Here is a 144179-nt window from a genome sequence, read left to right as displayed (position 1 = left end):
GAAATGATTCAGCTATTAGAAGTTATTTCCCTCTCTCCAGGAATGAGCCCAGTGGAGCCTGCCCATTGACTTTCTGTATCTTTGGATACTTGACTAAATATAAATATTAGTCCTTTAGGTCAGAATTCACAACACTAATTCTTTCTCCACCCCTCCCCATATCAGACTACAATGAGAAGAAAAGTAATAAGATCTGAAATTTCACAATTAACCTGTCTCAGTGAACTATTATTAGAAGAATCCTGTATTGGGACAGGGTACAAGAACGATTATTATTATTATCCACATTTTCTTGATGAGGACTCTAAGGCTCAGAAAAAGTAAACTGACTTTCTCTTGGTCACATACCTTTTAAGTGCCAGTACCACTTCTGCATCCAAGTCAAAGACTACATAAAAAAAAAAAAGTCATGTAACATATCCCCCAAAATGTTCTCAGGAATATAAATGACACATTCTAAGAAATTAAGCAAAAATACACAATGCTAAGAAATCAGAGGATGAAATAAAACCATGGAAAAAGTAAAAAAAAGCAATCTGTACCTATACAAAAATTTAATTATAACTAAATGACATAAAAAATTAAGTTGAGCAAATGATGTTGGGGGGGGGGGGAATAACCACTTAAGAAATTACAAAAGACCAGACAAACTTTTGAAAGTAGAAAAAAGAATCGCAAATGATGCAGAGAGGCTGAAAATGGGTTCTCAAAATTCTACCACTGAATTATTCAAACTATTAGAAAACATGCCAACTCAAATGAGCCATCTGGATCACAATAATCACATAGCCATCTTGGGATTACTAATGTCCCAAGATACTTAGAAAAAATTAATAATACAAGGTGTTCCAAAAGTCTTAGTGAATTTATATTTTTGTAGCTTCAAACAGCACTAAAATTATGTTTGTGCTAAGGGGGAGTATACCCTGTGTTTCAAAAAAATGAGACAAAATTTCCTAGAATTTATGAAAACAGTCAAATAAGCAGGTAGAAACAATAATGATAGTAGCTGACATGTCTATATAATCACTCATTTGATTCTCACAACAGCTCTAGGAGATAAGTACTTTAGTTATTTTTAATCCCCATTCCAATGGCAGGGAAACAGAGACTCAGAAGTTTTGACCTCTTCATGGTCACACAGCTAAACCAAGTTTTATCTGATTTCAAGTGCTACATTTTTATTTCCCATTGAACCATGCTATCTCGCTAAAAGATTCTAAAGGATACCCATGAAGTAAAACCCAGGATTTAATATACCTATACATACTATAGTTTAACTTCATCTGCAATGATAAGGGGAAAATATTATAAGGTGCTTGAAAAAGAAAAAATACTTACCAAATAATAATAAATAGGATAATAATGAAGGCAAGATTGGATCCTATTGCATTTATGAAATATGAGCAACAATATGGAGACCCAGAAGGGTCAAGATGAGGATAGAGAATGTTGAGAACTGTTTTTAGTAAAAACAAAGAATGAGTGAAAGTAACAATATATGAAATTGCTAGAAAGACAGGTTGGAGCCAAATTGTCAAGAGAAGGAAATATATCTTTTATTGGATGGGCAATGGCAAGCCACAGAAAGATTTTGCAGAGAGTTATGTGGTCAGAGTAGTAGAGGAATGTGAAGAGCACAATCAATTCAAATACCAGTGTGTACTGTTTTTATTAGTTAATCAAGATCTGCCTTTCATTTAATCAGTTCAGCATCCCTAAGTGAATGGATATCATATGGCCATGGCCCACCTATCTAACTTTTCAAATGCTTTAACTCAGCATGGTATATTGGAAATAACACTGAATATGGATTCAGAAGTTCAAATCCTGCTTCTGAAACTAATTTTGGAATCCTGAGTAGAGTTTAGATCAGCCTTAATGTCTGGTGTATGGACATAGATAGAATTTTTAATCTTTCAGGTCAAGTAAAATATAAATTAAGTGAGGCACTATTAGTCATTATTAGTATTACTAACGTTGTGGACACAAGCAGTTCAAGGTGCTGAGCACTGAAACCCTTGGCCTATCTGAAGGAATTTACAAATTCAAGGTAAGATTGAATTGAAATGCATCAGGACATACATAAGAAGTTAGCAGTTTTTTTTGGTTAGGTTTTTGCAAGGCAAATGGGGTTAAGTGGCTTGCCCAAGGCCACACAGCTAGGTAATTATTGAGTGTCTGAGACAGGATTTGAACCCAGGTACTCCTGACTCCAGGACTGGTGCTTTATCCACTGTGCCACCTAGCAGCCCCAGAAGTTAGCAGTTTTTAGATTGATCTTTGGGATGAAATGGGGTGAGGCAGTTGGTTAGAATTCTCCCATTATTATTTTACTTAACACTGGAAAGGATAATGATAGCAATAAGGTTATAGAATTGAATTAAAAGCATAAAAACTGACAAAGTAGAGACAAAATGATCCCTAATTTGCAGATAATATGGTGGCTTATTTAGAAAAACCTAGATAATCTGCAGTTACACCTTGGGAAGAATTAAGTCTTACAATTCTGGATTAACTTTTGTCTTTAAAAGGTTTGGAGAAGGGAAGGATGAAAAAAACAGATGCCAAAAAATTGACTATATAATTTGGGACAGGATAGTAGACTGTTTTTACCCTGACTTGATCATGTGATTCTAATAGTGTTGTGAAAAAATTATCTACATATTGGCTCATTTGAATTTCACAAAAGCTTTTTGAGGTGTGTGCTATTTATTATTTCCATTTTACAATGAATAATCTGAGTTTTGGGGAAATTGTGGATTCCATATGATCAACATATCAAGTGTGAAAGACAGGATTTGAACATTCTATACAGCATTCTATACATTGTCACATGGCCTCTCAAATAAAATATATTTAATATGCATTTTAATAGAAAATTTCCAATTCTTATTCCTTTTTTGAATGGGGTTGGGGGTGGGGTGATGATGGGGTAAGGGAGAGTGAAATCTTTTTCTTATGACATCAGGTCCTTGGTTTCTATAGCTATGGAAGGTTGCACACATGATCAAATGTGATTGATGTGTCAGTGATTTTGCTGAACTGTTTCCCCCCACCTTCAATCTTTGCTGATGGAGTATATTTGACCATGAATGTCATAGAAAACAAAAGGCATCAATAGATGGGGGGGAATTGAATGCATACTAAAATAATGTAAGGGAACTAAATGTCCCTAGAGGAACATGCATTACTTACTAGATTGGTTTAGTCTACTAAATAGTAAGTTTAGAGATCCTGAGTTAAAATCCCTTAAATAATTTCTCTCACCATGGTCTCTTTGTAGGGTTCCAATGTGAAATTCTATAAGAGCATGGCCAGGACAGTCTTCAAAGTCAGCAGATCAAACCTCATTTCAATGCAGTTCAGAGAACCAACTCCAAAGGGAAGGAATACATATGGGTCCATGGATTCCCTTCCTTCTTGATTAAACCTGGTTGCGAAGAATAAGTTGAAGAGAAGGTAAAAGTGTATTTGGACTTCAAATTGCATCCCAATTCCATAGATTTTTCCTATATTGTTCCATCTTTCCCTTTTCTGTTTCGCTCCACATTTAAGGGATTCATCAACCATACCTACAACCACGAATCTGAGAGGTTGAAGTTCACTGAAAACCCAATTTTGAAATGATGCTCATCCAAGGCAGCATGTGTAAGGCTGATTGATGTGGTGATTCTTTTAAGGAAGACTGGACCCTGAGCTGCAGAGATTTAGGGTTTTAGTGCAAAATGAGAAAGTTCAGATTGGATCATTATTATGCGAAATGCAGAATTCATTGTGATTAAGCTATGTTTCAATATTCTCAAAGGAAAATAAAAGGGGGGGGGAGTTTTCAGTCTACTATGCAAAATGTTAATTCCCTGCAGGATTTTTTAAAATCAAAACACTACATATTTTGTAGTCAAAGATACATAGATCATAAGATGTCAGAGCTGGGAAGGATCTTACAGGTTATCCAATCCAACCAACCTCAATTTATGGAGAAAGAAAATGAGCCTCCCCCAAATTAAAGAACTTATTCAAAATGAAACAACTAGTAGGTGACAGAGTCTGGATTCAAACCCAGATCTTCTGACTCTAAACGCAGCATTCTTTCCATTTTATTATGAGTTGTATTCAGGAGAAGTTTGGGGTCACCAAAGCATGAAGTTTCCTGGATTGTTTTTTTTGGGGAGGAGGAGAGCAAGAAACACTGAATTCTCCCTCCTGACCAGTTTATTTCTGTGATTGAAGATGGTCATATCTGTGGAATATAATGGTATAATATAGTAAAAAGATGGGTGATAAAGGAAAGTACTGGGAGGAAGGGAAAGGAAATGAAGAAGAAGCTAAGAAATTTCACATAAGAGTCAAAAAGTTTTTTTCAGTGGAGTGGAAAGGGGGAGGACAAGGGGGAATGAGTGAGCCTTCATCTTTATCAGAAATGACTCAGAGAGGAAATAACACACATTTAATAGGATGAGGAAATCTATCTTACCCTAGAGAAAAATGAGAAGAAAGAGATGGGATAAGGTGGGAATGGGGGGGGGGTGGGAAGGGGGGAATAGGTGATAGAAGAGAGGGAAGATTGAGGGAGAGGGTACTCAGATACAACACTTTTGGACAGGGCCAGGATGAAAGGAGAGAGAGAATAGAATAAATGAGAGTGGGGAGGAATAGAGTGGAGGTACAGCTAGTAATAGCAACTGTGGGAAAAATATTGAAGCAACTTGTTTAGTGGACTTATGATAAAGAAAGCAACTCACCCCTGAGACAGTCATTGGAATCTGAACACAGACTGAAGTACATTTTTCTTCCTCTCTATTCTTGAGGTTTCTCATCTTCTTGGGGGGAGGGTTATGTTTACTCTTATGTTTACTTTTATAACACATTCAATTTACATGAATGTATAACATGAAAACAATGTAAAGACTACCAGACAGCCTTCTGGGGGGAGGGGAAGGGTGGAATTGTAAAATTCAAAACATTACAAAAAATGATAGGTAGATACTACTATTGTATATAATTGGAAAACAAAATGTTAACAAATAAAAGAAAATTTCCAATAAAAAAAGAAGATGGTCATATCCATGGTGAAACCATTTTTTAAAATGGTTTTAAAAAATACAGGTGAAAATTGGGTTAAAATAAACCTCGAAGCAGTTCTGAAGGAAAGAAGGCATTGGTACAATGAGGCTTGAGAGGAAGGGGAAGGGGATGCAATGTGTATAAATGGAAATGGAGTCATTGTTGCCAGGCAACCAGAAAACAGACTCTTGTCTCTACCCTTTTAAATATGATTGCATATATATAAAAACACCTCAGGCCTTTCTTAGCACCAGCTGGTGGCACTACTTCCTTCTCTAAATCTTGTCTCCCTTTAGCTCCAGCTGCTTGGTCTCTATTTTCAGGAGCATGAAGCTCAGGATCATTCTCCCTGTTACATACCCTAGGAAAGTCTCTCAAAACCAGTGCCACCAGTCATAATATCAGCCTGGGGTAGAACTAGGTGTAGACTTGACTGTCAAGCAGAGTCAGCTGGTCATGATTCATCTGTCTTACTAGAAGTCAGAATTCCTTTCAGAATTTCCTTGTATATACACACAGACTCTGCTGTTTACTTATTTCCTATAAATGTATTGGGTGAAAACCTCTGTTTGAGAGAAACACAAGCAGATTTGTAAAGCAAGTTTAAAATAGCCCTGGATAGGAGAGGCTAGGTTGCACAGTGGATAGAGCACCGGCCCTGGAGTCAGGACTACCTGAGTTCAAATCCAGTCTCAGACACTTAGTAATTACCTAGCTGTGTGGCCTTGGGCAAGCCACTTAACCCCATTTGCCTTGCAAAAACCTAAAAAAATAGCCCTGGAATTGGAATCATCCCATCTAGGTTCACATTCCATTTTTTCCTTTCACTAACAATATTAAAAAATAATAAGAACAGCATTATTATTATCATCAGAATGGCATAGTGAATAGAGAGCTGGCCTCAGAATAAAGAAGAAGCATGTGTAAGTTGTGGCTGTATCACTCTGGTTAAGTATTTTAATACCTCAAAACCCTAGAAAATAAGATTTTTTCATTTCAGATATGGATACTTACCTACATTATTAGAGGGAGTTCCTTATTCCAATGAAATCATAGGTCCAGTCCCCAACGTTGCTTCATTTTTGTTAACATTTTGACTTGTACAGAGAAGATACTGAACTTTGCCCAAACTTGAAGTATGTCCCTGACTGTTATTACAGCAACAATCCACACCTGATACTTCTCAATCTTGCTCAACTCTCAGCTGCCAGGGTCTCTACTACTGTCATTGGTTTCTGTCTCATTTGTCAGGTTTTGACCCCATGGTGATGCCAGACTAAGACTTGCTCATAATCAGAGATAGGAAGTTAAATTTTATTTTCAACACATCTTTAAACACATCTGCCAATTTGCCTGCCCCTGAGTCAGTTTCCCCATGGCTCTGGTTTTAATATCCATGAAAAGCCCCCACCCCTCAGTTACAGCTATTTGAAGATGGTTCTATTGTCATACTTTTCATAGTGCTAATTAAACTCTATACATAATATATGATCTCACATTTATAAAGGACCTCTGGCTAAAGATTCAGGACTGCCTCTCTATGATCTAGATCCCACACAAACTTCCTTATTACCTTTCTTCCCAGGTATCAATAAGTGATGCTCTAAATGTTAATCAGCCTATAGCATCCCTTTCACATACCTTTGAAGATGGAAGACTTCAGGTTCTGGCCACTACTCTTGAATCACAAGGTAGAGCATAATCAACGACCCATAACCATTGTCCCTTTAGATATAATTATCCCATTGATCTCAGTGTTTTTCTCACAGATTCTTTCTAGGTGTCCAACTTGAGTGTCTCATTCACCACCATGACCAGATACTCCATATGGATGATGGTATCATAACTAGGGGCTGCCTAAGGAAAGAGGTCAATATTTATAGAAATGAAATCCAACAGCAAATATCTATCAAATGCTTATTATATGTAAGTGTGTGCTCCAGGTATAATGATGAGTACCCAAGGAATAATCCTGTCTAATTTTTTTAATAAATAATGACTCATTTGGCAATGTGGTAGTCAAAAGATTCCTAGATATGGAGTCAAGAATATCTGAGTAAAATTCCAGCTTCAGACACTCACTAGCAAAGCACAAAAAACCCTCTATATGCCTCAGTTTCCTCATTTAAAAAAATAAGGAAAAAATAGCATTAACCTTCTATATGGTCATGATGATAAAATGATATACTGTTTTTAAGGCATTTTACAAATCTAAAAGTGCTATGTAAATGACAGCTAACTATTTAGGAAGCAAAAGTCTACCATGGGGGTTCATGCTTTGGGATAGACTAAGAATTTCAAAACATAGTTCTACCACATAACAAATTAATAGTCTATGATCATTCTCAAATTAGTAGAATTGGTCTTAAGTACTATCCTGTCACTGCTAGAATAGATATTTTTCTCAACTTCAGTACAGTTTATAACAGTATCTCTTGAACATGGTAGCAATTACCAATAAGACATTCATTCATTTATTCATTCATTCATTCATAGTTCTCTTATTGATTCATAGGTCATGCATTCATTCTTGTCCTTTAGTTAAAAAACAATGAGTATTTCTGAAATTCTCAAATCATTCATTCTATCAGCTTTGAGGGAATATTTTTGCAAAATATTGTTAGTTTTTAAGCAATTGTACTTTAAAATGTCATCAGTTCAGATGCAACTAATTTAGAAGTTATAATCTTTTGGATAAAGCAGAAGGACACAGCTTATCTGTGCCTTGTCTATGAAGAAAAGGACTGTTTAGGAAATGAATTGTATGAGTTTATAAGGAAAATGAAATGACTGGAAAAAATAAACAGTTTTCAAGTAATTTAGAAGCACTGATTTACTTACAATTGCTGTGCTAATTATGAGTCATTATCTGGTCATTAAACATTCCCTCCTAGGACCTTCACTGGACAAAACTGCTAGCTTATTAGTAGTTACTACATACAATTCAAAGGAATAAAATTAACACTTTTGGAAATTAGTCATTCTGATTGATTTTCCACTTCTTGATCTGAATCAGCAAGACTTGACTACCGTGGGTTAAATAGGCAACATTGACAATAGACATTTATTTACCATGGCAGATAATATTTCATGGGTCCTTCTCATTTGGAGCACAAGAGAACTTGGTTGCTTCCTTTAGCCCTCTAGGGGCTATTTCCTAGAAATGTTGTTTTTCAGGAATGTGTCTGCTTTATTTCTTGCACATATTAGATCTGCACTTCTATATTTTTATATCTTCTTTAGTCTTTATAATGTCGCAGTCCTTGGTTAGTAGTAGTCTTGACCATTCTACCTTGTTCCTCTCATCATGCTTGATCCATAGTGGCCTTCAATAAGCACTCCTTGGTTACTAAAGTTTTACTGGCTGGAGTTCATTAATTTCTGGTCTGCTGATGGCAGAAAATGTCATACAGCATACTTTGGCTTCATGAGGCATCATGAAAATGTGGTTATATAATAGACTTTGAAGCAACAAAGACCTGAGTTCAAATCTCCACTTTGACACATACTGGCTGTATGACCATGAGCAATTTATTTACCCTCTCAGAGCTTTAGACAGCTCTCTATGACTATGATTTATAGTCATATAGTCTGACCCACATGGGCAGAGGAAGTTCCTCCCTAGGAGCTCTATTCACCAGTAGTGCACTATAAAAATGATAGGTTCAGTTCTTACCCTTACAGTGCTTAGACTGATTTCAGTTTTAAGGCTTAGCAAGAATTATGAACCTTGGGAAAATGTCAGTATTATTACTTTCCTTGAAGGCAAGTGGGTGGACAAAGAAAAGGTGCCTTTCTATTTCTATTCTAAGTGAATTTATATTCCCACTGTCTTCAAAAGAGGGTGGGGGTAGAGGGAGAGAGACAGAGACAGAGAGAGAGCTTTATTCCATTTTGAGTACATAAATAATGATAAACAATTATTGCATGATAAATGTTTATTGGATTGAGTTAATTAGTTAAATTGAATAAACATTACTTGTTTATTTTACCTTGTTAGGGAGAATACTGTCTATCTCCTCATGGAGTTTCTTTGGGCTTATAATTTCAAAGTTGTTCTTATAATTTCAGAGCCAACAAAGAGAAAGGTAACCACCTGAGCAAGAATCTTCATTTCTGAAAGAGCTTTAGGGAGAGAAAAGCAGTCAATTGTCAGGACCCTAGATAGTACCCCAATTCATAGCCAAAAGGAAATATTTCACTTTGAGTCTTGGCTAGATGCAGCTTTGGTCATTGACCAATCAAAGTAAAATATCATGTTAAATTCATTGTTTCTCCCTGGTCCTTCTGAATGTCCATTTGACAGAAGAAATGAATTGAAAGCTGAATCTTATTGTTGCTGATGGAGGCTCAATGAAATCATTCAACTAAATAGAACAATATTATAATAATTTGGTGAGGATTTTTGCAATGGGAGCAAGATAGTGAAACAAAAAAAATGGAATGATAGAATTCTCAAGCTGAATTGGACCAATATCCTCATTTATAATGGATAATGCCAGCTTATTAGTAGTTACCCAAGGTGACATAGCTCCCCCAAAATCCAGAATTAGGACTCAGATCTCCAAATTCTAAAGTCCATTCTCATGGCGGGGGGGGGAAGATCCTTTGAAATCACAAATTTATTATTATGGACTATGGTTAGAATTAAATAGTTTATACTTCTGCTCATATTCAACAACTATCATCTTGACATTATCTTTTGGAGAGTTATTGTTGTCCTTAGATTCGTGGTCATTTGTGACCTGGTAATCCATTATTTGTAGGAAATTCACCCAATACTAAGAACAGAGACAGGTTCAGAAAAATGAAAATCGGGTTGAAATGGTTAAAGACATAAAAGTAGGGGTGGCTAGGTGGCATAGTGGATAAAGCACCGGCCCTGGAGTCAGGAGTACCTGCGTTCAAATGCAGCCTCAGACACTTAATAATTACCTAGCTGTGTGGCCTTGGGCAAGCCACTTAACCCCATTTGCCTTGCAAAAACCTAAAAAAAAGACATAAAAGCAGCATCATTCTTTTTATGTACATTATTTTTTTCAGTTACCTAATCATCAAACTTTCTTATCAAAATGTCTGGTGGAAGAAGAGGTCTTTGTTTTTTGGACATTTCCAATACATTAAATACCTGAGAATACACTAAATTGTGACAAGGATAAAGTGTTCTCCTCCTCTCCCACTCCCCCAACATCACATTTAGATTTTTACTGATTCAATCTTCTCTTCATCTATGGCCTCATTGCATAGAACTATATAGAGTTTTTCCTAGAGGCAAAACAATGGTGAGGGCAATACTTTTTTCAGCTCCCATTCCTTTTTTTCCAACTCTTCTTCAACCCTATTACATCCCTTCACACTCTCTCCTATATGTCTTTATCAAAATATACTCAACCTACTTTCATGTTGAAAAGATCAAATGAACTAATTCATATGGACCCAATCACTCCTCCAAGGAATGGGCGACCATGTTACAAGAGATTAAGATGAGGATCATGATTATATTATTTTAGCCAGAAAAAAAGAAGGAAAGTAATAGCCTGAGTAGAAATCTTCATTTCAACCAGTTTTCAGGAGAAAACCAATTCAACAAATGAGAGAAATGCTGCCAGTGAGTAGGACCATGGATAGCTCATAATAAGAAGGGAAAGAGAGAGACAATAAGAATTTGAATGTCTACTGTAGGTCAATTCACTGTCTTAAGAGATTTACACATATTATCTTAACAAGTATTTCACTCTGAACCTTTGATTGATTGCAGTTTGGTTTCTATGAACTGATGCAGAATAAAGAGAGGAAAATAAAAAAATGTCTATTATGAATAAGTATTTCTACTATAATACCAAAAGCTGCAAAAATTAAAAACTTTCAAAGGTTTTGAAAAAATTATCAATCATAATTTCAAGTAGAAAAGAGATATGTGGTTTTAGACATGAGTATTAATTGAAAAATGCTTATTAATTGAAAAAGTTAATTTCAAATATTAATTGCACAAAGTTAGCTAGATAATGACTATATAAAGGATTCTGGATGGCAATAGGATGTGAGAGAGATAGTCTTCCTATTTCTCATCACAGCATGACATAGCTTTCTGAAGGAATCTTCTCCATTTTTGTCTTTTGCAAAACTTTGATATGTGTGGATGACCCCAGATATTGAATAAGACTCATGAAAAAGACATGCCTGGGATTGGTAGCAAACCTGAAAGGCACTGAAAAGAACTTTCAGGATCCCTCTGTCTTCTGCTTTATGCTATTGACTAGTAAAGTATGAGAGCTTTATTTCTGATTGACAACAGAGACCTATGAAGAAGTCTCTCTCTCTCTCTCTCTCTCTCTCTCTCTCTCTCTCTCTCTCTCTCACACACACACACACACACACACACACACACATACATACATGCACACATACATACAATCATTGGGTGGCAGAGGAAGTTACAGAGAGACAAAAGACAGAGAGAGACAAAGTGTGTGTGTGTGTGTGTGTGTGTGTGTGTGTGTGTGTGTGAGAGAGAGAGAGAGAGAGAGAGAGAGAAATTTCCATTCTAGCTAAGTAAACAACAATAAAAATAAATGTTTAATGGATTAAGTTAATCAATTAAATTGAGTAAATAAATACTGCTTGCCCTTTTTGCCTTGTTGGGTATCTCTTCATGAAATTTCCTCTGGATTTCTGGATGGGTGGTCAAGTTATAAGCAATAAAGATAAGGGTTGTATGTGTTCCATAGCAAATAGTGACAATCCCCCATGTAACAATCTCCATTTCAGTCAGAACTTTAGGAAAAGAACCAAGTTATAAATGTGAGACAAACTCAGAAAAAATTTAGAATCCTGAAGAACAGCTGAATTCATAGCCCAAAGAAAATATTTCACTCTGATGAGTACAGTTTGGGTCTTTGGTTAATCAAAGCAAAATTTGTTATATATGTTGTTTCTCCCTGGTCCTTGAGAAATGTCCATCTGACATAGATGAAATGAATTTGAAGATGGATCTTGTTGGATTCTGATGAATGCTTTATGAAGTCATTCACTTGTGTAGAAAAGTACAACAATAATCTGGTAAAGATTTTTGTAAAGGGAAAATAACAGTAAAACAAAAATCATGGAATCATAAAATTCTGGAACTCGATGGCATCTTAAAGATCACATACCTTAACATACTTAACTATAGAAGAAGAGATTGACAGATCAAAATAACTAAATGAGTTTACTCAAGTTCACACATCTACTAATAGATCCAGGATTAACATTCAGGTCTCCAAACTCTAAAATCCATAACCTTTGGAAAAATTCTTTTGATCCCTGATTTTGTATCAATATTTGGTATCTTTTGAAATTACAATGTAAATATGAAGGAAAATCATTGAAAAATTTCAGTTCATATTTTTTTTTCATAGTCAGCAACTCTCATATCACCTTTTAGAGAGTTATTCCCCTCCTGAGATCTAGGTTTGTTTGTGACTTGAGACTCCTTCATTAATTATGAGAAATCCATCCAATCCTAGGAACAGAAACAGTTTTAAAAAAACCTGAAACAAAACTTTAAATGACTAAAGTCACATAAGCTGCATCATTCTTTCTATGAATTCCATCTGTTTCTGTGGCCTAAAAATAAAATTTTCATATTGAAAAGTCTGGTAGAAAGGAGGTCAATGTTTCTTAGAGATTTCCAAAATATGATATAACTGAGAATTAACTAAAATTTGACAGGGAGGGCAACTGGGTGGCACAGTGGATAAAGCACCAACCCTGGAGTTAGGACAACCTGAGTTCAGATCCGGCCTCAGACACTTAATAATTACCTAGCTGTGTGACCTTGGGCAAGTCACTTGACCCTATTGCCTTTCAAAATCAGATTCTTTAAATTTTTATTTAAGGCAATAGAATTAAGGGACTTGCCCAAAGTCTCACAGCTAGGCAATTATGTGCCTGAGGTCGGATGTGAACTCAGGTCCTCCTGACTCCAGGGCCAGTGCTCTATCCACTGTACCACCTAGCTGCCCCCTCCTTGCAAAATAAAAAAAAAAAAAACTTGGCAAGGAGAGGGCGCTTTTGTGTTTTCTCCCAACACAGTCAATATTTTCCTTAATTTGATCTTCTGTTCATTCATATTCTCTTAGCACTACTCACATAGGTGGTTCTAGGCAAAACCATGGTAGAAGCAAGGCATGCTTTTCAGCTCCTGTCCTTTCAATTCTTCTAAACCATGCCCTCACACTCTCTCCTATATATCTTTTCAAAATAGACTCAATCTATTTTCATGCTGAAAAAGATCAAATGAATTAGTTATTTTTAAGTGTTAGTAACTGATCACCTCTTCAAGGAAGAAGTACCGAAGTTACAAGTGAAGAAGTTGAAGATAATGTTTGTAATTTTGCAGCTAGCAAAATCAAAGTAACAGCCTGAGTACAAAACTTCATTTCAATCATGATTTTCAGGAGAAAACTAAATTTAAAAGTATGAGAAATGCAGCCAACAGGAATATTCTGGATGGTTCCCTTGCTCATAATCAGAAGGGAAAAAGGAGAAAAGGGGTAAAAGAACAAGAATTTATTGAGTAACAATTATGTGCCAAGACACTGTGCTAGGAACTTTTCAAATACTATCTTTACAAATAATTTTGTAAAAAAAAATAACTACCAGGCTTTGGATAGGATGCAATTTGACTTATGTGATTTTATGCAGGTAAAGTGAGAAAAATCAGAATAATTTCTATTTAGTATGTCTTCTAGAACACCAGCACTGCAAAAATGAACAACTTTTACAGGCTTAAAAAACCCTGTTTAATGCAATGATCAGTCAAGATCTTATGTGGTTTTAGAATTGTCAGTATTGGGATTTATTTTCTTGAATGTGAATACTGATCATAAGAGTTTTCTAATTTCCAGTGAAGAAGAAAGAAAGTAAAACTTAAATGCTTATTATTTGAAAAAAATTAATTTAATAGGACAAAACTATTAGCTTAAGAATGAATCTCTAAAGGGAATGATTTTTTGGATGGCAATAACAAGCTGTAAGAGAGGTATTCTTCCAATTTCTCTTCATAAGACATGCTCCAGCATGGCATAGGTTTCCTAAGAGAATCTTCTACATCTTGACCTTATTCAAAACCTTGAAATGGGAAGAGAACCCCAGATAATGAATCAAGACTCTGATTATGAAAAAGACATGATTAGGATTGGTAGCAGGCTTGAAAGGTACTCCAAAGGACTTTTAGGAATAATTGTTTAAGGACTGTTCTGCCTCCCTTCTCTCCTGCTTTCTGTGACTGACTAGTAAACTATGAAGACTTTAAGGATGATTGACAGCAGAGTCCATTGAAGAAAATACTCTCTCTTTTTCCCTCTTGTTCTCTGTTTCTATTTCTCTTTCCTTCCCTTCCTCCCTCCCGAATCCCCCCCCCGCCACATACACACACACACACATGCACACGAATTATAGGATGATAGTGGTAAAAAAATTTTCAGGCATAATTTAATTCTATTCCTACCTTCGTTTTCCAAATGAGAAAACTAGCCTAGAAGATAGGTAATTTGCCTAAAGTCACATAGGTAGTTAGTTATTGGTAGGATGAAGATAGGAACACAGGTCTCTTGACTCCTAGTCATCCCTAAATGCTACATTGCATTTTACATCTTAAAAACACCCAAACAAAATATACAGTTGCACTTTTTTCAACTCTATAACCTGAGTAGGCATGTAGATGCTTCCCTGAATACCAGATCTGAAATACATTTACAGAATGGTTCTTCTACTAAGACAAAGGGAAAATCATTTAAATTCTTAGAGCTTCAGTTTCCTCAGTTATAAAGTAAAAGAATTTGATTTGATAACCTCTCAATTTCCTTCTAGCTTTAAACTTAGAATCCTATGGGGAAAAAACACAAATAAAAAGGCTTCTTTTTACTAGAATATTTTCTGAAACACAAAATTCATATGATCTAGGATTAGCTCTATCCTGCTATAGCTCTTTTTTGTTGGTCTGCCATGATACACTATATTGCATGTGGCACAGTGGATAGAGCACTAACCTTGGAGTCAGGAGGACAGGAATTTGAATCTGGCCTTAGATATTTGACACTAACAAGCTGTGTGACCCTGAGCAAATCACTTAACTTTGATTTCCTCACATCTAGGACTATCTCCAGTCATCTTGATTCATATCTGGTCACTGGACCCAGATAGCTCTGGAGCATAACAACCCTTCATTCAAATCCAAATCACATGCTTGTCATGGCATCACCTCCCTGATATCATATTCTTCTTTGGGAATGAGGGAAAAAATATCATTATTATTATTATTGTTGTTGTTGTTGTTGTTATAAATTTAATTTTTTAAAGACCTACATTCATTTTTTTTCAATAGGAGCACTAGACAAGGAAACACTACTAGATAAAATGGCAAAAGAAACCAAATAATGTAAGATAAAAAATGGAGAAGGAGCCTTATCAGATATTCTTTCTAGTGGCAATGATGAGTCATGGGGCTGAGTAGGAAAAGTAGGAGAAAATATTGAGGAGATCATTATTCTAAGATCAATCCTACTCCAATCCAAGTTATGTAATACTTATAGGATCATGGTACAGAAGAACATTGGTTCTGGACCTGGGTTCTAATCTTGGCTCTGATGCTGTGTAAAATATTGAATAAGTCACTTCTCCTTGGGTTTCGGGTTCTTTGTCTAAAAAAATGAGGGGGTTGGATGAGATGATCTTTGAGGTCTTTTCTAACTCGAAATCTATGATCCAATAATTCTCTGATTTATTTTTATTAATATTTTGTTTTTTCAAATATATGTTATAAAAGTTTTTCAACATTCATATATATGTCTATGTATACTTTTCAGTTACAAAATTTCCTTCCACCCTCACTTCCCACCCCCCTCCCCTCAGTGGCAGTCAATTTAATATCATACACACACATTTGTGCTAAACATGTTTGCAGATTACCATTTTTGGTATGAAGAATTAGGAATAAGGGAAAGAATTAGGAATTAGAAAAAAGAACTACATAAAAGATGTATTTTAAAAAGTGAGTGTAGTATTCATCAGATGCTGAAGGATTTTTCTTCCTCTGGATGGGGATAGCATTGCCCATAACCACTCTAATAGGATTGTCTTATCTCTCTGAACTGCTGAGAGTAGCTGCATACATCAGAGTTGACCATTTCACAATGTTGTTGTTAATGTGTACATTGTTCTCTTGGTTCTGCTCCCTTCACTCAGCATCAGTTCCTGTAATTCATTCCATGTTTCTCTAGAAAAAAGTATTCCATAATATTCATATACCATAACTTGTTTAGCCATTCCTCAATTGATGGACATCCATCCCCTCAATTTCCAATTCTTTGCCACTATAAAAAGAGCTGTTGTGAATATTTTGAAACATGTGGGACTTTTCCCCCATTACTTATAATTTCTTCTGGATATAGGCCTTGACTTGGAATTGTTGGGTCAAAGGGTATGAACAGTTTTATTGCTCTTTGGGCATAGTTCCATATTGTTCTCCAGAATGGTTGGATCAGTTCACAACTCTACTAGCTATTAATATTCCAATTCTCCCACAACTTCTCCAACATTGATCATTTTCTCTTTTTGTCATCTTAGTCAATCTGATAGATATGAGGTGATACCTCAGAGATGTTTTAATTTGAATTTCTCTAATCAATAATGATTTGGAGTAGTTTTTCATATGATTTTATATAGCTTTAATTTCTTCATTTGAAAATGGTCTATTCATTAGCTTTGACCATGTATCAATTGGGGAATGACTTACAACCTTATAAATTTGATGCAGTTCTCTATATATTTTAGAAATGAGACCTTTATCAGAACTCCTACTTGTGAATATTGTTTCCCAGCTTTCTGCTTTCCTTCTAATTTTGGCAGCATTATTTTATTAGTACAAAAACTTTTTAAATTTAATATAGTCAAAGTCATTCATTTTTAGGTTTATAATGTACTCTATTTCTTGTTTGGTCATAAATTTGTTCCCCTTGCATAGATCAGATAAATAATTTCTTGGTCTGTTAGTTTATCTATGGTGTCACCTTTTATGTTTAAATCTTGTACTTATTTTGACCTTATTTTGGTATAGAGTGTGAGATGTGGGTGTTTGCCTAACTTTTGCCATATTATTTTCTGGTTTTCCCAACAATTTTTTTCAAATAGTGAGTTCTTATTCCAGAAGCTGATGTCTTTGGATTTGTCAAATAATAGATTACTGTAGTCATTTACTACTGGTTATTTTGAACCTATCCTGATCCACTGATCCATCACTCTATTTCTTAACCAGTACCAGGAAGTTTTAGATTTAGTGGAGCTAAGCCACTTTCCTTTACATTTTTTTTTATCAGTTCTCTTGCTATTCTTGATGTTTGGTTGCTCCAAATGAATTTTGTTACCATTTTTTCTCAGTCAGTAAAATAACTATGTGATAGTTTGATTGGTATGGCACTGAATAAGTAATTCAATTTGGGTTGAATTGTCATTTTATTATATTAGTTCAACCTAAACATGAACAACTGATATTTTTCCAATTATTTAGACCTGACTTTTTTTGATCGAGAAGTGATTTTTTAATTGTGTTCACACAGTTTCTGGGTTGTTTTAGGAGATCAATTCCCAAGTATTTAATGTTGTCCACAGTTACTTTAAATAGAATTTCTTTTTCTTTAAATGGAATTTCTTTTGTTCTTGGCCTTCATATATAGAAATGTTGATGATTTAAGTGGGCTTATTTTAAATCCTTCTACTTTGATGAATTAGTTAATTGTTTCAAGGAATTTATTTGATGATTTTTCTTGGGTTCTTTTAGGTGTACCATCATATCGTCTGCAAAGAGTGAAAGTTTTGCTTCCTCATTGCCAACTCTGATTCCTTCAATTTCTTTTTCTTCTCTTAATGCTAAAGCTAACATTTCTAATACTATATTGAATAGTAATAGTGATAATGGGGCATTTTTATTTCACCCCTGATCTTATTAAAAATCCTCCAAGTTTATTCCCATTACATATAATATTTGTTGATATTTTTAGATAGATACTATTTATTATTTTAAGGAAAACTCCTTTTGTTCCTAAACTTTCTAGTGTTTTTAATAGGAATGGATGTCGTATTTTATCAAAGGTTTTTTCACATCTATTGAGATAATCATATGATTTCTGTTGTTTTTATCATTGATATGTCCAATTATATTGAGTGTTTTCCTAATATTGAAACATCCCCTGCCTTCCTAGTATAAATCCTCCCTAATCATGGTGCATTATCTTAGTAATAACATGCTATAATCTCATTGTTAAAATTTTATTTAAGATTTTTGCCTCAATGTTCATTAGGAAGATTGGTCTATAATTTCCTTTGTCTGTTTGGGTTCTTCTTGGTTTAGGTATCAGCACCATGTTAGTGTCATAAAAGGAATTTGGCAGAACTCCTGTTTTTTTAAAAATACCTTATATAGAATTGGAATTAATTTTTCCTTAAACATTTAGTAGAATTCACTTGTAAATCCATCTGGAGACTTTTTTCTTAGAGAGTTTATTGATGGTTTCTTCAATTTCTTTTTCTTAAACTGGGTTATTTAAGTATGTTATTTCCTTTTCTGTTAATCTGGCCAGTTTGTATTTTTGTAATTATTCATCCATTTCATTCAGGTTACCAAACTTATTAGCATACAGTTGAGCAAAGTAGCTCTGAATTATCTCTTTAATTTTGTCTTCATTCATGGTTAGTTCACCCTTTTTATTTTTGATACCGATAATTTGATTATCTTTTTTTCTTTTTTTAAATTATATTAGCTGAAGGTTTATCTATTTTATTGACTTTTTCATAAAACCAACTCTTAGTTTTTATTTATTAATTAGATCAATGGTTTTCTTACTTTCAATTTTATTAATCTCTCTCTTGATTTTCAGAATTTCTAATTTGATATTTAATTAGGGATCTTTAATTTGTTCTTTTTCTAGCTTTTTTAGTCATATACCATTTCATTAATCTCCTCTTTCTCTATTTTTGTCATATAAGCATTTAAAGATATAAATTTTCCCCTCAAAACTGCCTTGATTCCGTCTTATAAAGTCTGGTATGATATCTCACTATTATCATTTTCTTGGATATAATTATTATTTCTATGAAGTGCTGTTTGAGCCACTCATTATTTAAAATTAAGTCATTTAGTTTCCAATTAGTTTTTGTTTTATCTTCCCATGACTTTTATTACATGTAATTTTTATTGTATCATGGCCTGAGAACTATTCATTTATTATTCCTGCCTTTCTGCATTTGATTCTAAGGTTTTTATGCCCTAGTACATGGTCAGTTTTGGTATCGAGGCCATGTACTGCTGAGAAAAAAGTAAATTCTTTTCTCTCCCTATTTTAGTTATCTCCAGAAGTATAATGTATCTAAGATTTCATTGATCTTCTTAACTTCTTTCTTATTTAGTTTTGTGGAATTCTCTGATTTATATACTGATTTGTCTGTATAACTCTTAAGAACAATTTCTAATTCCATGAAATTTGTTAAAATTTGAACTGATATATTCAATGAAAGAGGCATTTTGGGTACACAACTGTGTGTTAAGTATCTAGAAGCAGATGTTCTTAACCTTATTTATATTATGGACCCTTTGGTCAGTCTGGTGAAACCTATAGACCTTTCTCAGAATAATTGTCTCAGGGGCAGCTAGGTGGCACATTGAATAGAGCACTGGCCCTGGAGTCAGGAGTACCTGAGTTCAAATCCATCCATCCATAAGTTTTTGCAAGACAATGGGGTTAAGTGGTTTGCCCTAGCCATGTGGCCTTGGACAAACCATTTAACCCCATTGTCTTGCAAAAACTTAAAAAAAGAATAATTGTTTTATATGCATAAAATAAAATATAAAGGAAATCAATTATATTGGCAGTTGGTGCCTTAGTGGGTATACAGTGGACCTGGAGTTAGGAAGACCTAAATTAAAATAAAGTCTCAAACATTATGCAGATATGTGAATCTGAATGAGTCACCTAGCCTCTGATTGTCTGAAAAAAAATCCACTCAATCTGGAGAAGGAGATTGCAAATGACTTCCATGTCATTGCCAAGAAAAACTCTTGTCAAGAAAACTGGACAGTTTGTTGTCCATAAGGTCATGAAGAATTAGACATGACTGAAAAATTGAATAACAGCAACAAAGTCAAGGACCCTTGATTAAGAATCTCTAGTCTATAGGAATACAAAGAATAAGACCAGGTTCTGGTTTATGGCAGCAGCCTCCTAATAAGTATTCCTACCTTCCCTCTTCTTTCCCATTTCTAATGCATCCTTCTCACTTCTGCTAAAGCCACTTCTCAGCTTAAAACTCTCTAGTGGTTCCCTATTGCTTTCAAAGTAGTATTTTCAACTCCTCTACTTAACATCCAATGCCCTCCATAATCTGGTAGCTATACAGCATTTGCTATCAATTCTCCTCTAAAAACTCAATTTACTAATCAAATTGGTCTGGCCTATATGCCCTGAATCCACCATGCACTCTTCTTCCTTTATATGATTTGATTTGTCATGATGCCCTGGATTTGCCTGTAACATACCACATTTCCCTTTCCCTAATTAAATTCCTATTCATCCTTTGAAGTCCATTTCAAATGTCACTTCCTTCAGGAAGTTTTTCCTTTTTCCTCTCAGTCAATAAGAATTGTGACCCCTCAGTCCATACATGCTACCTTGTTTTGTATCCCATTAAAGTATCTATTGTATATTGTGTATGTGTATCTTAGGTCCAAATCAGATAGTAAGTCACATGTAGGTAAGAGTTGTAACTTATAGAAGTTTCAGATATTCATCAGATTCTAGGAGGAAAGGCTAGTGTATCACAGTAGTATCTGTGAGAAGTGCATCTCAAAAATTTAAAGAGAGATCCTGGTGGAGAATCATTCCAGTGAAGCCTATTTGCAGTATATTAACAAGTCAGTGATGAGAGAGTAAATGTACATTTGAAGTTTAACTAAAAAAATTGATGGAAGAATGCCTGGGGAATCTCAAGTTTTTAGTTAGGAGACACCTAACCATACTTTGAGTGAGAAGGGAAAGAGAATTTTGAGAGCTAAGCTAGAGAAGGGCCAGGAGTGAAATATTCCATAAACTTGGAAAATTAGTCTATCAGGTCCTAAATGTTGGAGAATCATCACAGTGAGCAATAAATTTGGAAGCAGAAAATCCCAACTTCTTTTCTACCTTTAAAGCAAGTGTTTTCCTTTCCTTGAACCCATTTTCTTTTCTCTAAAATGTTGATTTCTAGCTCTAAATCCAAGGATCCAAGAATGATTTTCCTTGAAGGTAGAGAGTTTTGTTTTGGTTGGTTTTGTCCTTATATCCATAGCACCTCCCTTAGTGCCCTGCACAGTAGACCTTTAACAAATGCCTATTAGATTGGATTGAATTCTCAATTTGTCAGTCCTAATGCTTTGCCAAAAAATAACCCCATAGCATAATAATAATAATAATAATAATAATAATAATAATAATAATAGCTAGGATGTTTGCAATGCTTTATGATTTTCAAAGAACTTTGCATATATATCATCTCATTTTATTCTTGCAACATCCTATGAGGTAGGAATCCTATGAACTCCATTTTATAGATTAGGAAACTAAGGCTGCTTCTCCGTCTGGTCTGAGTCAGTTCTTCTTGATTCCAGATTCAACATGGTAGCTACTGAGTCTCAGAAAATAGAGGATGCTTCCCCAATATGAGAAATGCATTCTGTCCCTGGTGCCTGGGATACTGCCCTCAAAAGTCCTTAATTTTATTTGAATATTGGGACATGAAATATGACTCTTTCCCATTCTTGAGAGTTATATTGTAGAGCTATAACAAGCCCAAGGTTGGAGTGACCACAGCTGTAGGTGTTTTGATGAGGTATCAATCCCATGCATATTAAGATAAACAGAGTATTTAAAGAGTTGAAAAAGAGCAGTAACTTCTTGATGCAAACACACAAGTGGTCATTGGGGTTGTTGATAGAGTTGACATCTAGGCCACTTAAAGTTCTGGTGACGATATCCAGGCTGTAGGCCCCAGAAATACTGCAGAGAGAAAAAGAACTTTGATTTAAAAAAAGTTGGCAGACATCCAAGATTCTAATATGATCTTTCAAACTATTTCTAGGCACCCATTCTATACCCACTTCGGTGCTAAACACTATGAAAGACAAGAAAAGTATAACTATTAATGATGATCACAAATTTATATTGATCTGTGTAGCATTAGACAAGTCTCTCCTGTTAATCTGAGAAATAAGAAATATGGACTCAATGGTTCCTAAGTGCTCATCCCATTTTAATTCTATGATCTCGTATTGCCTAAAGTTTCTTCCAGGGCTGACATTCTATGATTTAATGGTTCTGTGATATGGTATTTAAAGTAGAGATGTGTGGAAGAAATGTAGGAACTACAATTATTTTGTAGTATCTTAATGATCACACAATGTATATATATCCCCTAACCAGCCAGTGGCCTAGTCATAGAAAGTAGGGTGAAATAAAATATTAAAAAATTTTGGAAAGACACAGTTAAGCATATGGTCTCATTGACTGATGTAAAAACTATTGGCTATCATTGGAGAAGGGTTCTTTTAGTTTTGTCAAGAAGGAATTTTTATTTAGAATTGTAAAAACATTTGGTTTATTTCTCTTATCCACTGTCCTTGAACAAGATATATTTTCTTATTCTAATAATAGATCCTGATACTTGCATTCCAGATAATCCTGCTTTCTTCCTTGACTGATGGCCCTCTTTTTCTACCCTTTCTCCTAGAGCTATATTGTTCTGTCCTAGGTTGCCACAGGATGTTGCTTATTGGCTATGTATTTCCTCCAATAGGGAGCAGAGTACATTCACAGCCTTTTGGAATAATAATAACAATAGCTGACATTTTTATGTTGCTGTGAGGTCTGCAAAGGGTATATTATGTCTGCTCTCATGTGAACCATACAAAAACCCTGAAAATAGGTATTATTATGTTTATTTTACATATAGGGAAAGTGCAGCTTAGAAACTGATCTAGAGTCACCAACTAGTAAGTATCAGATAAGGGATTGAAACTCCATTTATATCCAGCCTGATTCTAAACCAGTATTCTTTCCATTTCCACTTCTGACTGTCTAAGATAGGGCCATAAGAAAAATGCTCCAAAATTTACCAAAACATGTCCCTGCTATAAAGCTCCTTTAAAAGAAGACATGTTTTTGAGATTGAAATTGTGTAGAATCACTTGATTTCTATGACAACCAGCCTGTCCTGCGAGCCTCCAAGCATGGTCACATGAAAATGACAATGTTTTCAGTCTTAAAGCTAGAGGAAACCATAGAAAGGGCTGCCCTATGTATCCTTAATCAACTATCTGATGTGACCATTTCTGAGAGAAAATAACAGAAAATGACACTTTATTCTAATGTCTGAAAACTGGAAAAGACTTTGCAAGGATGTATATTTTTTTTCTGCTACAAATTTTAAGGTCAGAGACAATTCTGGAGTCATGGATAGAATATTGGGCTTGGAAATCCAAAGAACTAGGTTCAAATACTACCTCACTCATTAGGCAAGTTACTTGATTTCTAGCTGTCAGTTGTAGCTCTTTAAAATTCATTAAGTTACAAAGTATCATGATACAGGGCAATTCCCATGTCAATAATATCAGCAACTTATATTTGCCCTTTTTTAAACTTTTACAAAAAATTTTTCACATATCATAAAAATAGCCAATAATTATATGGCTGTTGGAAAATTAAAAGGAAGATTCAAGAGGATTTTCTCACAATAATCCTGTGAGGAATACAAAAGAAAAAAATGAGACTTTGATCAATGGAATAACTTGTCCAGAGTCAAATACCTTAAATATAACTGGTCAAGTCAGAATGAAAAATCTTGTTGTCCTACCTTCTGAAAGTCAACCTAATGCTCCTTCTACTTATGAATCTAATAATGAAGTTGGCCACTTCATGAAATCGAAGATTCAGACAGGGCTGGAAAGTATTTTAAGAGTTATCTTGTGGGGAGCAACGAGGTGGCATAGTAGATAAAGCACCAACCTTGGAGTCAGGAGGACCTGAGTTCAAATTCAACCTCAGACACTTAATAATTACCTAGTTATGTGACCTTCAGCAAATCACTTTAACCCCATTACTTTGCAAAAACCAAAAAAATAAAAAATAAAAAGAGATTCCTTGTCCAGGGATTTTTACCCTTTTGGGGTAAGTATGGTGGCAGTATGCTGTAACCTTTAGATCACTATTCAGAATAATTCTTGTTGCCTTCATTCATAATGCTCATTTTCATAATGCTAATTTCAGTGGAACATTAATGAAAAAATAACTCTTTTTCATCCATGCTCATAGACCCCCTTAAAATTTAGCTCTAGTTCTTTTAAGGTTTCTTCATGCAATGAGATTAAAAATTCCTGACCCAATCCAACTTCCTTTCAGAGACAAAGAAACCAAGATTCAAAGGGTGCCACGGTTACATAGTAAGTGGGCAGAGTCAGTATTTGAACCTCTAATTTTAGAGGGCAGCTAGATGGTTCAGCTCTGGTTTTGGAGACAAGAGAACTAGAGTTCAAATCCCATCTGAGACAGTTGACAGTTGCTAGCTGTGTGACCTTGAATAAGTCAAGGCAAGATTGCCTTGCATCCAGAGTCTTCTCCAGTCATTCTGATTCATATCTGGCCACAGGATTCAGATGGCTGAAAGAGAAAGTGAGGCTGGTGACTTAGTACTGTACCCCTTCACTCAAATTCAATTTATATGCTTGTTATGGCATTACCTCCTTAATGCCATGGTCCTCTTTGAGAATGAAGGACAAACATCATCATCATAATTTTAAGAGTTGTGGGAACACAGGCTATTCTAATGATCCCACCACCTGGACAGTCTCAGGAGCTGGCATGCCGCCCTGAGAGATAAGGTGCGCCAGAGTCCTTGGGAGCTGGTTATTCCACCCCACAGCCCAAGGGCACAGGACATAGCTGTGTTTTACCACCTCTCCCCCTAACATACCCCCTTATCCTGTAACACAAGATGCTGCACATACACACCACTTTTTTTATCCCCCATTACCTCATTTTCTTTGTTCTACCCTGGAAGACCTAACAGTATATATGTAGAAGCTAAGCAGTAATAAATTTGAGCTGGAGGCATAAGGCAGTGGTGGCTTGACTCCTTATTCTCAACTCCCCTCCAGGAGGGAGGTCGTCACTGTGGGCCCCAAGGTGAAGCAAGCCACAACAAAGAGTTATGAAGGAAGTGGAATTTGACTTAGTTCAAGCCCAATCATTTAAAAGATGAGGATGGGCGGCTAGGTGGCGTAGTGGATAAAGCACTGGCCTTGGAGTCAGGAGTACCTGGGTTCAAATCCAGTCTCAGACACTTAATAATTACCTAGCTGTGTGGCCTTGGGCAAGCCACTTAACCCATTTGCCTTGCAAAAACCTAAAAATAAATGAATAAATAAAAGATGAGGAAACTGAATCCTACTGATATTAGGCAATTTTTCCAAGATCATAAAGATAGATAATATTAGAGCTGATTTAAACTAATATATTAGCACCAGAGCAACTTTCACTTCAGTTTTATATCCATCTCAGCCTTTCCTAACTCCTGAGTCACTCAGAACTCATTCTTTCTAATTCAAAACTTATTCTGGGAACTATTCTGAGAAACAACTTCTCATAAGTGAGTTGCCTCTTCCAGGCAGATTTGGGTCCAGACAAAAAAGCTATCAGGGATTTTGTAAAGGGATCTTGCTAACTAGATAGAGACAGCTGAAGTTCCATTAAGGTTTTTGGTAGTTCTTTGTTTAAAGATAAGTACAATTTTTTCTTCCAGTTTCAAAAATAGCAATTATTCTAAAACTTGCCTGAGAAATTGGGAGATTAATTAAGGTGTTATAGTGTTATAGTGGAAGCATATATAAGGGGCAAGACTTGAATTTATGTCTTTTTGATACTGCAGCCAGATTTCTATCCTTTATGTTAGTCTACTGTCTTTTTAATTTAGGACAATAATCCTGTAACCTCTTACAGTATAAAATTCTTACTAATTTTGTTTATATCCACTCCAATTTAATATAAGCTCTGGGTTTATAAGCTTGGGGTAATCTACAAATATCTGTCTCTATCTCTGTCATTCTCTAAGTCTCTGTTTCTTTCTCTTGTCTCTCTGTTTTCTCCAATTAAATGTGGGTTCTGGATTTATAGGTTTGAGGTAATCTGCAAATATCTGTTTCCATCTCTGTCTCTGCTATTCTCTAAGTCTCTGTTTCTGTCTCTTGGTCTCTGTCTTCTCTCTCTCTCTCTCTCTCTCGACTGGACCCCTGACATTAATGGTAGAAGGAATTCAAATGAGGAAATTCTCTCTACTAATAACAAAATGTTATTTAGTTATCTGGGAACATGTGAATTAAATAAGTTGGCCAAAGTCGCATAGTCAGTAGACTATGGAAACAGCACTTAAACCCTGGTCTTCAGGACTCTAAGGCTGACTCTCCATGCCCAGGTCTACATTACCTTGAACTCTATCATATTCAGTGAGAAAAATCTTCATCCTGAAGCTATCAATCCAGCCTCCCCCAACCTTGCAAAGTCAAATGTTTTTCCTTGCAAATCCTGGATGGTTATACTTCTTCAAATTCACAAACTCATCTTTGGCTAATCTCTTGATGGTTTGCACCAGAACATCTCCAAGGTGTTTGATAATGGAAAACATCTGAAAAACAAATCAAAGTCAATTAATCCACAATTACTAGAATGTCCAATAGGTTACACCACTCTGGTGATGCTAGGCACTTGGATTCATCTAGCATAGAATCTTATTAAATCATATTATAGAAAATGAAAATTAATCTTAATTGAATGAGGAAGAAATCGTTTTCATTAATTGGCTTTAAAGTTCACCAAGGAAAGCCACTTTTTTTCAGTCTTTAGCCTTACAAATCTCTCTTACAAAAAATGTTTGTCTATTTTCCTGCTAAGGCTGCATGTGTCTAATGAAGTTAAAATCATGAGCAAACTCCCGGTTGTGTTTTCCAAACCTAAAACAGATTCAGAAAATTACAAAACTAAGTGTAGGAGGGTATTGAATTCCTTTCTACTTAAAACTACTTAGGGCCTGCTAAAATTTTGTCGTTCCTTGATCCAAATTGACCCTGAAATCTTTGAAGAATTGACTACTTAATGACCAGTGGGGGGAAAAAAAGCAGGTCCCAAATAATAAGAATCAGAACCATAGTATTCCTTATGGAAGTGTGCAGAGCTGACTTTAACACAAAATTCTAATTCAAGGAATGAATTTTAATTCTTTTCTGTATATGGACATCTCTTTATCACCCTTGTGAATGAGTTTCAGATGAATAGATGAGCAAAGGGTCAGGGAAGGGCAAAAAATTTCATTAAGCACAGAGAAATCATACTGAGTAAACTCCTTTTCCCCCATGTGTTTTTTTTTCTTTTATGAGGGAGTTTAGGACAAAGAGAAGGGAAAAAGTATAAGAAAATCAAAAGAAGGGGAAAAAACAATTTATGACCATAACTGTGAATGTGAATGAGTTGAATTCAGCCATAAAACAAAAGGGTCAAATGGATTCAATAGCAGAATTAAACAATATATTATTTACAGAAACATACTTGTAACATATTTATAACATATTAAAATAAAAGAAGGAGCAATATCTATTCTGCTTCAGATGAACTAAAAACAAGCTGGGTCAGTAAACACAGTTGCAGATGAAGCAGCAATAAAAATAACTTTGATTAAAAGAGACAGAAGGTAAATATATTTATAAGTCCATGGAAAACTAATTAATACCAGTATACAAACAAATACATATTGTTTAGCTGTTTTTCAGTCATGTCTGACACTTCATGACCCCATTTGGAGTTTTCTTGGCAGAGATACCAAAGTAGTTTGCCATTTTCTTCTCCAAATCATTTTGTTCATGCATAAACTGAGGCAAAGAAGGTTAAGAGACTTGCCCAATGATCATATAGTCAACAAGTGTCTGAGGTTAGATTTGAATTCAGGAAGGCTGACTTTAGTCCTAATACTCTATCCACTGTGCCACTTAAATGTTATACTAATCCACTCACATCCATAACCACTCCCCCTGCAACCCTTCATCACACATATACATTGAATGAAGAATCAAATAAATCTGACAAAGAAAAACCAATATTAAGAGTTCAGAATTATCTTAAGATCTTTATGCAACTGATGTTCTAATTTGGAGCAACAAGTTTTTCATTTTTGTATCTAAGGTATAAACCTGCATCTGATATCCCAATAAAGATGCCTTTATGAGTTTCTCATGTTGCTTTAGCAGAGATTATAGAAAACTGGACTTGAGATAAAATATTTTTAATCTCTTTTCTTTCTTTCTAGGTTCTCTCTGGTAATAATTAATTTCTTTTTGTGGTTGTTATCTCCCATATGTTGTATATAAACCTTTCTTTATAAAGACAAGTTATTAAACTCTAAAATTTCTTTGTTTAAAAGAAAGAAAGAAGTCTAGGATATCAAAGTTACTTTAGAAAACATTGACATGATAAATTGTAGCTATAATTGAATGGATAAGGAAAAAGGTATACAAATCCTAAATATTGTATGATACTGAGGGGGAGCCAAGATGATGGAGGGGAGGCAGAAATTCCCAGAAGCTCTCCCTCAGACCACTCCAAATACCTTTAAATAATATCTGTGACCAAGTTCTAGAGTGGCAGGATCCACTAAAAGTCTGAGTGAAACAATTTCCCAGCCTAAAACAATTTGGAAGATATGCAGAAAAGGTCTATTATACTGGGGCTAGAGAGGCTAGAGGCTAGAGGCTAGAGAGGAACACAGCACAACCCAGAACCTGCTCCAACCATCCAGGAACACCCATGGGATGCCTGGATCCCTGGGAGTGTCCGTGTCCATGGAAGCAGAGGTAGTTTCAACCCAGGGATTGCCAAGGACAACTGGAAGCTCAGCAGAAAAACTCTGCAGCACCAGAGTGAGAGAGGAACCCTATCTAGCACAGACCCCAGCACATACTCAGCCCCTAGGAACTAGGAACAGACCTGGGGAGGCACCAAGTCTGGCAGCTGCTTGACCCTCAGAAGGTAAGGAAGGTAAGGGAATCAGGGGAGTCTGCAGAGTTTTCTCTCCTATCTATCCCTGAGGCAGGATTCTGTGGCACTTCCCATGCTCAGATCCTGGTTGCTGTCTGAGTTTCAGTCTCACAAAATGGAATTTTATTTCCAGAATGGAACAGAAACCCTCCTCACAGTTTCAGGGCAGAGGGGAGTGCTTGTGATCATTCACAGATGAGTGCACAAGCCAAAAGAGCAGTCAAAGCCTCACATAAGACCTTGTACAAATTGAGGTCACTTAGGACAGTGTCTTCTCCCACCTGGAAGCAGAGCTCCACCTTAACAAAAACTTAAAATCAAGTCATAAACTAGGAATGAGCAAACAACAGGAAAAAAAATCCAACCATAGACAATTACTTTGGTCCTATGGAGGATCAAAATACATACTCAGTAGAAAACAAAGTCAAAGATTCTGTATCCAAAACCTACAAGAAAAATATATATAATATTGATCTCAGGCTATGGAAGATCTCAAAAAAAGATTTTGAAAATCAAGTAAGGGAAGTAGAGAAAATTTGGAAAGAAAAATGAGAATGATACAGGAAAATCATAAAAAACAAGTCAGCAGCTTGGTGAAAGAGATATTAAAAATACTCAAGAAAATATCTTAAAAACTAGTTTAAGTCAAAGGGAAAAAGTAGACCAAAAGGTCAATGAGTAGAAGAATGCCTTAAAAAGCAGAACTGGCCAGCTGGAAAAGGAATTACAAAAGCTCTTTGAAGAAAATAATTCCTTCAAATATATAATGGGCCTAAGGGAAGCTTATGACTTTGTGAGAAATCAAGAAACAATGAAACAAAACCAAAAGAATGAAAAACTAGGAAAAAATGTGAAATATCTACCTCACTGGAAAAACAATTGACCTGGAAAAGAGAGCCAGAAGAGATCATTTAAAGATTATTGGACTACCTGAAAGTCATGACAAGGAAAAGAGCCTAGACTTCATTATTCAAGAAATAATTCAGGAAAATTACCCTGACATCCTAGAAGGAGAGTAAAATAGAAATTGAGAGAATCTATCAAGCACCTCCTGAAAGAGATACCAAAATGAAAACTGCTAGGAATAGTATAGTCAAAGTCCAGGACTCTCAAGTCAAGGAGAAAAATATTACAAGCAGCCGGAAAGAAACAATTCAAATATCATGGAGCTACATTAAGGATAACACAATATTTAGGAAGTTCTACATTAAGGACTTGAAGGATTTGGAAAATGATATTCCAGAAGGCAAAAGAGCTCAAATTACAACTTAGAATCTACTTCCCAGCAAAACTGAACATACAGGGGCAGCTAGGTGGCATAGTAAATAAAGCACCGGCCCTGGAGTCAGGAGTACCTCGGTTGAAATTTGGTCTCAGACACTTAATAATTACCTAGCTGTGTGGCCTTGGGCAAGCCACTTAACCCCTTTTGCCTTGAAAAAAATCTAAAAAATAACCTGAAAATACACTTCCAGGGGAAAAGTGGACATTCAATGAAACAGAGGACCTTCAGACTTTCTTGTTGAAATGACCAGCGCTTAACAGAAGTTTCATCTTTAAGTACAGGATTCAGGTGAAGCATAGGAAGAGTGGATGAGAAGGCCAAATTATGAGGTATTTATTGATGTTAACTACTTGTATTCTTCTTTGGGAAGATGATACTATTAACTTATATGAACCTTCTCATTTATTAGGGCAGGTAGAAGGAGCATACATAGACAAGGCACAGGAGGAAGGGAGCTAAATATGAAGATATGTTATATTATTAAAAAAGGAGTTAATGGGCAAGAAAGGGATGTACTTAGAGAAAGGGAAAGGAGTGGTAGAATGGGCTAAGTTATTTAACATAAAAGAGATAAGAATAGGGCAGGTAGGTGGTACAGTGAATACAACACCAGCCTTGGAGTCAGGAAGAACTGAGTTCAACTCTGGCCCCAGACACTTAATTACCTAGCAAGTCATTAACTCCATTTCCTTCCAAAAAAGACTCAAGATAAAGCTTTTGCAATGGAGTGGAAGTGGGGAAGGTGAGAGGCAGTGAATGAGGCATCACTCTCATTGGAAGTGATTCAGAGAGGAAATAACATAAACACTCAATTGAGTATAGAAACCTATCTTGCCCTAAAGGAAAATAGGAGAGGAAAGGAATGGGAGAGGGGTGGGAGTGGTGGGGAGAGAAGTGTGAGTAAGAGATAGAAGAGAGAAAGATCATAGATGAGGGTGATCAGATACAACACACTTTTGAGGAGGGATGAGGGAAAGGAGAGGGAGAACAGAATAAATGAAGTCACTCACTTCATTTTTCTTGAAGTTTCTCTTTCTTTGGGGGGGGATTATATTTACATTTACAATAAGATTTGGTCTAAAGTGAAAAAAAATTAAATAAAAATAAACAGATACTACATGATACCTTTATAAAAATTGACCGGATATTGTGGTGGGGACTATTTGTAAACAAATGTAGAAAAGCAGAAGTAATAGCTGTATCAACTACTTACCATAATGGAATAAAAATTATATTCAATAGAGTTAAAAGTTAATTGAAACCACAGTAAAACAATCCTAAAGATTGATGGTTCCAAGAATAAATCATAGACACCCTGGTTAATTTCATTGAAGATAATGAAAACATTGAGATAAAAATTGGGAGAATGAAGCAAAAACAGTATTTAAGGGAATATTTCTGTCTCTAAATTATTTTAACAAAAAAAGAACAGAAAACAAATTTTACAATTCCAAAAAATACCAAATTAAAACTCTGAAAGTAAATGAAGAGAATAACAAACAGCAAATGACTCTGACAATAATTCAGTAGAGCTGATTTTTGTGGAAGAAAATTAAATAATTCCAATTCTTTGCTGTCACAAAAAAGTGCTTTTGCAAGTATTTTGGTGTATATAGAGACTTTCTTTTTATGAGTCCCATCTTTCCTTATAAACCTAGTAGCAAAAGTCTCTAGTTCAAAAGATATGACATTTTAGTCATTTTATATGAATAAATGCAGCATGCTTTCCAAAGTTGTTAAACCATTTTCTACCTCCACTAAAAATATTTTATGTATCTATCTTTCTACAATTCCTTAAACATTGACTTGACATTTTCCATTATTTTTGCAAATTTACAATATGTGAAGTGAGACCTCAGGGTCATTTGATTTGCATTTATCTTATCAGTGACTTAGAACATTTTTTCATATGGTTGTGAATACTTTGTAATTCATCTTTTGAGAATTTTTTGTTCATATACTTTGATCACTTATCTAACAGACAATGATTGCATTCAGTAGCGATTTTAAATTGAATTTCTTTTTTTTATCATTTCCTGATGGGTTCTGTTGATATTACAGTGAAATGCTGATGATGCATATGGATTTATTTTTTGTCCTACAATTTTTCTGGTTATTTTTTCAATTTTTTTTTTTTTAGTTTTTTGTTTTGTTTTTCTTTGCAAGGCAATGGGGTTAAGTGGCTTGCCCAATGCCACAAAGCTGGGTAATTATTGAGTGTCTGAGGCCATATTTTAGTACTCCTTACTCCAGGACCAGCGCTCTATCCACTGCACCACCTAGCCACCCCTATTGTTTCAATTTAAAATAAAACAGGCTAACATCTGCAAAAAATTTATTTCCATTTTCTTTATGGTTATTCTATGAATTTTTTTCATAGAAAACCTTGCTTTATCCTTATCCTATTGGAAAAGTCTCTGGTTTATCTCCACTAAATATTAGGATGGCTATTGGTTTTACATAGATATTAAAAGAAGATTCAATTATTACTATATTTCTAATATTTTTTAAAAGAAGAGATGTATTTTGTCAAAAGCTTTTTCTTCCTCTGTTGATATACTCACATGACATTTTGTTTTTCTTATCACATGGCATTTTGTTTTTCTTATTAATATGGTCTTTTATATTCAATTTTCTAAAATAGGATGGAACGTGAATTCCTGGTACAATCCAATCTAATTATGCTATGTGATCTTTTTTTATTTGTTGCACTGATGAAATGAGCAAGTCCATTAAGACTGATCATCACCCTCATGTTGCTGTTAGGGTGTACAATGTTCTTCTGGTTCTACTCATCTCGCTCAGCATCAGTTCATGCAAATCACTCCAGGCTTCCCTGAATTCTCATCCCTCCTGGTTTCTAATAGAACAATAGTGTTCCATAATATACATACACCACAATTTGTTCAGCCATTCCCTAACTGAAGGACATTTACTTGATTTCCAATTCTTTGCCCCCACAAACAGGGCTGCTATGAATATTTTTGTACAAGTGATGTTTTTACCCTTTTTCCTCATCTCTTCAGGGTACAGACCCAGTAGTGATATTGCTGGATCAAAGGGTATGCACATTTTTGTTACCCTTTGGGCATAATTCCAAACTGCTCTCCAGAAAGGTTGGATGAGTTCACAGCTCCACCAACAATGTATTAGTGTCCCAGATTTCCCACATACTTCCAACATTGATCATTTTCCTTGCTGGTCATATTGGCCAGTCTGAGAGGTATGAGAGGTACCTCAGAGATGCTTTAATTTGCATTTCTCTAATAAGTAATGATTTAGAGTAATTTTTCATATCACTATGGATTGTTTTGATCTCCTCATCTGTAAATTGCCTTTGCATATCCTTTGATCATTTGTCAATTGTGGAATGTTTTTTTTAAACTTGACTCACTTCTCTGTATATTTTAGAAATAAGTCCTTTGTCAGAAAAACTAGTTGTAAAGATTGTTTCCTAGTTTGCTACATTTCTTTTGATCTTGGTTACAGTGGTTTTGTCTGTACAAAAGTTTTTTTTTTAATTTAATGTAATCAAAATTATCTAGTTTGTTTTTAGTGATATTCTCCATCTCTTCCTTAGTCATAAACTGCTTCCCTTTCCATAGATCTGACAGGTAAACTACTCCTTGATCTTCTAGTTTGTTTTAATATTGCTTTTTTTTGCAAGGCAAATGGGGTTAAGTGGCTTGCCTCATTAAGTGTCTGAGACTGGATTTGAACCCAGGTACTCCTGATTCCAAGGCCGGTGCTTTATCCACTATGCCACCTAGATGCCCATAATATTGCTTTTTATGTCTAAATCCTATATCCATTCTTATCTTATCTTATCTTGATATAGAGTGTGAGATGTTCTAATCTAAGTTTCTTCCATACTAATGTCCAATTTCCTCAGAAATTATTATCAAAGAGAGTTTTTATCCCAATAGCTGGACACTTGGGGTTTATAAAGTATCAGATTAGTATAATCATTTCCAAACAGGCAATTTTTAAAGGAAGAAACACAAGTTGACAATAATCATATGAAGAAAAATATTTCAAATTAGTTATAATTAAATTAATGCAAATTAAAGCAATCAAAGTTCCACCTCATATTTTATATTAGCAAAGGTGATTAAAAAAGGAGTTGATAAAAGTTGGGAAGGTTGGCTGAAAGCAACTCACTTTTGAGGGGAAGTGTAAATTTGTGTATGTATTATTAAAGCAATTTATAGACATCCCAAAATTATGATTCTTTAATGCAACAATATTACTTCTATACCTATATTTCAAAAACTCAAATAATAGGGAAAGAACAACAATTGAAAAATAAGGAGATGCCAATAAGTCTACTGGGAATGACTCAAAAAATTGTGATAATTTAAATTTACAAAGATCAATTTCATAAAAACCTGGGAAATTTTGTTTGAATTGATAGAATGGACATCCAGATGGAAATAGCCATCACAATCTCTTAAACCTTAAAAAATGGAAATTATGCACAAGAAATAGAGCATTTTTGGTTGTCTCTAGGCTAAAAAAATCAAGAACCCTAATAATAATAATTTAAATGATTAGCAGAAGAGGTTAATCCCAGATCCTTAACATAAATACTACAGACTTGTAACATAATTCTACTCTGCTCACAACTCTTCTGCCCTCTATCAACAGAGGTTACAAAAAAATTGGAAGTTTACTCTACCTGAGCTGGCAACTTGGCAGAATTCTGTACTAAAATAATTCTAAGCTAAAGAACTGAGCAATGGGGGTGGGGGGATAGGACACCAGAGTCTATGTCCTCCAGAACAGAGAAAAAAATCGCATGTGTGTGTGTGTGTGTGTGTGTGTGTGTGTGTGTGTCTGTCTGTCTGTCTGTCTGTCTGTCTGTCTGTCTGTCTGAGTATTTGTATGAATTGTCTTCCACCTGTGAATAGTTCTAGCTATTCAGAGGTCACTTGGGGCAGAAACTGAGGTTAATGAAAAAGTAAATTTCCAAGCATGAAAGGAGATAGAATCAGTATTGAAGTCCAGTCATTAGGGAAACCACTACCAAAGGCATAAGGAGTTAAAAATTGGTGATTATGGAAAAAAAAGGAAAAATATATTGAAATTACCAAATATGTCATGAGGATGAAATTAGTTAAATGTAAGCAGAAAAATCAATAGGAAAATTATTAATAGCAAAAGGGAATAAGGCCTTCAGATTATCTAAATTAGTCAAAATATCCCTGAATAAATATTGTCAGAAATGGAAAATTAATCAGACCTGATGAGGTAAAGGACACTGTGGATAACCAAAAGAGCATGAAAAGCCAGCAGAATGTTTGTGACTGATTCAAGAAATGAATAAAAATCTAGAAAGTTGAGCTTGTGACCTGCACAGCAAAAAAAGAAAGAAAGAAACTGTAATTGAGGGGGACAAATCTCAAAGAAATAAGAGAGGAGAATTGATTGGCAATGACAAAATTATTCATTAGTCTAGGCAGAGAGAATCATCTTTCAATAATAATAAAAGAAAATAGGGGCAGCTAGGTGGCACAGTGGATAGAACACTGGCCTTAGAAGGAGTACCTGAGTTCAAATCCAGCCTCAGACACTTAATAATTACCTAGTTGTGTGACCTTGGGCAAGCCACTTAACCCCATTGCCTTGAAAAATCTAAAATAATAATAATAATAATACAAAATATAATAAAGAATAAATAGGAGGGCAGAGCCAAGGTGGTGGCATGAAGGTAGGAATTCCCGGAAATTCATTCCCCCAAAACTCCAAAAGCTGTAAAATTATGACTCTAGCCAAAACTTAGAGGGGCAGAATCCACAGAAAGACTGAGTGATACAATTTCCCAGTCCAAGACAGCTTAGAAGTTCCACAGGAAAGGTCTGTTTCACTGGAACCAGGAGTTAGAAAGAACTGCAGTGTAGTCACAGCACAGTCGCAGTGCAGCTGGGCTGGGCATCTGAGTCCCTGGAGGTGCCTAGTCCATAATAGAGGGGACGGTTTCCAGACCTCTTAGCCCAGGGTTCACCAGAGACAGCAGAATGAAGTGGTGAGAGAAAACTCTGCCACACCAGAGCAGAGTGCCGGCCTCAGAGCAACCATGAAGTGAGAACTGTAGCAGGAATCAGCAGAGCCACCAAGCACTTCCAGAGTTCTCAATCCACAGACAGTAAGGGGGTTGGAGGAGACTACAGAGGTCTCTCTGCCTGGAACAGGATTCTGCTGTTTGTCCACACTCAGATCCAGGTTGTAGTTTGTGTTCCCATACTACCATACCTGAACAAGGACTCTCCTCACAGCTACAGGGCAGAGGAGAGGGCCTGCAGCCATACTTGTCCCCCAAACCCCACCCAAAGCCTTGGAAATGTGGAAAGTCAGTCCTAGGGTGAGGAAATGAACAAACAACAGAAAAAGAAGAATCTGATCATAGAAAATAACTTTGGTCCCATAGTTAATCCAAATACATACTCAGAGAGTGGCTAGGGGGCAGCTTGGTGGCACAGTGGATAGAGCACCAGCCCTTGGAGTCAGGAGGACCTGAGTTCAAATTCAGCCTCAGACACTTAATAATTACCTAGCTGTGTGGCCTTGGGCAAGCCACTTAACCCCATTGCCTCACAAAAAATAAAAACCTAAAAAATACATACTCAGAAGATAACAAAGTTGAAGCTTCTGTAATCAAAACCTCCAAGAGAAATAGAAAATGGGATAAGGCTATGGATGATCTCAAAAAAAAGACTTTGAAAAGCAATTAAGGGAGGTAGAGGAAAAATTGGGAGGAGAAATGTGAGCAATGCCGATAAATCATGAAAACCAAGTCAGCAGCTTGGTGAAAGAAATACAAAAAAATACCAAATAAAATAATATGCTAAAAACCAGTTTAGGCCAAAATGGAAAAAGCAACACAAAAGGCAAATGAGGAGAAGAATCCCTTAAAAAGCAGAATTGGCCAGCTGGAAAAGGAGATTAAGAAGCTCTCAGAAGAAAATAACTCCTTCAAATGCAGAATGGAACTAAAGGAAGTCAATGACTTTGTGAGAAATCAGGAAGAAAAAAACTAGACCAAAAAAAATTAGAAGAAAATGTGAAATAACTCATTGGAAAAACAACTTACCTTGAAAACAGATCCAGTAAAGATAATTTAAAAATTATTGGGCTACCTGAAAGTCAAGCAAGACCAGGAAAAGAGACTAGACTTCATTTTTCAATAAATAATACAACAAAATTTCCCTAGATTCTAAAAACAGAGGGGAAAAATAGAAATTGAGGGAATTCAAAATAAAATAACTTCCAGGAATATTATAGTCAAATTCCAAATCTCCCAAGTCAAAGAGAAAATAATAAAAGCTGCCAGAAACAAACAATTCAGCTACTGTGGTTCTCTAGTCAGGATCACACAAGATTTGGCAGCCTCTGCATTAAGGACTCTTAGGGCTTGGAATACAACATGCTGGAAAGCAAAAAAATTTGGTTTACAACTGAGAATCAACCACCCAGCAAAACTGAACATCCTCTCTCAGGACTTTTAATGAACAGAAGACTTTCAAACTTTCCTATTGAAACAACCTGAGTTGAACAGAAAGTTTTTCTCCAAGTACAGGACTCAGGTGAAGCATAGAGGGGGTGAGCAAGAAGAACGAATTATGAGGAACTTAATGATGTTGAATTGTGTGTATTCCTGCATTGGAAGAAGATACCAACAACTTAAATGAACCTTCTCATTTATAAGATTTGTTCGAAGGAGCATATATAGACAAGACCCAAGAGGGAGTTGAATATAATGATATAATATGGTATAATGATAGTGTGAATGGATGATAAAGGAAAGTACTAGGAGGAAGGGAAAGGAGAGGAAGAAGGGGGCTAAGATATTTCACAATTTCACATAAAAGAGGGGCAGCTAGGTGGTGTAGTGGATAAAGCACCGGCCTTGGAGTCAGGAGTACCTCGGTTCAAATCCAGTCTCAGACACTTAATAATTACCTAGCTGTGTGGCCTTGGGCAAGCCACTTAACCCCGTTTGCCTTGCAAAAACCTAAAAAAACAAAACAAAAAAAATTTCACATAAAAGAGCCAAGAAAAAGCTTTTGCAATAAAGTGGAATGGGAGAAGGTGAGGGGGGGATGAGTGAGCCTTCATTCTCATCAGAAATAACTCAGAGAGGAAATAACATACACACTTAATATAGGGTATAGAAATCTATCTTACCCTAGAGACAAATGAGAGGAAAGGGATGGGATAAGGTGTAATGGGGAGGGGAGGGGAGGGGGGAGTAGGTGATAGAAGAGAGGGAAGATCTTAGGAGAGGGTACTCAGACACAACACACTTCATTTTTTTTTAGTTTTTTTGCAAGGCAAATGGGGTTAAGTGGTTTGCCCAAGGCCACACACCTAGGTAATTATTAAGTGTCTGAGGCCAGATTTGGACTCAGGTACTCCTGACTCCAGGGCCAGTGCTCTATCCACTATGCCACCTAGCCGCCCCACAACACACTTCTGAGCAGGGACAGAGTGAAAGGAGAGAGAGAGAGAGAGAGAGAGAGAGAGAGAGAGAGAGAGAGAGAGAGAGAGAATAGGATAAATGGGAGTGGAAAGGAATAGAGTGGAGGGAAGTACAGTTTGTAATAGCAACTGTGGGAAAAATATTGAAGCAACTTCTCTGGTGGACTTATGATAAGGAAGGCAACTCATCTGAGAGACAGAGCCATTGGAATCTGAACACAGACTGAAATACACTTTTCCTCTCTTACTATTCTTGAGGTTTCTCTATCTTTTGGTGGGGGTGTTATGTTTCTTCTCACAACAAGACTATTGTAATAATATAAAAAATAAGTCAAATAGTCACTCAAAAAAAGAAATTCAGTAATCGGTCAGTGGATTAGAATAGGTTCAAAAGAAACTGCAGTAAATGACTATAATGATCTACTATTTAGCAAACACAAAGACATTAACTTCTAGGTTATCTATTTGATATTTGTCAAATCACTATTTGACAAAAATTGTTGGGAAAACTGGAAAAATAATATGGCAAAAACTAGGCATAGATCTACATCTCATGCCCTATACCCAAATGAGGATTTAGACATAAATAGTGATACCATAGCTGAATTAATAGAACAAAAAATTATCTATCTGATCTATGGAAAGGAGATAAATTTATGACCAAACAAGAATTAGAGCACATTATAAACTGCAAAATGAATGATTTTGACTATATTAAATTTAAAATTTTTTGCATTGATAAAATCAATGCTGTCACAATTAGAAAGCAGAAAACAGAATCTTCACAACTAAATTTCTGATAAAGATCTCATTTCTAAAATATATAGAGAATTTCATCAAATTTATAAGATCACAAATCATTTCCCAATTGATAAATGGTCAAAAGATATGAACAGATAGTTTTATAAGAAGAAATTAAAGATATATATATATATATATGCATATATATATATATATGTATAATCATATGAAAAAATGCTCCAGGGGAGGCTAGGTGGCGTAGTGGATAAAGCACCGGCCCTGGAGTCAGGAGTACCTGGGTTCAAATCCGGTCTCAGACACTCAATAATTACTTAGCCATGTGGCCTTGGGCAAGCCACTTAACCTCATTTGCCTTGCAAAGAAAACTAAAAAAAAATGCTCCAAATCACTATTGTTTAGAGAAATGCAAATTGAAACAACTATGAGATATCATCTCACACTTATTAGATTAGCCCAAATGAGAAAAAGGGAAGATGATCAATGTTGGGGAGGTTGTAGGAATATTGTGATATTGATGCATTACTGGTGGAGTTGTGAACAGATCCAGCCTTTCTGGTAAGCAATATAGAACTATGCCCAAAGAGCAATAAAAGTGTTCATACACTTTGACTCAGCAATTCCAATTCTAGTTCTATATCAGGATAAAATTATAAAAATGGAGAAAATCCTACATGTTCCAAAATATTCATAATAGCTCTTTTTGTAGTGGCAAATAATTGGAAATTGAGGTGATGCCCATCAATTGGGGAATGGGTAAAAAAGTTATTGTACATGACTACTATAGAATACTATTGTTCTATAAGAAACCATAAATAGTTGGACTCTAGAGAATCATGGAATGACTTACAGGATCTGATGCTGAGCAAAGGGAGTAAAATAAGAGATCAATGAACACATCAGCAACAACATTATGAGAAGAACAACCTTGATGGAAGGAGCTCCTCTTGTCAGTCCAGAGATCAAGGACAAGTATATTTGACTGGCTATAGACTATAATATCCAGAAGATCCAGAGGAAGAAAACAAAATAAAACAAAACACAGAAAAACAAAACAACCCTTCCAAATCTGATGAACACTTTAAAAATTCTCTTTTGTATCTCTTTCCCTTAATCCTAATTCCTCATACCAAAAATGACTAATTTGTAACCATGTTTATTCAAAATATGTGTGTAAAATGTTAATCTGACTATTCCCTGCTGAGGAGAGGAAGGTGGGAAGGGAGGGTGAAGGAAAATTTTGTAACTTGGATATATGCATGTGTATATGGATGGAAAATAATTAATTTAAAAAGAATAGTAATGGTTATAATGGGCATCCTTGTTTCACTCCTGGATTTATTCCCATTACATATAATATTTGTTGATGGTTTTTAGACAGATGCCATTTATTATTTTAAGGAAAACTCTATTTATTCCTAAGCTTTCTAGTGTTTTTAATAGGAATGGATGTAGTATTTTATCAAAGGCTTTTTCAGCATCTATTGAGATAATCATATATTTCTGTTGGTTTTGCTGCTATGTTCAATTATGTTGAGTGTTTTCCTAATATTGAACCATCCCTGCCTGGTATAAATCCTACCTGATCATGGTGTATAATCCTAGTAATAACTTACTGTAGTCTCATTGCTAAAATTTCTTTTAAGATTTTTGCATCAATGTTCATTAGGAAGGTTGGTCTATAATTTCTTTGTCTGTTTTGTTTTTTCCAGTTTAGATACCAGCACCATGTTAGTGTCATAAGAGGAGTTTGGTAAAACTCCTTCTTCTCCTATTTTTAAAAATACTTTGTGTAGAATAGGAATTAATTGTTCCCTAAATGTTTGATGGAATTCCTTTGTATATCCATCTGGACCTGGAGATTGTTTCTTAGGAAGTTTAGATGGTTTCTGCCATTTCTTTTCCTTAAATGGGGTCATTTAAGTAATTTATTTGCTCTTCTATTAATCTTGGTAATTTGTACTTTTGTAAATATTCATTCATTTCATTCTAGTTATCTTCTTTCTTTTTAATCAAAAAATAAAAATTTTTTAAAAGCTCATTGACCTTTCTCATAATTAGGCAATGGGATTGAGACAGGAGATATATGGTCAGAGAGAGGGTAGAGGTTAATAACTATAAAACATATCTCTCTGTCCGATAATTCCCCTAATTCATAATCTGGCAGCCATTGCCCCTTGGATCTTGCCTCAAATAATTCTTTAATTCACCCCAACTCCCCCTCAAATGTATCTGCTAGGCAAAAGCAACTCTACATCCTCTTTCCAACTTGGAAGTAGCTTCAGGAAAAAAAGAGACCTTCACCACAACTCTGAAATGAATTTGGTGCTAAATTGTTTGAGTGGGGAAGTAATTTAATTGGGATATCATTGAGGTAAAATTTTCATTTTTATTATGTTGATCCTGCCTCCCATGAAGGTTTGACACTTCTCCAATTATTTTATTCTGATTTTATTTCTATAAAGGGTTTTTAAAAATAATTTTATCCATAACATTCTTGGCTTTGTTTTGTAGGTGTACTTTCAGGTATTTTATAATGTCTAGAATTATTTTAAATGGATGTTTCTTACAATCTAGTCTTGCAAGATTTTGGTTGTGATATATATATATATATATATATATATATATATATATATATATAATATACACACACACACACAAATATGTGTATATATATGATGATTTGTATGATTTACTTTATATCCTCCTATTTTGCAAAAAATTATTAATTCTTTCAACTAATTTTTTGGTTAATTAGGATTTTAAGTATATCATTATATCATTTGCAAAAGAGATAATTTTATTATCTCTTTTTCCTATTCTGCATCCTTCTGTTTTTTTTTCTTCCCATTGTCTTTTGCCAGGATTTCCAATACAATACTGAATAATATTGGTGACAATGTGCATCCTTATTTTACACCTAATCATACTGGGAAGCTTATTCCCATTAAATAATGCTTGCAGGTAGTTTTAGGTAAATGTTTTTATAAATTTAAGGAAAAGTTAATTTATATCTGAAAAGTTTATATCTAAACTTACAAGTGTTTTTTAAAATAAAAAAATAAGTGTTGTACTTCAAAACTTTCTACATCTATTTCTACATCTTTCTAATCATATGGTTTCATTGCTTCTATATAATCAATTATGCTAATAATTTGTATATGTTAAACCCCCACTGCATTCCTAGTATGAATCACATTTGAACATAATCTATAATCTTTGTAATACTGTCATCTTTTAACTAATATTTGATGTAAGATTTTTACATCTATATTCATTAATCAAATTGGTCTATAATTTTTTTTCCTGTTTTTGCCTTTTCTGGATTAGGTATTAGAACCATATTTGCTTCATGAAAGGAGTTTGGTAGAATGCCTTCTTTGCCTAGTATTTCTAAATAATTTATTCAATATTGGAATAAGTAATCTTTAAATATGTGATAAAACTAATTTTTAAGTCATCTGTTCCTGATTTTTTTCCTTAAAATCTCATTTATAATTAGTTCAATTCCTTTTTCTAAACTAGCTCCACTTAACTATTCTATTTCCTCCTCTACTAATCTAGGCAATTCATGTATTTTAGAATATTTTTCCATTTCACTTAAGTTTTTAAATAAATTGACATATTTGATAAAATAATTTCTAATAATTACTTTAATTTCATTTTCATTAGTGATATATTGACACTCTGTTTTAATAATAGTGATTGTGTTTTCTTTATTTTTAATTAAATTAATAAATGATGCATCTATTTTATTGTTTTTTCATATAAATAGCTCTTAGTTTTATTAATTCATTTTTTTAAAAAGTCAATTTTATTAATCTCACCTTTAATTTTTAGGATTTACAATTTAATTTTAAATTAAGAAATTTTAATTTGTTCTTTTTCTAGTTTTTTAATTGCATGTCTAATTCATTGACTTATCTTTCCTCTGATTATTGCTCTTGTTACTTCTAATAACTTTTGATATTTTCTCTCATTATTGTTTCTATGATTAATTCTTTAATCCACTAATTATTTACTATTAAGTTGCTTCATCTTCATTTTATCTATATTTCTGTAGTAGTTTATTAACTATAATTTTTTGCATTGTGATCTGAAAAGGATACTTTCAATATTTTTCTTTTCTCCTATAAAATTTTTATGGAGAAAAAGGTATGTTCCTTTCTTTTTCTATTAAATTCTCTCAAATATCTGTCACATCTAGCTCATCTAAAGTTTCCTTCACTTCTTTGACTTAATTTATTTTTTCCCTTGGTTAGATTTCTCTAGTTCTGATAGGGAAAGATTAAAATCTCCTACTATGATAAGTACTTTCCTATCTCCAATTATACTATATAATATGATATAAATCATGGAATTTAGAGATGGACAGGTTCTCAGAGAACATCTAGCCAAACTCTTATTTTATAGAACCCAGTGAGGGGAAGTGACTGTCCAAGTATCCCTGGTCATGTAGGCAATGAGAATTAAACCCAGGGACTGACTTCAAGTTTCATTTCCACATGCTATTCAAGAGCTCCATAATCTGTTCAGTGAATTCCTTCTTATCTTTAAAGGTGGAACCAAGCATTACTTTTACCTTGCCTTCTTGTCAACCTACATACACAACAAATTTTCCCTTTGTCTTTCACATAGCACTTACAATGTAACTCTTCAATGGAATTAGACAGTGATATTGTGTCAAAAGATCTGTGCTCACATTTTGGATTGTGAGTTCTAAGGGGGAAGTGATCATTTTTTATATTTACCTCACATTTTGACATATTTCTTAAAACATTTCTGGCCAAACTCCAAAATTCCCTGAAGAATAACTAAGGCACATTAGACAGTGGGAGGGACACAGATTTACTGAACTGGCGCCATGAGTGTTACACCAAGGGCACCAGACATACTTGAGCTAGTGATTATCTGATCTAATAACTTTGTTATGTAGAGGATAAGAACATTCAAGAAAAAGAATTCTTAAGTTCCTTGGGTTCTTCATAGAATGATTTCAGTAGGTACTGAGAGAAGAAGTCAAAGGGAAGAACTCTCTTACTTATTTCTCATCTAGTATAGGATTTGTTTTTTATTTAATTTTTTTAAATGTCTTCAATAAAAAGTTTTTTAAATTTATCTGTCTCAATCACACACACCCCTCCCATTGACCAAATTGGACTTTGTAATGATTAGCAATGGTACAGAATACAAATTTCCAGTTCAGTCCAAGAAGTGGTAGCAACCAGCAACAGAAAGATCATATTAGAGATGAGTACTAATTCAGTATCAGTGCCCAGCACACAGGGTCCAAAATGTAGCAGATGTATCTTGCAGTGAATAAAAGGATAGTTTTTCAGTCAGGAAAATGTGAGTTCAAGTCCTCCTTCTGACACATACTGGCTAGACACATATATTCTTACTCTCAGTGCCCGGGGCAACTCTCTGAAAATAAGTTTAAAGAGTAAGTATTAAAAGAGAATCAATAAAATCATAAGTCTGGTCTACTATTCAAAAATCTAAAAAGTTTAGGTCATAGAGAGTATAACCCAATGTACTAAAAAGGAGGAATATGGAAGTTTTTTGATTAGCCTACAATTTGAGAGTGGGAGCTCTGAGATTTTTTTTTCTCCATGTTGAAATTAAGGAGATGATGAAGATGAAGGATCAAAAAATGATAGGATCAGATGTTTGGCACTATAAGTATCCTGAGAAGTCATCAAGTCCAACTCCTCATTTTACAGCTGAGAAAACAGAGCAGTAACTTGCACAGCATCATACAGATAATAAAAGTCTCAAATGAAATGTGTACCAAGGTTTTGCTGACTCCCAAATCCAATTATATACTGACCACATTCATATACTTCCTTAAATATTTTATTTAAATATTAAAGGTTTATAAATTGCTTTACTGCCAACCCTATGGAGAGGTAAGCAGTGAAAGTATTAGTCTATTAGTCATGTTAGACTCTTCATGACCCCATTTGAGATTTTCTTAGCAAAGATACTGAAGTGGTTTGTCATTTGTTTTCCAGCTTATTTTATAGATAAGAAAACTGAGGCAAACAGCACACAGCTAGTAAGTTATCTGAGGCTAAATTTGAACTCAGGTCCTCCTGGCTTCAGGGCCATCAGACATTCTGTTCACCTGCTTAGACCTGATTATCTTAAGGTTAAACAGCTAGTATGTGTAAAAGTCAAAACTTAAACCTAGGCATTCTTAAACTAATACCATTGCTTCTGTCAATACATCACATTGACTCCAGATAGTCAAATATTGGTTCCTTTTTTGGTTCTTTATAGGTATTTTCCTCATTTTGAATTTGTGTTTCTGACTCCAGATTCATAACTCTCTCTATCCACTATACCACTTGGCTACCTCCACATATGTTCTTCATTAAACAGATTCAATAACCAAACTGCTTTTTTCCTCTTGTAGCCTATTATTATCTACTGTATTCTGTCAATGTGAAAGTTTGAGTTTTCAGTGGTTGAAAGAAAGTGATTAAATTAAATCCCCTTGAAAAATTTTTATTGAGTACAAAGAAATGGTTTATATATTTGTATTAGGGTATAATTTCATTAATGAATACAATTCAAGTATAAATCCCTGGGTATAAAACAATGAAATTTAATCCTTGGAATTAAAACTTCAAGAAACTCCCAGGTAGTTTTCTCGCCATTTTCTTTTTTTATTTAGGATTTTGTAAAACAGTGAGGTTAAGTGACTTGCCCAACATCACACAGCTAGGGAATTTTTAAGTTTCTGAGGTCAAATTTGAACTCAGGTCCTCTTGACTCCAAGGCTAGTGCTCTAACCACCATGCCACCTAGCTGCCCCTTTACCTCTATTTTCAAGAAGCTCAGTAATTTAGTCAATCTTCTGCTCTGCCTCCCCCGCCACCTTTATATTTGGGGGATTTAATTTACTTGATATCTCCTCAAAAACCCTTATTTCCCAGTTCATCAACCTCCTCAACCCCCATGACCTATACTTTCACTTAGCTATTGTGGATGTATGGGAATGGTCAGCATCACCCACATTTGTTCATTTTCCACAATACATCATTCTGAAATTCTTCTCTATGACTTTCTCTCTCTCTCTCTCTCTCTCTCTCTCTCTCTCTCTCTCTATATATATATATATATATATATATATATATATATATATATCTTTCTCTGTCTCTATTTTCCTAACTCTCTGTGTCAGTGTCTATATCTTTCTGTCTCTGTTTTTATCTGATTATCTATCTGTCTCCCCAACTGCAACTAATTGCTGAATTTTTCCTTGGTTCTAGCAATCTAAATGTTTCCCAAGCTGGTGTAGTTGATGGGGCAGGGGTGGGGCTGGAGGCCTTAATTCAGAAAGGTCTAGGTTTGAATCCTGCCTTAGACACTTTTTAGTTGTTTGATCATGAAGAAATGACAAAATTTTCTTGGCCTTTAGTTTGCTCATTCATAAAAGGAGGGGATTGGTCTAGATGATCTCTAATATCTCTTCTAGCATTAAATTTGTGATTTTATGACTTTTTAAAACATCTAACCTCCCCTCTTCCCCCTTAACTTTTCTTTTCCTGCTGATGGAACTACCATTTTTCCAGTGAGCTAAGTTCCCATTATAGTGGTTATTCATACTTCCCATCTGACCTATTGGATAATCATTTTGTGTCAATTCGTTCTTTACAACATTTCTCCTTTGTATCACTTTTTCCTCACTCACACCATAACAACTCTAAGTCAGACCCTCTCATTTGGACATTTATACTAGCATTGATCTCCACTAATAGACCTGGAGAAAGAGCACTAACTAGGAGAAGGAAGATCTAGCCTCAAAAACAAACTCTCACACTTACTACCTGTGTGACCCAGGCAGATAATCTCCCCTTCTGTTTCACCTACTTAGGTCATCCAATATTAACATTTTCATTTTTCTATCTCATTAAATTCGTCAGTATGACTACTTCTTTCCATCCATTTTCTTTTTCTTCCATTTCTCAGAATAAGATATATCTAGCTCCTCTTTTCATTATGTTCAAACATTTTTTATTTGGGTCTGATTCTATGACCTCTTTAAGGTTTTGCTTGGCAAAGAAGTAGTTGGAGTGGTTTGTCATTATCTTTTCGATTTTATTTAACAGGTAAGGAAACTAAAACAAACAGGGATCAAGTAACTTTTCTAGGGTCACATCAATAGTAAGTGTCTGAGTCCAGATTTAAACTCAGGTCTTCCTGACTCCAGGTCTGGTTTTCTATTCATTGAATCACCTAACTGCCTCTCTGCGTACTTGCCAATATTAACTGAGTTCCCCAATCCCAAAACAAAATTAAACCAAAGGACTAGATCTCAATATCTGGACAGCATTCTACTATGGAAAATATATCGACTCTGGAGCCATAGGATCTAGATTCAAATCTTACTTTTGATGATTACTATTTGTGTGACATTCAGAAAGTCACTGAACATCCCTGCACTCTAGTTTCTTCAGTTGTAAAATAAATGATCCTAGGATCATAGGAACAGAGTTGGAAAGGATCTCAGAGACCCAACCTCTAAACTGAGACATAGGGAGGTTATGTGGCTTGACTAGAGACATGCAGGTTGAAAACTTTGTAAAGAGGCATTGAATCCTAGTCCTCCAACTCAGGGAAAAGGAAAGGGGTTGGATTAGATGACCTATTAAGTCAATCCTACCATTGAATTTATAAACTGATGATTTCAAATCTTCTCAAGAACCTCATTCCATTAATAGAGTCTGTAAAATGTTTTGATAACTACATTTCCATATAACTGGTTTACTTTAGAAGCTTATGTATTTTATTTTATACATTTAAAAGCAACATTTTGAGAATTGTTCACTATTTTTCCAAAACAAACCATAACATATAAAAAAGGTTAAGGACCCCTGAATTAGTTACTCTGTCTGTTTCTTGTATCTTTAATCCCTATGTCTCCACTAGCTTCATAATCCTACCATTATCTACAAAACTAGACATTTATTTTGCCCTTTTAAATCTAGAAAGCACTTTACATAGATAGTCAAATCTCTGGTATTAAAAAAAATCCTTTTAATGCTGCTAACCCTCTGAACCACCATATCCTCTATCACCCCTGTCTTATTGCCAGTCTACTTACTTATACTCTTCCTTATGTCCTGCCTATCCCAACAACCTCAACCACCAAATCCAAGTTTGATGATGGCAAAATCAGAATGAGAATCATCATCTCCTGATTCCCTGATTAATTTTTTTAATCCTTTCTTTTTTTATGATCTTTCAGCACCACTTGACAATATTAGTCACCCCTTCCATGAAATGCTCAGTTGCCTTGGCCTTCATTACAGGATCCTCATGTGATTTTTTTTTTTCAATCCAACTAAAAACACATGCTCTGAACTAGGCACTGTACTAGGAACTGGAAAAAAAAGACCCTTTATAAAAAATAAATAAAATCCCCTACCTTCAAGGAACTTACATTTTCCTGGAGAGATACAATCCATATACAAATAAATAAAAAAAATTTCTATATTTCTGAATGAACTGGACTCCACTGTTATCTCTCTTCTTTGAGCATACTCAGAAACTTTTCCCTCTTGTCTTCCCAATAGATACTTTGACCTCTAATGATTTTATCTAATTGTATGGCTTTAGCCATTGAGAATTATATGCTGAAGAAACTATGTAGCACGGTGAATTAGACCTGTAGTCAGGGAAGCCAACTTCAAATCCTGCCTCAGAAACTAGCTGTGTGGTATGTCATTTAATCTATGCTTCTTTTGTTTTCCCCAACTGTAAAAATGGTTTAGTAATAAAGCCATATCCTAGTGTGTTATGAGGATTAAATGAGCTAATATTTGTCAAGCATATAGCTTGGGTGGGAGAACAGGAAAAGAAAGATTACTTTATGTTTTGTTGATGTAATTAGATAAAAATGTTTACTGCTGTTGGTTAGTTTTTCAGTTGTGTCTGACTCTCCACCCTATCTGGCAAAGATAATGAAATAATTTGCCATTTTATGGATGATGTAAATAAGGTTAAGTTAGTGTCCCAAGGTCACACAACTAGTTAATATCTGAGGCTGAATTTGAATTCAGGTCTTCCTGATTCTAGACCCATGTTCTATTCATTGTACCATCTAGCTACCCATGAGATGTTCAGTACACTATAGTAAATTCAGAACTAGAAATAAGGGAATTTAATCATGTAATTAAGGGATGACATCAGTGTGGTGGCAAGAATAAATGTTTAATAACTGCTTGTTTCCTTCCTTCATCTATAAAGAAGGAGCTTTAATTTTATAATTAAGGAATCTGAGACCCAAGAAAATGAAAAGACCTGCCCAAGATCACTCAGCTAGTAAACATTAGAGGTGGGATATGGAGTTTTCTGACTTTTCAATCACTATCTCTTGCCACTATACTTTGAGATCATCCCTTACATACATGGTTAATATGCAATTTCTTTAGCCTTTTTCTCTAGTTCTGAATTTGCTATGGTGACCCTGACCAAGTCATTTAAGTCTTTTTGACTCCATTCCTCATATGTAAAATGAGCTGGAGAAGGAAAATGAAGACCACTTCATTATCTTTGCCAAGAAAATCCCAAATGGGATCATGCGGAGTTGGGCATGACAACAAAAACACTGAACACCTCTATCAATCTACTCCATAAGCAAAACAGTGCAATCTTTTTCTCCTTGTTGCCCCACCTCATACTCATCCCTGTCTCAACCCTTCTTCTTACCTATTCCTTCTATGGCATCAGCATTCTTATACTCAACTGGAAACTTTTTTCTTCCACTTCCCATCAAGGTCAATATCATTCAAATCTATTTCATTCCCATTTCCACTCCATTTCATTTTACATGACAGAGAATTTCACCTGAATCTTTTTTCATCTATTTTCTCTCTTTATATTCTTACCTAAGCTTCCTTCAGTATTTGACCTTAGTTTAACAGAATTTGGAAATATATTTAATAAGGCTTATTGATTCATTGATTGAAGGACTTTTACTTTTGTGCATGTCCAGAGTCTAGCATAGAAATCAGCACATACATACTAGATGCCTGTTGATGTATTAACTGTGGTCCTAAGCAATGTGTTTTCCTCTATCAGTCTCAGTTTCTTAATTTGCAATCATACCTCCTGGAGTTTAAAGAAATGACAAAAGGGAAAATTCTGAAGTGCTGTCTTTGCTACTTTTACCTTTATTAATAAAGGATGGAGGTGGCCCTTTGGTCCTTGAACAATGAGTTAATGAGATTTAACTTTAGCAATTTCTAGGAAGTTGGAAAAGCTGTGAGCCAGTCTTCTAATGAGTGCACATGACAGTAAATTTCCACTCCAGCCAAGTTTAAAGAAGCTCATTACAAATTGACTGAAAGGGAACTACTGTTTTTGGCCACAGTCACTCCTAATGGACCAGAAAGGGGTTGTGATCTCTCATGGTCAAGGAAAGCCCCACACCAATTAAATCTCAGATTGTTTAAATATTAAAACATGAAGAGTTATTGTTACTAAAAGCATAAATAATAAAGAAAATTTTCATAGGTTTTTACTAAATGATTAACAGAATTGAATAAGGCACTCAGACATTTGACAGAAAGTGTCTTGCTAAGGACCGTTCTTTTAGCTCAGTTCTTAAAATTAGAAATCATCTAGTCCAATCCTTTTATTTAACCTCTCTGAACCTGATTTGATCAAGGTCAATGATATTATTTGTCCTTCATTTCAAAGAAGACCATGACACCAAATAGTACCATGACAACCATATGAATTGGATTTGAGAGAGGGGAAGTTTTGCTAAGTCACCAGCCTCACTTTCTCCTCTAGGACCAACTGGAACCAATGATCAGATATGAATCAGAATGACTGGAGATGGACCTGGATTCAAGGCAATCAGGGTTAAGAGACTTGGCCAAGTTCACACAGCTAGTAAGTGACTAATGTCTTAACTGAATTCCTCAATATGATACCAGTTATACAAATGAATCATAAAAAACATATTTCAATTTTTGATCATTAGTCTTAGTGCTTGAGAGTAGTATTTGCTTTTTGCCTTTCTCTATATGTCCAGCACTTAGCATAGTACATAGTATGTACAAAATAATAATAATAATAATAATAATGTTAATAATAATAAAAAATATTTGTTGAGTCAACTGGTATCTACCTCCCCACCAAGAAATATTGAAGAATGAATGACAGTTCACAAATCATTTAAGCCAAATTAACTTAAACATCATTATTCATGTCATAATTATTCTATACCTCTCTTATGCCCACACTTTCTGTTTAAGTATATTCCTTTAAACTCTTCTAATACAAAAACAATTCTCAAGAGTTAAACATAAGGGGTGGCTAGGTGGCACAGCAGATAAAGCACCAGCCCTGGAGTCAGGAGTACCTGGGTTCAAACCTGGTCTCAGACACTCAATAATTACCTAGATGTATGGCCTTGGGCAAGCCACTTAACCCCATTTGCCTTGCAAAAAAAAAAAACCTAAAAAAGAAAAGAGTTAAGAAAAGAGTTATTATCTTCCCATGTGGGGATAAAAACAGTTTAGTCTTATTGTCTAGCTTTTTTTTCCCTTTCCATTTATCTTTTTATGCAGTTTTTGAGCCTTGTATTTGAAGATCCAATTTCCTATTCAGTTCTGGTCATTTTATAAGGCAAGTTTGAAAATTCTCTATTTTGTTGAATGTTTATCCATTCCTCTGAAATATGTTGAATTTTATAGGGTGGTTGATTCTTGGTTGTAATCCCAGCTTCTTTAACCAAAACCTACAATCCTTAAATTTTGAAGCTGACAAGTTCTGCATAATTCTGACTGTGGATCCTTGGTATTTATAGTGCTTCTTTTTGGCTGCTTGCAGTATTTTCTCCTTTGTCTGATTATTCTGAAATTTAGCTATAATAATCCTTGGAGTTTTTATTTTGGAATCTCTGGAGATGAGTGGTGGATTTTTTTAATTCTAGAATATTAGGGCAGTTTTGCTTGATAATTTCATGAAAGATTTTTGTCCAGGCTCTTTTTTCCTTGATCATTAACTTTTAGGTAGACCAGTAACTTGAAAAATTATGTCTCCTGGATCTTTCTAGGATGTTTCCAGGTGGATCATTTTTCCTAAGAGGTACTTTACATTTTCTTCAATTTTTTCCAGTCTTTTGATTTTGCTTGATTGATTCTTGAATCAAACTTGTCTAATTCTAATTGTTCAGGATCTATTTTCTTCAGTTAGCTTTTGTGTTTCCTTTTCCAGTTGATTAATCTTGCTTTTAAAGGAGTTGTAGTCTTTCCCCAGCTGGTCAATTTTACTTTTAAATGAATTGTTCTCTTTTTCCATATGAAGCAATTTTACTTTTAAAAATATTGTTTTCTTCAGTAATTTTTTGTTATCTTTCCAATTTTTTATAATTCTTCTATATGACTCATTTCCTTTCTTAATTTTTCATCTTCCTCTCTGTTTTTAAAATCCTTTTTGAACTTTCCCAAAAGAACTATATAGATTTGACATGAATTCATAATCCCCTTTGAGGTTTCACATGTAGGTATTTTGTTAGTTTTCCACTTCTGAGATGGAATTTTGATCTTCTCTGTTAACATAACTTTCCATGTTTAGCCCTCTTTTTGTTTGTTTGCTCATTTTGAAAGTTGAGCTCTGCTCCTAGGACATAAGGGTTACTGCTCCAAGCTTTTTCTGCTGGAAGCCAAGGATGTGGTCCCTGACTTTCCATTCTAGTGTCTTGGGTGCCAACAAGTTGCTCCCTGCATTAGGGCTAGCCTGATAAAGCTTAGTCTGTTGCTCCAACATTATGGAACTCAGAGTTTGCTTTATGCATTGATTTTGGGGTCTCACTGCAGGCATGTTGTACCACTAACCTGCTGAGCTGGTATTTTAGTTACTTAGGTGCACTGTAAGAACCTCCCATTGTTTTTCCAGTTCCCCCTCCTTCTCTGGACTGCACTCCACTATTATCAGCATGAGACAGACCTTTCCTGAAGTTCCTCTAACTTCTTGAACAGAAAAACTGACCCTCCCTTTAGAAAGACTTCATCTTACACATAATTTTGGCCCACATATTTTGTGTATTCCAAGTATGACACAACATGACTTTCTCTGTGTTATTTTTTCCTAGACTTGGTCATAGGATTGTTGAAAGTATTCATCTATGCTTACTTTTATGGAGTTTCTTAATCAGATTATAAATAAAAGAATAAAAATTCATACTAGGCAGTCTGATTAAGTAGATGTTTTACCATAACCACTTTCTATCACCAACATCTTTCAATTTCATCTTGTTTTCTCTCAACATTCAGCACATTTAAGGGTGGGGCAAATTTATTCCTGTGGATCACTATCATCATCTCTGGATTTCGTCCAATCATTCTACTTTCCCTTTATAATAAAAGGATTCTGGATCTTGGCAAGTGGAAACCAAGTACTGATTTTTTTCCATCAGCAATCCCTATTCTGGACCTTGAATACCACACCCCAACCATCACCACACATTATGTCTTTTTGTGGGTTCTGTCACTTTAGGATGTGTTTAGAGGCTTCATTTAAAATTGTTTCAAGAAAAGTTCCAGGAACTTCCTAGCTTCTCTCCATTATCTTACCACAGCCCTCTTTTTAAAATTTTTGCAAAAATGCAAAATTTATATTTAAAGATACCACTTTTTAAAGTGTAGATTTAGTAGAAATACCTGCATTTATACTGATGAATGCCATGTGACTGTGACAAAAGGTGGGTTTTTTTTTGTTTCTTTCTTGTCATGCAAAACTTCCTTATCAGCCATGTTTCAAAATTAAAAAAAAAAAGAGAAAAGAAAATAAAGAAAATTTTTAAAAAGTAAGCTGACCTGTTTGTGGTGGCAAAGAATTGGAAATCAAGTAAACGTCCTTCAATTGGGGAATGGCTTAGCAAACTGTGGTATATGTATGTCATGGAACACTATTGTTCTATTAGAAACCAGGAAGGATGAGAATCCAGGGAAGCCTAGAGAGATTTGCATGAACTGATGCTGAGTGAGATGAGCAGAACCAGAAAAACACTGTACACCCAAACAGCAACATGGGGGTGATGATCAACCTTGATGGACTTGCTCATTCCATCAATGCAACAATCAGGGACAATTTGGGGCTGTCTGCAATGGAGAATACCATCTGTATCCAGATAAAGAACCATGGAGTTTGAACAAAGTTCAAGGATTATTCCCTTTAATTTAGGGGAAAAATGATATCTTATTGTTTGATCTTATCTCTTATACTTTATGTTTCTCCCTTAAGGATATGATTTCTCTCTCATCACACTCAATTTGGATCAATGTACAACATGGAAACAATGTGAAGACTGACAAACTGCTTTCTGTGGCGGGGGGGGAATGGGGGAGGGAAGTAAGATTGGGGTGAAAATTGTAAAACTCAAAATAAATAAAATCTTTAATTAAAAAAAGTAAGCTGAATTTTGCATTTAGAATTCACCATATATTCATCAAATGTCCTTTGTAGTTACCTTCAATCAGAGTAGTTGTCTTTAATAGTAGATCCTTCTTAAAATTTTGTTGTTTCTCTGTAAAATGTTCTCATAGTTCTACTTACTTCCATTTGCATCAGTTCACATAAGTTTTCTTAAGTTTTTCTGAAACTAACCTGCTCACCCTTTCTTCTAGCACTATTTTATATTAATCTATGCCATATATAGTATATAGTAATAATAGATAATATATTTCATAATTTATTCAGCCATTTCTCATTTGATGAGCACCTTGTTGATTTCCAATTCTTTGTTTTTATAAAAAGAACTACAATAATTGTTTTTGAATAAATAGGTTTTTCCCTTTTTCTTTGATAGCCTTAGGATGCAAACAGTTGTGATTTTGCTGGGTCAAAAAAGTATGCAATTTCATTGGCTTTTGTGCATTATTTGAAATTGTTCCCAAAACGGCTGGATTTAGTCCAACCATTTTGGGAACAATTTTGAATTCACACTAGTAAATTACTGTCATTTTTTTCATTTTCACTCTAGCTTTTTTCCCTTTTTTTCTGTCATGTTAGATATTCTAGTAGGTATGAAGTGGTACCCCAGGTTTTTCAATTTGTATTTATTTATTCAATAGTAATTTGGAGCATTTTTTCACATAACTATTGAAAGCTTTGATTTTGATTTTTTCCTGAAAACTTGTTCATATCCTTTGACTAATTATTAATGAGTGAATGGTTCAAAATTTTATAAATTTGATTTAATTCCCTATATATTTGATAGTTGAATACTTTATCAGAGAAATCCGCTGTAAAAATTCCCCCCATTTTTGTATTTTCCTTCTTATTTTGCCTGCATTAGTTTTGTTTTTTCAAAATCTTTCTAATTTAATGAAACTAAAATTCTTCATTTTACTTCATAAAATCCTCTCCATCTCTCTTTTTTAAAGATTTTATTTATTTTGAGTTTTACAATTTTTCCCGTAATCTTACTTCCCTCCCCATCCCCCACAGAAGGCAATTTGCCAGTCTTTACATTGTTTCCATGGTATACATTGATCCAAATTGAATATGATAAGAGAGAAATCATATCCTTAAGGAAGAAACATAAAGTATAAGAGATAGCAAGATCAGACAATAAGATATCAGGTTTTATTTTCTAAATTGAAGGTAATAGTCCTTGGTCTTTGTTTGAACTCCACAGTTCTTTCTCTGAATACAGATGGTATTCTCCATTGCAGACAGCCCCAAATTGTCCCTGATTGTCGCACTGATAAAATGTGCCAGTCCATCAAGGTTGATCATCACCCCCATGTTGCTGTTAGGATGTACAATGTTTTCTGGCTCTGCTCATCTCACTCAGCATCAGTTCGTGCAAATCCCTCCAGGCTTCCGTGAATTCTCATCCTTCCTGTTTTCTAATAGAACAATAGTGTTCCATGACATACATGTACCAGTTTGCTAAGACATTCCCCAATTGAAGGACATTTACTTGATTCCCATTTTTTCCACCATAAACAGGGCTGCCATGAATATTTTTGTACAAGTGTCTATCTCTTTTTTGGTCATAAACTCTTTCCTTATCCATAAACATGAGAGGTACATTTATTCATACTCCCTTAATTTTCTTATAATAGCAACCTTTATGATTAAACTATTTATCCATTTTGAACCTATCTTGCCATATAGTGTGAGATGTCAGTTTATGCATGCTTTCTCCCAAAGTTTTTTCAGTTTTCCAGAAATTTTTGTCAAATATTGAGTTCTTTTCCAAAAAGCTTAGATCTTTGTATTGAAACACTAAATTACTATGGTCATTTCCTATTATGTGTTGTGTTCCTAATCTATTCCATTGATTTGACACTACATTTCTTATCCAGTATCAGATTGTTTTGGTAATTACTGCTTTGTAATATAGTTTGAAATCTGATACTGCTAGGCCACTTTCTTTCACAGTTTTTAACAGTGATTCCTTGTATTTATTCTTGATTGTATTGATTGTGTTTACTCCTGAAAAAAGTTAACATATGTAATTGTGGCCCCTAAGTGCTGATCCCTGAATATACTTTACACAATCCATCTGGTCTCTGTGCCCACTGCCTGGATACAGTTAGTTCACTCCTATCTCTAAATCATATTCTTGTCTTTTGGGATGTTTTCTTCTTTAGTGGGTCAGTTTCCAGTGACTGTTTACCCAGAGCATTCTAGATCAGAAGTTTCCCTTACATAGTAGCTGCTTAATGAATGCCCACTAAACTTTAAAAGATTTAAGAACTCTGATCAATGTCATTACCAATCACGATTCCAGATGTGGTTACCATGATGAAACATGCTATCCACCTTCATGCCTATAAGTGATGGATTCAGAAAGCAAAATGGGCCTTTTTTTTCCTTAGAAAGATTTTATTTATTGCTTCCCTCCCCCCACCCCCCCACAGAAGACAGGCAGTACTCTTTACATTGTTTTCGTGGTATACATTGATCTAAGTTGAATGTGATGAGAGAAAAATCATACCCTTAAGGAAGAAAAATAAAGTATAAGAGATAGCAAAGTTACTAATAAGATATTGGATTTTTAAAGATTAAAGTTAATAATATTTGGTCTTTGTTCAAACTCCACAATTCTTTCTCTGGATACAGATGGTATGCTCCATTGCAGATACCCCAAAATTGTGCCAGATTGTTACACTGATGAGATGAGTAAGTCTATCAAAGCTGATCATCACCCCCATGTTGCTGTTAGGGTGTACAATGTTTTTCTGGTTCTGCTCATCTCACTCAGCATCAGTTCATGCAAATCCCTCCAGGCTTCCCTGAATTCTCATCCCTCCTAGTTTCTAATAGAACAATAGTGTTACATGACATACATATAGCACAGTTTGTTAAGCCATTCCCCAATTGAAAGACATTTACTTAATTTCCAATTCTTTGCTACCAACATTTTTGTACAAGTAATGTTTTTACCTTTTTTCATCATCTCTTCAGGGTATAAACCCAGTAGTGGTATTGCTGGATCAAAGGGTATGCACATTTTTGTTGCCCTTTGGGCATAATTCCAAATAGCTCTCCAGAAGGGTTGGATGAGTTCACAGCTACACCAACAATATATTAGTGTCCCAGATTTCCCACATCCCTTCCACCACTGATCATTGTCCTTTCTGGTCACATTGGCCAGTCTGAGAGGTATGAGATGGTAGTTCAGAGATGTTTTAATTTGTATTTCTCTAATAAGCAATGATTTAGAGCAATTTTTCATATGCCTATGGATCACTTTCATTTCCTCATCTGTAAATTACCTTTGCATATCCTTTGACCATTTGTCAATTGGGAAATAGCTTGTTTTTTTTTTTAAATTTGACTCAGTTCTCCGTATATTTTAGAAATGAGTCCTTTGTCAGAAATACTAGTTGTTGGGGTGGCTAGGTGGTGCAGTGGGTAAAGCACCAGCCCTGGAGTCAGGAGTACCTGGGTTCAAATCCGGTCTCATACACTTAATAATTATCTAGCTGTGTGGCCTTGGGCAAGCCACTTAACCCCATTTGCCTTGCAAAAACCTAAAAAAAAATACTAGTTGTAAAAATTGTTTCCCAATTTACTTCATTTCTTTTGATCTTGGTTATAGTGGTTTTGTCTGGGCAAAAGCTTTTTAATTTAATGTAATCAAAATTATCTAGTTTGTTTTTAATGATGTTCTCCATCTCTTCCTTGGTCATAAACTGCTTTCCTTTCCATAGATCTGACAGGTAAACTACTCCTTGATCTTCTAGTTTGTTTATAATATTGTTTTTTTAATGTCTAAATCCTGTATCCATTTGGATCTTATCTTGGTATAGGATGTGAGGTGTTGATCTAATCTAAGTTTCTTCCATACTAACTTCCAATTTTCCCAACAGTTTTTGTCGAAGGCAGAGTTTTTATCCCAATAGCTAGACTCTTTTAGTTTATCAAACAGCGGGTCACAATAATCATTTCTTGCTATTGCACCTAGTCTATTCCACTGATCCACCTACTCTATTTCTTAGCCAATACCAGATAGTTTTGATGACTGATGCTTTATAATATAATTTTAGATCAGGTAGGGCTAAGCCACCTTCTTTTGCAATTTTTTCATTGAATCTCTGGAAATTCTTGACTTTTTATTTCTCCATATGAATTTACTTACAACTTTTTCTAACTCATTAAAGTATTTTTTTTTGAATTTTGATTGGTTGTGCATTAAACAGGAAGTTTAGTTTTGGTAGAATTGTCATTTTTATTATATTAGCTCCACCTGTCCATGAGTAACTGATGTTTGCCCAGTTATTTAAATCTGATTTTATTTGTGTGAAAAGTGTTTTGTAATTGTTTTCAAAAAGTTTTTGAGTCTGCCTTGGCAGATAGACTCCCAGGTATTTTACATTATCTGAGATAACTTTGGGATTTCTCTTTCTAGCTCTTTCTGCTGCATCTTGCTAGTCATATATAGAAATGTTGAGGATTTATGAGGAAATGAGCCTTTTTATATGATCAGTGTAAGAATTAGTTTTTCTTGACTAGGCACATTTGTTAGAAGAATTTTTTTTTCTTTCTTATATGTGGAAGAGAGGAAGTAAAAGCGAGAGAAAATAGGTGTTTGGTATCTAGTTGAAGTGGAAGTTGTTACCACCTATTCCAATTTTTGAGATATCACCAATTGTTTAGAGAACCTTCCTTCCCTTCCCTCCATCCTTCCCTCCCTCCTTCTTTCCTTCTTTCCTTTTTCTTCCTTCCTTCCTTCCTTCCATCCTTCCTTCCTTCTTTCCCTTCTTCTTCCCTTCCTTCCTTCCTTCCTTCTTTTTTCCTTTCTTTTCATATTTCATATCTATAGGACTCTGAGTCAGCCATTTAACCTCTATTTTATTCAGTTTCCTCATCTGTAAGATGAGGGAAAATAATAGTTCCTACCTCCTAGGGTTGCTATAAGGATGAATTAAAGTTATTGTTAAATGTTTAGCGCTGACACAGTAGGTGTTATACAAATGTTAGCTATCATTATTGCTATCATCATTATCATCATCATCATCATCAACCTCTTTGAAGTTTCTCCTCTGAAAGTTTTCTCCTCTCTAAAATAGGGATGATAGTAACCAGTTGTTGTGAAATGAGGTTTTTTTGGATTGTTTGTTTTCCCAAAAAATGCAGTGGAGTAGAACAGACCCAGTGATTTCATTAGTATAGTGAGAAATTCCTTTTGCCAATCCAAGAAAGAACTTTCACAATTTAAAGTGTTGGAAAGTTGCCTGGGGGCAGCTTCAATTACCTGTTCAGAGTCACATAAACTAGAATATGTCCAAATGAGAACTTGAAAACAGGCCTTTCTGATTCAAAAACTAATTCTCTACTACTTATGTTGCTTTTCATTGTGGTCCTTAAATATGATGATGTATTCTTTCATCTTTTTCGTAATCTTTTATCATTCTACTTTTCCCTCTGCCTAACAATCCCTAATTTTTTTCTTCATATTCATCCTCATTTTACCTCTATTACCTCCACCCCTCAGATCTTTCCAGTTTGTTTATCACCCACGCTTTGATGTGCACTCTCCGTCTACTTTCCCTTAGTGTATGGTTCAGTTTTAGACTGTCATCTACACATGAGTCCCTTGCTCCCTAGATTGCTCTCATTATCCATTGTCTTAAATGGAGTTAGGAGAAATGACAAAACTATGTCAACTGGATACACTACAAATTTATTCTCTATAATCTCAACTGTGCCATAACTGAAAAAAGACAATCTTTATGCACCTCCTTAACTGTTCACTACACCACTCTTGACAATGGCTTTTCCAAATCTTTCATTCCTCTTCAAATCTTCTATTGCTCCCTGCCTTCTTTACATTTTCAGTCTAGAACCTTACCCCATGCTTCTTCAAAAAAAATCTGAAGCTATTCATGAGAACTATCTCCTCTTTCTCATCTCCCATCATTCTGATATTTTCCTTCTGTACCTCCCATCTCATAGGAATAGGTGGCCTTTTTCTAGACAATGAAACCCCTCTTCAGGTACCCTTGATCCTATTGTATCTTCTCCAGGTGATTGCCTCCTTTAAAATTTCCCTCTCTCTCTTTCTCATTTCCAGTTTTTCCTTATCTATTGGCTCCTTCTCAAGTGGTTAGAAACATGCATAACTCCATCCTTTAAAAATCCTAACTTGATTAAACCAAACCAAATCTCATTATATATATATATATATATATATATATATATATATATATATATATATATATCTTTTCCTTCTTTTCTTGGCTTAATTCCTTAGGGAATCTTTATATTACTGTTGCTTCCACTTCCTTTATTCCTACTCTCTTCTAAACCCTTGGCAATATTTGAAATTGCTGGTTAATCTTTTTTTTCCTAGATACTCTCTCCTTTTCTGCTAACAATGTTTTCTCTTGGTTCACCTGCTTATCTTAATGACTCTCAGTCACTCTCTCTTTTTTAAAGACAATGGGGTTAAGTTACTTGCCCAAGGTCACACAGCTAGGCAATCACCAAGTGTCTGAGGTTGGATATGAACTCAGATCCTCCCAACTCCATAGCAGGTACTCTATCAGTGTGCCACTTAGCTGCCCCCTCAGTCTCTTTTGCTGCATCTTCCTCCATGTCAAAACCACAAGATGAATTTAATAGATATTTACTGTTTATTGTATGATTCTCTTTTTTTAGACTGTAGGTGCTGAGCCTAGAACAAGGAGCATCTGGATTAAAATTTGAGCTGAGAAACTTACTATATATATATATATATATATATATATATATATATATATATATATATGTATATATCACCTCCTTCTTCCTCAGTTTCCTCAACTGTAGATGGTAATAATGGCACTCATCTCCCAGGGTTGTTGAAGGGATCAAATGAGTTAATATTATTAAAAAAAACTCAGCACTAAGCCTGGCACATAGTATATACTTAACATATTCCTGTTCCTTTCCCTTCCCCTTTCCCTTTCTATGTAAATGGAAGTGTCATTTTCTTTAATTTCTAAATTCAAAATATTTTTTTAAAAAGAAATTGCGACTGCTCTGGAGTAAGAGAATCTGGATTCAAATCTCACTTCTTATTACCTATGTGACTATGGGCAAGTCACTTACTCCCTAATGTCTAAATTTCCTTATCTGAGAAGTTTGGATTGGGTAGGCTTTGCGGCCCCCTTCCAGCTCTCTATCTATTGTCCTACAGATTACAAAATAAAGACTTTATAATCACTGTTCTCTTTTCAATCTTAATTTGGTTGATGATTCAGAACTCCAAGGGATGTCTTAAGTCTTTTGGATAGGTTTTCCCAATTATTATTTCCAATTCACCCATGAAGAACCTGAACCTGAAGGAGAATAGATTTCTTACTCAAGGCAATACACCTGACATGTGCCCAGCTGAGATTCGAATCTACATTTACTGGATTCCAAATCCTGTTCTTCATCTAGTGAATCATATATGTCTGATCCTATAACAAGATGGTGTTGTTATGAGATAAAAATAAGAAAAGAACTTTCAAAAGTCTAAAATGTTAAGTGATTTTTTTCCTACCTAACTGCAAACATTCCTAGTTATATTTCCTAAGAACATTTTGAATTAAGTTTGGTGTATTTGACTTCTGGTACGTAATCACCCTTTGATTCTCTTGAGGCAGCTATTACTTTAAGAATCTGTCCTTTTGGCTCTTTAGGCCTAGTATTAGCTTCTGAAACAAAGGTCTTTGGATAGGAGTAAGGGAGTCAATTTTAGGCAGTATGAAAATCCATTTTGGGGTACAAGTTGTACGTAAACAAATGGCAGGAAGCTCAGAGTACATGCAATTTTTGAAAGTTTGTTGAATGTTTAACTGATTTGTTTAGTAAATCCCCTCAATTGACATAAGAAAAATCTGAAACCAATGGAGATGGAAGTAACTGACCCACAATCACACAACTAGTTAGTGGCAGAACAGGAACTTTAACTTGGTCCTCTAAGGACAAGTGACAAGTTGCTCAAATGCCTGGTAACTTCAGATTGGAGGTTTTCACTGGACAATAGACAAGAATAGAAAGAGGCTTTTGTAGGTTAGCAAACAATTTAATTTAAAAAACAAAATCCCTTCTTACCATCAATAAAAAGGAGACTTTCAAAATGGGGTGCAATGATTATCCCTAAAGTCAGAGCCAGGAAAAACTTTGACAGTCATATTCTCTAGACCCCCAGGACAAGAATGTTCTCTTTAACTCCCTTTATTCATTATGATTGCTTTGAGGTTTTTCTTGCCTCCTTGAGACTTTTTCTTCCCTCCTTTTTGTTTGCTTCTTTCACACATTCCTGTTTACTAAAAAAGAAGCAACTCTAGTGAGACAGGAGTGAGGAAAGGCACACAGCTAGTTAGTGTCAAGTGTGTGAGGCTGGATTCGAACTCCTGTCCTTCTGACTCCAAGGCCAGTGCTCTATCCCCTGAGCTACCTAGCTGCCCTGGGGATGATGATGGAGACTGTCTCACTGACCAACCCACTCTTTTTTGTTTGTTTGTTTTCTTTTTGGATGGATAGACCATGTCAATCCAGGCCAAAGCATCGCCCATCCCTGAGTCTCAGGACAATGAGAATGCTTTTCTGACTGCCCTGACTGGAGAAGGGAAGAAGAAATTTCCATAAGAAACCCCCCCTTTTGGCATGTTACCTTTTGAAATTTATAGTCTCATTTTCTTTCAGTCAAACTGGCTTGCTTGGTGTTAAACACATACAATTCATCTCCATATTTTGCTGAGGTGGTTCTATATGACTGATATTATTCCTTTATCATTTTTGTCTTTTAAAATAGCTTCTAGGCTCTATTCAAGTGCTATCTGCTACATGAAAACCTTTTTCATACTTCCAGCTGTTAGTAGGCTCTCTCTACTTCATCATTTTCTATTTACTTTGCATAAGTTTTGCATTTAATTATATATGTACATGTTACTTCATTCATAGAGTATATGCTCTTGGAGGGCTGGGATAGTTTCATTTTTGTCTTTGTGCATAATAATGGTTATTTTAATGAATTTGATATGAATTGATTGATTGTCTAAGTCAGATTTCTCAGTGAGCAAAGCTTTGCTTCTTTTAGGAAATTCTAAAGTCCCCTGTACTTATGCAAAGAAAAAGATACTGTAAGGAAATCTATGAGGTATGCTCTTGACTTGGGATAATTTCTTTCCAAGGTAAATGTAAATGCCCTGTTGCCTCAGGTTCAATGAATCAATAATAAACATATATGAACAAAGCTAGAGGGCTAGCACCACTGGAGATAGAAAAGAAAAAAAATCCTGCCCTCAAGGAACTTACAGTCTAACTATAACATGATTTGTTATTGTGGTTCAGTCTGTACATGACTCATGTCCAGCTCTTCATGAACCCAGTTGAGTTTTTCTTGGCAAGGATAATGGAGTGGTTTGCCATTTCCTTCTCCAACTTATTTCACAGATGAGGAAACTGAGGCAAGCAAGATTAAACTAGACCTACAACCAAGAATGAGCTACACACAAAACTGAATATAATTCCTGAGGAGAAAAAACAGTCATCCAATTCCTTCCACTATTCTTCATATATCTAGAGACCCTTCACTATCTTGATTATCCTTAAGATATTCTGTGGTTTGTTACTGTTGTTGTTCTTCTTAAAAGGTAATATCGAGAATTGAACCCAAACTCCAAATGTAATGTGACTAATTGTGAACTGAACTGGGATTTTGTATAAGATTCTATTTAACTTTTGTTGTTGCTGTAGCACATTGTTGATTTGAAATTTGCAAGTTAATATCAGTGATTTGAAATGAAGAGCCAGAGGAATAGCAACAAGAATTAGTTAAGTATTCACTATGTACCAGGCACTCTGCTAAGCACTGGGTAGACAAATATAAATAAAAAGAATGATAGTCTTCCCATCAGAGAGATTATATTACAATAGGAGAAGATAACACATCTAGGAAACTAAAAGTGAGAATGAGGAAGAAGGAATGCAATCGGGCATAGTGACAAGGGCAAGGCTGAAAGAATAAAGGTAGCCTTGTCTGAGATCTGTCACAAAAATGGAGGCTCTAGAAAGAATTCACCAATGAGAGAAGGGGAAATGGAAATTGTGGAGGAATATACTAGAATTAATAGGCTGCAGAGATGGTAGACTTCCAGAGGAAGAATGAATTAAGGTCCTGAAAAAGTTTAATTTCACCAGTAATGAATTAGAGACCCAGTTTTTCCACATGCCCTCCAACATTTGTCACTTTCCCCTTCCATCATTTTAGCCAATCTAGTAATGAGAAGGTCTAGTTTTGGGGTCAGAAAAAATCTAAATTTAGCAACTTTATTTTTATTTTTTTTTGTCTTAAGAAAACACTAATATATATTTATGGAATGAAACAAGTTTTCCAGAACATAGTATAATGAAAAAAAAGATGGTGGTATGTGAAACTGAAAATCTATAAGGTACAACTTTCTATTTATTTCAAATATACAACAGAACAATCATACATATATACATATATATATATATGTATGTATATGTATATATGTGTGTGTGCGTATTTCTTTATTATCTTTTTTCTACCCTCTCCCAACCCCACTACACCCTAGAGATGACTATAATGAGATACAAATACAAACACATATACAGATAAATGTGTGTATATTATATAAATTTATTCATTACCCATGTTTATTTATTATTTCTCTGTATGCAGAAAGCTTATTTCTTCATATCACCTTTCTAATTAATTTGGGTATTTATAATAGTAAAAATAACAAAATCATTATGGAAATAATATTGCTGTTACAATACATGATGTTCTCTTGGTACTGATCATTTGCTCATTATTTCATGCAAATCCTTTCATGTTTTTCTAATATCATTGAACTCATCATTTTTATAGTACAGCAATATTCTATCACTATCCTATACCACAACTTGTACAACCTTTTCCTAATTGATAGTCATCCCTGCAATTTCTAATTTATTGCCACTACAAAGAGAGCTACTGAAAATATATTGGAACATAGAGGTTCTTTTCCTTTTTCCCCAAACTTTTTTGAAAATAGACCAAGTAGTACTATTGCTATAAGTCAAATGGTTTAGGCATAATCCCAGATTGTTCTCCAAAATGGTTGGAACAGTTTACAATTTCACTAGTAATGAATTAGAGAGCCAGTTTTTCCACATGTCCTCCAACATTGGTCACTCTTCCCTTCCATCATTTTAGCCAATCTAGTAAGTGTAAAATGTTATATCAAGGTTGTTTTATAGCATTTTTCAAATGATGATAAATTATTTTGATTTCTTCTTCTGTAAACTTCTGCTTTTTATTCTTTGATATTTATCAATTGGGGAATGACTCATTTTTTATGGCTTTGATAAAGATCTTTAAGTATGTGAAATATGAGACCTTTATCTGAGAAATTGTCTATAAATGTTCCCCTAATTTTCTGCTTTCTTTCTGATCTTGACTATATTTGTTTTATTTGAACAACCCCTTCTAGTTTAATGTAATGTAATTTTGTCCATTTTATACCTAACTTTTCTCTCTTGTTTGTTTATAAATTGTTTGCCCTGTCTGATAAGTAATTTGGTCTCTATCTAGGTCATGTATCCATTTTGAACTTATCTTGGTATATAGTATAAGATATTAGATTAGAGTAGACCCAGCTTTTGCCATACTGCTTTCCAGTTTTCCCAAAAATTTGGGGATTTTTTTGCAAGATAATGATTTGTCCAAGGGTCCACAGTAAAGTAATTAAGTGTCTGAGATTAAATCTGAACTCACATCCTCCTGACTCCAGGGCCAGTGCCCTATAGACTACATCACCTAACTGCCCTTTCCCAACAATATTTTATCAAATATTGAATTTCTAATCAAAAAATTTAAGTTTTTGCACTTGGCAAATATAAGGTTATTATGTTTATTTGCTGCTATAAATTGTATGTCTACTCTATTCCATTGATCTACCTTTCTGCTTCTTTAGCCAGTACCAGGTAATTTTGATAATTATTGCCTTATAAAACAGTTAAGATCTGGCACTAAAAAACTTCTTTCCTTTACATTTTTCCCAATATTTCCTTCCATATTCTTAATTTTTTGTTTTTTCAAAAATATTTGATACTTTTTTTCTAGTTCAGTTAAAAAAAGGTAATATAATTTGTGTAGGACTGAATATCTAAATTAATTGATGTTAAATTGTCATTTTTATTATACTAGCACTTCCTAACCATGAACAATTAATATTTTTTCAATTATTTAATCTTATTTTATTTGTATAAAAATTTTTAAATATCTTTTTTAATATAGCTCTTGAATTTGCTTTGGTAGGTATATTCCCAGCAGTTTATAGTGCCTAGAGTTATTTTAAAATGGGCATCTCTTACTGTCTCTTCCTGCAGAGTTTTGTTTATTACCTTTAGAAATTATGATGATTTTTGTGGATTTTCTTTATAACCTTTTACTTTGATAAAATCATTGTTTCAACTATCTTTTTAGTTGATTTTTTTGATGATTTTTTGTTGATTTTAGTTGATTTGGGGGGATTACTAAAGAATGTTATTATATCATTTCCAAAAAGAAAGTTTTATTTTCTTACTTCCTATTCTGGTCTCTTCTCTTTCTTTTTCTTCTCTTATTGTATTGGAAATCCTAGCAATAGCAATAAGAGAAGAAAAAGAAAGAGAAGAATAATATTGATGACAATAGGCCTCTTTGTTTTACACCTTATCTTACTAGGAAGGCTTCTGATTTATCCCCATTACAAATAAGCTTACTCTTGATTCTAAGCAAATAGTCTTTTTAAAAATCGATTTAAGGAAAAATATATTTATATTAATAACTTCAAGTGTTTTTTAATAAAAATGAATATTGAACCTTTTTCTATGTCTAGGATTCTGATTTTTAATCCATTCTACAATAATTTTCCATTTTGTTGGTGTTTATCCCATTTATATTCTGTTATTGTTATTTTGAATTTCTCTTCATCTTATTTTCATTCACCATTTTCCTACTCAGTTTTTCTTTTTATCTATCCCCTTTTGCCCTATCCCTGTTACCTTATCTTCTCCCCTACCTTCTTATTCCTTATTTTACCCATCCCACTACAAGTTCCTTTGTTATCTTCTCCCCTTACCTCCCTAATCTTAATTGATGTAGTTTTTAAAAAGTCTCTCCTCTATTATATCTCCCAATTTTCTCACCTCTTTAGAACTTAAGAAAATTTCTAAACTCCAACAGATGTACACTTTGTTTCCTCTTCAACTCAGATGAGAATAAAGTTCCAACGTTACCAGACTTTCATTTGGAAGGAACTAATGTTCTTTCTTTCACACCTTCTTTTATGAGACAATTGATTTTTGTTTCCCTTCATGTCCAATTTTGTTTTTTAAACATATATACAACTCAGACCCAACCTTTCTTTTAAGCTACCTAAGTAATGATAACAGTTTTAAGAATACAATACCATTTTCATGAAACATATGTAAACTATTTGATTTTATCAATGCCTTATAATTATTCTTTAATGATTACTTTATATTGTTCTGGATTTTTTATATCAAATTTTTTAATGAGTTCTTTTTGTTACAAATATCTAAAAGTCTTTCAGTTCAACCATTGCACAGTTTTTTTTTATTCAGGATTATTCTTATCTTTGCTATGAAACCTCAGCTTTTTGGTCTTCAAAATATAATGTTCCAAGACCCACTATCTTTTAGTGTAAAAGCTGAGGTCTGTGAAACCTTGACTGTTTTCCTCCGATATTTAAATTTTTTCTTGTTGCTTGTAGTATTTTCTTTAACCTCTGAATTTTGACATTAGGGTATGAAATTTCTATCAGTTATCTTCTTGGGATCTCTTTCAGATGGTGAACAGTAGATTTTGTTCTATTTTTATCTACTTTCTGGTTTTAGAATGTTACATCAATTTTTCTTAACATTTTCTCCTAATTGTATTGATTTTTATTATAAGCAAACTAGAAGATCAAGGGGTAGTTTACCTGTCAGATCTATGGAAAGGGAAGCAGTTTATGACTAAGGAAGATATGGAGAGCATCATTAAAAACAAACTAGATGATTTCGATTACATTAAATTAAAAAGCTTTTGCACAGACAAAATCACTGTATCCAAGATCAAAAGAAATGTAGTAAATTGGGAAACAATTTTTACAACTAGTATTTCTGACAAAAGACTCATTTCTAAAATATACAGAGAACAGAGTCAAATTTTCAAAAGAAGTCATTCCTCAATTGATGAATTGTCAAAGGATATGTAAAGGTAATTTACAGATGAGGAAATGAAAGTGATCCATAAGCATATGAAAAATTGCTCCAAATCATTAATTATTAGAGAAATGAAAATTAAAGCATCTCTGAGATATCACCTCACACTTCTCAGACTGGCCAATGTGACCATAAAGGACAATGATCAGTGTTGGAAGGGATGTGGGAAATCTGGGGCACTAATACATTGTTGGTGGAGCTTTGAACTATCCAACCTTTCTGGAGAGCAATTTGGAATTATGCCCAAAGGGCAACAAAAATGTGCATACCCTTTGATCCAGCAATACCACTACTGGGTCTATACCCTGAAGAGATGATGAAAAAAGGTAAAAACATCACTTGTACAAAAATATTCATAGCAGCCCTGTTTGTGGTAGCAAAGAATTGGAAATTAAGTAAATGTCTTTCAATTGGGGAATGGCTTAACAAACTATGGCATATGTATGTTATGGAACACTATTGTTCTATTAGAAACCATGAGAGATAGGAATTCAGGGAAGCCTGAAGGGATTGCATGAGCTGATACTGAGTGAGATGAGCAGAACCAGAAAAACATTGTACAACCTAACAGCAACATAGAGGTGAGGATCAACCTTGATAGACTTGCTTATTCCATCAGTGCAACAACCAGGGACAATTTTGGGCTGTCTGAAATGGAGAATACCATCTGTATCCAGAGAAAGAATTGTGGAGTTTGAACAAAGACCAAAGACTATTGCCTTCAAATTAGGAAAAAAAACCCATTATCTTATTATATAATTTTACTATCTCATACTTTATTTTTCTTCTTTAAGGATATTATTTCTCTCTCATCACAGTCAACTGAGATCAAAGTATACCATGGAAACGATGTAAAAACTAACAGAATGCCATCTGTGAGGGTTGGGGGGAGGGAAGCAAGAATGGGGGAAAATTGTAAAACTCAAAATAAAATCTTTCTAAAAATTTTAAGTTAAAAAAAGAAAAATAAACTGTATCAATTTTTTTACCATAACTCTAAGATAGTTCAACAAGTCATATTACTTTTCCTTGATCTCTTCCTTATATCAGTAACTTTTTTTAAATGAGATTCTTCAGTTTCACTTCTATTTTTTTCTAGTATATTAATTCTTGGTGTCTTATAAAGCTATTTGATTCCACTTGCTCAATTCTAATTTTGAAAGAACTATTTTCTTTTTTTTTAAGGATTAAGATCTCTCATTCTAATTGATTAACTTTCTTTTCATAATTTTCTTTGCGTATTTTAATTTTTTGCATCCCTTCTTAAGTTCCTCCAATATTGTATTTTTGACTTATGACCACTAGATATTACTTTTGGGGGAAGGAGGGGCTTTTTAAGCCTCACTTTCTTCCTCTAAATATAAACCAACATCTTTTCTAGCATTAAAATACCTACCATGGTCAGGTTCTTTTCCCCTTGCTTACTCATTTTTATTTTAGTTTTTTTATTTTGGCAGCTAATTATTATTATTACTATATTCAATCTCTACTTGATGGTAAAGTTGATCTTGGCTTGAGATCCTACTTATTGTTCTTTCTGAATTCTGTCTGGGAGCTCAACCTGAGGGACTCCTCTCATCTTCTTTAAGCCACCCGTGGTCACCACCAATACTGTCTGGAAAATGTTTTGGCTCTGACCAGACCAAGTCTTCAGAAACAGCAGAGAATCCCTCAGTCTACCCCACTCAGTCTGTTAATCCCCAGATAAAAGGTTGTGAGGTAAAAATTCATGTGGCAAAAATTTCTGAGGTGAACTTTCTTGAGGACTAATCTGCTTCTCTCAGAATCTACTATTTGTTAATTCAGTGGAGTGGGCAAGAAGTATTTACATTGCACTCAGGCCAGATATAAGCACCTAGAGTCTTCTCTGAATTCCTCTCAAAATGCATTAGGAGGGCAATTGCTTTATTCCTTTATTTGATGCTCTATGTTCAGTTTTGGTTGATCTCCTGTCTGTGGAGGAAATTTGGAAAACCTGGAAATTTCTGATCTATTCAACCATCTTGTCAGAATTTCAATGTTAATTTTCTTTATCATATTTTTTAATCTTTTCTTGCCACTGAACCTGATCTCTTATGATTGACAGATAAATTTCTTAAAATTATTCTAAAATATCTTAGAAAAGAATTATATGAACTATCTATTTCATGCTATTTTCCCTCTTTAGCACAAGTCTAAAGCAAATCCATTCACTTGAGTCATAGGAGCATAACCCAATCCTTTTTAAATTCTAAATGAGGAAACTGAGATCCAGGATGTTTAAAAGAATTACACATGGTCATACAATTGATAAGAACTATAGGAAGAGGGGGCAGCTAGGTGGCGTAGTAGATAAAGCACCGGCCCTGGAGCCAGGAGTACCTGAGTACAAATCCGGTCTCAGACACTTAATAATTACCTAGCTGTGTGGCCTTGGGCAAGCCACTTAACCCCATTTGCCTTGAAAAAAAAAAGAACTATAGGAAGAATTTGAATCCTGGTCCTCTAACTTTAAAAGCATTTTACTTTACAGAAATGTCTAAAGAAAGACATCTAAAATACTGGTATAAGGAAGTCTCATCATCCTTCCTCTCTCTTCACCTATCAAACATTTGCCCAAGTGAGTAAAATCACTCTGGAGTTAGTATTGAGTCTTTGAAGGACCAAGATTCATAGTGGAGGGAGTTACAAGTAAGCCCAAAGGATGCTCATGTGCTCCATTGTATCCTGCCAGAATCTGACCTTCAAAGAACATCCCAGACAGCTTTTGTATAGTGTTCCTGTGTCTGGTCTCTCTTATTACTTTTGGAATTCTGTATAGCATTTGTACCAGTCTAACTGTCTGGTATATGGAATAGATGTAATTTTTTTATCTTTCTTTCAATTCAGATATCAAAATAGAAATTAAGAAAGAATAGCATTAATCACAATTTTTATTAATTGATATTATGAAGCATACAGGATGTTCAATGTTCTGAGCAGTAAGCACCATGGAAGAGGCCTGATAAAAGACTTTCGGTACAAAGGAATTTACAGGTTAACTAAGGTAAGAGTGGATGGAAAACTATCAAGACTTAGAAGTTAGCATAATTTAGACGGATTTGTGCGATAAGATGGGGTGAGGTAATAAGTCAGAATTCTTCCCTCTATAATTTTGCACAGTTCTGAAAAGATTAATGATAGTATGAAGACAAAAGAAGTTAAAAGCATAAATATTGTCAAAGAGGAGATAAAATGTTCCCTCTTGTGGTTTACTTAGAAAATCCTTGAAAATTTACAGTTGCCCAAAGGGAAGACTTGAAGTCTTAAAGTTCTGGTGTGGTTTGTCTTTACATGGTTTGGAGAGGGGGAAGATAGAGGGAGAAGTGCCCTACAACTGAAGACAGAATTTGATAAAGATGGCCTCTCTTCACCCTGATTTGATCATATGATATCTAATGTTATCATTAAAAAAGGTTAATTATCTACACATTGCCATATCGGACCACAAAAATTTGTGAAGTGTGTACTATAGATATTATTATTCCCATTTTACTATGAGAAAATTGAATCTTGAAGAAGTTGTGAGTTACACGTGATCACATAACTAGTAAGTATGAGAGTCAGGATTTGAACACAACATTCTATATACTGTGTCACATGGTATCTCAAATGAACTATATATCATATGCATTTTCATAGAAAGTTCTCAATTCTTTTTATTTTTTAATGGATTTTGGGGAAATGATGAAAGGATAAAGGAGAGTGAAGAATCTTCTTTTTAAGCCAACAAGTTCTTGATTTCTATTCTATAGCATCAAGTCCTGATCTAGGCAAAAACTTCAGAATGATTGGCTTCTTGGTTCTCATAAAACCCTTTGTGTCTAATTCCAAAGGAATCTGTAGAGAAAACAAATGGAATGTACTGAGTTACTTGATGTATTTTATAAGCACAAATTAAGTTATTACCAACCATATGCTAGTCACTAGAGATGCTAGAAGCTTCTATCTCAGAAGCTAGGGAATGCAAAAATCAAAATGTAACAGTCCCTTCTCTCAAATTTGACATTCTATTGAAGAAGAAACATGTTCAGAAATAAGTAAATGTGCATGTGTTTATGGACACACAGAGAGAAAATATTAAGTGATTTGTATATGGAGGAGGTCACAAATAACTTGAATAGGGCATTAGGAATGCCCTCAAATAGGAAGAACATTTAAGATAAACCTGGAAAGAATCTAGGGATTCCAGGAGACAGATGAGTTGAAGAAGTTGTGCATTTCAATGAGGAGAAATAACATGTGTGTGATGGGTCTGGGCAGGGGTGTATGGAGACAGACCTCACTGGCTCTGATGATTGTAAATTTTCAGTGTGAGAATTTAAAACTCAGAAACCAGTAGTTGCTACCAATCAGGATTTGATTTGTTGTACTTGTGATGGTCTAGACTTTTGAAAATGTTAATAATGCAGATCAAACTTAAGAGCAAATGTGCACACATTCTGCTTCCTATTTCTACCCAGTTATTAAACATTTCCCATAATATTACAAAATAAATGTGAACCTGAGTGGTGTGTAGTTGAAGAGTCAGGAAATGAAGTCATCACTAGATTGGATACTTAATGACTATAGACTAATAATAATGATTATTATGTTTATCATGTGTTATTATAGATTAAATATTGCATATATAATAATAATAATAGTTATAATTGGCATTTACATAGCATTTTAAGGTTTGCAAAATGCTTTATAGTCATCCTCTCATTTGAGTCTCATGACGCAATTCCTTCTTTCTCTGAACCAGTGTGGTCAAATTCAAATAGAAATTGGAGATCATTAAACTACACATAAGGATACATACTGTTTACATATTGACTTAGTTTCAAGATATAATGTGATCTCTGCTTTATTAAATTTTCTTTATTTTAAAAATATTTCATAGTTATATTTTAATTTGGGGACATATATAGAAATATATTTATATGCCTTTTAATCTAGTGTGCATATTTTTAAAATTTTATTAAATATTTCACAAGTATATTCTAATCTGGAATTCCAAAAAAGCATTGCAGGTTGCATGGATTGTTTGACACCTATGCTCTTAACTCTTTTATGATCTGAACACTGCTCTCCTCAGTTCAAAGAGCTTGGCTTGGGAGCTTTGAAGAAAGAATAAAAGAAGGTTTTCTGAGAACTGTCTGTGACTACGGTTTTATAGGTCCTTTCAAGTTCTAAATTTCTACTCAATTCAATATGACAAATATTTATTTAGTTGAATGCCTACTATGCATATGGCACAATGCTAAGCACTTGAGAGGAAAACCAAAAGATGATGATTACTTCTTTTTATCAACAAGAACTTATTTAATGCATAGGATAAGACAAGTATAAAAACATTAAGACAGTATGGGATAAAAGTTATGAGAATAATATAAACAAAATTATTATTATGTGTGTGGGGGAGTGTGTGTGTGTGTGTGTGTGTGTGTGTGTGTGTGTGTGTGTGTGTGTAAGTGGGATAAGGTATGGTTTTCAGGGAAATCTCCATAAAGGAGGCAATTGATAGAAAAGCCTTAAAATATTGGTGCCATTTCAACAGAGAGAACCCAGGAGAAGGGGCCAGGAAAAGGGAATTCCAGGTAAAAGGGATAGCAAAGGAAGAGGCACTATGTTGGAAAAACACAGGAGGGGTTAAAGAATGTCAAACAATCACATTTGACTACAGCATGGAGGAGTAATAAGAGACAAATCTGGAAAGATGGAATGATGCCAGTTTGAGTGTTTTGCAAGTCACGTCAAGGAATTCAGACTCAGTTTAGTAGGCAGTAGGGAGTCATCAAAGTTTTTCAAGAAGAGGACCTGCTATTGACAATTTAACAGTAGTCTTAATAGCTCCTACAATTCAGTCTATAAAATAAGGAGAAATGAATTGGGTTCAGGAGGTCCTTCCAATCAATAATAAGAATATTGAATGGTGAGAAATTATAATGGCCAAGAGAAAAGCACCTCCCTTCTTCCACTGGAAAGTTGGGGAGCTATAGGTAAGAAATGCTGCATACATATGGTCAGATGTGATTGATATGTTAGTATTTTTGCTGAGCTGTTTTCCACTCTTGATTCTTTGCTACAAAGGAATGTTCACTGGGTGGTGGGGCATATTTAGAGATAAATGCAATATGTTTTTAAAAAGCATCAATAAATGGGAAAAATTGATTAAAGTAAAATAGGAGAACTAAATGTCCCTAGAGGAGTATGCATCATCTACATACTGGCTTGGCCTATTAAATACTTAGACATTCTGAGTTAAAATCCCTTAACGTCCCATTTACCAAGAGAGATCATGATTTCTCTCACCGGGGTCTCTATGCAGGGCTCCACTGTGAAATTCTGTAAGACCATGACCAAGGCAGTCTTCAAGGTCAGCAAAGCAAACCTCATTCCAACACAGTTCCTAGGGCCAGCTCCAAAGGGAAGGAATACATAAGGGTCCATGGATTTTCTGCCTTCTCGATCAAACCTGATTTCAAAGAATAAGGTGAAACAAAAGGCCAAGAGAAGGTAAAAACCATTTGGACTTCTAATTGGGTTCCAACTCATGGACTTTCCACTTATTTTCCCTCTTTCTCTTTTCTGCTCCTTTCCACTTTTGGAAGATTCATCAACCATACCTATACCCAATTTTTTGTTTGTTTGTTTTATTGGGGGGTTTTGAAAGGCAATGGGGTTAAGTGACTTGCCCAAGGTCACACAACTAAGTAATTATTTAAGTGTCTGAGGCTGGATTTGAACTCAGGTCCACCTGACTCCAGGGCCAGTTCTCTATCCACTGCATCAACCAGCTGACTCCTACTTTTAATTTTTCTTTTTTTATTATTTAAGGCAATGGGGTTAAGTGACTTGCCCAAGGTCATACAGCTAGGCAATTATTATGTGTCTGAGGGTGGATTTGAACTCAGGTCCTCCTGCCTCCAAGGCCAGTGCTCTATCCACTATGCCACCTAGCTGCCCTCCATACCCAATTTTGAAATGATGCTCACTCAAGGCAGCATGTGTAAGACTGACTGATGTGATGATTCTTTTATATGAAGGCTGGATCCTGAGTTTGAGAGGTATTAGGTCTAAGGGTGGTGTACAAAAGTTCAGATTAGGTCATTCCTATGAGAATTGCAGGTTGATTGTGGATAAGTATTTCAGCATTCTCACTGAAAGAAAAATAAATAAAAGGGGAGAAGGCTATTGGTCCCTACATATGCCAAATTTTAATTTCCATTAGTTTTTATCAAAACACTATACATTTAGTAGTCATAGATACATAGATTATAGCATAAATAGGATCATAGAATGTCAGAACTAGAAGGGACCTTCTAATACAGCTACTTCATTTTACAGAGGAGGAAAATGAACCCCCTTTATCCTCAAAGTTAAATGACTGTTTAAGGTCATATACCTAGTAAGTGACAGAGGCTGGATTCCAGCCCAGATCTTCTAACTCCGAAGCCAACATTCTTTTCATTTTAGTATGCATTGTATTCAGAAGAGGTTCTTGGGGTTACAGAAGCATGAAGTAGATTGTTATAGGTGAGGAGAACAGGAAACACCCAGCTCTCCCTCCAGGACAGTCATTTTTTCTGATTGTAGACAGGAATATCCATGGAAAAACTTTTTTAATACATGTAAAAATTGGTATAAAATGAGCATCAAAATAATTTTGAAGAAAAAAAGGCATTGGTACTACATGTAGCTTGATGGAAAGGGAAGAGATACACTATGTATAAAGGGAGATGGAGTCATTGTTGCTAGACAACCAAAAAACAGATTGTTGTCCCCATCCTTTTAAATATGATTGCATATATATATAAAAGTACCTCAAGTCTTTATTAGCACCAGCTGGCATCACTACCTCTTTCTCTAAATCTTGTGGTTTCCCTATAGTTCCAGCTGCTGGTCTCCCTTTTCAGCAGCATAAAGCTCAGGAAAACTCTCCGTGATACATACCCTAGGAAAGGCTCTCAGTGCCACCAGTCATAAAACCATCCTGAGTTAGAACTAGTATAGACTTGGCTGTTAAGCAGAGCCAGCTGGGTCATGATTCAGCTGTCTCAGAAGTCAGAATTTGTTTCAGAATTTCTGTGCATACAGACTCTGCTTTTTACTTATCCCCATTTATGTATTAGGTAAAAACCTCTGTTTAAGGGAAACACAAACAGATTTCTTTCTTTTTTTTGTTTTTATTTAAACATATTTATTTGTAAGGCAAGTTTAAAAGTAGCCCTTGGTGGAATCAACCCATCCAGGTTCAAGTCCCATTTCTTCCATTAACTAATGATTTGTTGCTGTTGTTATTAGTAGTAGTAGCATATGGGACAGTGAATAGATAAAACTCAGAACCAGGAAGAACCAAGTGAAAGTTGTTCCTCTTACACAGAGCTGTCTAATTGTAGGCAAGTATTTTAACATCTCAACTTTCTAGGAACTCTAAGACTTTACATTTCAGAGAAGTTACTTAGCTGCATTATTAGAGGGAGTTCCTTATACCAATGAAATCATAGGTCCAGTCCCCCACCTTAAATTTTTTTTGCTAACATTTGGACTTGTACAGAGAAGATACTGAACTTTGTCCAAACATCCGCATGTGTCCCCAACTGGTTACACATAATACTTCTACAACCTCTTCCAAATCTTGCTCAACTCTCAGCTGCCAGGGTCTCTACTGCTATCACTGGTTCCTGGATCATTTGTCAAGTTTTGACCCCACTGCTGTGATGCCAGAATAAGACTTGCTCATAACCACAGCTGGGGAGTTAAATTTTATTTTCAGCACATCTTTATCTTTCTTGTTACTGATTTACCTGGCCCTGAGCCAGTCTCTCCATGGCTTTGGTTTTAATATCTGGCCATAAACCCCTCAGTGTTAAAGCTGCTCAAAGCTGGTTTCATTGTCATTTTCTTCAAAGCAGTTAATTAAATTCAATGCACAGTATATGGCCCCACATTATAAAGACTCCCTGGCTGGAGATCCTGGGGGAGACCAACTGTGATCCATGTCCCATGGAAGCATCCTGATTACCTTTTCCCACAGTCTCAAAATGTTGCCCTCTAAAGTCAACCAGCCTGTAGAATTCCCTTCACTAACCTCTCAGGGCGAAACACTTCAGGTTCCGGCCAGTACTCTGGGTCATGATGAAGAACGTAGACAGGGACCATCACCACTGTCCCTTTGGGAATGGTTATCCCATTGATCTCAACAGTTTTCTCACAGATTCTCTCCAGGCGTCCTCCCAAGGGAAAGAGCCTGAGTGTCTCATTCACTATCATGTCGAGATATTCCATCTGGAAGATGATATCATAGGTAGGGGTTCCCTGAGGAGAGAAGTCAATATTTGCAGAAATGAAATCTGTCACCATATATTTATCAAATGCTTGCTTACATACAAGTTAGTGCTCCAAGCACAATGATGGGCACCAAAAGAAATAATCCAGTCTAATTATTTTAATAAACTCATTTGGCAGTGAGGCAGTACAGTTAAAAGTTTCCTAGACCTGGGGTCAAGAAGATCTGAGTTTAAATCCAGTTTCAGATGCCTAGCAAAGGTACTTTGGCAAAGTGCTAAATCTTTAAATATCTCAGTTTCCTCATTTGAAATATGGGAATAAAATAGCATCAGCTTCTCATCTTGTCATGAGGATAAAATGATACACTAATTGTTAGGTGCCTTGCAAACCTTGAAATATTATATAAATGCCAGTTAACTATTTAAGAAGCATTTGTTGACCATGAACTCAGGTCTCATGCTCTGGGTGATACTGAGTATTTGAAAATATAGTTCAAGCCCCTGAGAAAAGATTGGGATCATTCCTAAATTAGCAGAATTCATGCTAAGTACTATCCTGTTACTGCTATAATAGATGTTTATTTTCTACCTCACTGCAGTTATAATACTATGGTAGCATCCTGGACATGGTAGCAACAACCAACAAGGCATTCATTTATTTATTCATTCATTTATAGTTCTCTTATTGATTCATTGGTCTTCCATTAATTCTTGTCCTTTCCTTCAATCAAAAGATAAACATTGAATATTTCTGTAGCTGGAGAGATGGTGAAATTTTGAAATAATTTATTCTATCAGTTTTGATGGAACATTTTTTGCAACATGTTGTTCACTTTGTGCAACTATATTTTAAAAGGTCATCAGTTCAGAAGTAAATAATTTGGAAGTTCCCTTGGACAAAGAGTCTCTGAAGAATGGGGTTGTTAAACAAATGAATGATATAAAGGAGTTTATAAAGAAAATGTTTGAAATAACTGTAATCTACAGTTTTCATATAATTTAGAAGCACTCATTTATTTACAATAGCTGTTCTAATTATGAATCATTATCTAGTCATTAAACATTCCCTCCTAGGACCTTCACGGACAACACTGCCAGCTTATTAGCAATTACTTCATGCATTACAATACATTATTACTTCTTGGAAAATAGGCATTCAGATCGATTTTGCACCCCTTGTATCAATAAGGCTAGACTGCTGTGGGTTAAATAGACAACACTGGTACTAGACATTTACCATGGGAGATAGTTTTGCATGGGCGGTTCTCATCTGGAGCCCAAGAGAACTCAGTGGTTCTTATTTGGAGCCCAAGAGAACTTTTGACGGATTCCTCTATCTCTCTAGCAGCAATTTCCAGAAAATGTTGTTTATCAAGAATGAGTTTGCTTTATTTCTTTCACAAGCTTGATCATCCTGCAACCTCTGTAGTCTTTCATATCATCTGTAATCTATGTAATGTCCCTTGTTCCTTGGTTAGCAATAGTCTTGATTTGTGTTCTGCCTTGTTTCTCTCACCATGCTTGGTCCATAGTGGCCTTCAATATACACTCCCTTGGTTACTAAATGATAATTGTCTGGAGTTAATTGATTCCTTCTGTCTGTTGATAGCATAAAAATGTCTCACTTATGGGAAACCCTATGTTATACAGCATATTTAGGCTTGAGAGGCATCATGGAAAAGTGACTAGAATAGATTTTGAAGCTACAAAGATCTGAGTTCAAGTCTCTACCCTAATGCATACTAACTGCATGACCTGAACAATTTATTTAACCTCTCAGAGCTTTAGGCATCTCTCCATGGTTATGATTTACAATAAAGATGCTGACTGACCTACATGGACAGAAGTTGCTGTCTAGTAGTTCTATTCACTATTGCACCATAAAAATGACAGGTTCAGTCTTTATCCTTACAGTGTTTAGACTTATTTTTGTTTTAAGACTTAGCAAGAATTATTAACCTTGGGAGAACCTGTCAGTACCATTACTCTCCTTGAAGGCAAGGAGATGGGAGAGAATAGATGTCTTTCCATTTCTATTCTAGTACTATTATATTCCCAATTTTTAGGGGCTTTTTTGCAAGGCAATGGGGTTAAGTGGCTTGGCCAAGGCTACACAGCTAGGTAATTATTAAGTGTCTGAGGCCGTATTTGAACTCAGATACTCCTGACTCCAGGGCTGGTGCTCTATCCACTTGCGCCACCTAGCCACCCCTATTTTCAATGTTTTTAAAAGAAGAGAGAGACAGACAGAGAGACAGAAGAGATAGAAAGTCAAAAAGACAGAGATAGAGTCAGAGAAAGAGAAAGAAGAGTGAGTGAGAGAGAGAGAGAGAGAGAGAGAGAGAGATTTATTCCATTCTAGGTAATAAACAATGTTATACAATTATATATTAAATGTTAATTGGATTGAGTTAATTGAGTAATTTGAGTAAATAAATACTACATGTCCATTTTACCTTATTAGGTAGAGTACTATCTATCTCCTCATGGAGTTTCTTCTGGATTTCAGGATGGGTGGCCAAGTTATAAAAAATGAAATTCAGAGTTGTGCTCGTAGTTTCATAGCCAGCAAAAAGAAAGGTAACTGCTTGAGCAAGAATCTCCATTTCTGTCAGAGCTTTAAGGAGAGAACTAAGTTAGAAGTGTGACAGAAAAGTTGTCCATGGTCAGGACCCTGGATAGTACCCCAATTCACAGCCAAAAGGAAATATTTAACTTTGAGTCTTGGATGGATACGGTAGGTCATTGACTGATCAAAGTAAAATGTCATGTTAAATTTATTATTTCTCCCTGGTCCTTTTATTTTTATTTTTGCTAGGCAATGGAGTTAAGTGACTTGATTACTTTTGTCTGCTGATAGCATAAAAGGACATGCAGCTAGGTAATTATTAAGTGTATGAGACTGGATTTGAACTAACCTCCTCTGGACTCAAGGGCTAGTGACCTATTCACTGCACCACCTAGCTACCCCTCTCTAGTCCTGCTTAAATGTCTATCTGATATAGATGAAATGAATTGGAAGCTGAATCTTAATTGGTTGCTGATGGAGGCTTTATGAAATCATTCAGCTGAGAATGAGATGAGTAGAACCAGAAAAACCTATACCCTAGTATTGTATATCCTAATAACATGGGATGATGATCAACTTCGATGGACTTGCTCACTCAATCAGTACAATAAGGGCAATTTTAGAGGATCTGGTATGAAGAATACCATCGGTATCCAGAGAAAGAACTGGAGTTTAAACAAAGAACAAAGATTATTACCTTCAATTTTTTTTAAAAAAGTCATCTTAAGTTTTACATATTTTTGCTATTTCTAATATTTTCTTTCTTCCTTAAGGATATGTTACTATCAATACATTCAATTTTGATCTATGCATATCTTGAAAACAAATGTAAAGACTATCAGATTGCCTTCTCTTGGGGGGAGGGAGGAAGAGAGGGAGGAAGAAAAATGTAAAATTTAAAACCTTGGAAAAAAAAAAGAATTGGTAGAAAAAAAGTTCTGCTGAGTGGAACAGTACTACAATAATCTGGTGAGGATTTTTGCAATGGGAGCAGAATGGTGAAACAATAATATTAGAATGATAGACTTCTGGAGTTGGGACCAACATCTTCATTTACAGAGGAATAGATTGAGGGTCAGTAGTTAAGTGAGTTTACCTAAGGTCACACAGTTACCAATAAATCCAGAACTAGGACTCAAGTCTCTGAACTCTAAAGTTTCATTGGAAAATACTTCATTTGAAATCATGAATTGACTATAATGGACTATTGTTAGAATTACTGAGTTTATACTTCTATTCATATTTAGCAACTCTCACCATGACATTACCTTTTGGAGGGTTATCCTTTCCCTTAGATCCAGGGTCATTTGTGACCTGGGAATCCATCATTATTTGCAGGAAATCCACCCGATCCTAGAAACAGAGACAGGTTCAGAAAAGTGGAAATCAAGATGAAATGGCTAAAATCACATAAGCTGCATCATTCATTCCATGAATGCCATCTTTTTCTGTGGTTTGATCAATAACAGGATCCAATGAAGAAGATTCTCTGTCTCTCTTTCGCTCTCTCTCTCTCTCTCTCTCTCTCTCTCTCTCTCTCTCTCTCACACACACACACACACACACACACACACACACACACATACACACACACCAAAATATCACAGGATGACAGATTTAGGAAGAGTCTTGGGAATGATGTTATTTTCATCTCCCCCATTTTACAGATGAGAAAACCAGACTTCAGAGAAGATAGGCAACTTCACTGAGTATACACTGGTATTGACTTGCTTGCAGTATGAAGATCAGAACTCAGGTCTATTGACCTGTACACTACACTGTACTTTATATCAGAAGACAATCTAAACTGAATATGCATTCTCAGTTTTTTCAACTCCATTACCTGCCTCCAAGTCAGCCTTTTAAATGAATTCTTTCATGTTTGCTTGAACCTTTAGTTGGCTACATTTTCCCACAGCATCAAGTATATTCTGAAATAAATTTCAGCAAAGCTGGATCCACATACTCTAGGGTTACCTACCTTGGTTTTGCTCTTTTGCCGATCTATCATGATGCATCGCATTGCATTCACAAGAAAGTCTATTATTTCTTTAGAAAAAAGATTCACATTCATTTTTTCCAGTATAGGTATAAGAGAAGGAAAGACCACTAGAGAAAAGGGCAAGAGAAACCAATCAGTATAATATTATAAAGTGTATAAAAATCATAGTCCTGGTTTTGTGTAGTTTATAGATCCTAAGTTCTAGTCAAATTAGCCTGTCTTTCAATCCATTTCCTGAATTTGACACTCCATCTCCCAGCTTCATGCCTGCATGTCCCTTGCTTCCCAGAGTTAATTTCCTCTTCATTTCAATTTCTAAAAATTCTTCCTTATTGGTTCAGACTACATTGCATCTCCTATGGAAAGTCTCTACTGCTTATCCTGCCATATGTGTGAGTGGTCTCCCTTTCCTCTTATCATGTACATTAATTTAACAAGCTAATAAATGCTTGCAATATAAAAATCTATAAAATGCTCGGGAAATAGAGACGAAAACAAAACTGTACCTGACTTCAAAACACATATTCAATTGGAATAAAGCTACATATACATAGATTTTTAAACAGTTCAAAATTTATATGTCATATTCCCTGTAGCATGGCAGCTAGATTGTTCCTGGAAAAATCTGCGTTCAAATCTGACCTTAGATACTTACTATCTGTGTGACCCTGGGCAAGTCACTTAAACCTGTTTGTCTCAGTTCCCTTATTTGGAAAGTCACCAGGAGAAACAAACAGCAAACCACCCTAGTATTTTTGCCAAGAAAATCCAAAATAGCAACACAGAGATAAACATAGAAAAGATCAAATTAAAAAATCTCTTGTCGAATATAAGTTCCTTGAAATTAGAGACTTTTTTGTTTGATTTAGTTTTAAACACAGCCTCTCCTACAGTGCCTTACACAGAAGACTTTTACCAAATGCCTATTAGATTAGATTGATTTTCCAATTTATCAGTCCAAATGTTCCATCAAAATATAACTCCATATTAAAAATAGCTAGCATGTACACAGTGCTTTATGATTTGCAAAGCACTTTGCATATTTTATCTCATTTGATTCTCACCACAGCCTTATGAGGTATGAACCCTGTGATTCCCATATTAAGAAGAAGAAATGAAGGCTACTTGCCCACCATGTCTGAGTCAAGATTTGATATCAATTCTTGATTCCAAATTCAACAATGTATCTACTGAGTTACCTAGTCAGTTCAGAAAGAACTACAGTCTGTCCTTTATGCCTAGGACACTTCCCTCAAAGGTCTTTAGTTTTACTTGAATATTGGGGCAAGGAATATGACCCTTTCCAACTTTTGAGAAACTGAGTTACTATTGTGGAGCTATAAAAAGTCTGAGGTTATGAGTGGGCACTGATATTGGTGCTTTGATGGGGAATCAATCCCGTACTTATTAAGATAAGCAGAGGACTTAAAAAGCTGAAGGAGAGCAGCTTCTTGATGCGGACCAGGAAGGGGTCATTGGGGTTGTTAATGGAGTCAATGTCCACACCAAAAGAAGTGCTGGTAATGACATCCAGGCTATAGGCTCCAAAGATACTGTAGGAAAAAAAAGAATTTTAATTACAAAAACAAAAGTTGGCAGGGATTTAAGATTCTCAGACTATCTTTTAAGCTTTTCTTAAGCATTCACTCTTTATCCAGCTCTGTGCTAAGGATTTTTACCCCCCCCCACACACACACACACACTGATGTATACCTATACACATTCATATCTTGATCCAAGGAAAGTGGAGTCAAGAGACTTGGCTTCTAGTTGCACTCCTGTCACTGTTTATCTGAGTGACATTAGATAAACCATTTGTCCTTTCTGGACCTCAGTTACTTAATCTGGAAAATAAGCAGTATAATTCAATGGTCCCTAAATTCCCTTATCATTTCAACTCTATGATCTTAATATGTTGCCTGAAGTTTCTTCCCAGGTTGACAGTCTAGGATTCTAGAATTCTGTGATATGGTATAGAAGGCACTCTAGATGCATGACAGAAAAGTAGGAGTTACAATATTTTTTGATACTATCTTAATGAACCAACTACCTATTGACCTAATAGTAGAAAGTAAGGTGAAATAAAGTATTAAAAAGTTATGCAAAGACAAAGTTAAGCAAATGTTATCATCAACTGTTCAAGGGCAGGAGAAGAGAGGAATAGATCAAGTAAAAGAAAGGTCCTTTTTAACAAAACTTCCCCTTTTAGTTTTGTCAAAAAGGACCTTTCTTTTACTTGATCTATTCCTCTCTTCTCCTGCCCTTGAACAGTGTATGTATGTTTTCTTATTCCAATAATAGATCCTCATACTTGTATTATAAATAATATTTTTTCCTTTGACTGCCTCTATCTAAACCCCTTCTCATGTAAATGACTATACTTTTCTGTCCCATAATGTTATAGGATGTTGCTGATTGGCTATATATTTCCTTCAGAAGGGAACATATGACAAATGGTCAATATTTCTCTTTTTTTGTTGTTTCTTTTTTTGCAAGGCAATAAGGTTAAGTGACTTGTCCAAGATCACACAGCTAGGTTATTATTAAGTTTCTGAGACTGGATTTGAGCACAGATCCTCCCGACTCCAGGGCCAGTGCCCTTCCACTGTGCCGTCTACCTACCCCCAGTAAATAATTCTTGAATTAAAACAAGTTTAATTAGACCATATGGATTCACAGCCTTTTAGCATATTAATAAAAATAGCTGACATTTTTATGTTGCTTTAAGGTTTTGCAAAGGATCTGATCCCATTTGACCTATTTTAAAAAACTCTGACAATTAGATTCTACAGGTATTATTGTCTATTTTACAGATGGGGAGAGTCAGATGAAGAATTAATACTCAAATTATGTCTAGCTTACCTACAAGTCTAGTATTCTCTCTAATCCACTATATATTGCCTAAGATAGTCATCTGTACTGGGTCTTAAGAAAAATGCTCTGACATATAACAGAATATGTCCCTACTATAACATAGCATTAAAGGAGTCACATTTTTGAGACTGGAATTGTGGAGTCACTTGAGATAACTACTTTGCCCTGAAAACCTTCAAGTATGCTCATAGATGAAAATGTTTTCACTTAAAGCTGGGGAAAACTATAGAAAGGCCTGCTCTGTGTATCCTTGAAATAAAAACAAAACCAGCCACTTTGCTCCATACCCTTGAAGACCTGAAAAGTTTTTGCAAGGACATTTTTTTCTGTTACTAATTTTAAGGTCAGAGATAGCTCTGGAGCCATGGATAGAATGTTGGACTTGTACATCCAAATCCTACTTGGTTCAAATCCTACTTTGCAACTGTATAAACTACTTCTATATGTCTATCCTTTGTAACTCTATAAAACTCATTTATTAAGTCAGAAATTATTGTGATGTGGTTGGGGGCAGGGGAGGCGAGGAGAGTTCACCATGCCAGAATTATCACCAATTTATCTTTTCTGATTCTTTACCATTACAAAAATATTTTCACATATCATAAGAATAACCAACAGTTATCTAGCACCTGCAAGTTTACAACAAAAGTTGAAGAGAATTTTCCCAGAACAGTTCTATGAGGTAAACATCCTAATATAATTGGTTAAGTCTGAACTAAAAATTCTGGTTCTCACTCTTGACCAGTCATTCATAAGGCTAAATTTCAATGGAACATTAGTGAAAATAAAAACATAGCAATCTTTGCATCCATGGTCACAGATCCTTTGAAATTTAAACCCAGTCCTCTTAAAGGTTCACTGACACCAAATTAAGAATTCCTGACTAGTCTATCCATTTTATTTAAGGAGCAAAGAAACTGAGACCTAAAGAGGACTTGCCAAGGTCATTAAGGGGGCAGAACCACTATTTGAATTTGAAAGTATAATTTTAGAGTTGTAAAGGAACTCGAAGACTACCTATTCTGAGCCCAATCATTCACTAGATGAAGAAACTGAAGACCAGAGAGGTTAGCCAATTTATCCAAGGTCATCCTAGTCCTGGATTTGAACTAAGGTGTTTGGGCTTCAAATTTAGCACTTATTCCCCTGTACCATAGCACCCATAGTCTTAGTTCTACATCACTTTTAGCCCTTCTTAACACCTCAGACCCCCTTTTATCAAGAGTAAAGCTTGCTCTGGAAATTAAGAAATGACTTTATGAATTAGTTGCCTCTTCCAGCAGATTCACATTCCAGATCTGCATTCTAATATGGATCAAAGCTTTAACCTAGAAGAATGAGGGACTTTTAAAGGAATTTAAGTCAATAAAGATAATTTTATGATTATTGGGAGCAGAGTGAAATGAGGGATGTTAAGGAGGAAATCTCCCAAAACTCCTGAAAGATCTGATTCATAAGGAAGCCCTATTTCTAAATCTCACTATGTTGGTTCAGATTAAAAATTGGACTGTAGGGAAAAATCATCAAAGATTTTGTAGAAGAAATTTCTTCTAACTAGATAGAGACTTCCCTTACAGATAAAGTTCTATTTAAATTTTTTGGTGGAGTTCTTTTATTAGGGACTAATTAAAACTTTTTCTATCAGTGTAAAATAACAACTCTTCTGAAACTTGCCAGGATATTGGGAGCTTAATTAAGGTGCCCAATGTCACAGAGAAGTTTTATACAGAGCAAGATTTAAATCTATGTCTTCTAGATCTTTCAGTCAGCCTTCTATCCTTTATGCCATACTGCCTTCCTTGTAGGTGAGAACAATGATTTCATTATCTCCCACACCAATATTATCCATCTTTTAAAACTCTTCAATATAATGTGGGCTCAGAGTAATCTACATATCTAGAGAAAAATGTCTGTCTCCATGTGTCTGTCTTGTCTTTTGCCTCCCTGTTTCCTTGCAAACCCTGGATTTTCATACTTACTCTTTAGTATTTACAGACTCTTCTTTGGTCACTTTCTTCTCAATGTATTCTACCAGGACATCTCCACGGTGTTTGATAATAGGATACATCTGAAACCCAGACCAAAGTCAATCAGTCCATTATTGCTAGAATATCCAACAGGGTATATAGCTGATTATGTTAGGTAATTGGGTTCATCCAGCATAATAATAGTTTAATTCCTCATAGTAAAGAAAATAAACTATTCTTAATTGAATGAAGAACATATTGTCATTAATTGATTTGAAAAATTTTTTATATTAATTTAATTTAAACTTTTCCCTGGTTCCATGTAAAAAACAACTTTTGACATTCTTTTTAAAAATTTGAATTCTGAATTCTCTCCCTTCTTCCCACCCCATTTCCAATCATTGAAAAAACAAGTTTTTTGTGAAAGTAAAGATAGACCACCCCCAAAAGAAATCTCAAGAAAAAATAAAGTAGAAAAAAGAAGTAAGCTTCAATCTACATTCAGATACCATCAACTTTGTCTTTGAGGATGAATAGTGTTCTTTTATCATAAGTCCAAGTCATCTTGTCACGAAGTTTTGCTGAGAAAAGCTAAGTCATTTACAACTGATCATCCTATAATACTGCTTTATATAAAGTACATTTTCCAATGCATCTACTCATGTAAGTCTTTCCAGATTTTACTGAAAGCAAACTGCTCATCATTTCTTATAGAATAATAGCACTGCATCTTCATCACATACCAATTTATTCAGTCATTCCCCAAATGATGGGTATTCCCTCAATTTTCAATTCCTTGCCACCAGAAAAAAGAATTGCTATACATATCCTTAAACATATAGGTCCTTTTCCTTCCTATTTGTTCATCTCTTTTGAAATATAGACCTGGTATTGGCATATCTGAGTCAAAGGGTAGGCATGGTTTTATACACTTTGGACATAGTTGCAAATTGCTCTACAGAATTGAATTATTTCACAACTCCTCCAAAAGTGCATTAATATCCCATTTCCCCTACACTCCTTTCAACATTTGTCATTTTCCCTTTCTGTCCTATTATTAAGTCAATCCAATAGTTATAAAGTAGTACCTCCAAATTGTTCTTGCATTTCTCCAATCAATAATGAGTTAGGACATTTTTTTAATATGGCCATAGATAGCATTGATAACCTCATCTGAAAATTGTTCATATCTTTTGATCATTATCAATTGGGGAATGGCTCTTATATATACATGTGTGTATATATGTATATATTTGTATATGTATATATATATATATATATATATATATATATATATATATATTATATATGTAAAGTTGACTCATTTCTCTATGTTGGAGAAATGAGGTCTTTATTAGAGAAACTTTTTTTAAAATTTTTCCCACAGTTACCATTGCTAATTGTATTTACCACCTTACTATTCCTCCCACCCCCATTTTTTCCTATTCTCTCTCTCATTTCACCCTTTCCCTCCTCAAATTGTTTTATATTTGACTACTCCCTGCCACAATTTTCCTTCCCTTCTATCATTGCCCCCCATTTCTCCCATCTCTTACCCCTCCTACTTTCCTCTGGGGTAAAATACATTTCTATACCAAATTGAGTGTATATGTTATTCCCTCTTTGAGCCATTTTTGATGAGAATAACGTTCACTCACTCCCCCTCAACTTCTCCCTCTCCCACTTCACTGTAAATGCTACTTTTATGTGAAATAACTTACCTCCCCCCTTTCCCTTCCCCCAGTACCTTACTATCTCACCACTTAACTCCATCTTTTTAATATATTATCCTTCCATGGTTAATTCTCATCTATGTTTTCTCTTTATATGCTCCTTCTAATTGCCCTAATAAATGAAAAAGTTCACATGAGTTAATAGTATCGCCTTCCCATGCAGAAATATAAGCAGTTCAATATCAACTCCTTTAATGATTTGTCTTTTCTGTTTATACTTCATTTGAGTTTCATAATTGAAGATCAAATTTTCTGTTCACTCTGATTTTTTCATCAGGAAAGTCTGAAATTTCCCCTATTTATTGAATGTTCATTTTTTTTTTTCTCCCTGAGAGAGTATGTTCAGCTTGGCTAGGTAGTTGATTCTTGGTTGTAATTCAAGCTCTTTTGCTCTCTGGAATATTATATTCCAAGTCCTATAGTCCTTTAATGTAGAAACTGATAAATCTTGTGTTATTCTGATTATGGTTTCACAATAATTAAATTGTTTCATTATAACAAATGTACTCACAAAATTTTCTTCTTGATTTGGGAGTTCTGAAATTTATCTATAATATTTCTGGAAGTTTCCATTTTGGGATCTCTTTCAGGAGGTGATTAATGGATTCTTTCAATTTCTATTTGATCTTCTGCTTCTAGAATATCAGGGCAGTTTTTCTTAATTTCTTGAAAAATGCTATCTAGGCTAATGTTTTGATCATGGTTTTCAGGTAGTCCAATAATTTTAAAATTATCTCTCTGGATCTATTTTCCAGGTCAATTGTTTTTCCAATATTTCACATTTTCCTCTAATTTTTCATTCTTTTAGTTTTTTTAAAAATTATTTCTTGATTTCTCACAAAATTCATTAGCTTCCCTTTGCTCAATTCTATATTTTATGGAATTATTTTCTTCAGTGGACTTTTGTATCTCCTTTTCCATTTGGCAAATATATGTATGTATGTATGTATGTATGTATGTATGTATGTATACATACATAGATGTAGTGCTGAGGAGCTAGAAAGATATGTCTAGCTCCTCAGCACAGCAAGGCACCTTAATAAAAATTGACCAGATATTGGATGGGTGGGTGGACAGAAAAGCAGAAATAATAAATACATAATATAGCCCATAATACAATAAAAATTATATTCATAAAGTCCACTGAAGAAAGAGTTAAAAGTTAATTGGAGACAAACTAACATAATCCTAAAAAACTGGTTGGTCAAAGAAGAAATCATAGACATAGCAATTTTATCAAAACTAATGAAAACAATATGGCAATCAAAATTAAGGAAATGTAACAAAAGATAATATTGGGAAAACTTTATATTTCTGAATTATTTCATCCACAAAAGAATAGAAAACCAAAAAATTTGAAAACTTCAATAAATACCAAAGTAGAAATTATGAAAGTGAATAAAAGTAGGAATTGATTTTTGTGGGGGAAAAATGAAATAAACCATTAGCTAATTTGAATTTTTAGGAAAGTAAATAAAGTATTAATGAAGTAGGAGAAATATTGGACAGCAAAGTGTTTTATAATTATCTATTTTCCTTTTCACTGACCATATATCTTACATTGTCCAAGCTATGAGATTTTTGAGCTCCATGAACTTTTAGGAAAGTACCTTGCCCCCTCCTGAGGAGAACTCAGTAAATCATTTTTCCCCAGGCAAAAGATAAATTCCTATTAATAAAACAATGAATCCCTGCCTTAGCCAGAAGGGATTAAGTCTTTGAGCTGCTATTCTTCATCTGCATATCCCTAATTACCATCAACATCTCCCCCTGTCTCCCTGCATCTCCCTACATTCTCCTTAAAAGTTTATTCACTCCTCAGTTAAACTGCTTGTCTTCCAGTAAAGCTAGCACACTGTAGGGAAGTCTTTACTGTCATTCCTTCCTTGTTCTTCTTCCTTTAGAGGGCATCCCACTCTGATCCCCAAAATTCTCTTTTTCCTATACATTTCCTTACTGCTCAACATCTCATGGAGGTGTAGGTCTATATTGTTCTTTCCTTTAGCTTCCTTCTCTGCTTAGGGATTAATGGTTTCCTGCCCCTTAGTTTCTCTTTCTCTTTAATTCACAACAATATTCAAATGAACTTTTGTCTCCCAAATTCCTTCTAAGTCAGAATTAGTCTTTTGCATGAATTCATTCATGATCCATGCTGGTCACATTTTCCCTGGCATCAAGTTTTTGAGTCAGCCAGGAGTTTGTGGGCTAGATCTGACTTTGGAAGTTAAGAAAATTTTCTTTAACTTCCACTCTATAAGTCTTATGGCCACTTGTGTTTTTTTTCTCCTCTCATTAATGTGAGAGGATGAATGTGTTTGCTTATATTTTTCTTTCCTCTCTCAAGTGCACATGAGGAATACCACTTGTGTTGCCCACTTCCAAGAAGCTAATCTCTTCAGATCAAGGAGCTTGCAGGTGAAACCCAAAAGTCTCATTTCCCTGGGATTGGGCCATAGAACTCTTAGCAGACACACCACAAAGTGAATGGCCATCTATATCTCTCTCTAGGACACCCGAGAAGATCTGGTGCCTTCAAAAAGTTACAGGTAGTCACTTAAGATTACCAGAAGCTTAAGGAGAGACCACCAACTACTCAACTGGCTTCTTAAGGGTTTACTTTGAAGGAACCTGTGTGCTAATTGCTAGTTTTGACTCCCTGATATCAGATTCAGAAAGCTGTTCCTTTACCTGCTTCAAAAGTGGCACCTCTGTAGTTTTCTCCTCCTTCCCTCCCTTGAGGAGGCAGGAATTTCCTTTAGCTTCCTTCCCTCCCTTTGGGACACTGGAAAGGTATTGTCTTCCATGATAAGCTTATCAGCATGTTACAGGAGATCACTGATGTAGAGAATTTTGAATGTAGCTTTGATGCTGTTAAAATCTTGTTAATTGTGGAAGGCTGTTTGCTCCTGAGATGTAAACTGACCCCTGTTGATTATATACTGTCTCTCTTTGACCCTGTTGTTTGTATCTTGTCCCCCAGTTTCCCCTTCACCTAACCTTGGCCATAAATGCTGGTGTGACAGGAAATGACATGTTGAACTTGGAGGTTGACACCTTGGGACAAGAAGGACCAGTATGTAACTTGCCATTGGAAGATACCTGGCCCAAGGTATAAGACCTTGTCCAACCTATCAAAGAAAAATATTTAACAGGAAGCCCTGTCACTTCTTCCCTTCTTTCATTTTTCTTTGACTCTAGGAGGATGGATTTTTCTCATACTTGTTCTTTTACCATATGGAACACCGTGGGCCTCCCCCATGCTATGTGGCCAAACTAAGCCAAGTCTCATGGCTGCCTGCCCTTCTCTCTCTCTTAGCTCTCTCTCTCTCTCTCTCTCTCTCTCTCTCTCTCTCTCTCTCGTTCACTCAAACTTCACTTAGCCTATTCTTAAAGTGGTTACCACTTTTGCTAGGAGTTTTAACCTATATATTTACAATAATTTGCTAAAATAAAATCCTGAGCAGTTTTAATATCCCAGAAAGCTCAAATTCTTACATCCTTTCAGTGGCCCTTGATTTCTTGGTTACCCCAAATTCTATCTTTAATTGGTGACCCCAAAAATTCTAGTGGCAACATCACCACTCTTCTGTGGTCTGTGTCTTGATTAGCTGGTTCAGCTGCTCATTCTGCCTTTGCTTACTGGTTTGGTTGCCTCTCTATGTTTTGTTTATTTATTTATTTATTTATTACTTACTTATTTATTTATTTAGGTTTTTATAAGGCAATGGGATTAAATGACTTGACCAAGATCACTCAGCTAGGTAATTATTAAGTGTCTGAGACTGGATTTGAACTCAGATCCTCCTGACTGGGGGCGAGGCATTGCTCTATCCACTGAGCCATTTAGCTGCCCCTCCCCGGGAGTTTTTATTTGCATTATGTATTCTCCCTCCCCCCACCATTGGGGAAACTGGTTTGCTGTGTCTCCATTGTTATGGTGGCCAGTTCAGTTGACAGTGTTTATCTATGTTCTGATTTCTCCCTTCTTCCTGGGGAATTGGGAGGGAGATGTTGCTGTGAATTTCAGGGTCCTGAGAGGGATTAGGTTTGTGACTTAGCTAAGACTCACGGTTCAGTCTTCTCCTTCCATTAAATTGAATTGAGAGTGGCTTTACCTATCCCACTCTCCAACTCCTTCCTCTAGCACATCTGACCCTGTTCCACTCCCACAAAAAGGGACATGATTATTTTGAAGTTATTTAATTTGGAAACTCTGCATTAATTAGTCAGTCAGGCATTTTGTAATTTTGTTATGGGGTTTTTGGGGTGCTCAGAAAAGCTATATATTTCTACAGTAGCATAGACCTTCCTAGAAGACATTTCATGGCTGTTTGTGAACTTTTTATAGTAATCTGTGACCTTTTTTGCAGTAACCTCTGAATTCAAATCTAAGACTTTTTTTTAACTCGCCTGAATCAGTCTGATTTCTTACTCAAAAAAGAACCCATATCACTTCTTAAAACTCCTCTCGCCAAACTCTTTCTCCTGTCTTCAATATTAACAATATAAAAAATAAAAAATATTAAATGCTGGAAATTATTATAAATTAGTTTCCTAATTATTTGCTATAAAACCAAAAAGATGAATAAAATGAATGAGTATTCACAAAAATTAATATGCCCGGATTAACAGAACACAAAATAAAGAATTTTTGGTAATCTAATTTCAAGAGAAAAGTTAACAATCCATAAATGAACTTTCAAAAAAATCCTAGAAGATTTCAGTTTATAAGTGAGTTCTCTGAAGCATCCAAAGAAAAGTTAATTTCATTATCAAATGAATTATAAAACAAGAAAGGATGGGATATTATCAAATTCACTTTATTATATAAGATCTTGATAATTAATATTACCAAGGTCTTGACACTTAAAACTATGAAAAGGCAAAACAGAGAAAGAAAACTATAAATATATCTCATGAATATCTGTAAAAATTTAAAGTAAAACATATCCAAATAGGCTATATGACATATATAAAAAAGGATTATATAGCATGATGAGATTGAATCTATACAATAATGCAGGGCTAATTCTTTTTTAGGAAAATTATGAACACAATCACCAAAACTGCCTGGTACTGGTTAAGAAATAGAATAATGGACCAGTGGATTAGGATAGCTTCAAAGGAAACCACAATAAATGACTAGTGCAATCTAGTATTTTACAAACCCAAAGACATCAGCTTCTAGGATAAGAACTCATTATTTTAAAAAAATTGGTGAGAAAACTGGAAAATAGTATGGCAAAAACTAGGCATAGATCCACATCTCACATCCTATGCCAAAATAAGATCAAAAATGGGTACAGGATTCAGACAAAAAGAGCAACACTATAGATAAATTAATAGATCAAGAAATTATATATCAGATCTATGGAAAGGGAATAAATTTATGAACAAACAAGAATTATAGAGCACATTATAAACTGCAAAATGAATGACTTTGACTATATTAAATTAAAAAGTTTTGCACTAATAAAATAAATTCTGCCAAAATTATAAGTAAAACAGAAAGCTGGGGAACAATCTTCACAATTAGTTTTGATAAAAGTCTCATTTCTAAAATATATAGAGAATTATATCAAATTTTTAAGATCATAAATCATTCCCCAATTGATAAATGGTCAAAATATATAAACAGACAGTTTTCAAATGAAGAAATTAAAGCTATATATAATCATATGAAAAAATGCTCCAAATCATTATTGATTAGAGAAATACAAATTAAAACAACAATGAGGTATCACCTCACACCTATGGGATTGGCCAAGATGAGAATAAAGGAATATGATCATTGTTGGAGAGGTTGTGGGAGGATTGAGACATTGATGCATTGCTGGTGGAGTTGTGAAAGGATCCAACTATTCTGGAGAGCAATATGAGTAATATGCCCAAAGAGCAATAAAACTGCTCATATCCTTTGACCCAACAATCCCAATTCTGTATCCAGAAGAAATTATTTAAAAAAAAGGGAAAAGTCCTACACATTCCAAAAAATTCATAGCAGTTCTTTTTGTAGTGGCAAAGAATTGGAAATTGAGGGGGAATGGGGAATGGCTAAACAAGTTATGGTACATGAATAATATGGAATATTATTGTCCTAAAAGAAACTTTAATGGTGGTACTCTAGAGAAGCACAGAATGATTTACAGGATCTGATGCTGAGTGAAAGGAGTACAAGAGAACAATATATACATTAACGACAGCATTGTCAGATAACAACCTTGATTTAAGCAGTTCATCTCGGCAGTTCAGAGCTAGAACAACTGTATTAGACTGGCTATGGGCAATGTTATCCCATCCAGAGGAAGAAAAACAAAACACAAAACACACACACACACACACACACACACACACACACACACACACACACATACACAAACACACACAAACCAGCCCTTCAGAATCTGATGAACACTTTATAAAAATCATCTCTTATGTATCTCCCTTAATCCTAATTCCTCATACCAAAACTGACTAATCTGTAAACATGTTTATCAAAAATATGTATATACAATGCTAACCTGACTGTTCATCACTGAAGGGATGGGGGGGTGGGAAAGGAGGGTGGAAGGAAATGTTGTAACTTAAAAATTTACATGAACATATGGATGAAAATAAAGAAAGAAAAAAATTATGAACACAAAAAACAATAATAAGAAAATTGTGATTATATGAATAAAGAAAAACCTTGTGACAGAGTACATCTATTTCTGTTACAAAGAATAGTAGCATAGGAATAAATTGACCTTCCTTTAATATCTATCTAAAATAAATAATCAATATCATATTTAGTAGGGATAAATCAGAGACTTTTCCAAGAGGAAAATAGGGTAAAGTAAGGTTTTAAATTAAAAAAAAAAAACAATTGAGGGACTAGCACACACAAAAAGAAAAGAAAATTATTGGTTTTTTGCAAATGCTAGGCTGTTTTTTGAAAAACTGAAACAATAACTTCAGCAAATTTGCAGCATATGAAATAAATACATATGTATTAGCAGCATTTCTGTATATTATCAACAAACCCATCAAGAGACTATAAAAAAGAGAAATTCCATTTAAAGTAACCATTGGATATAATTTCTAATAGATAAGTGATCAAAGAATATGAACAAAATGTTCAGAAAGGATTACAAAATATTCACAGCCACATGAAAAATTGTTCAAAATTGCTAATAAGATAAACACAAACTGAAGCAACCCTGAGGTTTCAACTCACATAGTACAAATTTGCAAAAAAATGACTAAAAAATGGCAAACTAATATTACTGTAGTTCTAGTTTGCCCTTCATTCCCAAAAAAGACTATCACATTAGGGAGGTGATGCCATGCAAAGTCACTAGCCTCATTTTTCCCTCTGGAGTCATCTGGGTCCAGGGGCTAGATATGAATCAGAATGACAACAGATGGCCCTGGATGTCTTTTTAATTTAAGGTCTTTCTCAGGTCACAGTTTGACTGAGGCAATGAGATTAAGGCTATGTAGAGAAAGATGAGGCAAAGAGGGTAAAAAATGATGATTTTTACTTAATCCTAAAAATTCAAAATGGAATTTACCAGTGATTAAGGCAGGTAAGATTCTCCATATACATCAAAATATTTTCAGAAGCACTTTTTGTGACAGTTAAGAATTAGAAACAAGACCATGATGGGATATTACTGTTCTGTAAGAAATGAAGTGTGTAGTGAATACAGAGAAGCATGGAGAGAGAGATCTACATAAACTGATAAAGTGTGAAGCAAGTAGAGCTTATATATTTACATATATATCAGTAACTGCAACAATGTAAATGAAAAAAACAATCACATCAAAAAAATTTTTAAAAATGACTAAAAATTCCCTTCCCTTTCCTTCTCTTCTCTTCCCTCTTTTTTTCCCTTTTTCTTAAAATTTGTTCAGCATGTCTATATTTATTTTAAATGTATTTTGTTTTTGCCTTCTCAGTGGATGAGGGAAGATGTAGAGAGGGAGAGAATTCAGAATTAAAGATAAAATAAAGTTGAATTTAAACAATAACAAAAAGAATTTTGGGATTGTGAACAATACTACCACAATTGCAAGGCATCATTGCTCCCTCTATTCCTTTTTTCTTAAATCCCTTTAAATAAGCAAATTTATAAAGCTATTGTTTCCCATTTACATACATTCATGGTAGGTAGAATGTATAGCACAGTTTACATAATGTAAATATATATGAAGATCACTCAGTATTCTTAAAAAGTCAGAATCAGAAGCCTAATATTGACAGAAGGAAGAAAAGAGAAAAAAAATCAGGAAAAGGAAGAGGAAACTCTGAATGTGAGCAGGGGAGTCCATAATAGAATCTAAGTCATCCTCAATCTTTGTGAACACTATCCCTATGATTCCAATATTATTTGAACCCCTGATCATCACTGGTTAAACTTTGGCTACAGATTGAACTATACTTACCTCCTTGAGTTTCCCACTGGTGAATGTCGGGGAGATAATGCCCCGGATCCACTTCCACTTCTCTCCTTTAACCATCGTGATGGCAGAATTCAAACTTCCATTTAAACGAAAAACCTAAATGAATAGAACCAGGAAATGATTGAGCTTTTGTGACATTTTTCCAAGTAAAAAATAATACATGTTGATACTGATGACAAGTTATATTATTCCTCTAAGAAATATCTTTTGGGATGCAAAAGGAGACTGAGTAGTAGTAATAAAGTGGCAGGTATTGCTTCAATATTTTGTAGCTGAACATAATTTAGGGCAGAGTTTTAAATTTTTTGCATGTGTGTCAAAGGCAGTCTGATAAAACCTATGGACCTTTCCTAGAATACCATTTTAACTGTATTAAATACATAGGATTATAAAGGATATATATGATTATAAATTATGCTGAAATAAAAATGTAATTTTTTTTCCCATTCAGGTTCATGGGTCCCCTGAAATCTATCCATGGACTCCTGAACCCCAGATGAAAAACTTCTGCCTTAAAATCTCTTGTGTTTGATTTAGGCCTATCCCTTGTAGGCACACTGGATAGGGAAGGGAGTTGGGGCAAAGAAAATAGAGATCTGGAAATAAAATTGATTAAAAAAAGATAAAAAAACAAATAAAAATAATATTTTTAGAAAGAGTTGTCCTTAGAGTACTAAATTCACTATTTAATATGAATCAACCTAAGAGATAAAATGTGGATTGAACTATTACCAGGAAGGACACTTGAACTTATTAGTAATAATAACAATGATGATGATTATGATAGACATTTATGTAGGCTTAAACCACATGTTACATTCTTTTCACCGAAACTTTGGGTTTTGAGGATCATTCTTGTATATCATTTTTGAACCTGTAGGCAACCCTATTTTACAGATAAGGAAGAGAGATTCAGAGGCGAAAAATGACTTGCCTACAATCATACTACTAGAGTCAGGGGTGGGACTTCAGAATGACTTTTTCTTGACTGCAGGTCCAAAGGTCTTTCCATTATACCAACGTAATCTTTCAAAGAATTCAAATAAGATTTACCTTTATGTATTATTATAGTGACAACTGTTAGACTACAACTTCCTTGGGGCAGTTAGGTGACACAATGGATGAAGCACAAGCCCTGGAGTCAGGAGGACCTGAGTTCAAATGTGACCTCAGACACTTAATAATTACTTAGCTGTGTGGCCTTGGGTAAATCACAACTCCATTGCCTTGCAAAAGGAAAACAAAAGATTATGACTTCCTTGAGGGTAGGGACTTTCTTTTGCCTTGTGGCTAGACTAGCATATAGAAGGCAATTTTGAAATGTTTATTGATTGACTGACTGACACTCAGGTAGAATGTGTCAAATAGAATAACTTCAAGAAAAGTGGATGATTCAAAGGAGATTATTCATAACTACACTTAGCTCCATTATTTAGAAACAATTTTCAGTAGATGAAATTCAAGGTATTGATCTTTTTGTGGCCCAGAGACAGCCTGGTGCAAGAAGTAAACAGCGATCCTTGGAGTTAGGAAACCTGGGATCAAATCCTGTCTATGACATACAGTAGTTATGCAACCATAGAAAAGTAACTTAATTCCTCAATGACTAGACAACTCTAAGACTGTGAGTTTCTGATAGCGGAGGAAGTTCCAGGCAGCTAGGTGACAGATAGATATTAGAGTCAGGAAAATTCATCTTCCTGAGTTCAAATCTGGTCTTAGACACTTCCTAGTTGTGTGACCCTCTGCAAGTCACTTAACCCTTTTTACCTTAGTTTACTTATCTTTAAAATGAGTTAGAGAAGGAAAAAGACAAATTCCTCCAGTACCTTTGCCAAGAAATCAAATGTAGTCATGAAAATTCAGACACAACTGAAATGACTAAACAATAACAAAGAAATATCTACATTAGAAAGTTCTGTACTAAAGAAATCATAGGGCTAGACAACAGGGAAAAAAGGGGGGGTGAGCAGGGAGGCACTTGTCAGCTAATTTTACTCTTGTTTCCCCTTTGTTTATTTTTATCAATGATTGGGGCACAAGTGAAAAAAAAACATGTTGGCAGTACTGCCTTCCTTTCCGATTTCTAAAGCTAAGAAAGATTAGGCCTCAGCTCTACAACTCTACAACTACTTTAATCATCCTTTTTAGTGTACTATAATAGAGAAAGCACTGGACTTAGCTGTCAAAAGACATGAGTTCATGTTTGAGCACCACTTAAGCTCTGAATAACCCTCAGTTTCCTTCTTTATAAAACAGACAATAACACAGGCACTAGAATCCTTATAGGAATGTTATGAGGATGAATGAGATGTCTAGCCTCCCTACCTTTGTACCGGTTGTCTCTCATGCCTGTAACACTCTTCCTTCTTATACCTGTCTTATCAGAGTAAGTGGTTTCCTTCAAGTCTCACCTCAAATTCAATTTACTGAAGAAAGAATTTCTAGATTCCTGCTGCTACTAATGAATTCCCCTTCCCAAATTAATAACTATCTACTTTATGTATATACCCACATATGCTACATAGACTTGTATCTTTTAAGTGGGTATATACACATAGATAGAAAGTATATATTTGTAAGTATAATATGTACCTAATTATTTACAAATTGAGTCCCCCATTTGAATGTAGGTTCCCTGAGTTCAGGAACCCTTTTTAGCTTTCTTTAAATTTCTAGTGCTCAGCATAGTGCTTGTCAGCTAATAAACATTTATTAAATATTTGTTTATTGACTGAATACACTGTGTAGACTGTAACACGCTTTATAAATGACAGTTGTACTGATTAAGGTAGCAGGCTATATAGATTGTGCCACTCTGCAAAGAAATGATTTTGTCAAGGTCAGGTAAGCTTTGAGCTGGTCATCACAAGTTGACAAACTTGGTCATCCTCAATCCCCCATCCTTTCTCATCATCAAATTTAATCAGTTTTACAGTTTTGCTGATTCCATTTCCACATTGTTTCCCCCCCCCCTCACTCTCTTCTCATACAACCACCACTCTATGGTGTTTGTGTAAGTTCAGGGTTCTCATTACCTCTTACAGGGTGGGACTATTGTAATAATTTCTCCCTTGGTCTCCCTGTCTCAAGTATCATCTCTCTTCAAACCATTGTCTACCCAACTTCCCAAAGGAGAATCCTAAAGCATAGGTTTGATCATCTAATTCTTCTGCTAAATAAACTCCATTGGCTCCCTATTATGTCTAGAATTCAAATGAATTCTACTGCTTTGCAATAAAAGCTCTTCACAACATAATTCTAACTAACTCTTCCAATTTGATTATTCATTGCCTCTCTTCATAATAAATGGATCTTCTTCCTTTATATACTTTTGAATGGTCACCCACGATCCACTCCCTCCTCACTTCTGTCTCTAAGAATTCCTAGTTTCCTGCAAAATTCAGCCCAAACTTTTCCTCTTACATTAGACTTTATCTGAATTCACTTGCTAATAGTGTCCCCCCACCTACCTATTCCCAACCCATGCTAAATATCCAGCATTATTTTATACACACTTACATGTATACATGCCATTTCCTCCCTATAGAATGGAAGCTTCTTAAATCTAGAGGCTGGTTAATTTTTGTCCATGTATTCTTGATAGGCAGCATACAGTAAGTGCTCAATTAATGATGTCTGGAAACTTATTTCAGAAGTTTTAAGTATCTAGTTAGCTTTGTCATATATATCTTTTTTGTAGATTTCCTTTATTGTGAAAGAAGAAACTGAACAAAATGGAAAAAAACTAATAAAAAAAGTGAAAAATAGTGAACTTAAATCTGTATTTAGACTCCATCAATATGTTCTCTGGATGTGGACAGCATTTTCCATCATTAGTCTTTTGGAACTGTTTTAGATTATGTATTGTTGAGAAGAGTTAAGTAAATTATAGTTGATCATGAAGCAATGTTGTTTTACTATATACAATTTACCATATACTTGTTGCTTTTATTTTGTAAAGCAACTTAGATTTTTATAAGAACTTTCAATCTCACTGAATTTTCTTTCTACCATTGGAATATAAAGTAAGTATGACTAATCCCAGTGGACAAAAGTGAGTTACACAGAGAGATTAAATAAGTGTCCAAAGGTCTCACAGATCAGGGACCAAAACCAATATTTCCTCACTCCCACTGCAGTTTTATTTCCTTTAGATTGTGAGGAAGACAATTGAGCATAAAAACAGACATTTTTTTTTTACTAGGCAATGGGGTTAATGGCTTACCCAAGCCACACAGCTAGGTAATTATTAAGTGTTTGAGGCTGGATTTGAACTCATGTACTCCTGACTCCAGGGCCAGTGCTCTATCCACTGTGCCACCTTTCAGAGTGGGTGTCTACCACAAACAATCCGTTGGGAGATTGGACAGATAAAGTTTGCATAGAAAGTAATTTAGCATCTAAAATATTTTGAAGTCTATATAAAGTTTATATCATGTGTTGGGTTAGTCCAGAACAAAATGACAAAGAAGGGAAAGTTGTTTCTGTAGTACCTTTCTCACTTTCATCTCAGTATCTTTTCTCCCTCTAGGCACTGATCTTGTGTCCAATTTTTACTGGGTCTCCATTTTAACTAGCTGTCAATTATTGCCCAATAATGTATTAGCTGATATGGTTTCGGGTATTCTCCTCTGCTTGCAGCAGTTTGCATATCTTAATAGACCCCTCAATAAAATGGAAAAGTCTTTAAGACCAGAAGGAAATAATCAAAAATGGTAGACACTGAGGTAGGAGTCAGAGTGGAAGATATTCTGGAGTAAGGGGGAAGATAACCTTCCTGGTTTCCAGCAGATTATGATATATGGGTGCTATATTTTGATAGGTATCATGGATAGAATTTTTTCTATTAACTCCTGTGCCATGGCACATGTTTTGAAAAGAGTCAATTTATATCTTTTAAAAATGATGAAAGTTTTGTCAAGGAATCCTCATATCACAGGGGCAGCTAGGTGGCACAGTGAATAGAACACCCACCCTGGAGTCAGGAGTACCTGAGTTCATATCTGGCCTTAGACACTTCATAATTGCCTAGCTATGTGATCTTGGGCAAGACATAACCCCACTGCCTTAAAAAAAATTTTTTTAAACCCCTCATATCAGACTAACTGTGTTACTTTCATCATGAAAACTGCTCTACCTAAAAGATATTACTATTGCCATCAAAATCCTGATTTCTTTTGTATTCATGAATATTGTCTTATAAAACATATTTAAGGTTATATTTTACTTTCTTAAAAGCACTGGCAGTTGCCAAGGACTGCAGCACAAATTCTAATTTTGATTTCCTTTTAAAGTACCTGGTCATGTTCTTCATGATAAATCAAGTCACTAGAATAATATATAACTGCTTATAAAGGATTTGTGTTATTTGATATAGGACCCTTTCAGTTATCCAAGACCATGATCAGTCTTTAGTCTTAGGGAATGTAGTCAACATAAAGGGATATAGGGTGTGTTCAAGGAAGGCTAGTGTCTCTGGTATGAGGGTTGCTGAATCCTTTTTAGGGCTGCTTTTCATCTTTGATGTCCACCTGATCCACCTAACTCTCACAGCAAACACTCTCCAGTAAACTGTTTTTACAGAGGAACTAAATCAGTTTGAGGGTAACTGAGGGATCTCAAACTCACTGGTGATTTCAGAGTGGGTGTCTACCACAAACAATCCATTGGGAGATTGGACAGATGAGAACAATTTGCTTCAAGGGTTATGAAGGCAGCTGAAGCAGATATTGTAGAGTGCTTAGAGCTTGACTAGATATTAAAAACATCAAGATCACCCCCAGCATCTAGTACTATTATCAGTTATCTTGACTGTCTTGCCACTGGACAATGGTGACTTTGGAAGACAGTGAGACCAGCAACTTTTTGCAAGTCTGCCTTGCTTAAATCCAATTTACACACAAATCAAAAGACATCATAACACTTTACTATTGCGATCTCAAAGTTCTGTGGTAACAGGTGTGGATACACTGGGAACTGTAGTCATAATCCTGCACACAGGCAGCCCAGGTCATAGGGTCATATCCTAACTGGAAGCAGCAGTGGGATTCAGCAGCCCTCTGGTGTCTGAGCAGACTTTTTAAGGATCACACTGCTCACTTCCTGATTTAAGGAAGGGTGAAGCAAAGGTGCCCTAAAAATTGTCTGCTTACTCAACCCTGTCCTGATTATCATGGCAGGTGGTAATCCCACCTTGTAGTCAAAACATAAAAACTTCAGAGATGATTCCACTCATCACTGATACATGGAATGTGCACACAAAATCCAATAGACCTGAAAGACAAGCAACTCTTGTTCCAAGAGAATGCAACAAGAATCATATCCAGTAGCATTCCTGAGTGAAACAAGGCTGGCAAATGAAGATCAGATTACTGAAGTCAGGGCTGGATACATGTTTTTTCTGGAGTGCCACAGTGAAGGGGAGCACCATGAAGCTGGAGTAGGTTTTGTAATCAAAACTAATGTAATAAACAAGCTTGAATGCCTACCAAAAAGAGTGAATGACAGGCTCATGACAATGGAATTGCCACTTGCAGGAAAATGCCATGCCACCAGCATCAGTACCTATGCTTTTACCATGATGAACCCCAATGAAGTCAAAGAAAAATTTTATGAAGATCTGGAGACCCTTATCATCAAAAGAGGACAAGCTTAAAATTCTGGGTGACTTTAATGGTAAAGTAAGCTCAGACTACCAGACATGGCAGGAAGTCCTTGGGAAGAATGGAGGTGGAAACAACAACAGCAATGGTCACCTATTACTGAAGACTTATGCATCTCATGACCTCATCACAAACATTGCTTTCCATTTACCTAAATGCATTAAAACTTTCTGGATGCACCTTCACAACATTATAAGAAGAAACACACAGGATGTGAAAGCTATGAAGACAATCTGTGGCTCAGAGTGCTGAGTTAATCACAGACTCATCCACTCCAAGTTAAATATTCACATTCAACCAAAGAGGTGATCTCAAGGCTAAGTGGCTACTAGAATTAATGTCAAGAGATTAGAGTGCTTCTCAAAATGAGAACTGGTTTTTGTTAACATGGAGGGAAAATCGAGCCAACTCACAGTTGACAATAGTGGAGCAGAAAAGGAGTGGGCAGTCTTCAGAGATTTGTTGTACAGAACTGCATTTGTTCATTTGGGTCAGAACACTTGCAAACACCAGGACTGAGTTTGTGAAAATAATGGGGAAATACAGAAGTTGAGAAATGAGAAATGAGAACTCACAGGGTTTACGAGCAGGTTAGTGCATCCATTTCTAAGAAAATAGCATTTAATTCCATCAAAAGTAAAGTATAAATGAAATTTAGAGAAATTAAGGATTCTTGTCTCAATAAGAATGCAGATGAAATTCAGTTTTATGCAGATAGTAACAATCCAACATGTTTTTATGATGCCCTGAAGGTTATTTATGAGCCAAAGACATATAGTGCATCTCAACTACTCAGTGCTAGTGGAACCATATTGATTAGTGATAGGGACAAGATTATAGAGAGATGACCTGAATACTTCCATAATGTTCTTAATACCATCAATCAGTCCAAAAGCCATTGACTATTTACCTCAACTTGGAGTTAATCCCATCCTAGCTGAAGTTCCTACTGAAGAAGAGGTTTTGAATGCTATTAGACTCCTTTCAAGTAGCAAAGCACCAAGTGTGAATTCTATTCCAGCTGACATTTAAAATTGACTGAAATTTTCTAGTTTATATGGCATGAAGAAATTATCCCAGGAATTCAAAGATACCTCCATTGTCCATGTCTATACAGGTAAAAGGAATAGCTTGTCTTGTGACAATAATAAGGGATGTTTCTTTTAATCATTGCTGGCAAGAAAGGGTCAAGGAACAGATGATGTGGTATTTGCTGCCTGGCAACTCCAAGGAAAATTCCACGAGTAGAACAGAGGTTTGTATATAATGTTTATAGATCTGACCAAGGCCTTTGATATTGTCAGCTGTGAGGGTTAGTGGAAAATTATGTCAAAATGTGGTTGCCCGGAGAAGTCCATCAATATTGTATGTCAATTTGAAGACAGTATGCTTGCCCAGGTTCCAGATAGTGGATATTTCCTGATCACCAATGGAGTAAAACAAGTTGGCCCCATACTTTATAGCATGCTATTTTCAGCCAGGCTATGAAGTTCCTTCACTGAGGATGAACACTGCATCAAGGTCAGCTACCACACTACCAGAAAATTCTTCAACTTGAAAAGATGACTAGCTAAAACCAAAGTGAAGGGAGTGTTGGTGCATGATTTTTTGGTTTGCAGATGATTGTGTACTCAATATAATCTGTGAAGCTGAAATACAACAAAGTGTGGATCAATTCTCTGCTGCTTATGCTAATGACTTACAATTAACACCAAGAAAACAGGTGCTCCATCAGCAGTACCACACTATTCATATGTGGAGCTATCAATTATAGCAAATGGAGAACTGTGGATAAGTTCACTCACCTAGTGTCCTTTCCAGGGAGGTATATATTGATAATGAGGCTGACACATATATTTCCAGGACCAGCTCAGTGTTTGGAAAGTTCCAAAAGAAAGTGTGGGAGAGATGAGGTATTAGACTGACTACCAAACTGAAGGTCTACAGGGTCATTGTGCTGATCTCATTGCCGTATGACTATGAATCTTGGACAGTCGACCAGAACAACATAAGGAAACTGAATTATTTCCATTTAAATTTTCTTGGGAAAATTCTGAAGATCACCTGCTAGGATAAAATGCCAGATACTGAAGTCCTTTCTAGAACTAAACTGTCAAGCTTTCAAAGAGAGTGCAGCCAAGATTGGTTGACCATTTGTTCAAATGCCAGAGGTACATTTGCAAAAAGACTATTTTATGGAGAATTCATACAAGGCAAACACTCATAAGAGGTTCAGAAGAAACAACACAAATATATCCTGACTGCCTGTTTTAAAAAAAATTAAGAATTGATTGTCCAGCATGGGAGACATTGCTACAGCATGCCCTCACCAAAGAGGGTCCTGTTCTCTATGAGCAAGGCAGAATTGAAGCAACTCAAGGGAAACATGCGATGCATAAATTTGGAGAACCCAACCCAGTTGTTCATGTGGACTATTTGTGCCTGACCTGTGGGAGAACATTCTGAGCTTGCATTGGTCTGATTAACCACAGTTTAACTCACTGTAATTTATCACTAACAGTGATGTCATTTTGGTAGTCTTCGATAACAAAGGACAAGAACCAACCAAACAACCAAGCCATATAGTAAGAAGATTTTGAAGCAAGGTCATCAAGATTTCCTGCCAAATTGTAAAGCCTAGGTCAGAGTGTTTGAATGGCATGAAGACAAGAAGTATCTTGATGCACTTCAGGTCACTAATAACTTACCCGACGGTTGGTGAAGTAAGTGTAAAACTCTTTCACTAACACTGTTTTGATGAAGGCTGGATCCAGAATGGCTAAGATAGGCAGTCTGCCATCATAAAACCTATAGAAAACATCAAGTTAGAGAAAAATTAAAATTTTATTTCAGACATTACATAGAAAGGTAGCTTCTTAAGTCAACAAATCAAAGCATCTGTTTTTGGATTGCTCAATTCCCTTGGAAGTAGATGATAAAATAGCTACCAATACTATTTTTCCACTCCGCTTCCCCACTCTACTCCAGGCTCTAAAATCATAGATCTAAAATCAGAAGAAACCTCAGAGAAATGTCATAAAATCTATTCCTCTGATTTTATGAATGAAGAAATTTGGCAAAGCAATATTAACAGACTTGCGTAAAGTAAAATCAATTGTATGCATTAAAGGCAGTATTAGATGCCAGATTCTTTGACTTCACAGTCAGTTCTCTTTCTCCTGAACTATAACATCTCCATACTGTAATGAAAATAATTCAACCTAACCTCATTAGGCAGAGGTCATCACCTCCCCCCAGCTTTTAAAGACTATACTAGCAATAATTAAGCACTGTCAAATTCTCTACCAAGTTAGAAAATCTCTGAGAGTATTGTCTGGCAACAAGCTGTGAATCTGTCATTCAATGATGATGCAAGCTTAGTTTGGAAAGACCTATTACCAAAGACATGGTTATCAGGCAATGTTTTTTTTTCATCCAGGGTAACCCTAGAAGGCTAGATTGATCAAATAAAGTACAAACTCTAGACTACAAATGTCTAGTGGTAGTCTTCAGTGGAAGGATGCCATAATTCATAGTCCCTGATTCAGTTCTATTTCCATGAGTACTTATGTTGACCTCCAAACTAAGGGTTCATAATCTAAGTTCTATGAATTTTTTTAAAATACTTTGTTATTTTAAATGTTTTCAGTATATATTTCAGTATAATTGGATTTCTTTGTAATCCTTGAATTTTATTTTATATATTCAAAAATGTTATTGTGAGAAGGATCCGTAAGTCTTGCCAGATGCCAAAAGGATCCATGAAGTCAAAAAAGGATAAGAACCCACTATTCTAAGAGAAAAATAGCTCTCCTTTCCCTATTCCTTTAAGGTTTAGAAAACAAAAGAGATCTAAACTTGGGAATCCTAAGACTTGAATTCAAATCTCACCTCTGATGATACTAGTTATATGATCTTTGGCAAGTAGATTTTCTTCTGCAAAATTAGTAGGTTAGACTAGTTGACCTATAAGGTCTCTCCTGGTTCTAAATCTAGGATTTCATGAACCCTGTAAAGTTGATGATGAAAATACTTATATTCCTATTTTCCAAATGAAAAAAACTAGGGCACAAAGTGGTAAATGGACTTGTTCATGGCTCACATTACTAGTAAGAATTAGAACCTGTACTCAGACCCTGGGATTCCTAAATATCTCCCCCACACACACTGTCTATAAAGGAGATGCCAGAGTTAGTACCCTCAAATTGCTGATGCAATAGAGGGAATTCTTAATTTTAAGTCAGAAGATTTGTATTTAAATGCTTACTTTCAGATTAATTGGCTGTGTTACTTTGGACAAGTTACTTAACTCTCTTGAGTGTATTCCTTCATCTATAAAATGAAGACATTGGACTAGATAACTTCTGAGATTCTTTCCAATGCTAATTCTATTAATCTAAAATTGATAAAACATAAGTGCCTCAAGGGCAGGGATTATCATTCTAGTTTTTGTTCCTCAGTGCCTGGCACATAGTAGGGACATAACAGAAGACTTAGTAATCCTATTAAAAATTACCATGATGCCAGAGGACATTTCAGAGGTAATCAGGAGAAGTGGAAAATATATATATCACTATGACCAACTGCTACTTTTTATTCCCTTATCTGTTTTTGCCACAAATTCATACTCTTTGGCCTCTGGTTATAAGCATTTCTCAACAGACAGCTCTGAAAAATTATTCACTTTTTCTTTGAAGATATTTTGTTTTCTTTTTACAAGTGGGCTATAGAAAGTGTAGTTTCCAACAGCAATGATAACATAACCAAAGGCAAGCTGATTTAGGGATCTATGGAAGAAGTTTAATTATTTTTTCAAAGATAAAAACTGGCTAAAAGTGATTCTGGGAAGATAGGAGAGTAGGTCAAAAAATTCTAGGCTCTCCAAATTTCTTACATAAACTTGTAGAATTTCTCCTCAATATGAAAATAGAATGACAAAAATAAAGAGGTAAAGCAAATGACCTCATAAGACAACATGTGAAGACCCCAGAAAAGTCAAAGACAGGACCTTCAAAGACTGTGATTTGACCTTAAAAAAGTGCAAGAACCTTCAGATCAACTCCACTGAATCAACAAACAAGTCCTGGGGGCCAATGGGTTGGGAAAGAGTCTAGGCTGCAATAATTTTCATCCCAAGATCTCAGAAACTTTCATATCAAGAACTTGCACTTCATGAATTTTTAGTGTGGGGATCAGATGTCTGAATAGGGGAAGATTAATAACCCTCTACTGTCACTGAACACCAGCCCTACTGTGCTGACCAGATGTGATCCCAGAGCAAGAGTATTTTCTGGAAAGAGTGTCTGGGGGTTCTGGATATGATTTAGGGAAGGTAAGGAGTGCTAGAGATTGGACCCATGAACAGAATTCAGAATATAACAGTAAGGAGGAACACAACTCAGGATTAAAACCTGATTACAACAATAAGTTGCTAAAAGTAAAATAAAGCAAAATAAAAAATAAACATGAGTAAGCAAAGGAGAAAGAATCCAACCATAGATAGCAATTATGGTGTTAAAAAAAGATCTGGGTTCATATGCAGAGGAAGATACCACTTCTACCTCAAAAGCTCCGACCCCAAAGAGTTACATCAAATCATCACAAGTTCAAAAAGAGTTATTGGAAGAGCTTAAAAAGAACTTCAGAAATCAAATAAGAGAGATTGAGGAAAAGTTAGGGGAAAAAATGAAAGTAATCCAAGAAAATTATGAAAAGAAAGTCAATCTGATGCAGAGAATTATGAATGTAGCAGAAACAAATTCTTTAATCTTCAATGCTGTTAAATCTTGTGCCTGCACCTTGCTCTTGAGTTGTAAATTGACTCCTGTTGTTTCATTGTTTAATGTAAAATTTGTATCCTGTCTCCTCATTCCCAGCCCCTCAGCCTCCAACATTCTACCTGTTCTTGGTCATAAGGGGGAGAGATTTCCCCTTTTGTTCTCAGTGTCCATATAAGGGGCAAGGTTATAAAAACCTAAGCTGGACCTCTGCTCAGGGCCTTCTCCCCCCCACCACCCCAGTCAGCTCCACTTCACTGTTCCTTATTTATCCCTGATTCTCTCTATATATCTTTTTCTCTGTCTCTCTCTCTAACTGTCTCTCTCTGTCTCTGTCTCTGTCTCTGTCTCTCACTCTCTCTCTCTCTCTCTCTCTCTCTCTCTCTGTCTGTCTGTCTCTGGTTCTCTGTCTCTCTCTCTCTCTCTCTCTCTGTCTCTCTCTCTCTGTCTCTCTCTCTCTCTCTCTGCATAGCAACTTCGCCTAGCCTTTTGTTATTCATTCACTATCCTCCAGGAGGGAGAGGAAAATTTTTTTAACCTGTTTATCTTGCCAAATTTTATAATAAAATTCTGAGCAGTTTTAAAATCCCACAGACTACATCACTTCCTTTGTCTTTCAAGTAACCCTCAATTTCTATCTTTAGTTGATGACCCCAAAAATCCCATCATCATCAAATCAATTGGAAAAAAGAGGTCAGAGATCTTAAGGAAGAAAATATCTCTTTGATGACTAGAATTAGACAATAGGAACCAAATTAGGTTATAAAATACCAAGAAACAAAATTAAAAACAAAACAAAAAAATTAAAAGAATGAAAAATTAGGAAAATATAAAATACTTATTAGAAAAAAGTAATATTGAGAACAGATCAAGAAAAGACAATATAAAACTTGTTTAACTACCTGAAAGTTATGTCAAAAAAGAATAATGAAACAATACTATAATAAAATATCAAGGAAATTTACCCTAAAGTTCTAGAACAAAGGGGCTAATTAGAAATAGAAAAAAAATCTACTGAAATAGATAACAGAAGGAAAGCTTACAGAAATGTTATAGTCAAGTTTCAAACTCTCAAGATAAGGAGAAAATATTACAAACAACAGGAAAAAATACAACTTAAATACTATGGAGTTAAACTCAGGTTTTCATCAGACCCTAGTAACTTCTACACTAAAAGACCATAAATCTTGCAACATTATAGTTCAGAGAGCAAAAGAATTGGGCTTGCTAGGAAGGAGAATTTACTTAACAAGATTGAATATAATACTGAGTGAAAAAAATGGACATTTGATAAACTGAAAGACCAGAACTTAATGGAAAACTACATATCTATGTATATGTATATATACATATACATATATATATAATCCAGAAGAACTATAAGGAAGACATTAAAAACCAGTTATAAGACACTCATTAAAATAAAATTGTTTACATCTTATATTTGAAAATCTTATCAGTGTTCTTAAGATTTGAAATCTTTACATGGATAGTTTGAAAGAAAGTTTTGAACAGAACTGAGTATGATGGGTTGAGTCTATAAAAAAATGAGTAGGAAAAAGTAAAAGCAATTACCTTCCTCATATGGGGCATGAAAGGAGGAGCTGATACTGAGGAACAGTTCAAGGTGGAGAACTGCTGGTGTTGGAATCTCACTCTCAAAGAAACTTGGTTAAAGAGGAAATTGTACATATATATAATGTTTGTTTGTGTGTATGCATACACACACACACATTTGAAAGTCTTATAAATTTATGAAGAAATAGGAGGGCAAAACAGGAAGGGTGTGTAGAATAAGATTTGGGATGGTGAGGGGGAAAAGTTAAGAGAGGTACTCTTAGAAGGAAAAATAAGGAAAAGGAAGGTAAAAGTAGTGGTTAGAAGTAAACCCCAAGTGAAGAGAGGGATAGAATAACTATAGAGAAGCTGAGAAGGACAATGGTGAAAATAGAATAGAGGGAAATAAACAAATAGTGCTTACAACTTAGAATATAAATGATTCACTCATAAAAAGAGAAGCAGATAGAATGCATTAAAATAGTTAAAACAGTTAAAAGGTTGCAGTAGATTTTTTTATACTTTAACTGATAACAAAAGGATAGGTAGCAATCACGATCTAATTGAAAGTTAAAACTAAAATAGATTTCATTGAAAGAAATAAGATGTGTGACTACATTTTGAAGCAATATAATATTAAACCTATCAAACCAGTGTTACAAGTGACTCAAGTCAAATTAGGATTGACACTCAACATACAATGTTTATTGTAACAGTAGGTATAAATGCCTTAAGGCCAGTTTTAGGCAAGATAATTTAGAATAATTGACACTTATAGGAGTGTGGAAAGGTCCTAAAAGGCTGCCAGCAAGGCTGAGTCATTCTTCCCCTCCTGGATGAAGATTTGTTCCTGATGATACAAAGTCACAGACTACATTAAGGGTTTGGGATAATCCCCATTACAAGCAAGGCTGAATTATGGTTCTTCTCAGGCAGGGCCTTCATGTCTCTTTAATGAATCATCCTTAGTGACCAAACTGGCTGATCTGCTATAATCTAGACTGACTGATAGTTAAATAACCATGGGGGTTTTTTTAACACATTTTTTAAAAAAGTAAGGGGAGAACAAGGCGTTTTATTTGGGTACACATATAGGGTAAATTCTGTAAGTACCTAAGTGCCACCTAAGTTTATCTATCTAAATTTTATGCCTATAAGGGCATGGGTTTGACTTGGGCCTTGGGGCCCAGCTAATATCATCTATAAAAACATGTCTTAGAGGAGGATGGGGTAACTATGACTATACTAATTTATATTTTTCATTTTATTTTAGAAAAAAAGCTCTTCTGCTAAGTGGGGATGGGGAAAAGAAGCACATGCCTTTTGGTTACACTCATATATATTATGGGAGCTTCAGGAATTTAATTAAATTATGGAAACAGTTGATAGGGCAACATTCTTTGTTTGCTGTGCTCTGATTCCATAGTTCTGGTTTCACAGATGATTTCTCCCTCAAATGTGATTGACATTTTTTAAGTGAAGGAGAGATTATGAATTTTATAAACCTATAAGCATCAAAGACTATAGCATCTAAATTTTTAAAAGAAAAGATAATTGAATTACAGGTAGAAATAGATAGTATGATAATAGTGAAGGACTTTTTTTAATCTTCTCCCTTTAGAATTAGATAAGTCAAAGTTAAAAAAATAAATAAGAGATCAAAGAATTGAATATAATTTTAGATAAACTATGAATGATAGATCTGGAGGGAATTCAATGGGAATAGAAAGGAATATACCTTTTTCTCAGTGGTTCATGTTGCAAAAATTGACCACATATTGGGGCTTAAAAATTTTATAGTTAAAAGCAGAAAAGCAAAAATTATTAAAAGCAGATCATAATGCAATTAAAATTTAATTTTAGGTTCCATGGAAACAGATTAAAAACCAATTGGAGGGACAACTAGGTGGTACAGTGGATAGAGCAATAGAAGGATAGAGCACAGGAAGACCTGAATTCAAATCTGACCTCAGATACTTAATAATTATCTAGCTGTATGACTTTGGGTAAGTCACTTGCCCCCATTGCAAAACCAAAAGAAAAAACAACAACACTAACTGGAGATTAACCCTAATCTTAAACAATAAATGGGTTGAAGAACAAATGATAGAAACAATAGATAATTTCCTAATTATCAAAATTCATGGGATTTAGCAAAAATAATAATAAGAAAATGTAAATTCTTATATTAATAAAACAGAGAAAGAGCAAACCAATGAATTAGTATGAAATTTTTTTAAAAATCCTAAAAATAACAAACTAAGCCTCTCAATTAAAAACTAAATTGGAAATCCTAAAAATCAAAGATGAGGGTAATAATATTGACTAAAAGACGTAATTAGAAGTGTGCTTCTTGAAGAAAAATATAATAAACTTCTAGTCAATATGATGAAAAAAGAGAAGAAAATCAAATCATTAGTATTAAAAATGAAAATTGTGAATAAACCACTGATGAAGATGAGTTATTTTGCCTAATTATATGTCAATAAATCTAACAATTTAAGTTAAATAGAAGAATATTTACAAAAAATATAAACTGCCTAGATTATCAGAAGAGGGAATACAATATTTAAATAGATTTATTTTTAAAAATGAGTTGAACAGACTATAAATTAACTTTCTAAGAAAAAAATGCACCAAGAACATATGGATTTACAAGCTAATTTATGGAATCTTTAAAGATCAATTAATTCCAATATTAAATAATGTTTTTGAATAATAGCCAAAGAAAGGACTCTATTAAGCTCCTTTTGTGAAACAAATGTTACTGATATATAAACCAGCAAAAAAGATTAAGAAAATTATTGATCAATTTCATTAATGGAGATGGATGCAAAAGCATAAATCAAATAGCAATTAAAAGATTACAACAATTTATTTCAAAGTATACTTTGTTTTATCCAATCAGGATTTACTAGAAATTCAGAGATTGTTTAATATAAGGAAAACTATTAACATAATTGGTTATATCAATAACAAATGCAATAAAAGTCTATGATTATATCAATAGATGCAGAAAAAAGGTTTTGATAAAATATAATAGTGATTTTTATTAAAATATTTGAAAGTGTAGGTATAAATGGATTTTTCACTCAAACTGATTAAAACTGTTTACTCAAAAGCATAAGCAAATATTATTTATAATGGGGATAAACTTGGAGCCCTCCCAGAAAAAATAGGTGTGAATCAAGAATGCCCAAAACCACCATCATTTAATATTATATTGGAAATCCTAACAATAGTAAGAAGAGAAGAAAAAAATAGAAAGAATCAGAATACAGAATGAGGTAATAAGACAATCTCTTTTTACAGATGATATGATGATATACTTGGAAATTATCAAAACAATTAGAAAGTTAACTGAAACAATGAATAATTTTAACAAAGATTAACAAATTTAACAGGATATAATGCAAATCCACATACATCATCAACACTGCTATATATCAAAAAAAAATCCTGAAAGAAGAGACAGTAAGAGATATGCTAGTGACATTATAAAATAAATTGAAACACACCTGCTAAAACAAATTCAGGAACAATATGATCAAAATTATTTTTTAAAAACCTTTTATATGAATAAAATCAGATTTAAATAATTGTTGAAATATGAATTATTCATGGAAAACCAGACCAATATGATAAAAATGACAATTTTATCTATTTTAATTCATATATTTAATGCTTCTCTAGTGAAATTACCCAATTTTTTTAACTGAATTAGAAAAAATAATAACAAATTTCATTTGGAAAAACAAAAAGTCAAAAATATCAAAGGAACTAACAGAAAAAAATGTAAGGGAAGCAGTACCAGGTCATAAACTATAAGACTGTAATTATCAAAACTATCTATAGAATAGACATATAATTTACAGCAGCAAATAAATATAATAACCTTGTGTTGGACAAATATAAAGACAACTTTTTAGGATAAGAATTCATTTGAAAATTGTTCAGAAAGCTGGAAAGCAGAAATTGAGCTTAGACTAGTATCTTATATAATTTACCAAGATATGGTCAAAATGAATGCATTACATAGATGTAAAGAGAGATATTTCAAGAAAATTTGAAGAACATGTAACATATCACCTATCAGACTTTATGGATAGACTACAATTCATGGGGGAAAAAAAACAAGAAATGACAGTGTAAGGGGTAAAATGGGTAATTTTAATTATAATAAATTATAAAATAAATTAAATAAATTATAAAATAAATCAAATTAATCAAATAAATAAATTATAAAATAAAATAAGTCAAATTAAGCAAATTTAGCCAAGATCAGAATTTTGTCAAATCTTTAAGAGTACAAGTCATTCCTCAATAGCTAAATGGTCAAAGAATATGATCAGAAAGTTTACAGATGAAGAAATTAAAATAATTTATAGTCATGTGAAAAGTTTTAAATCATTATTGATCAGAGAAATGCAAATTAAAATAACCTTGAGATATCATTTTAAACTTTGTATAAAATTGACTAAAATTTTTGAAGGGGAAAGTGACAACTGTTGAAGAGGATATGGAAAAATTGAGACACTAATTCATTGTTGGTGGAGCTGTGAATTGTTTCAAACTTTTTGGAAAGCAATCTGAAATTTTATACAAAGAAATATTAAATTGTCATCACCAATGAAACAGCAATATCAATAGATCTCTTTCCCCAGATGACTAAGGAAAAAGGAAAAGAAATTGTACATTCTAAAATATTTAGAGCAAGCTCTCTTTGTGGTGGCAAAAAATTGGAAATTGGAGGGATGCCAGTCAGTTGAGGGAAATGGCTGCATAAGCTCTGGTATATCAATGGAGACAGTATAGGACTGTGGAATAAGACATGATGAACTAGATTATTTTAGACAAACATAGATAGATTTGCAAAAAGTAACAACAAAATGAATAGAACCAAGAGAACAATTTATAGCAGTAACAGCAATATTAAGTGCAACTTTGAGCAGCTAAGTCATTTATTTTAAATACCCAAATTTTACTATTAAAAAAGCCTTTGAAAGAAGACATTACCTGAATCCAAAGAAAGAACTGGTAAGTAGAAGTAGGCAGAGAATAATTTTACATATATATGTGTCTATTTGTATGTAAATGTAGCTATCACTAGCTTGGAGGAGGGAGAGAAAAAGGGGGGGGAAGAGAGTTACACAATTACTTTATTATATATTTAAAAGGAGCAAGTAGTTCCTTTTTTGTGGCATGTGTCAATTTCATGTACAAAAAATAACAATCTTTGCTGAAACATTTGTGCCACAGTCTAGGTTCTCAACAAGGTCTGAGATCATCACTTGCTGGTGTAACTGAAGCTGTCTGTGCTCATCTCTACAGAGAGCCTTCCCTCCTCCCTCAGGGTGCTTGACCTCATATTCTTAGCTGTACCTGTTGGTTGTCTTATTATTATAGAATCATAGGATTTAGAGATGGACAGATTCTCAGAGAGCATCTAGACAAATTGTTCTATTTTACAAAATGGGAAATTGAGACTCTAACTAGGATCATACAAGCAGTGAGACACAGAACTGGGATTCAAATCCAGAGCCTAACTTCAAATCCAGGGTTATTTCTACAATGCCATTCTTTAGCTGTATAATCTCTCTCTCTTTTTTTTTTAGCAAGGCAAACGTGGTTAAGTGACTTGCCCAAGGTCACACACACATAGGTAATTATTAAGTATCCGAGACTGGATTTGAACCCAGGTACTCCTGACTCCAGGGCAGGTGCTTTATCCACTGCCACCTAGCTGCCCCTGTATAATCTCTTTATTAAATTCCTTCTTATCTTTTAAGGTGGAACCCAAACAACACTTTTTCTTTCCCTTCCTACCAACCTATGAAAACAACAATCACTTGCTCTAATTCTGTCAAATTTATCTATGTTTACATCTTAGATTGTAAGCTCTAATAGAGTGGGGTCATCTTTTATACTTACCCCCACATTTTGCCATATTTCTTAAAACATTTCTGATCAAACTCTGCAATTCCCTGAAAAGTAATTAAAGCACATTAATCAATGGTAAGAACACTGGCATCATAAGCATCATACCAAGGGCACCAGCCATGCTTGAACTGGAGTGATCATCTGGTCTAACAACCTTGTTGTGTAGAGAGTTGAGAAACAATGAAGGAAAAGCATTTTAATGTCCCTGGGCTCTTCCTAAATACCTTCAATAGGAACTGGGAGAGGAAGTCAAGAAGAACTATCTTATTCACTGTTCATCTAGCATGGGATTTTTAAAAAAATTTAAATTTATTTAAATTAAAAAAATTTTAATTAAAATTTAAAATAAATTTAATTAAAAATAAATTATATATATATATATATTATATTTATTGATAGTTCAACAAAAGAAATTCCCACAGCCATCATTTAGAGATGAAATGGATTTTGAGATCATCTAGCACAGGGGTCCTTAACCTGGGTTCGTAAATTTGCTTTAAAAAATATTTGATAATTGCTTTCCTTAATATGATCAGTTTCCTTTCTAATCTTAATATATTTTATTTTATTTGTTTAAAAACAATATTCTTAGGAGGAATCCATAGGCTTCATCAGACTGCCAAAGAAAACCATTGTGACAAAAAACAGTCTAAGAATCCTTGGATTAGGCTAATCCCTTAATTTTACTGAGGGGAGCAAACTACCTTTATACTTCTGAGGGCCTTGTTGTGATTAGTATTGGTGCAGAATGCAAATGGATAGTTTAACCCAAGAAGTGACAGTAGCCATCAACAGAAAGACCTTTCTAGAGATGAGTGTTAAATCAGTATCTATGTCCATCACAGGGTCTAGAACGCAGCAGGTGTTTATTATAGTAAACAGAGGGATAGTCTTTGAGTTGGTAAGACAGGGTTCAAGTTCCATCTCTGATACATACTGACTGGGTGACCCTGAACAAGTATAGCCTATCTCTCAGTGTCCTGGACAACTCCTTGAAATTAAATTTGTAGAGTAAATATTGATCTGTATTAATAGAGGAGGGCTCTTCCAAAGGAGTTCCAATGTCAATAAAATCACAATAAAATCTGACTCCTATTCAAAAATCTAAAGTTTAGGGCAAAGAGAGTTTAACCCTGTGTACTAAAAAAGGAGGAATACTGAAGTTCTTTGATATGCCTCCATTTTGAGAGTGGGAGCTCTGAGATTTTTTTCCTTCATGTTGAATTTGGGAGGAGATGATAATGGTGAAGGATCAAAGAATGATAGGATCAAATATTTAAAGCTACAAGAGGTCTTAGAGACCATCAAATTCAGCCCCTCATTTTACAGATGAGGAAACAGACAATAGCTTGCACAGGGTCAAACAAGTAATAAGAGTCTAAGGTGAAACCTGGAAAAAACTTGGTTTTTCAAGACACATTATCTCTAATAACTGTCCACATTTATTTCTATTATACTTTCAGGTTTATAAATTACTTTACTCCCAGTATTATGGAGATGTAAAAAGTGAAAGTATTCTTACAGTTTCTTATCATAGGTGAGCAAAGAGAAAGTAAGAGAGGTTCAGTGATTTAGCTCTGATTTTTTTTTTGGTCTAGTTATTTTTCATGAGCCCATTTGAGATATTCTTGGCAAAGACCCTGGAGTGATTTGCCATTTCCTTCTCCAGTTCCTTTTATAGATAAGGAAATTGAGACGAACAGGATTAAAGGATTTACCCAAGGTCACCCAGGTAGTGAGTATCAGAGGCTAAATTTGAACGTAGATCTTCCTGACTCCAAGGTCAGCAAGCACCCTATTCACCTGCTACCTAGTTATCCCTTTAATCCTAATTATGCAAGGATTAAACAACTACTATGAAGTAGAGGCAGATCTCAAACTTAGGACTTCTGAATCCAGTGCCATTGTTTCTACCAATATACCATGTTGAGTGTAAGAAATTAGCCTTCCAACCTTGCCTCTGTTTTTGGTTGTTGTTGTTGTTTTGTTTGGAGATGAGCAACTAGGTGGTGCAGTGTTTGGAGCACTGGTCTTGGAGTCAGGAGGATGAGAGTTTGAATCCATCCTCAGATACTTGCTACTTACTAGCTGTGTGACCTTGAATAGATCACTTAACTCTGATTGCCTCCATCCAGGGCCATCTCTTCATCCTGATTCATATCTGCTCATTGGATTCAAATGACTCTGGAGGAGAATGTGAGGCCAGTGACTTAACACAGAATTCCCCTCACCCAAATCAAATTCACTTGCTTGTCATGGCATCACCTCCCTGATGTTATGGTCTTCTTTGAAAATGAAGGACAAATGTTATGTCTGAAGATATTTGCCTCTTTACCTCTCCATTCCAAAATCTTCCTTTTCAAAGTAGTACATATTAAAATGGTGGTGGGGAGAAATAAAAAGTAAAGAAATAGTAGGATGCCAACACTGAAAAGGAAGTAGTTGTCTTTTTTCCTGGTTATTTATACTCACATTTCGATACTCAAGAAATGTCCCAATGAATGGAAGAGGCCTTGGCCCAGGAATACCCAGCTTCTTGAAATGGTTATATGGCCAAATCCCATATCTGTGAGGGGAAAAAAATTAATAAATACAGACAATACTAATAATAACAGCGACAAGAAGTAGTTTTTGTTTTATATTTATCATGTATAAAATGCCATTATAAGATAAATATGATATCCCATATGATTTATATTTATATAGTATTTCAAAATTTATAAATACTATCTCATTATATCCTCATAATAGCACTGATAGATAAGTATCAATATTATCCTCATTTTACAGTTGAAGAAACTAAATCAGAGAAAGTTTGAGACTTTCCAGGGTTACAAGCTCTTAAGTACCCAAGGCTGGAATTGAAATCAGGTATTTCTGACTCCAGAATCAGAGTTCTCTCTATCCACAGCACCACCTAGCTGCCACCACAAAAGTTCTTAATTACAAATTCAATAACCAAATTGCTTTCTTTTTTTTAAACCCATTATTGTCTACTCTTTGCTATCATTGGGAAAGTTTGGGGTTTGGTGGAAACTTTAGATTGAAGGATATATTATTGAATTATATCCATTTGAAAAATATTTATTGAGTACAAAGAAATGATCTATATCTTTGTGTTAGGGCATAATTTCATTAATGATTACAGTGTAAGTATAAATCCTTAGGATTAAAACAACAAAAATTTAATCCTTGGTATTAAAATTTCAACAAAATTTTCAGGTTGTTTTATCTCCTTTGTCAGGATTTGATTTATAGTCTTCTTCTCTATCTCACTCCCATCTTATATTTAGGGAATTCAACTTACAAGTTGATGTCTCCCTGAAAAGATTGTTTCCCAGTTAATCAACCCCAAACTCCATGATCTGCACTTTCACTTGGCTTATACATGAATGAATGTATGGGAATGGTCAGTATCACTCTTTTTCATAATCCATCATTCTGAAATTTTCTCTTTACCTCCCACTCCCCTCTCTTTCTCTTCCCTTTGTCCCCTTTGCCTCAGTCTTCCTATTCTTCATGCCTTCCAGGAAATCACCCTTGCTCTGGTTTAACTTTTCTCCTTTTAATCTATCATTAACCAGTTCAGTTGTATACTACCTTCCACCTTGAATCCCCAGCATTCTTGTCCTATGGGCACTCATTCTTTTCCAAACCCCATGCCTGGATCAATCCCACCTCCTGCCTTCTTCCCTATACTCATGAAAATGAAGAGCAGTGAAAGAGGTCACAGAGCTCAGATCCATTGGACAATTTTGTTATTCACTAATAACTTGGTGCTCACTACTTACTCAGAGGCTTGGGTCATTTTTCTGTTTGTATCCCTAGATCTAGCACAGTATTGGCTCATAGTAAATGTTTGATTGATTCTGAAATTTCTTTCATCTTTACATCTATGAACTATGGAAGAATAGCAAGAAAGAGGGGGAAAGAGCATATTCTAAGCCCTGGGAGCAGTGTTAGCCAAGGCAAATAATATTTGAAGACAAAGAGCTATATGAACCAAGACTGGATAGGTAGAGATAACAAAGGCAGAATGTGGAGGGACTTGAATACCAAGTAAAGAAGTTTGAATATTTTCCAGAGATAGTAGAGAGCCAATGGAGATTTTTTTTTTGAGCAGAAGTGCCATAACCCAAGTATACCATAACCCAAGTATGGGAAAGACTTTTCTGAAAGATGTATGAGTAATGGATACAGTCAGAGAAGAGAACTGCAAAGAACACTGTGGAGGCTATTTCTGTTCAAGTGAATAGTAATGAGAGGTGGTCCATGGGAAGTGGTCATGGGAATACAGAGAAGGGGATGGATGGATGGATAGGTGGATGCATGGATGAGCAAGAGGCAGAACTGAGAGGACTGGCAATGGTTTACATCTGAGGGGTAAGAGAGGAGTCAAAATTGACACAGTATCCTTAAACTCCTAATTGTGCTTCTAAACTTCATCCATATCCCTATGCCCCTGTACCAACCCAGATAGATAATCTCTCTGTTTCTCTTACCTCTTGATTATCCAATATTAATGCCTTCATTTTTCTATCTCACTAAATTGTGCAAAATTGCTAATACTCTACATCTATTGTCTTTTTCTTCTTCCTTTTCTCAGAATAAAAAGCTAAAACTGCTTTGTTGTTCATGTTCCTGCATTTTTCATCCATGTCCAACTCTTTGTGACCCCTTTAGGGGTTTTCTTAGCAAAGATATTGGAGTGGTTTGTCATTTCCTTCTCCATATCATTTTACACATGAGGAAACTAAGACAAACTGAAATCAAGGGACTTGCTCAGAGTCATATAGCTTGTAAGTGTCAGAGTCCAGATTTGAACACATCTTCCTAACTCCAGGCTTAGTGCTCTATCCATTGAGCTACTTAGCTGCCTCTCCACTTCCTTGAAAATGCCACCATAAAGCAAAACTAAACTAAAGGTATTGAACTCAGTAACTAGACAGCATTCTATAGTAAATGTACTGACTGGAGTCAGAGGATCTAGGTTCAAATCTTACTTTTAATATTTACAACTCATATGACATTGGACAAATCACTTTACTTCCCTGAACTCTAGCTTACTCAGCTGTAAAATGAGGGATCCTAGGAACACAGAATCAGAGTTGTAAATGACTTCAGAGTTCAAATCCTACATTATGGAGATGAGGAAACAGATGTAAGAAGGTTATGTGTCAGGTAGAAAACTTTTTTAAGAGGCATTGAACCCCAATCTTCTGACTCAAGTTAGAATCAAGGGATTGGATTAGATAGCTTATGAGGTCTCTTCTAAGTTTGGATCTATAAATTCATGACCAGATCTCCTCAAGAATCTCATTGCATTAGATTAGTAATTCTTAACCTGGAATCTTTGAACATAATTTTATAAAATGTTTTGATAACTATATTTTCATATAACTTGTTTATTTTAGAAGCTTATGTATTTTATTTCTGCATTTAAAAGCAACATTCTGAGAAGTGTTCACTATTTTGCAAAAAAGGAACCATAATACATAAAAAGTTTAAGGACCTCCCCTCCCTTCCCTGCCATTACTTACTCCCTCTATTTCTTGCATCTTCAATCCCTAGGTCTTCACTAGCTTTATAATCCCACCACCATCAATAAAACTAGACATTTATATTACCCTTTTAAAGTCTGCAAAGCACTTTACATATATTATCTAAATGTGTTTAAGCCTCTGATAAGCTAAAACTAACTTCTTTAAATGCTGCTAACCCTTTGAACCACCACACACTCTCTCACTCCTTTCTTGCTGCCACTCTTCTTACTCCCTTCCTGATTTCCTGTTCTTACCAAAAACCTCAACCACCAAATCTAAGTTCAATGATGACAAAAGCAGAATGAGAATCCCTCTCTCCTAATTCTCTGATTAGTAGGATTTCTGTTACATACCAACTCCTCTCTCTAAGATCAAGGTTGACCTTATTGACTAAATGGTCTTTTGTTTTAATCCCTTATTCTCTATGATCTTTCAGTGCCTTTTGACACTATTGGCTACCTCTTCCTTGAAATATTCAATTGCCTTGGCTTTCATTAAAACTTCATTACACCATCCTCATCATATTCTTTCTTAATCCAACTAAACAAAGAAATACAAGAATTTCCTATGGACCAGGAATTGTGCTAGGAACTGGAAAAACAAATAAATGAAATCCTTTGCCTTCAAGGAATTTACATTTTCCTGAAGAGTTATAATCCACATGTAAGTAAATACAAAATAATTTCCTGTTTTTCTGAATGAATTTCCTGTCTCCATTGTTTTCTCTCCTCTTTGATCATCCCCAGAAATGTTGCCCTCTTGTGTCCTCTATATATATTTCATTTACATAAATTCACCTTATTTACAATTGTGGCTTCAGTTATATGGGATTTATATAGATGATATAGCTATGTGGCACAGTGGATGGAATATCAGTCCTGGGGTCAGGGACACCTGAGTTAAATCCTGCCCCAGAAGATAATGGGTGTGTCACATAGCCTCTGTTTTCCTCAGTTTCCTCACCTGTAAAATGGTAGTAATAATAACACCTATTAGAATTGTTATGTTTAATGATATAATATTTGTCAAGCCTTTAGCACAGGGACTTTGGTCACCCATAGTTTGGGTTGGGAAATGAGGGAGTGAAAGTTTAGTTTGTGTTTTGTCAATAGAGTATTTAGGTGGAGATGTTAACTGTTGTTGGTTAGTCATTTGCAAAGATAATGGAATAGATGGACATTTTCTTGTCTGACATTTTACAAATGAGGAAATTGATGCAAAGAGGTTAAGTGATTGGTCCAGAGTCACACAACTAGTCAGTTTCTGAGGCTGGATTTGATCATAATGTATTATGCTAATGATAACTTGTTGTAATCATTTTGCTAAGATTTTATTTAAGATTTTTTGCATCTATATTCATCAGGGAGAGAGGTCTATAATTTCCTCTCTCTGTTTTAACTCTTCCTGGTTTAGGTATCCGAACCATATTGGTTTCATAGAAAGAGTTAGGCAGAGTTCCATGTTTGCATGTTTAGTTCATTGATTTCCTCTTTCTCCAATTTATTCATGTAAGCATTTAAAGCTATAATATATCCCCTGACAGTCGCTTTGAGTGAATCCCATAGGTTTTGGTATGTTGTTTCCATTATTATCATTCTCTAGGATAAAAATGGTTAATTCTTCCTATAATTTGTGTTTTGGTCCACTCATTCTTTAAAATGAGGTTATTCAGTTTCCAATTGGTCCTGGGTCTGTATCTCCTTGGCCCAGTATTGCATATGACTTTTATTGCATTGTGATCTGAGAAAGATGTATTCACTATTTCTGCCTTTCTGCAGTGGATCATTAGGTTTTTATGTCCTAGTACATGGTTAATTTTTGTATAAGTTCCATGTACTGCAGAGAAAAAGGTATATTTCTTTCTATCCCCATTCAGTTTCCTCCATAAGTCTACCATATCTAATTTTTCTAACAATCTATTTACCTCCCTTATTTCTTTCTTGTTTCTTTTATGATTCAATTTATCTAGATCTGATAGCAGGAGGTTGAGGTCTCCCACTAGTAGAGTTATGATTACTAATTCTTTATTGCCCTCCATGCCACCTTTCCTCTGTTTGTCTTTTCCCCCTTTCCCCCCTTATCCATATTCCCCAGTATTTTGTTTCTGAATACCACTCCCTTCAGTGTGTTTGCCCTCCTATATCACCCCTCCCCTTTCTTTCCCCTTTCCCTTTTTCCCTTTTCCCTTCCTTTTGTTAGTTCCCCTTTTCCCCCACTCCCCTCCCCTTTTCCCCTTTTAATACTTGAAAGGTTAGATGTTTTCAAGTTAACTAAGTATGTGTAAGTTGATTTTAAGCCAAGTCTGATGAGAAGAAGATTCAGGTGTACTTTAGAACTGTGCCTGTCTTCTCTCCACCATCTTGGCCAGAAGTCTCCTGAGGCTGTATTTGAAGTCAGTTCTTTCCAACTCCAGTTGCTGAATGCTCTACACACTGTACCACCTAGTTGCCTACATTATAGCAAATTCAGAATTGGCATAAGGTCTAGGGAAATTAAGAATTTAATCATGTAAGTGAGGGATGACATCAGAATGATTAATAATTTTTTTTGCTATTTTTTCCTTATTTTCTTCCTTCATAGATCTAGAACTGAAAGAAACTTCAGAGATTATTCTATATTCATCCCTTAATTTTATAGATAAGAACTCTTGAGATCCAAGAAAATGAAATGACCTGCCCCAAACCACTTAGCTAGTATATATCAGAGGTGAGATAAGGAGTTTTCTGACTCTGGGATCACTGTCTCTTGTCACCATACTCTGATGCCTTCCTTCACTTCCATGGCTAAATTCCCAATTTCTCTAACCTTTATTTCTAGACCTGAATTTTCTATAGTGACCCCGGGAAAGTCACTTAACTATTTGCCTCTATTGGCCTTTTCACTAAGAGTTATATTTTTAGTTTATATCTTAAAAGACATCTAGTCTAATCCCTTTATTTTACCTCTCTGAAACCCATAATTGACTTGACCAAGGTCATAGAACCAATAACAGGTTCAGGATTTGAATTTAAGTCCTCTGACTTCAAATCCATGGTGTTCTCCTTTAATGTACCTATTTGCCTTGAGTTTTTTTTTCACAAGACTCTAAGGTCAATAGGGCAATTTTTATTATCATCCCTCTCTTACAGATGAGTAAACTGAGATTCAGAGGACTAAAGTCACTTGCCCAGTGCTAGTCAGTATCAGAACTGGCAATCTGAACCCAATTCATCTGACCTCTAAGGTTAATACCCTTACAACAAATCTAAGGCTCCCAAGTCCAATTCTCAATTGTCCATCAGGGGTTAACCTCTGCCCCTTTCTCCATAATACTCGATCCTCAGTACAAGTAACTGGTAAGACCATTAGGCTTTTTCTTTGAACAATCATTTAAAAGAATTTTTTGAATTCCAAATTTTCTCCCTCACTATAATCCTTCTTCCACCCATTATGAAGGCAAGAAATATGATACCTATCATACAGATGAAATCATGCAAAACATATTTTCATATTAAACTTTTTTGATCAATATAGACTTTGAGCTCCTTATAAGCAGAGACTGTTCTTTGTCTTTATTTGTATCCCGAGCATCTAGCATGATGTCTAGTATATAGTGTGGAAATGATAAAATTGATGATGATAATGCTTGCTGAACTGATTGGTATCTTCCTCTCCAGCAAGAAACCTTGAACCAATCCTCATTCCTCTCTTTTGAGAGAGAACTGGGGCTTGTCTTCCTCTCCTTCATTCCCTTCTACCTTTACTCACTCTTTTTCCAAAACACTTTCAGTGCCAGGGGTTGATTCCCAAAAAGTGTGTTAATCTTTGGGAGAGGCTCACAGACCCACAGGTCCTTTTACAGAAAAGGAGCCAGCATGGTTCAGTGGAGAGGATCAATTCTAGAACTATAGGAGCTGGATTCAAATACAGCCTCTGCCACTTAATTATTTGTCTGGCTTAGGGTATGTCCTTTAACCTTTCTGGGTCTCAGTTTCCCTGGTAAAAATGAGAGAGTTGGACTAGACAACCAAAAGTCTCTTCAATCTCCAGTATAAGAACAGGGCACTGGATTTGGAAGCAAGAAGAAGTGAGTTCCCATGCCACCTCAGACATTTATATGCTATGTGACCCTGGGCAAGTTCCTTAACATCCCTCTACCCAGTAAAATGAGAGATTTGGAAGCATTGCCTCTTCCTGATCTAAATCTATAATCCTATGGTCAAAGAATGGGATGAGAAAAATACAAATTTGCTATGATGTAAATTCCCTTATCTGTTTACTTCCTTATTCCTCTCTGTGAGAGAGAACTGGAGCTTGTCTTCCTCTCCTTCTTTCCCTTCTACCTCCCTTTATTCTTTTCTTTCAAAACACTTTCAGTGCCAAGGACTCATTCCCCAAAAGTGTGTTAATCACTGGGAGAGCCAAAAAGTCTGACTTGTTTAGAGCACACAGATCAAGAAAGTCCCAAGCTATGAATGGTTAGGTTTGTCACTTTCTTAACCCCAACCCCAACCCTGAAACAGAAATAAAGGGAGACTAGACTTACAATATCAGCAGTGTGACACAAGCCACTAATAAAGTCCAGGTTCCCATGGATAGGTTGGGAAAAAAACACATGCTTCTGACTTAGTGATCCAGGCTCAGAGGCTTCTGCTTGTTGATGGGAAGGAAAGGAAACAATGATCTAGAAGTAGTTTTCTAGGGGTGTGTCTGGTTTTTGCTACTGGTCACATGGTAACAGCCCTAACATGGTTTATTTCTCACAACCTTTGTCTCCAAAAGGAAACACAAAACAGTTTTCATGACTCAATTCAGAGCTGGTAGATAGATTTACTGTGGAAGTGACTTCAGAAATTGGTTTCATGTTATTGATGAGTAATAAGCTTAGGTTAGGTAATTTGTCTAAGGTTACACAGATCTAGAAAATAGCAGGGATGGTATTTGAGATCTCCAGCCTCAAATCCAAGACTCTTTCCACTGCATCTTAAAACACTTGTTTTGGGGCAACTCAGTGGATAGAGCACTGGCCCTGGAGTCAGGAGTACCTGAGTTCAAATCCAGTCTCAGACACTTAATAATTACCTAGCTGTGTGGCCTTGGGCAAGCCACTTAACCCCATTGCCTAGCAAAAACCTAAAAAAAAAAACCCGCTTGCTTTCTTTGGGAAGTTCTGAATTACTTCCTGTAACATGGAATTCTCCTTGTCATGCCTTTCAGAAGACCTCAATCCAGTTCCCCTAAACCCTCTCTACCCCTTACCTTTCCCCTAAAATGTCTGTGTGGTCCTGAAATTATAGCACAGGGAATCAAGGATCTCAGGGCTAGTCAGATTTCCAAATGCAATCCACAGAGGTGGAGCACCTTGGAAGACACAGGGTGGTGACCTTTACTAACAAAAAGTGGTTTCTGCATTTTGAGATTATCACCCAAGAGCTAAAGGAAGAAAAAAAATGCTGAATGTGTGTCTATACTTCTTATAAACATAAAAAATATGTTTATACTTTTTAAAATTTTTGCATAAATACAAAATTTATAGTTTGAAAAGCCAATTTTTAAAGTGAAGACTTAATAGTAATACCTGCACTTATAGTCACCAATATCAATATGCAGACTAGCTATGATATGAGGTAAGCCTTTTTGTGTGCAAAAAAAGAACTTCTGTCATATTGCAGAAGAAAACACAAATCAAAAAACCTAGAAAAATAAAGAAAATAAAAAAATGTACTTCAGGATACACTGAGTTCATCAGTTCTCTCTTTGAAAGGAAGTACTACTTTTCATCATATATCATTTGGAATTGTTTTGGACCAGTCTTTAATAGTTGATCATCATTATAATAATGTTGTTACTATGTACAATATTCTCCTGGTTCTGTTTACTTCACTTTGCATTGGTTCATTTTGGTCTTCCCAGGTTTTTCAGTCTTGTATAATTACCTGGGAACACTAATATTTAAATGAGTTATTCACAGACACATAGCTAGAATATATCCAACAGAGGACTTGAATTAGAGTTTTGAGGTTCAGAGGGTGGTTCTCTGTCCACTATTCATGCTGCCTTTCATTGCAAGGCATTATGTGTCTTCAATATGATAGTGTATTCTATTATCTTTTTTCATAATCTTTTATCGTTCCACTTTTCTCTTTACCTAAGAACTCCTGAATCTGTTCTTCCTCTTCATCTTCAGCATGACCTCCAATCCATCCACTCCTCACCTCTTTCCAGGTCATACATCACTTATGCTCTGATATGCATTCTCCCTCTGTTGATCTTTGGTGAATAGTGCATTTCACACTGTCTTCTACATCTGACTCCCTTGCTTCCTGGATTAATTTCACCATCCATTGCTTTTGCTTCCAATTGTGGGCAGTTTAAATGCAGTTAAAGGAAATAACAAAACTGTGTCAACTGGGTAATCTAAAAATTTGTTTTCTGAAATCTCAATTTGGTCCTAACTGAAATAGTACAATCCTTATGCACTAATCACCACAATGCCTTTTCCAAACCTTTTATTTTCCCTCAGACCTCCTATTGCTTCCCCCTTCTACTCACCTTCTCTGTCCAGAATCTTACCCCATGCTTCCTCAAAGAAAACTGAAGCTATTCATAATACTCTCTCTACAACCTTCATCATCTTACATCATTCTGATGTCTTTCACTTGTATCTTCTCCTTCACCCCTACTTAGAGAAAAATGTAACCCTTTCCTAGCCAATGAAACTCCTTTAGAGTCATCCTTGATCTTTTTTTATGCCTTCTTCAGATGATTGCTCTCTCTCTCTCTCTCTCTCTCTCTCTCTCTCTCTCTCTCTCTCTCCTTTTTCTCTTTCTCTCTTCTAAACCCTTGCCAATCTGACTTCTGATTCCATCATTAAACTGAAAAATTTCCTCTGCAATGTTATCATTGCTTTGTTAATTGCCCAGTCTTATCGTCTTTTTCTAAATCCCACTTCTTGAACTCTCTGCAGTATTTGATACTATGACTAATCTTTTTTTCCTGGATATTCTCTTCTTTTCAGGTTTTCTACCAACAGCGTTTTCTATTGATCCTCCTTCTATCTATCTTATTCTTCTTTCTCAGTTTCTCTTGCTGAATCTTCCTCCATGTCAAAGTTACTATTTTGTAGTTTTCCTCCAAAGCTTTGTCCTAATCTCCTCTTTTCTACTCCTTCTTATACTATCTCACTGTATCCCAGATTCAATTATCTCTATGAAAATGATTTTCAGGCTTATTTATCCAACTCCATGCTTTTTCCTGACCTTTAGTTAACAATTGCCTCTGAAACCTTTTTAAACTAGATTGCTATAGGCAATTTCAACCTCAACATGTCCAAAACTGAGCTCATAACTTTCCCTCCCCCCCTAAATTTCTCTATTATAGTCTTTCTGTTGCTTAGTCACTTTTCCATGACCCCATTTTCTTTTTTTTTTAAATAAATTGGCATGGTTTGCCATTTACTTTTCTAGCTCATCTTCCAGATAAGGAACTGAGGCAAACAGGTCACTTGCCCAGGGTTATATATTTATTGTCTAAAGCCAAATTTCAACTCAGGAAGACTCTTCCAGATTCCAATCCCAGTGCTCCTTTCACTGCACCACCTAACTTCATTCTATTTTGGTCAAGGGGACTACCATTCTACCAGTTATTCAAGCTTACAACTTCAATGTCTTCCTTAACTCCTCGTACTTATCCCACACATTCAATTTCTTGCCAACTCTTGTAGTTTCTATTTTCAGTATCTATCATACATGCTCCCTTCCCTTTCCTATAACAGTTATCACCCTTGTGTAGATATTTATCTCCTAATACTTGGATTTTTATAATAGCCTTCTGTTTGGTCTCTTTGCCCCAGTCTCTTCCCACTCCAATCTATCCTATACTCAACTTTCTGTGATCTCTCTAAATCTAACATGTGACTATGTCACCCTCTTACTGAATAAACTACAGTGCTTATTACCCCCAGGATGTTTGACTTTTAAAACCCTTCATAATCCGGTCTCTTCAAACCATTGCAGTCTTTTTTATGCTTAACTCCATGTACTGTACTTTCTATCAATATCTGTCTTCTCCCTCTTCCTCAAACAAAACATAATATTTACTTTCTCAGTCCTTTTTCACTGACCAGCTCTCTGTATTGGAATGCTTCCCTTTTCATTTCTATCTCCTGGCTTCCTTTCAGTTTTAGTTCAATTCTCAAATTTTGCAAAAAGATCCTCCCCCACCTCCATCTTGTCCCCTCTCTCATAGGTCACCTTCCTATATATCATATTTCTCCTTGTATAGGATCCTTTTCCAAAAAAATTGGGGTCTAAAAACTGGAAGCATCTTATATAGTGGTTGTAGATTTTTTTACTTGCATTCTTTTGCTTTTTCATGCTTGCTGTCTTTGTGCTCTTTGTTTTTCATTTGTTACCATATATTAGGTTAAGGTTTATGTTTTGCCACGTTCTGCCCAGAAATGGCTCAGAAAAAATTTTCATCCAGTGCTGAATTCAAGTTCAAAGTGATCCAGTTTGCAAAAGTGAATGGAAATCATGCTGCTGAATGTCAATTTGGTCCTCCTCCAACTGTAAAAACAATCCAAGACTGGCTACAGGAAGAAGAAGAAAGGCCATGAGAGGCAAGTCAGTCAAATAGGCTAATTTAGAGAGGGAACTGAAGAGAGGTATTAAAGAGCATGAGGCAAGAAGAATTGCTGATGAAAAAGTAGTTGCTGATTTCAAAGGAGGTCACAATTGGCACTTCAGGTTCATGAAACAGAATGGCCTAAGCATGCATCCATGCTCCAGACTTGCCCAAAAGATTCCTGAAAGCTAAGAATAGAAGGTCCTTGAATTTCATGATAAATAAAACTTGAGTGCAATAACTTTAGGTAATATTTCTTTTTCAAATTTCTGGCCCCCAAGTTAAGGTGTGTCTTATACATAAGAACATCTTATACATGGGGAAATACAGTATATCTTATGTGTACAGCATCATTTGCATGTTGTCTCTCTTATTAAAATGTGAACAACTTGAGAGTAGAAGCAGTAACAATGTCTTTCTCTGTATACCCAGGGCTTAAAACAATTCCTTGCATATAGTAAGGACTTAATAAATGCGATTTTGAGCAGATAACTCATTTTTGACTATTATAAATACTCAAATTAACTGTGAAGGATTTTTGAAGAAAGATGCTATCTGTATCCAGAGAAAGAACTGATAAATAGAAGTATATATAAAATGATTCTACACACCCACACACAATACATACACATGCACATGCACACACACACACACATAAGCATATTTGTGTCTAATGATAACTATCTCTAGGGTGGGGGGAGGGAAAAGAGGGAAGAAAAAAAGGAAAGAAAAAGAAATTAAGAAGATAACTTTATCCTATATTTAAAAACAATGACAAGTTATACATAATAGATTTGTAGTTTCTTGTACAATCATCTTTTTAAATTATACTATATTATGGGAATACCTGTTTTATTCCATAAATTTTTTTAAAAATCCAAATGAATGGGGTTGACTGATGAATGCAAATTGCTTTACAGACTTTAAAATGTCTACAAATTATATTTTTTGAGAGACAGTTTAGCCCAGTGAAGAGAGAGTCAATCTTGAAGCCACAAAGATCTGGGTTGAAGTTTCACCTTCACCTGAGCAAGCTATTTTACTTCCCAGTGCCTAGGTCAACTTTCTGTGACTATAAATTGAGAAGGAACAGCCTTGTACTGGGAGAGTATGGTTTCGTCAACTAGGGAGTTCCCTATATTAATGAAATGAGTTCAGTCCCAATCCCTATTTTTTTTTATTACTTCATTCATATGGCTATTCCTTCCTTTGGGGATCCATGACCTTTATGTGGCTCTTGTTCATATTCTCAACTGAAGTCCTTCTTGGTGGGGGAAGATGTGGGGGGGGATTATCACAAAATTTGAGAGGTAATATTCTGGCAGTCAATTAATCTAACTCATGTTATTGTTGTTGTTTCATTTTTGTTTGTCCTTCTGTGATCTCCTTTGGGTTTTTCTTAGCAAAGATACTGGTATGGTTTGTCATTTCTTTCTCCAGCTCATTTTAAATTTGAGGAAACTGAGGCATTGTGCCATCTAGCTACCCATCCTAACCCATACTTGAAAGAAATTTCTCCAATAACAGATGTAAACAATGGAGAGTAAATCAATGGCCCATGAGGACTGTCCATCATTACTCTGGTTACACCACCCATTCTGGTTTTAACCATTCTCTTATGACGTCCTCTATGGTGTTTCTGTTGACTAATTTTTCATTTTTGCTGATGTGCAGAATTCTACTGACATCTATTACATACCACTCTATTCCCTCATAGGTGATTCCCCAACTTTAAATACAGTTCAAACTGTCCCCAGCAATTTTCTTTGCTTCCAATCTCTGGGACCTTAGGCAGAACAAGTCTAATCTGTCAGAACAAGTCTACTTCCCACCTTTCTGGTTATACACATTCTTGACAGCTTTGTTTAAGCTACTTCTCATGCACAAGCCATTGTCAAGAATATGCTAAGGTAGTTCCTCCCACCCTTCACATAGTGATTGTTCTGAGATCCCATGCCCTTTAAGTCACACCCAGAGAGCATTCATGGGAAAATATTGGTATTTAAGAGAAGGCCTTATGGAGTAGCAGGTGACTTGGACCCATTCTTTAAAATAGCCCTAAGCAAACATTTCTCATTTCCTTCAGTGGAGAGGCAAAGAACCTGGGGAGAGAATGCTATTTGCATTGCCACAAGTGATCAGTTTATGGTAATTTTTGTTGGGTTTCTTTATTATCAGGAGCTTAGACTGCAGAAGCTGTTTATAACACAGAAATAACTGGCATTAATATAATTATTTTCCCCAAAAAGTTTCACCAAAATCTTTGCTTGCAGTGTAACCATAGCTGATAAGAACCATTCTACTCTTTGTTTTCTGGGCTCACCATTTATTAATCTTTTATCAAGATGAAAGGTTTGAGGTTCTCAAGGAGTCATATACCATACTGCTGCTCTCTCTTGGAGTCCTAGTGGGAACAACTTTGAAAGTTTAATGATCTCTGATCAATGTCATGACCAATAATGATTCCTGGGAATCAATCTTGAGGAAGCATGCTCCTGAAAGAGAAGTGATAGTCACTGTAGGCAGAACTGAGGCAAACATTTTTGGCCAATGTGGGAATTTCTTTTTCTCAGTGATGTATATTTTTACAAGTTTTCTGGTTTTTATTGTTTTTTGCTTATCATATATATATATATATATATATATATATATATATATATAATTTGCAAAACATAAACCATAACCTAATATATATATATATATATATATATATATATATATATAGAGAGAGAGAGAGAGAGAGAGAGAGAAGTGGGAGGAAGGAAGAATTTAATCTTTTTCTTACAAAGCATTCCCTCCCTCTTAATGTAAATTAGCCTCCATGTTCAGGAAAGAATTTAGAACTATGCCCTCAAAATCACTCAACTATGCCTATCCTTTGATGCAACACTACCACTACTAGAAGAAGATGATGGTGGTGGTGATAATGATGATGGCAGATATAGTGGACAGACTTAGAGCCAGGAATATTAGATAGTTATTAGTTATTAATATTAGATAAAATCATTTGAATTTTACTACCTGTGTGACTCTGTGTAACTCTGGGTAAGTTATTTAACCTCTCTGTGACTCACTTTCCTTCTCTATAAAATGGGGAAAATAATGACACCTACTTCACAAGGTTGTCATATGAATCAAATGAATTAATATATGTAAAATGCTTTTTAAGCTATAAGTCATTATATAAATGCTATAAAAATAACAAAAATAACACTCTGGGATCAAAAAAGAAGAAAAAACCATATGTATAAAAATATTCGTGAATTTTTTTGCGGTGTCAAAGATCTGGGAAACCAAGAAGATCCCTTTAATTAGGAAATGACTAAACATTTTATCTAAGTGAATAGTATATTGATGCAGGGAGTTGTGGACATGGGAGATGTGGTGATTGGAAGCAAATTTTGTGGAGGGAAAAGTGTTGCCTGTGCCTATCTGGGGAACTTCGTTATTCAAAGTGACTCCATTGTTGAATGTGAATTCATCAAGAGGGAAGCAGTCTTGGCTTGTTCCCCTTCCTCCAGCTTCCACTCCCCTTCCTCCAGTTTCCTGTTTTCCAGTTTACCTGACCTTGGACATTGATGGATCAAGCTTTCACTGGTGTGATAGGAAATGACATGTGGGACTTAGAAGTCATGCAACTTGAAACAGGAAGGACCTATACTTAGCTTGCCAATTGTAGAATACATTAGTCAGGTGCTAGACCACTCCCCAAGTGCCACCCTTGTCCAACCCACTACAGAACTGCATTTAAGTCTTTCCCTTTTTTCTCTATCCTACCTTCACCTTGCAAGGATGACTACCTCCCTCTTTCTTTCTTAGGCCATGTGCTCCCAGCCTAGGCCTGCTGTAAAACCATGGGCCCCTACATTGTGTGACTAGATTAAGTCAGCCCCTATAGCTGTCTATCCTCCTCTCTCTCTCTCTCTCTCTCTCTCTCTCTCTCTCTCTCTCTCTCTCTCTCTCTCTCTTCTTTCTGTCTCTCTCTCTCTCTCTGTCTCTCTCTGTCTCTCTGTCTCTCTGTCTCTCTGTCTCTCTGTCTCTCTGTCTCTCTGTCTCTCTCTCTCTCTCTCTCTCTCTCTCTCTCTCTCTCTCTCTCTCTCTCTCTCTCTCTCCTCACCTAGCCTGTCCTCAAAGTGTTTACTTCTTCTCTAGGAAGAGAAAAGGTGTAATCTGTATGCTTTGTCGGCTTCTATAATAAATCCTGAGCAGTTTAAAATCCTAAGGATGTGCATGAATTTTTTCACCATTCAAAACTCTCAATCAACACCAATCTTCCAGCAACAATATCATTTGTCATCGTGGAGTCATTTCAGGTATGTCCAACTCTATATGACCCCATTTAGGGTTTTCTTGGCAAAGATACTGAATTGGTTTGTAATTTCTTCTCCAGAACATTTTACTGATGAGCAAAATAAGGCAAACAGGACTAGGGTCATATAGTGAGTAGGTGTCTGAGGCCAGACTTGAATTCACAATTCTGTCCTGGTGCTCTATCCAGTTGCCCAAAACATCACTGTATGGTAAGAAATGACAAAAAAGGGTGGTTTCATAGAAATTGAGGAAAATATATGTGAAATGATGCAAATGAAGTAAACAGAACCTAAATAACACTTAACACATAACAATATTAGAAAGAAAAAAAATTTTGAAAACTTTGAAATAATCAATGGAGAATGATGATGAAGCATGACACAGAGATAATAGATTTACAATACTTACAGTAGCTATATGGAAAATGTGAAGATTTATTATCAGATATGGACAATGTGGGGATTTGTTTGTTTTGCTTAATGATGCATATATATATATATATGTATATATATATATATATTAAAAGTGCTTATTTTTTCATTTTCTCTATTTTTTAGGAGTTTTTAGGAATGGAAGGGAATGGGAAGAAGACTATGGAAAATAGCCAAAAAATGAGAGAAATTAAAGGAAAACAAGAAAAATCAGTGAAACATTTTCTAAGAATATATAGAGGAGAACAAGAAAAGGGACAGAAAAAAATCATAGACAGCTTTGAAAGTTACATTTTGAATTCATTATATATTTAATATTAATTAAAAGACATTATATGCAAAGTAGATATTTGCAGTTTCATGTACAATACTATTTTTTAAACAACTAGTTAGTAAGCCTGGAGCAAGGAAGATCTGAATTCAGATTAGACCTCTGACACTTGTTAGCTGTGTGACTCTAATAACCTCTGCCCCAGTTTCCTCAACTGTAAGTAGTAATAATAATAGCATTTGCCTACCAGAGTTGTTGTGAGATAATGAGATAATATTAATTAATTAGCAAATATTTATGAAGAGTTTAGCACAACATTTCCCCCCTTTTATGTATGGAAGAATCATTTTCTTTCATGTCTAAGTTCAGAATAATTTTTTTTAGGATTTTGCAAGGCAAATGGGGTTAAATGGCTTGGCCAAGACCACACAACTAGGTAATTATTAAATGTCTGAGGCCGGATTTGAACTCAGGTATTCCTGACTCCAAGGCCAGTGCTCTATCCACTGCGCCACCTAGCCACCCCCCAGAATAATTTTTTAAAAAGAAATTATAACAACTCAGGAGTAAGAGAATCTGAGTTTAAATCTTACTTCTTACTACCTGTGTGACTGTGGACAAATTAACCCTTACAATTTCCTCACAATTTCCTTATCTTCAAAATGAGAAGTTTGGATTGAGTAGGCTTTGGGGTCCCTTCCAGCTTTAGATCTATGGTTCTACAAATTACAAATTGAGGATTTCTTTCACAAGCACTGTGATTTCACAAGTCTTGCAATTTTAACTCTGATTAAGAGCTCCAAGTGATGTCATAAACTACATTTGGGTCAGTTTTCCCAAGTGCTATTATTCCATTTCATAAATGAAAAAATTTGAGTCTGAAGGAAAATAAATTACCTGCCCAAGGTCACTCAGCTGGCAAGTGCCCCAGCTGGGACTCAAATCTACATCTGTCCTATTTCAAGTCCTATTCTCTATCCAGTGAATTATACATATCTTTGGCCCTTCAACAAGATAGTATTATTATAAACACAGATAAGGTTAAAATAAGAAAATAATTTTCCAACATCTAAAATGTTAAATGATTGCACCTTATCTGCATGCAATCATTCCTAGTTATGGTTCTGAGAACATTTTGGGTTAAGTTGGGTGTGTTTGCCTTCTAGTGGGTTTCTTGAGCCTTTTAAACCTATGAGTCTCAAGGTAGTTGTTACTTTTAGAATCTGTCCTTTTGCTCATCAGTCAAGTATTATATCCTGAAGGAAGGTTCTTTGGGTATGATTATATCCACTGGGCACGTGAGTCAACTTTAGACAGGATAATAATTCATTTTGTGGTTTCCTGTTGTAGGAAGCTGGACATGATATAAAGCAATATGATCCCATTAGAGACTTTCCCAGCAACCAGGATACACAGACTTGAGGGGTCACCAGGATGGATTTGCTGGGTTTGGACCCTCTAAAGGAATCAGGCATGACATATAAGGAATCAAAATAAGTTTGCTCCATCCCCTGCATTGGGGAGTAGGTGATTCAAGACTGACTTTCCTTCAGAAGGGTCCATGAATAAAGAAATGCACTTTTAAAATCAGATCATTTTGATGGATAATTTGAGTGCTAGAAAGATCTTGAGAAATCTTCTATTTCTTCATACCTCTCACTCCATTTCCTAACTTCCTGCTTTTACAGTAACTGTTCCCCAAATGGGGAACATATTTGTTCCCCTTCCACAGCTTCCAGGAAGTCTTTTCTGATTTTCTTTGCTGCTTTCTTTTTTACGTACCTCCCCCAAACCACCATCACCACAACAACAACCTCTTGTATTAATTCTGTATCTGTTTTCTACATAGGAAAGGCAGGCTGACTAGTGAATAGAGTTATCCTGAAAACATGAAGGCCTGGATCCAGAAACTACCTCCCTCACATCCTTCTTATGTGACCCTGGAGAAATAATCTAAGACCTCAGGTTTCTAGGACAGAGTTATCAGCCTGTCCACAACACCCCAGAGTTCTACTGGAATTAGATTAAAATGTAATTGGGAAATATTTTACAAAATAAGTAAAAATATAATAAAACAAATAATGTTAGTAAATGATTTTTCAAGTCAATATGCCACTCACAAGTATCATTATGTTAAGTTTAATGGATCCCATTTCTATTTGATTTTGACATCACTGCTCTAGGCACATCCAATATAATCACTTGAAGACAGGGTGTAGACCTTAGTAAGTAAGGAGAGTTCCCTCACTTGCAACTTTCCTAAAAAAATAAAATCATACGTTGAATCTTTATCCTTAGAGTTTGTATAGAACAACATAATGTATAGGTAATATTTACATTTACAGTTACTATGTTAAGTGCTTTGCAAAAATCTCATTTTGACATGTTATTTTTATAGAATGTAAGCTCCTTGAGGGCAGGTATTGTTTCATATCTGTCTTTTTATCCCTAGCACCTAATCAATAGGCCTGGAACATGATACGCAATTTTTAAAAGTTTGTTGACTGATTGATTAATCTAGTCCATCCCCTAATTTGACATGAGAAGAAGCTGAGGTCCAGAGAGTAAGAAATAGCTAACTGGAGGTCCATATTCAATGGAAGAATAGATACTATAACCCAGGTCTCTGAAGACATGTGACATGTTGCCTAAATGCTTTGCAGTTGCAGGTTGGAGGCCTTCAGTTGGTATTAAACAACCACAAGAGGAGTTTTTGAGGTTTGCTATTTAATGAAAAAAATATTCCTTCTTATCATTATCAGAATAAAGAGATTTTTTTTCAAAAGAGGTGCATTGATTACTATGAAATCCCCAAAGCCAGAGCCAGGAAAAACCTAGCAGTCTTATTTTCCATACCCCAAGTCTTTTGTTTATCGTGGCCACTTTAAAGTTCCTTGTTGTCCCCTTGATGCTTTCTCTTCCCTCCTTTCTCCGCATTTTTCTATGCATTTTCATACCTTCTGTTTATAGAAAAAATATAACTTGTGAGTTGGGAGTGGGGAAAGTCATGAGGATGAGAGAGACACTGTCTCATTGACCAAACTCACTCTCTCCACTTTTTTGAGTTTCTTCTTCAATGGATAGACTGGTAATTCAAGTCCTAACACAATCCAACCTTTGGGAACTCTCATCCTAAAGTCCTGGTTCGAGAAAGGAAAAATAAGAGATTTTCATAGAAATGCCTCTTTTTTGGCATATAAATTCCTGTATCCTGTCAGTTAATCTAACTCTCAAAGTTCATGAAGTATTCTTCTCTGTAAGTCAAACTGACTTGATTGATGATAAACCCACATTCTGATTCCATTGTCTTTCTTCACCTGGGTGGTTCTACATACCAAAAATGCTCTCCTTTTATCACTTTTGCCTCTTATCAATCACTTCTTTTTTAAAAAATTTAATATTTTCTTTCATTGAGAAGGCAAGCCAGAGGTAGCTAGGTGGCACAGTGCACTAGCCCTGGAATCAAGAGCACTAGCCCTGGAATCAGGAGGACCTCAGTTAACCCCATTGCCTTGCCAAAAAAAAAAAGTTATCTGTGTGAGACTTGGTAACTAATAGAGAATGCAAGCAGTTTGATATAGGTTATACATGTGCAGTTATCTAAAATGTATTCCATGTTAGCCATGTTGTGAAATAAAGGCAAAAAAAAATAAGAAAAATAAAAAAGTATGCTTTGATCTACTTATATTCTATTAGTTATTTCTCCAAAGATGGATAGTACTTTTTATCATAAGTTCTTCAGAATTGTTTGGCTCATTGACTTACTGAAAATAACCAAGTCATTCACAGTTGATCATAATATAATATTGCTATTACTGTATACAATGTTCTCCTGGTTCTGCTCATTTCACTTTCCTTCAGGTCATATAAGTCTTTCCAGGATTTTCTGAGAGCATCTTGCTTGTTATTTCTTAGAACATATATAGTATGTATGTCTATGTCTATATCTATATCTATAGCTGTATATCTATGTATATATATATATATATTTATATTTAAATACTTCTATCATAATCATACACACAACTTGTTTAGTCTTTCCCTGATGAAACTCAAAGTTCAATTCTTTGCCACTACTAAAAGCACTGATAAATGTGTTTATGTGTGTATGTGTGTTGTATGCATATAGTTCCTTTTCCTTTTTGTTTTTGTTTGATCTATTTAAGATATAGACTTAGCAGGGGCGGTTAGGTGTCATAGTGGATAAAGCACCGGCCTTGCAGACAGGAGTACCTGAGTTCAAATCCGGTCTCAGACACTTGATAATTACCTAGCTGTGTAGCCTTGGGTAAGCCACACTTAACCCCATTTGCCTTACAAAAACCCTAAAAAAAAAAAGATATAGACTTAGCACTGGTACTGTTTGATCAAAGGGTATGCATGGTTTTATAGTCTTTGGGGCTTATAGTTATCCCCTTCACATCAGGGGGTTAGTGGTGTGGTATCCCCCATAATCTCAAAAATCTGTATAAAAAAGTTTGACCCTCTCTTCATATCAATTTTTTCTTTTTCCCTTTTGGGGTGTTTACAGTACCTTGCTGCAAAATTTGTGTCATCTGTTGGCCTTCACATGTTAATATCCCTAAAAATTCCCCTTTTTAATTTCTTATGCTGACCCACAATGGGGAATGTTAAGATGTAGAAGGGATAACTGTAGTTACAAAACGTTCAACAGAATGATTGAATCAGTATACAACTTTACCAACAGCTCATTAGTATCTGGATTTTTTCCAAATCCCCTCCACATTTGCCATTTTCCTTTTCTGTTATATTAGTCAATCAGATAGGTGTGAGATGGTACCTCAGAGCTCTTTTAATATGCGTTTCTCTAACCAATAGTGATTTAGAGTATTTTTTCATATGACTATAGATATCTTTGATTGATGAGGATGATTGTTATCCTTCTTGAAAAATCATAACATCAGGGAGGTGATACTATGACAAGTACTTGAATTGGATTTAAGAGAGGGAGTGCTATATTAAGTTACCCAGTCTCACTTTCTCCTCTGGAGTTATCTGGGTCCAATGACCAGATATGGATTAGGATGACTGGAAATGACCCTGAGTGTGAAGCAATCAATGTCTGACTGAGGTCAGATTTGAACTCAAGTCCTCTTGACCAGGGTTGGTGCTCTATCCTCTGCACCACCTAGCTGCCCTAAATATCTTTAATTACTTCATCTAAAAATTACCTATTCAATTCCTTTGACCATTTTTTTCAGTTTAGAAATGGCTCTTATTTTTATAATTTTGACTCAGTTCTCTATGTGGTTGAGAAATGAAATATTTATCAGAGAAATTCACAGTAATTTTTTTTCACAGCTATGATCACTATTACTATTACCATTCTCTTTTACCCTCTTTATCTTACTATCATTCTTCTATCATGCTGTTCATTCTCAAAAGTGTTTTGTGTGTGACTTTTACCGCCTTCAATCTGCCCTCCTTTCCATCAATCCACTTCTATTATCTTCTCCTTCTACTTTCCTATAGGCTAAGATAGATTTCTACACACAGCTGAAAGAACATGCTATTTTCACTTTGATGAGAGAAAGATTTAGGTGCTTCCCCTGTCTCAACTTTCCCCATCTTCTTCTCCCCTGTAAAAGTTCCTTTGAGCCTCTTTTACAACAGATAATTTACTCCTTTCTTCTTCTCCCAGTGTATATTCTTCTTTCTCACTCCTTAATTTTATATTTTAGATAATCTTCTCAACATGTTCAACTTACACTTGTGTCTTCTATGTATTCTCCTTCTAACTGCTGTAACAATGAAAATTGTTTTATGAGTTACCAGTATAATTTTCCCATGTAGGAATGTAAACAGTTTAACACTATTGAATCACTTAGGATTTCTCTTTCCTCTTTATTTTTTTTTTTTTTTTTGTGCTACACTTGAATCTTGTATTTGAAAGTCAGATTTTATATTTAGCTGTGATCTTTTTACCCGGAATGCATGAAAGTTCTCTATTTGACAAAAAATTCCATCCCACCTACCCCCGCCCCAGCCCCCATGATTATACTCAGTTTTTGCTAGGTAGGTGATTCTTTTTTTTCTTATTAAAGATTTTATTTTGAGTTTTACAATTTCCCCCCCCAATCTTACTTCCCTCCCCCCCCCCAACAGAAAGTGATTTGTCAGTCTTTACTTTGTTTCCATGTTGTACATTGATCCAAATTGAGTGTGATGAGAGAGAAATCATATCCTTAAGGTAGAAACATGAAGTATAAGAGATAACAAGGTCAGACAGTAAGATACCTTTTTTTTCTAAATTAAAGGCAACAGTCCTTGAACTTTGTTCAAACTCCACAGTTCTTTATCTGGATACAGATGGTATTCTCCATTGCAGACAGCCCCAAATTGTCCCTGATTGTTGCACTGATGGAATGAGCAAGTCCATCAAGGTTGATCATTGCCCCCATGTTGCTGTTAAGGTATACAGTATTTTTCTGGTTTTGCTTATCTCACTCAGCATCAGTTCATGCAAATCCCTCCAGGCTTCCCTGAATTCCCATCCCTCCTGGTTTCTAATAGAAAAAATAGTGTTCCATGACATATATATACACTGCAGTTTGCTAAGCCATTACCCAATTGAAGGACATTTACTTGGTTTCCAATTTTTTGTAGGTAGGTGATTCTTGATTGTAATCCTAACTCTTTTATTCTCCTGAATAACATATTCCAAGCCCTTTCATGCTTTAATGTAGTACCTACTAAATCTCATGTTATTCTACTAAG

At 35.1% G+C, this 144179-nt stretch overlaps 1 protein-coding gene across 1 annotated transcript; it reads right to left on the bottom strand.

The window, feature by feature from the left end:
* Positions 1 to 69345: 69345 nt before the first annotated feature.
* On the bottom strand, positions 69346 to 128491 carry LOC141502634 (cytochrome P450 3A24-like). The gene is made up of 13 exons (XM_074207445.1): positions 128350 to 128491; positions 120754 to 120847; positions 118273 to 118325; positions 107716 to 107815; positions 98325 to 98438; positions 88177 to 88265; positions 84728 to 84876; positions 83303 to 83430; positions 82590 to 82674; positions 81209 to 81369; positions 78554 to 78780; positions 75775 to 75937; positions 69346 to 73317 (listed from the first exon to the last, which is right to left on the bottom strand). The coding sequence occupies exons 1-13, from the start codon at positions 128418 to 128420 to the stop codon at positions 73222 to 73224; spliced, it is 1530 nt and encodes a 509-aa protein (XP_074063546.1). The 5' UTR covers positions 128421 to 128491; the 3' UTR covers positions 69346 to 73221.
* Positions 128492 to 144179: the final 15688 nt, after the last annotated feature.

This window comes from Macrotis lagotis, chromosome X (assembly GCF_037893015.1).
Source record: "Macrotis lagotis isolate mMagLag1 chromosome X, bilby.v1.9.chrom.fasta, whole genome shotgun sequence".
NCBI lineage: Eukaryota > Metazoa > Chordata > Mammalia > Peramelemorphia > Peramelidae > Macrotis > Macrotis lagotis.
The sequence above is the reverse complement of the archived record's forward strand: the minus strand, read 5'-3'. Positions and strand labels throughout refer to the sequence as shown.

Coding starts and splice junctions, on each gene's coding strand:
- LOC141502634 (XM_074207445.1), bottom strand. CDS start 128,420: ATGTGTTTTTTTCCCAACCTATCCATGGGAACCTGGACTTTATTAGTG. Junction 118,326..120,753: donor CATTTCTTGAGTATCGAAAT/GTGAGTATAAAT, acceptor ATTACTTTTCAG/GGAATTGCAGAGTTTGATCA. Junction 78,781..81,208: donor ATAGTACTCTACCTAATAAG/GTAAAATGGACA, acceptor TTCTCTCCTCAG/GGAACCCCTACCTATGATAT.